General features: G+C 42.3%; 1 protein-coding gene across 1 annotated transcript; it reads right to left on the bottom strand.

Annotated features, from left to right (window-relative positions):
• Positions 1-55,069: 55,069 nt before the first annotated feature.
• Positions 55,070-132,564, bottom strand: LOC119653998. Its single transcript, XM_038059159.1, has 2 exons — positions 132,072-132,564; positions 55,070-55,442 (listed from the first exon to the last, which is right to left on the bottom strand). Exons 1-2 carry the CDS (start codon positions 132,509-132,511, stop codon positions 55,070-55,072), a joined length of 813 nt encoding a protein of 270 aa, XP_037915087.1. The 5' UTR covers positions 132,512-132,564.
• Between the last annotated feature and the right edge of the window lie 11,615 nt (positions 132,565-144,179).

Below are 144,179 nucleotides of genomic sequence, written 5' to 3'. Positions count from 1 at the left end.
TCCCTTGCGCAAAATTTAAAAAATGAAAAAAAAATAAAATTGACGTGAAAAGTTTGTGCACCGTTTTTGCGCTATTTTAAACGATACTTGCTCTAAAATTTCCATCCCAAGGAAGAAAATGTGGGAAATATTTTTCTAAACTAAACAAACATCATTTGATAAAAAGTTTGAAGATGATTGGAAGTTCATTTGTCAAAAAGTATCGTCACAAGTTAGACAGATTTCAAACAAAAAAGAGATGACTAGAAGGGTCTTGTGTATTATAAACCAACCAACATTCAAGACGTGGTTGCGGACGGCCACTATTAGATTTCCAAACAAATAGCGAGCAGATGAAACATAAGAAAACAGCAGCTTTGCGTGCTGGAAATCGGATGTTTTAGCTTATGCTACGCAAATGCAATTGAGAGCGAGCTGTAGAAAACTTGAAGCAGACATGGTGAAAAAGTAACCGGAATACCAAAATTTACTCAAAAACATATAGAAGATAAATATGTTCAAAAGTCAACAGATTCGGCAGTAACTGATGTCCTGTGTATGATAAAGAAAGCTGAATTATCCAAGAAACAATATAATGTAATGTTATGCGTAGCAAATATTCCCGTCTTGCAAACTTGTCCAAAAAGAAAAAATTAAAATATTACCTATTACAATCAATTTTAGACCATATTGCCCGTCGGCTACTATCATCTCAAATAAATGTCATTAGAAGTTTAGATCCATCGGATTCTATAATCCTAATTTCGAAGTGAAGAAACTAAAACTATTATTGGGAACAACAAAAAGGTTCTTCAAGAAAAATTTAGAAAAAAAAATGTCGCTAATAATCGATTAACGAAAACATGGAAGTTTTTTCAAAATTTTGAAGAATCCACAACTATTTCTGGAGTTGATAAAGAACTTATTAGACGATTCTACAAACAATTTCGAGTGGTTTCGATACAAACAAAGAAAAATCAAAAATTTGTTGTATAGAGATGGCCAAATTATGCATACGATTATATCCATCGAACTACATGAGCCGGACTGTGCATACAATTTTAATTCACGGCCCAGAAATTATTTCTCACGCATTATTACCAATCAGCCAGCTTAGCGAGGAAGCACAAAAAGCCCGAATGAAATTTGGTGGACATATGGGAACTGTGAAATCCCACGCATACAGTGAATGACATAAATTTACGTGCCGTTTATATATATATATAATCATGTGGGATATCAAATGAAAGGCTTCAATTAGTACTTTCCGAATCTGATATTAGTTTCGACGTGAATTGAAAAGTGCGTGAGTAAGGAATTAAAATGTACACACTTAAAGGGAGACAGGACTCATTTTCGGAAACTGCCCAACCCAAAAATCCGAAAAAAATAAGGAAGGTACGCTCAAAATATATTCCATCAAATAGAAATTTACTGAAAAACCCTCTCTTAAATTCATCTTAGAACTACTAAAGCATCAGCATAGAGGACCACATTTCGCATACACATGCCAAATTTCATGGAAATCTGGCCATTAACCCCAAAGTTATAGCAGTTCAAATTTAGCAATTTTGCCCGAATTTACTGCTTCTAAAGCCGTGGAAATAAGATGCTGACGTCATAATTAATGAGAACAATTGACATACGCGAGAAATATTACAGTCGTCGCATTTATGAAGAATCTACTTCTTAAGTTCATCCTAGGAGTACTAAATACACCGGTATAGAGGACAGTCTCGTACATAGATATGCCAAATTTTATGTAAATCTGACTATTAGTGTCAAAGTTATAGCAATTCAAACTTATCCATTTCGTGCGAATTTACCGCATCCTTAGCCATGCAAATAAGATGCTGACGTCATGATTAACGGGAATAATGCACATTCGAATAAAATATTAAAAATTCCATTCATGAAGAATCTACTTCTCCCCACCCCGTTTTTATATCGGATGTAGATTGATTTCTTCGCATTTGCTAATAATATTAAACTCAGAGTTTGAAGCGTATGAGGTTGACTATTATCAATACAGGGCTTTTCATCAAATGATTTATTTAAATCGTTTTCTAAAAATAGAGGACAATTGATTTTTTAGCTATGTGTCACGAGGCTGTCATGCACTCGTCGCTCCTCACATCTTCTTCAGCCTTTGTCCTGGTCATAAGCGGAGTTGGCTCGTTGTGATCGGTTTCGCATTTTATTTTATCAAATGCCTGATGTGGATGTCATCGTGAGGCTTTTAAATCCCCATCCAGCGTATCAAGCCACTGGTGTTTCGGCGGCCTTTTGACCTGTTTTGAGAATGATGGGGTCCTAAGTCCGCATCAACTTAATGCTGGACCGGACCAAATGTGGAACAACTTACTCCCTCTTTCCTGGCCCACGGACCCCTCGCTTAGGGCTTGCACCCAAACTTTTCAAAAAAGCAAGCGATGGCGGCTTTACGGTTTTTTACCAGGGCAGACGCTGCCTCACCTCTGCCCTGGGAGCAGCGTGACGAAAACGAATATTTCAGCTCTGGCCAAGCTCTGGTCAATAAGGCGGATTTGCGCTCAATATAATTCGTAGGCATGTCGTGTTCTACGAATTATATAAAGGAGCACTCAACATCTGCGAACCACTACGGTCACGCTGCTCCCAGGACAGAGGTGAGGCAGCGTCTGACGATTTGCCTCTGCCCTGGTAAGAAACCGTAAAGCCGCCATCGCTTGCTTTTTTGGCCTTTTGACCGCTTACCATTGACTTCGATGTTCAGACCAATATTGGCAAGCGAATTTTCGTTAGCGCGAATTACGTGACCACACCATCGAAAACGCCTCACTCGCAGTTTTTCCACGATCGGTTCAACCCCATATCCATCCCGGATATCCTTATTTCGGATGTGATTAAAACGTGTCACGCCACCAGTCCAACATCGTTGTCTCTATTACCACAAGACCCCGTTCATTGGCTTTTATAGTCGGCCAACACTTAGAACTATACAGAGCGATAGGCGGACGACATTGCGGTAAATTTTAGATTTGAGACGTTCGCTGATACGTCGATCAGAAAGAATACCAGTCGTGAAATGTCACTTCATCCATGTGGCGTTAATGATTGAAGCAATTTCATTACGTAGTTCTCGATTGGCTGATAGCATTGCCTATTGCCATTGACAGAACTGGGCGATTTAAATATCTCGAGTCAATGCTATCAGCTAATGGGGAAGTGCGTTATTCTCCTCACATAAAGAAACACAAAACCTTTTAAACCTGAAGCATCAAACTTCCGGTTTCCCGACTTGTTTTGGGCAGGTCTCGATTAGTATTTTTCAGTACTATAGTTGTAAAAAGCGTGGAGGGAGTGGGAGGGTTAGAATGGGGTGCACGTGGTATCTAGGCCTCTAAATATTTTCAACCACGACGGCTCCTCAAATGAAATTAACAATATATTAATATATGATGCATTGCCTCTGCGCTAGGAAGCAGCGCGACCAAAAGTCGCTTTCGGTTGTCTTAACGACCGTCAGCAATTTTAGCCGCTAAAGTTTTTTAGACTGCGTTTCTTTCAATTTTAATGTCCATAATTTGTGAATTAAAATGTTGTTTGAGTCAAACATGTTCTTTGAGTAACGTAATACATAAATAACAAATCTAGAACAAAATCCACGATATTGATAAATTTTACGCTTTTATACCCAGAACAAAGGTGAAACTAGTCATTACATTTACGATGAATACTGTCTAATCTCTCCGAGAATAGTTCAACATTAATTTATTCCTGGCTCAACCTCGGAACTAAATTTCACAATTGAATATTTGTCCAGCGTCACTACAATAGTTGAGTTGCAACCAATTTACTTGTCAATGTCAGCAGTAGTAGTCGGTCCTACCTACGTGGAAGAAATAAGTGTAACTCTCAAACGTTCTCGAATGAAGTTCTTTTCACTGAACCCCGCGGCCGATTCCACGACCTCTGCCATCATCCTTGGAAAACTTTCTTTACCACTCCAAAACTTTATTCAGCAATTTTCGTACTTCCATGTGCGTGCTTCGGGATGATGTTCTTATGACTAGAACTTGGAAAAAGCTGGTGCGGACTAGCTACCATTCAAATATATAAAGGACCCAACCGGAGCAACTGAGGCAACTGCTTTGCTATTTCGTTCTTTTCGAAACTTCTGCTGCTCGAATAATCGGATAGAATGGTAAAAGGAAAAACTTTAAACTCGACAAACAGTCTGGCATGCCACCGGTAATGTGCAAGCTGGAATACATCGTCACCGCAAAAAGTATGAAGACGACAGAATGTCTCAAGATAATTTTCGAGGAGAACACCAGTGAATCATGTCGCAGATTTCTGTAGGAGTCGGATTTGAAAGTTGGGATGGAGCAGTGCATTCAGGTAATAAAAGAATTTGCATTCAAAAGCAGGATCTATGGGGAGAAGAAAGTGTCACATTTTTATAGAAGTACGATATTGACATTTGTGTGATATATGTTGATCATGTTGATTGCATAAAAGTGTTGAAATTCGAAGTTCTATGGACGTGCTTAGACATACTTAGCAGAAGAATTCAGTATTGGTGGCGTTTTAAGGACCATATTTCATGCTGTTCTCGGGTAAATTATTTTGGATCCACGCCATGATATCTGTATGTACAGTTATACATATTTTAAATTGGTCATGCATTATTTTACACACCAATAAAACTTTCGAATCAATTTTAAACGGAGTATCGAGATACTGTCTGTGTCGGATGTGTCTATCTTTCTGTATGTCTGTCATATACATTTCATCATGAGTTCACCTCTACCAATCAGCCTTACAGTTGCGGAAAAGAGGCTTTTTAAGGCACTTTTTACAAATTTCCTCTATACTTTTAGCTTTCTAGATTCTGTTGTGATCCCATAACGTTAAATATAAATCACGCGAAGTTTTGTCATAACGTCAGAGGGACTAAAGTGTATAAAAGAAGCCCTGATTAGCATAGAGGCGTTCAGGCGCTGAGGCACTTCGATACAACTGCGGTTAGTTGCTTAGGTTTCTAAGATAGCTTTGTGCTCTTGATTGACCATAGTCAACTTGGGTCGAGATTCATTTTTAGCGCCCAACGTGGGGCCAAACATTTGTTAAGCTTCACGACAGTAAACTCGAGGTAAACAGTTTATTACAACTTCCGTTTGATTCGCCGAATAGAAATGAAGTCAATCTATTAGCTTTGTTCATTTTATAAATGTTTTGGCTCACACCTCTTGCCCTGAAGTAAGTGTTGCTACGCTTCATTCGCACCCTATGTTGTAAATTAGAGTTTTGCCTCCCTTTCTTTCGGTAGCATAGCACAATTCACTTCATCTCGTAAGCAGTTGCCTTCCAGAAGTCTCTGAATTACCGTGGCTTTATTTATTTCACCTCAGTGTGAGAGCGAATCTAAACTCTTTGTGGAAAGCCACAAGATTTCACTATTCCTTCTGTAATTCCCTATGAGAAAAATTTAATTCGCGCGAATCCGCATTTGGTTGATGGTTAGTATTTTTTGATAGCGCCTGCCCGTGTATACTTGGCAAAACGCAAAAAATCGAGAAGACTACACACAAGAAGAGCAAATCAAGTCTCTTGGGGCAAGGAATGGTAGGTACCTTGTCCCTTGGCCCTTGCCGTTCATGTATTGACTGATTTTCTTGTGCGTGTTTCCGTATCTCATTTGCTATAAACAACTGTGCTTGCGGCCATGTACCCGTATCAACCTGGCTGCACCCTAATGTACCGCAAGGCATACACAGCACTAACACCACAGTAAAACCCCAATATTTTTGATGTGCAAGTGATCGAAGAAAGTTGAACATGTGCAATGCCTTTCTTCCGACATAATAATTTAAGCAATGCAGCAGGAGACGAGTCTGTGTGTGTAGTTTTCTTGGTCTCACCAATCATAGTCATTATTTGGCATGACGACTGGTTGAAAGATATATAGGTTCATTCATTACTGAGTCATCTAGGATTGTGAGCAGACAAACATACATCTGATCTCACTGATGACAGTGAAATTTGTATCGTGAATTGACGTTTGACGATTGAGTCAAATTAGGGTAATAATCTCGAGCGAGCGCAATGCTGACCACATTCCCTATTATAGGGTACTGTAATCCTGTAGTGTACTGTTGCGGTCTTGAATGAAATGGTCTAACACACTTCAAGGCCCTGATCCAATATGGATTGTTGAGCCAAAGATTATTATTATTATTGTATGAACAGTGAAGAAATTGATCTGCCGAATTGACATCCAGTGGCGAGCTACAACAACATGGAAGCAACCAAAATATTTTCGTCTATATAAGGTTGCCAGCAAAGGTGCTTATAGAGAGTTCTTGCTATAAAAGTTTTGAAAGTACTTCATTTAAGTGTTAAAAATCGTGTAAGTGACGTTCATCGTCTCTGTCGGGAAACTGGTGAGGACGCTGTCAAAAGCGGCAGTCGACAGCGCTCATATTCAAACCCGTCTCTATATATGTCACGTGCCAACGAGACTTGTGTTCCTAATTGATACTTGAGCTGATATTTCGGTGTCCACTGTCGTGGGACAATCGTGATATTATCGTATTTTGAAGCGGTCCCCATCGTTAACCAACTGTCCGACATCATATCGTAACGACTGGGCGACCGGTTGCCCACCGTGCTAGACGATTTACATCAGATACACTCGCCGCTGCGAAAGCGGAATTCATTTGGTTTCGAAGAAGAATGGTTCAAGGTGATTTTCCACGCCTTAGCGACGTTACTCGTCCAGTTCATTAGCCCATCAGGCATATCAAGGATATACTTTGTCGACTTGCCGCTAAACGAGTTTTCATCAAAATCGACTTGCTGCGAACATTTCATCGAATTCTAATAGCGGAGGCTGATATTCCCAAGATGTCCTATTGATAACTTGCTCCATCAGCAGCCAAGTAAGGATAACGACGAAATCAACTGGAATTGTTCAACCACACGTGCATTCGAAAATTGCCGCGAAAGTATTGCAAATGCTACTTTGTTAATTCATTATGAGCAGAGCAAAACATTAGCTTTAGCGATACTTGCCTACTTCCAACATAAACTCTCGAAGGCCAAGAGGAATTGTAGCCCGTATGATCGGGAGCTACTGACTATGAATAGTAGCTTACTACGGTGACAGCACATCGTAGAAGGGGACTCGGTTCATCATAAAAGCGGACCACAAGCCACTCTTTTACACTCTTTCTCGGAAGTCTGATAAAGCCTATCCGACAGTTGAGCTATATTTCTCAGTTTTGCACCGAGATTGAGCACGTAGCAGGTAGGACGAACACATTAGTTGACGCTTTTTCATTCAAAGGTTAATTGCGGACAATAACACGTCTCTTCAGCTGAAGTTCACGTTCGTTGGAAACAATACCACTATCCTGTATGATCGTGGTGGAAGTCCCCGAGCAGTATGCGAGGAAAATCTTTAGCAACAGTAGAATCAAAATCGGATGGGTAGTATTCAGGGTACGAATGCGGATAGTCCCCACCAAGTGCTACAGGTGTCTCGACTATGGACACACATCAGTAGCTTGCAAGGGTCCGGACAGGAGGACAGCATGCCGGAGATGCGGCCAAATGGGTCATCAAGCGAAGACTTGCAAGGAAAGCGAGAGTTGTGTTCTCTGCAGGGATCGTGGCGCGTCTGGTGAAAGCGTCGCACACACTGCGGGCTCGGGACGGTGTCCGATCTTCAGGGCGGAATTGGAGAGGGCTAGGGTGCGAACGCCATGATCCGCATTTTGCAAATTAACATGCATCGGAGTGCAACCCCTCACCAGTTGCCAGCACAGTTCGCTGCGGAAGTAAATGCTGATTTAGTGCTGATTAGCGAGCAATACCGAAACAAGGACCCGTCCTCATGGTATCTCGACTTATCGGGCACCGCTGCCATCTGGGTTCGGGACAATGTTCGACTTCGTGTTCTTGCCGAAGGCCGGGGGGACGGGTTTGTCTGGATCCGGTGTTAAGGGATAAGGTTTTTTAGCGTTTACCTGACGCCGAATGAGACGATGCCGGACTATCGGTGCCGGCTTGATGCTCTGGAGAACGCAGTTTCGAGCACGGAGGAACGAATCCTGGATGGCGGTGATTTTAATGCCAGGGCTCTTGAATGGGGCATGCCTCAATCAGACTCCAGAGGGAAACGGATTCGGGAAATGGCGGCAAGAACCGGGCTCGTAGTTTTAAACACCGGATCCACGCCAACGTTTCGACGCCCAGGTTGTGAAGGAAGCATTCCTGACATCAGTTTTGCGTTGGAATCGCTGGCATCATCGGAGGACGGGTGGCGAGTCCTAGAAGACTTCTCGGCAAGTGATCATCAGTACATTGCGTTCGAAGCGTTTGACGCTACTTGCCGGCGAGCACCAACACGACGTTCCCCCTGCGTGTGAAATGTCGCGAGGGTGAACATCGGGAAGTTCGTCGAAGCTCTTGCAGCAGGTAGGGCCGCGCTGGGGGGCACTCCGGGGGGTGGTAGTGTCGCAGCTGACACCGTCGTAAATTCAGTGATGAATTTGATAACGACGGCGTGTGAGGCTTCCATGCCCCGAAGAGGCCCCAGGTGCGACAAGCCTTCTATGTACTGGTGGACGGCAGAAATTGCCGACCTACGGAAGGAGTGTCATAAGCTCCGCCGTTTGGCACAACGTTTGTACGACAACGAGGAGGCATGTGCCATAAAGGCACAATGTGGATAGATCAGCAAAAAAGAGACTCCGCAGCGCTATAAATAAAAGCAAAGCTCGCGGCTGGCAGAATCTTGTTAATGAGGTGAATGAGGACCCGTGGGGACTTGGCTATAAACTTGTCACTCGGCAAATCGGGGCTCTGCGGAAGCCCTGCATACTGAGCACCGACCAGATGGACCGCATTATGCGGGCATTGTTCCCCAGACACCCTGTACGGGTTGATGTAAATAGCGCGGAAAGCGTCGTGGATTGCCCCCTTTTCACAATGAGAGAGCTCGAAGAAGCGGTTCTCACAATGAAAAACAGGAAGGCGCCAGGTCCTGATGGCATCCCGGCGGAAGTTTACAAACTGGTGTTCCGCCAACGGCCAGAATTGCTGCTCGAAGCGTTTAACGCGTGCTTAAAGGAGGGCATTTTTCCTTGTCGCTGGAAAGTGGCCAGACTCGCTTTGATCAGTAAGGGTAAAGGAGACACGGAGCTCCCATCTGTATACCGACCGCTATGTATGCTTGACACGGCCGGAAAAGTGCTCGAGAAGCTCATCAGGGGTAAACTCGCTGAAGCGATCCGTGCTGCCGGGGACTTATCCGCAAGGCAGTTCGGGTTTAGAACAGGGAAATCTATCGTAAATGCGTTTAATCGAGCCGGGGCACACAGCCGCCGATCTCGACGGATAGTGCTCCTCATAACGCTTGATGTCAGAAATGCCTTCAATTCCGTAGGATGGACAGATATGCTAGGCACATTAGAGAACTCCTTTCACGTGTCAAGCTATCTCTTGCGGATATTGAGGGATTATCTGAAAGACCGCTCCCTGCTCTATGAGACGCTAGAGGGCCAGAGGAGGATGGAAATCACGTCGGGAATAGCACAGGGATCCATCCTGGGGCCGGAATTCTGGAACGCTTCCTACGGTAGTCTGCTGAGACTCGATATGCCCGAAGAGTCGCGCCTGGTCGGTTATGCAGACGACGTTGCGGCACTTGTTGCCGGACGCACTGTTGAACAGGCGCAAAGCAGACTTGGCACATTGATGCGACGGCTAAGCTCGCTGGCGCTGGAAAGAACCGAAGTAGTCATCCTGACCAGAAGGAGAATCCCGACCTTGCGTCCCATATCGATCGGCGAGTTGACTATAGAGTCAAAACGGAACTTAAATACCTTGGTTTAATGCTCGACTCGAAGATGAGCTTCTTCGAGCAAATCAAAGCAACAGCGGACAGGGCTGCGGCCTTGAGTTGGCTAATGGTGAATGTTGGGGGCCCTATATCAACTGGGAGCAACGCAGTAAGTTTTTCTCTATGGTGCGGAGGTATGGGCTGATGCCCTTGACAAGGAGGTGCATCGTAAACGCCTCACTCAAGTGTAGAGGCGGGGAGCTTTGTGAGTGGCGTCTGCTTATCGCACCGTCTCGGAACCGGCTGTGATAGTGATTGCGGGAGTGATCCCCGTTGCCCTCCTTGCCAAGGAGCGCAAAGCTATCTATCGCCGTAAGGACGAAAACTTAAGAGAAGTGGTTGCCCGTGAAGAACGTCAACGCACCCTTAGCGAGTGGCAACTTTCTTGGCAAAATGAGCCAAGGAGCAAGTGGACTGCGCGGCTCATCGACAAATTAGGCCCATTGTTGAACAGAGAGTACGGTGAGATTGATTACTTCCTTACCCAACTTCTAAGTGGGCATGGAGGTTTTCAGTCTTACCTGCACAGGATTGGGAAGGCGCGATCTCCTGATTGTGTGTTCTGCAATAGAGTGGCGGATGACGCTGAACACACCTTTTTCTCTTGCGAGTGGTGGGACGGCCTCCGCCAGCAGCTTTATGCAGACACAGGGGAGCTTTCTCCAGACAACTTGTCAGAGAGATGCTGAAGAGCCCTGGAAGCTGGAATCGTATTGCGCATTATGTTCGGGCTCTTCTTACTACGAAGAAGATTGAACTCGACCGGCAGAGGGATCGGACGGTAAGGGGTTCCCTGAACTAACAACAACTCCCTTCCTCCCCTCCCCTCCCGTTGGTGAAAGGAATCCCCTGACTTGAAGGCTCCTAAAGCCGGGAGAGCGGGAGGGCTAGCCCGAAGTAATGTGTCAAAGGGTTCCAGGCTAGTTCTCTGATGACAGGGAGGTGTTTAGTTGGTGGTCCGCCAGCGTGCTGGTGCGGGGGTCCAACACTCTGTGCGTAAACGCATTCACTTACCCTACTCCCAAAAACAAAAAAAAAACTATCCTGTATGATATGTCAATACCGGTGTCAAGATCTGTGGTTCACAAATCTCTTCGCAGACGGGTTTCTGGATATATCACCGCTGTTCACACAGTGGAGCTTGTGTCGCTCTGCGGTCCACCAGTTAAAGGTTCGTATGGCGTAATATGTGCAGCGCCATTCGAAAATGGTAGCGAGAATGAGACGAATTTCAACCATTCCTCGTCCCTGACCAACGCTTTCATCAAGTTCACCTACATATTGTGGGTCCGATCGCATCATCACAAGGTTCTCCCTATTGACTTACGATGCTTAATCGTTTTTAGATGACCGAAGCCCCCCCCCCCCCCCCACATTAGACCAGCCTGCCGCTATCGTAGTAATCATCACGATGGATCAAGCTATATAGTTTGAGTCATCGTTGTTCAATTTACCACCCGCCAGCAGAGTTATACAACGTTCCCATCGCACGTTAAATGTTTCAATACTATGCCATCAGTGCGACCGCAGTTGGGTCGATGCAATTCCAATTGTATTATTGGGATTACGCGACAGCATCAAAGAAGATATCAGTATTGCGGCGGTGGAGATGGTTTTTGGAAGAACACTGCCAGGAAAATGGTTCCTCGATTTCGGAAACGGCTAGGATCCTGTCGAATTTTTTGGACAAATACGTGAAAAGATGAGACAATTCCGTTCATTGTAATCCAAGACAAATTTCGTTTTCACAGAGTCACTGCGGCAACCATACGCCGGTCCAGATCGTATAGTGAAGCGGATCTCATCGCGTTTACTCACTTTAGATATGAACGGAAGATATGCAAATATTTCAATGGAATGTGTTAATCCCGCTTTTCTAACAGCTAACCAGGAAAAGAAAAACGTCGTCAATTTTGCCATAAAGACCAGTGATTCTTTGCCGACGTCATAGTCCATCACTTTTCGCCAGCAGTTTCATCAAGTCGATCCAGGCCAGCTAATTCCTCGGCTCCTATCTCAGGGTTATGTTTCACTGCCACGGAACCGAGTGGCATTCGATACTGCAAGCGACGAGTACTCTTCTCGAAGTTCCATCTCGCAGCTGCAACACTACCAAGATAACCTACTCAAAGGATTTCGATACCAATTATTGCACCACAATTGGATTTTCGATTCTATCCTTTGACCCGGCGTGATCTTAATGGACATTGTAATTCATAAAAGGTTAGCAGGGCTTTTGGAGTTGTGGTGGATTTCACAAGGGGTTTGTCGCCTTCTCTTGGCCTTCGTACTTATTTGTGACTTATTTGTAGTCGTCTGTTGCAATTAGTAATAAAAGTAACATTTAAATTTATTTCTAGCGTTTCATTTACTTATTAACTACCAGGGCTCGAAATTTCATCTCTACAAGGAGAACATTTTAGAAATCGCTCACAGCGCTATCTATTGTAGAGATGGGTAGGTGATGTGTCTTAAAGTCTAATATCACATTACCATCACCGAGCGCGATTTACGTATTCTATATACCTATACAACATCCGATCCCATTGTATTATTAGCAGTTACATATTCTAGATATATACATAACATCCATTCCCATTATACGTATAATTGTCAAATCAACATTTTATTATAACCACAAATTTTCTATTAAATTGTTAAATGCGGAACTTATTAAATTTCTTTACATGAGGCAACGTCGTAATTGAATACCATCGCCTCAACACATTTCAAGTTACTTCTTTAATTTTTGCTAAATCCAAAGTTAGTCTTTAGTCGATCGTTCTAAAATAAAGTTGATTATTTGGATTAAAACCAAAAGTCTTTTATTTTTTTTTCAAAATCCCAGATAAAAGAAATATAATTCGTGCGATCCAAACATTACATTATTTTCTGCATCAATTAATCAATTAGAAAATTAATGTCTTTATTCTTTTGTTGATGTTTCCTTTCAGTGCTGATAACTTTGATGATTATATTTATGATTCTTTGCATTTAGCGACCAGGATAGAAGGCCCCATAGGCAGTTAAAGTATCACTAGGAAATAGGCTAAAGATAGCTGTTATTGATTTTCCGCCGCTAATCGCGGCTCCTACTCCATACACGTGCTCGAACCTTTATTTTCTTCTGTTCGTAATTTTATTCTAAGCTTTTCAAAACCTTTTTCTAATTGGAGTCGGATACCAGTCGTCTCAGTTCTGAATGAGTACCTGAGTCAAATCAGGGTAATAATCTCTGGCGAGCGCAATCCTGACAACATTGCCTCCTACAGTGTACTGTAGTGTACGTTACGGTCTTGAATCAAGTGGACTAACACATTTCAAGGCCCTGATCTAATATGGATTGTTGCACCAACGATTACGGCGTAGTGGTAGTACCAATAAATTTGAAAGGTTTGTAGATTTCTACAACTGGAGGTTATTCCGTCGACACGCCCTTCCATGCCTTGGTACTAGTCAGGCTAGCTAATGTGGGGTTCTGTAGACTTAGATTTAGACACACAGTCTCCCAAGTATTATTAACCACATTTCAAGTGTCATTTAACCGATGGGTGGGACTGCATTAGAATCTGCAATATAAAAGAATCTATAGAAAAAAATTAAATATAGCGGGAACCTAACGAAAAATGAAAAAGAAAACTAGTCGGGATACCGGAAGCTGGGCGCTTTGGATATAAAGGTTTTGTGTTCATCCTACATGAAGAAACTTTCTTTCTCAATTCATACTAATATTCTTTCATGTATTGTCAAACTCCAAGATATACTTATGCACATATTATGGACATAAACATTGCGCTCATGCTATACAAGCAATCATTGCTTTTCAACATATACTGATGTATGCATATAACGAATCGATCGAACGCATCTAAATACTTAGTATGCTATTATGAACTTTATTTCGGTGGGTATTGAAATGGGATGTATTTATCGGCTTAGATTTCGCTCCCTGCATTTCACTGAACATCAGAAAATCATTTTCGAAAATTATTAAACCCGCTCATTTGATACCCCCCTTTGCCCTTAAACCCAATTTAAAATGACGCTACTCGTTGTCTGTTGTCTGTTGTCAGACTATATATTCAAACCAAATTTCGTCGCAATAACTCCAGCCGTTTCTGAGTAAATTTTGTGTGGCAGACAGACAGACGAACATTGGAGATCTGCGACAGCAAAGCCTAGGGTCTGGACGGCATACCCAATAAAGGCCTCAAGTTTGCCTTGGAATATTCGCTGAATTGTTCGAAGCGTGCATGTCGGATCCAGTATCATGGAAGGAGTAGAAGCTGTTACTGCTGACTAAGGCTGGTCAACCTCCAGGAGAACCTCCCTCCTACAGACCCATATGTCTTCTAGACACTATGGTTTAAAATTTTCAAGAGAGTAATTTATAATAAATTACTTCCGGTCCTCGAGCGCTAACGAGGGTTTTATCTATTCAAATAAGGCTCTGTTTCACAGAAAACTTTAAAAATGGTTAATAACTATTTAAAAATATTCGAGAATTTCTGTATTATAATTTAAAGTATTGAAATTATTTTTAGGATTTCAGGAAATCTAATCTATTCCCGGATAGCTCAGTGGTTAGAGCACTGGGTTGTCATACGGAAGGCCGCGGTTCAAATCTCGCTGGTGGCAGTAGGATTTGCATCGTGACTTGGCGTCGGATACCAGTCGACTCAGCTGTGAATGAGTACCTGAGTCAAATCAGGGTAATAATCTCGGGCGAGCGTAATGCTGACCACATTGCCTCCTACAGTGTTCTGTAGTGTACCGTTACGGTCTTGAATGAAGTGCTCTAACACACTTCAAGGCCCTGATCCAATATGGATTGTTGCGCCAACGATTATTATTATTATTAATCTATTCCCTGTGAAAGTGTGTCGTAAAAGGTGACTAAAATGGATAGAATTTGTGGGCTAGCAACTTGCAAATTTCAAAACTTTACTGCCACTGAAACGTCAACAATGGCTTAAATATTGACTGACTTTCCGGCTACGACCTTCAGCTATAGAAACCCGCCTACAGTTTCTTTCTGGAATATTCACACGCTTCTCGACAACGTTATCAAGAGTCCCCGGAATGGTCGTTTTGTTCAACTCGAGCGAAAATTCGAACGATATAAGGGGGACATTCAGACGAAAGCGAAATAAGATGGTAGGGCTCTACAAAGTGTTGTTCTCGCCATTCCTACGAATGTGCTTTTGTACTCTGGACAGCTGAATGGTAGCAGACGCAAATTCTGTGTCGGGTTGCTTCTGACAGCTACCTCAAGTCGGTCCCCCTTGACCTGGGAATCGGTGTTTGAGAGACTTCTGATTACAAGATTCTTGTCCAGGTTCTGGGAACACCTTGGTTGGACCTGGGATGGGGAAACAGGATCTTAGATACCGTAGCGATAATGGTAGGAGTTTTGTGGATTTCCGCAGCTTCCGACGCTTCACAATCACTTGTCAAAATGTGCTAGCAACTCCTACTGCCATGTTTATGAAGAAAACTCTTGAGATTTTTGTTAATGAGCAATTCTGCTTGGCGTGGGCTTTGAGATCCTCAACCCGCTACTAATTTCTTTTGTTATGCATAAAATCTTCGTATGTTTAGTGTTAACATTACAAGAAACAAGGAAGGAGAAAAGACATTCATACCAGGGGCGCCATCGATTAAAGCCTCTACCATTTTTTGGTAATCGGCACCCAGTTGGAAATAAACGCACAACTCCGTCTAGCTCCAAGTGTTCTTCTCTACGCGTCATGTTGTCAACTGCATCAATCATAGCCAGCAAGTAACCCTCACAAGGATAACGCAGCTAAGGGTACTTTTAACAAATCCATTTTCACACAATTCCTGATTATAAATTCACAAGTCCAACCGTTTTCTGCTCTCCTGAAAAATAGACATTTTCGGGTGTCAAACATGATGATGTAACAATTTATTTTTTTTTTAAATTTTGCACAAATGTTATGCAACATATACAGCAATTTATCTGAAGTATTTTCGAAAGAATAAACGAGCTATAGAATGCGGAATAAACGTATGATTCCTTCTTCTGCTCTCAATGAAAATATCTGGAATTGACTTGAAAATAATGGATACGATGAAAGGCAGCACGAGAGATCCCTTTGATATGAGTTACGATAAAATTCCACCCACGCACATTCGTACGTCATATTCGCATCTGCACTATGTACACCTCCCTAGCCTTGTCCTTGATGGGGGCCAGATTCTTGTTTATTTATTCGAAATCAAGTAACAAGGCGTCAGAATTTCTGCATCTAATGCTTAACATTCCAAAAGCAAATTTCCATTCCTCTTCATCCAGGCGGTCCAATTAGAATATATTTTCCATGCGGAAAATTCAAACAAAAGCGTTTGCCACACGAGTGCATGCGTTTCTTGTCCAAAATATTCCAGATGAGATATTTCTATGCACTTCAGTCGGGAAATTATTTAGATCACAGCCACCTCCGACCTCAATACATTGCACTTTGAAGTTGAGTGAATGCAGTAAGTGCAAGATTCAAGTGCATGTCAGTGAATTATTGAAAGATACGGGATACCATAATTTTGTTTAGATTTGTTGGTGGGATGATTTAAATTGCAATCGACCTTCATGCAATGCATTTCCGCGGCACAATATTTGTGTTCAGAATCATGGACGCGTGCACATCGGTTGGGGCTGCCAATCCTAAAAAAAACCGCGCTAACAGAGGGTCTGAGTTTTTGGAATTCATGAGGTCAAGAGTCGAATCGCTAAAATGAGAAGGCTTTCTATACCAAGAAAAAGAATCTCAAATTGGCTTAATTCTACCAAATTGAGAAGGCATTTTGTCAACATGAGTACAGAATTCTGCATAAAAAACTCCGCTGCGTTTGTTTTTCGCAAAATGCAAAAGCATTCATTGATATGCACTTGAATTGCTCCTGCAGGATTATCGTCACCCCAGGAGGCACTTCAAAGCAAGTCTACACAACGTATAAATGTATGTAATGGTGTTGTTGAACATTATTAAGTTCACAATGTAAATCCAGATATGAGTGCTGAATATTCTGCTACATGAACTTGGAAAATGAGGAGGAGACGAACGAGGTAAAAATGGCGTTTACAAGAATGCAACCATCCTATCGTAGATAAGGATATCAGATGCGTGCATTCCACTTTGATTATGTGCAATATATCTATATGACGTGGGTCAATGATACCATGGCACATTAAGGAAATTTTCTACCATATTCTTGCCTTTCTTGCTACTACTAATAATGCCAACTGTACTAAATGAACTTTAAGTATATTTACTAACCAAGTTCTCTCTCAGTTTTGAGGATATTAAATATAGTTCATACCTCCTTCTCTACAGTCAGTTTAATTCCGAAACAAAAAAAATAAACCAGCTTTATTGCAGTTAACAATTTTATTTACTTCTTTTATGAATAGGAGCATTTTCAAGTCATAAGTTTTCAAATTTCTAATTCAAGTCGCAAAGACAATAGCTGAAATAATCCTGCAACGTATCAAAATGAACCTCAAACATTGGGTTGGCTTCCGCTCTGGATTTTTCGAAATCGACCCCACCAGCACCAACAGCGTGATCAGGGAATCGATCTGGCGTGCTTTACGCAGGTGGGGCTTTTCGGAGAATCTACTAACTGTTATCAGACTGACATATGCTAGCGCAAATGTCATGCGCTGCATCGAATTAAAATTTTAGAGGGATCCGACATCCAAAGCGCAATGCGGCAGCGTTGCATCTTGTCACCGATATTAGTTTTTTTTGTTATCGGGTCCCTCAATCATGCGAACCGTAGCCTTTGGACTGTTTACAATCGGGCATAACTGACTGTATTCTAACTGAGCCTCACTGATACCTGGTCGCCTCAGTGAGTAAGTTTGACCTTACCATGCCACGGGCGGCTATACTCATGGGGAATTAGCTGATTAAACAAACTAAAAACGCAAAGAAAACAAATAGCAACAAACAGCGGGACCACGTGCCTCACACAAACTGGCCTACTAAGCGGAGGCACTTCTACGAAACACTCAGAGCCAGGAGAAAGCCCAATAAGAAAGAGATTGGGTCGTCAAGCAGTGGAGCTAATAGGTTAGATATTGTCTTCCATTTGTAGTTAAGTCTAAAATTAATAGACCAGTAGCTTACTCCAAACTACAATTTTATTTTATTCTGTATATATATTTCGGGAGCAACTTACTCCCTTCATCAGTACAAAGCTACTTATTTGTACTGTTTTGTACTGATGTAGGGAGTAAGTTGCTCCCGAAATATATATACACAATAAAATAAAATCGTAATTTGGAGTAAGCTAGTGGAGCTAATGCCTACTGCAAGGACTACAACCAACAAACACCACTGCTCAAAAAGCAAGGACAACAAAAATCTGGTCTCAGTGGCGTAGGTTTTACATGGTACCTGCGTTATATTTTATTGCCGTCATTATGAGAGCGAAGAAAGCGGGGAGCAGTCGAGGTGACCCCATGTAAGAGGTATGCTCCTAAACCCGAGCCGGGGTAGGTCAGGGATGAAGTTTATTAGCTTATTAGCTATGCTAGTGCGGCCAAGGACGTTCGACTGGCCATATGGCCAAAAACTATTCCCGAGCAAATACTCGTGAGGAGCAGGAAACCATCGAGCACCTTGTATACAGGCAGATGTATAAGGGCTGTTGGCGAAGCTCGCATTTACCGGGACATGCTTTCGACCAAGTCATACACTGGTGGACCGTAGGACAGAAGGGACTGTTGAATGACTTATTAGACACGATCAAGCAAGGAAATAGACCTGCTGGCCTGTGAAGAAGGAAAGCTGGATGACCTAGACCTGGATCCTCTAGGGCTTAGCGGGGAGAACGACTTGCAGTAAAGTGTCGGCGAACAGGGTGATACTCCGAAAGTGGAAAAGAGTTCCCAACACCAACAGAGCCAGTGAACAGAACTAAGATAACCCAGGTAAACCTCCACCAGGCAAGAGCTGCATCTTCAGTAATTGCAAGGGCAAGTTCCGGGGATAATATTGGAATAGTGCTGTATGAAGAACGCTGGGTGTAGCGAGGGCGGGTTCTATTCTTGGTTTGCAAGGAGAAATCACTCAGGCAATTTGGGACTCCCCTTGCGAAAACCGAGGACTTGCATTATTCTTAAAGGTAATTTAAAATAAATATGTCTTTAAGAGTGCGTGACCAGAGACTTTATGGGTATCCAAGTCTCACGGGAAACCAGAGGGAACTCGAGAGGTAGTAGTGGCTTCAGGCTATTCCCAGCAAACGACATCCAGATCCCACCAGAGTTAATCGCTAGTGTGGTGAATTTCCTTGGGAGGGTGGTGCTACCACTTCTCCCCGGTTGTGATGCCCATCACGAAGAATTATGCTTAGCAATAAGTTAGAAATAAATAACATAGAGAACATTTTAGCATTCGTAACCAGCATTAGAATAGAGGTAATAAACGTAACCCTAGGTAATACTCTGACGAACCAGCTGGTCGAAAATTGCTGGACGTTGAATGGGCCCTCCATGTCAGATCATAGAATAATCAAATTCATCATTCACTCCGAAATAAAAAGAATAATAAGGAATCCCAGGAGAATGGATTGCAACTCCTAAGGAACGCACCCTGAACGACACCATGGCTCCTCTACAAAGAATGGTGATATCAGCAGCGGACTGAAACTGAAAACCTTAGTGAAAAGCTTCCACAAAATTGTCATTGCCGCATTTAAGCTTTCCGAATAAGACAGTCAAATCATCAAGGAATGTACCCTGGTGGAACAGAAATCTAGTCAGAATGAGAAAAGAGGTGCAAAAACTTTTCAACCGGGCAAAGCAAAACAGAGACTAGAAGAGTTACAAAAATGCATATAACAACGAGATCAGGGAACAAAACGGAACAGCTTGAGAGAATTCTGTGAAAAGATCGAACAAACAACCAGGCTATATGTTGCAAGGCTATAGCCAAAGACAGGGCAGTATCTTCTGTCTGTCTGCAGAAAGAAGATCGAGCATTTACCGAGAATGAGAACACCATAATACAACTGCTTCTCAAAACTCATTTCCCTCACGCCAGAAGGTGACAATATTCCGCCTAATACCCCAACAACGAACAGAAAGAAACAAGTCGAAGCACCGGAAGCTCGTTTTGTGTTCATCTTAAGTGAGAGACTTTTTCGCAAATTTTTCCATCTGGATATAGCTACAAACCCAACATATTCCTTCATATTTTTCCTAACAGACATGGATATTATCCTCACCCTAAATAACCAAGTAGCGAATACTGTACATGTATACAAGCATGTGAATAAATTGATCGTAGTTGTACGTAGTTCGCGTAAAAAGCATATACAATATGCAAAATTCGTATTCGTACACCCTATATTTTGCGGGTTTTTGGGTTATTTCTGAGAAATGATAGAAAATTCGTTCAATCTTATATAACAATTTTTTACATAAATATGTATGTAGTTGTTATAGAACATTAATCTTAAATTTTATTTACATCCATTTGTTCAAGAGAACAATTTCCAAATTCAACCGAAGCAACATTCGTATTCGTACACCCCGACTAGCGGCTTGAACTCAATCCCTGTACGATATTAATCATTTTGCACTGTAAAATTCTAACGGTAAATTCTTGAAAAAGTGTGGTTGACAGTTCGAGCTAAAGTGTTTTGGGAATTACAAATAAAGAGTTAATTCTTTAACAAATTTTCCAAATGAGTCGAAAAGGTAGTGAATTTTCGAACAGTGATCGTAAGATAGTGATACAGCTATACAAGGATGGTAAATCCTTGAGACAAATTGCAAAAATTATGCATAGGAGTCACTCGACAATTCAATCTGTAGTAAAGATTTACAATTCGTCTGATAGAATCGAGAAGAAAAAAAGAAATGGAGATTAATTTTGTCAAGGAGACACCAATCCTTTGTTCGGCGTGTTATTCGACAGGATAACACGATAAGTGCAGTGAAATTAGCAGGACTTTTGCAAAACCAGTTCCAAATTAAAATTACACCCCAAAGTGTTCGGAATTATTTGCGTAGATTCGGTATACAGAGCCGGACTCCCGCTTCTAAGCCATTTATCAATAATGTCAATAGAAGAAAACCGTTAAACTTTGCAAAAAGATATCTAAACAAGGATTTTCGTTAATGGAAACGAGTAATTTTTTCAGACGAGTGCAAAATTAATCTAAAGTTGTCGGACGGACGGGTTCGTATATGGCGAGAAAAAAATACGAGGCTATATCCAAAAAACATGCTTCCTACATTTAAGCATGGAGGTGGTTCGTTGATGATTTGGGGATGTTTTGCAGCTTCTGGTGTTGGAAACTTGCATTTTATTGATGGAATAATGAACGCGAAGCAATATGTGCAAATTCTTAAAACTAATTTACATCAGAGTGCACAAAATTTAGGAATTCGTAGGAAGTATATATTTCAACAGGACAATGATCCGAAGCATACGGGATTTCACACGCGGCTTTGGCTACTCTACAATTGTCGAAAGTGTTTAAACACGCCTCCACAGAGTCCTGACGTTAACCCAATAGAAAATTTATGGTCTATTTTCAACAAGAATCTAAAAAATTACAGTATTAGGAATAAAGAAGACCTGAAAGCTGCCTTGCAGACCGAATGGCAAAATATTTCACCGAACTTAACCCAAAAATTAGTTCAATCAATGCCAAATAGGCTTAGAGCAATAATAAAACAAAAAGGATTTCCCACGAAGTACTAACACTATATTTCTAGCACATTTTTTGAAGACTGTAGGTGTACGAATACGAATTTTGTTTTGAGTTTTATATCAATTACTGTTTTTATTATTAAGTTTAAAATATATTTTATACTTGTTATTATGTATAATACATGAATTAACCTCTTCATTTGCTATAATAATATACAATTTATTTATCTCTTAATGTTATATTTGACTTAAAAATAACAAATAATAGGTAAAAAAATGGGTGTACGAATACGAATTTTCCATACTGTATATGTACACACATGTATAGTACGTATATTGAATACCGCTGGTTCAATGTAGAAATATATCAATCTGAATTATGATTATGACTACCCCAAAGCTTCATTAGCACATACATATAAATACATTCATATGTCTGTCGCGGTTAATTGGTATTGTTATACAAACAACTGAAAAACTAAAACAAAATATTTCTTTGCGACCCCCATTCACATAAGCTCACTTCGTTGTAGTATTGATGAATTGATACACAAAAAATGGCAAAGTTTCACACTCTATAACTCTGTTGATTATGTCTGGATTTTCTTCAAACTTGACCAAATTATGCCTGCCCCCCGCACCAACGCCAAATTGTGTACAATTTAGATGAACTTAAGGGGAGTTGCCTGGTTAATTTCTGAAATATGGACATCTACTATTATTAACTTTATTTGTGCAGATATTGGAACTGAATGTAATTGGAGACCTAGATTTCGTAGAAGTGCACCACTGTGATTTTTTTTCAGATTTTTTGATTGGATAGGTTCTAAAAGCGAGCTTCACTTTTAACGGGGTACACATTTTGAGCCCTCACTCTTCTGTGTGTCACCTGATATCAAAAGCATGATCATTTTCGAAAATTACTAATCGAGCCCTTTCATTTGACACCCCACATGGCCGTATTCTATGAAAAAAAATGTATACCCCCCTTTAACATGTCTGGGCAAACCAGGGAGAATGGTAAATCGAAATTGATATATTACGGGATGCAATAGAAACAAAAAAACACTGTGTGTGGTTTTAGGCATGGAAGGACAAGGACAATGCATCACGAACAGAGATACTAAATGCCCTGATTCGCAAGGGAATAGGAAACAGCCTGGCTTTCTAGATAGCCAGAATGCTAGAGAGTGGACAAATAGAACCAACTATAGGCATAAAATCTATTGTTATCGTTATGAACCGGGTAGGTGCTATCACCGCCTATGTGGAATATGGTGGTAGACGATTTTCTAGGAGAGCTAACAAATACAGCAAACGTATACAAATCCCGATTTACGCCTACGACATTGTTTTAATCTGTAGGAGCAGATATGAAGATACCCTATGCGATTGAATCAAAACTGGACTAAGGATTACGAGTACCTAGTACAGGGAGGCGGGGCTGTGAATCAATCCCCCCAAAGGCACCATAGTACCATCCACTGGGAAACGTGAGCTTGATCACCTGAGAGCCAAAAGGTTACACGGCACGCTGGTGAAACCGAACAGAAACTAAGGTAAAATATTTGCAAATTACGCCAGACCAACCATTACTCTGGAAGACGCTTGTCGGAAAGCCACGAGGGTTCTGATGGCTTGGAGATCTATAGAAGGACAAAATGAGGTCGAACCCCGAAGAAACAATCTTGTATATACGCTGCATTAGTATTTCCTACGATTACCTATAGAGCGGTAATCTGGACAGAAAGAACTAAACTCAGCAAAGCAGCCAGAGAGTTATTAACACTTCAAAGACGGGCTTGTGTGTGTATCAGTTTGGCAAGGAAGACATGCACAGCGGCATCACTGGAGGTCTTGTTGGGATTAACTCCCCTCCATCTCCTCTCCACAGACTTGGAGGGTGATCTTGGAAAATTCATATTTTTTCTAAGCAGTACCCCGAATTACTGATACCAAGGGATAACATGACAATGAGGTTTCATTTTGATAAGAATTTGGAAACACGTTGAAGTAACAGGCAAAACTGGGAGGGCGTGGTTGTGACATATGACTGGAACTAACAACTGATCACGTGTAAGGTAATGTGGGAGCGGCCAAGAAGGGAGCGGGAAGACCCCTGCGTGGACCAGAACCCTTCTGTCGAATTAAAAACAGGTTTGTGGCTATAAGAAAAGAAGAGAAACGACTGAGGCAACAATACTGAGGGACCAACCCGGAATGGAGTAGTCAAAAATGGGGGATGTAAGCACAAACGCAGAAAGGAATGTTCAAACCTTACCAAGAAGAACCTCTGAATTATAGTGGGAATACTCAATGGTCACTGCCAACTATACAATTAGCTAGAGAAGCTAGAGATATCTACCCACACTTCCTGCAGGTTTTGTGAGGAGCGTGTTGAAACCTCCATACACGAACTGTGACAGTGTCCGGCAGTCGTGCAAAGTAGGTCCAAGCACCTGGGAGAATAACATACTTAATATGCGATGCCAAGTTAATAATACTTAAAAGTAGGAAATATATTATCATAAGATTCCGGATGGTTATAGGCTGGCCTGGGATACTGTAGTTGACACAGGCCTGCAACCAAAAAACTGTTTAAATAATTTCAACTGATTCTTATGCAATCTGATGTGCTTAAAGCGAAAATGATATCAGAAAATGTCTAGGACAGGATGCATTTTCACACTTGGCCCATCTTCCTTCGTCTTGACAAATATTGTATTATTTTCATATGACGAAACGCATTTTTTAACGAAGTCCAACCGTAAATAAATAAGAAAAGGGATATACTAGCCAGCTAATTTTCTAAGTTAATATTATGCTAAAGATTCAAGGAATCGAATGCATCATCATGTGAAGACGTGAGTTTTCATGTATACATAAACATGCTTACTTCATTTAAGCCGCCTACTACTTTTTGTCCTAAACCTCTCCTCAGCTATTCGTCCTCTTCCTCTTGGTGCAGAAACGACGGCTCCAAAGGCCTCTGCTACATTAAGAGAGATAACAGACTCGGATGAAGGTGAAACCTCAAGCCGATCAGGATTCAAACTCTGACTTTGAAAATAACACTAAACGAAAATGGTACTCCTATGAAAAGACAAATGATTTGGTGACAGATCGGGATCTTTCCAACTCAGTTGCTGAGTTTCGTGAATAACAATTCAAAAGTACTACTTGGAGTGTCTGTGTTGGTTCAGATATCGTGAAAAGAATTTTGCGCCTCCACCCAAAAAAAAAAATTCGTTTATTATAGTGACACGAAAATCGAGCTCATTTATGCTTCCATTCCTGTTGGACATTCTATGTGCTTGAAAGAGACCCCTGAGAAAGTGATTCCTCAAATGTATATGAGGCTTGGGTAAAAAGCTGGTTGCAGCAAATTTTCCTATTTTTTATGTCTACGGGACAGTTGAGACAAAAAATTATTGGTCGATGAAGAGCTGGGAGCCAAGGACACTTATGGTTGAACAAAACAATATTTTGCGAGTAAACTTGATACTTTCAGAAAAAAATATCTTTTCTTTCCTTCATATTAGGCAGTAAGAAACAGTTCGTCAAACCTGTCCCAAAAGACGGAGGATGTTTCAAGTGCTTGTCTAAAAAGTTTCCAAGTCTCTCGGCGGCGAAATTGAAGGAAGGTATATTTGTTGGGTCAGATATCAGTTGACTTCTAGCAGATCAAGATATTGTCAACATCATGGGGGATCTCCAGAATCAAGGATTCGCATTTAAGGATGCTATGGAGAAATAATAAAGATCCTGACTACAATATATATAGTCAATACAATGCTAAAGTCATTTTAAGCCTTGAGTTGTTTCATGAGCCTAAAGGTACATTTTCTCGAATCTTATCTGGACTATTTCTCTGAAAATATAAAGGGTGTGAGTGAAAAACAAGGAGAACATCTCCATGAAGATATCAAGTAGATGTAAAAAAAATCTAGGAAATCGGAGGAAAATAATGATGGCAGACTTTCGCTGGATGCTATAGCGACATCCTCATAAGATGTATCAAGAGGAGCCTTCCAGTGAAGAAACAACGATTTGAAGTAGATTCACAAGGTCCTTTAAAATTATGAATATGAATTCAGATATTTTTAGATGCACTACTTTTATCTCCTTCGAGGTGATATTACCATCGTGAAGAATAGATATTCAATTTGTAAAAAATGTGGTGTGCTACGGCAAAACGGAACTCATTTTCAAATTCAGCGTATCAAAGAACAAACCTATTTAATAGGTGTATATAACCAGTAAAAGTGCACAATACTTCTTTAAGGATGCAGTGCATCTTCCATTAACAGAATAATAACAATATCGGTAATTTTCTTCATCGGCCCTGTCCGAAGCACGTGGAGGACTTTAGTGGACCATGGTATCTTTCCTCAAACGCCATGACAACTCTGATGACATCTGCTTGCTCTTTCACCAAATCAGATCTTGGTCTTCGAAAGAGGGGAAATTAGAGTTGGATTGAAGGTAAGCAAAATAAAACCAAAGTTCGCAGTCTGACGTTCGCTCATTATCTCCGTGCTTAACCGGAACATCGAAGGCGTCGATCAGTTTGTATATCTAGGAAGCGTGTTTTTTTTCCGACAGTGGCACCGAATCGGATGTTGCTCGACTCATTAACAGCGCTAGATCCGCCTTGTCTAAAATCTGGAAATACAGGTATCAAACAAAACACCAAGATCGAGCTGAGGATGTTATGAGTTAATGTGGTACATGAAAAGCGACCACCACTGCTGACGATATGGACATTATGGGAAGAACAACCCAAGATGTAGAAGCTGTCTTCATCCAGGTCGAGCAGGCGGCGATCGTCGTGCTCCATTTTAATGAAGGCAAGACGAAATATATGGTGGAAACGTCAACAAACCAAAGAAATAACGTCAAACAACACTAGCCAATTGAAAACAATAAAGCTAGTTACACATAAATTTGAAATGGTTGCTTATTCCTCCGATCTAGGGTCGAAAGTCACAATCGAGCATAGGCAGCTAGCATAGATTATCTCAGGTTAACTGTTCCACTCGAAAAGAAACAATTCTTACGGGTTGCAAATGCAATCCTGCATTTCTCAGGAGATGTAAACAAGTCCCATTTAAGATACTTGCGAAAAAGGAAAGGAAAGTAAGACATTCGCACCTTTGTCAACATAAGGTATAGATATGGCCGTGGTAATAAAGTCGTTAATGTTAGGTCTCAATTTATATTTATGAAATTATAAAGTAAGGAATACGAAGAAAGCTTTTTTATTAAAAATTGTGATGATTTTTATATGCCACACTGTTTTGCAGAGTTTTGCATTAATTGTAAAAGGAAATTAACAATATTTAAAGAACTGATCCTCTTTGGAACTAGACCGGTGACGGATATACACCACTTGAAAGCAGTAGACAACAGTCCTCTCTAGCTTCTTGGAAGTGTTGCGTTCCAGTAAGCAGCTGATTCCGAGTTCCACTCACAGCGCATGAGAGTATTCTTTTTCCTAACAATAAACTGGAACTGCAAGAAAGGAAGAGCAGCCTAGAGTAATTAACATTCAGTCTACCCAGGATGAATTCCTGGAAAGACTAATAGCTTGAAAGAGCTTAACACCAAGGCAAACAAGAAGCAAACTGAAAATAACCAGCAACATTCAGTCCAAATCGATACCAACTGATAAAGAAACTAAAACGACCACTAAAGCTAAACCCCCTCCGATTTATCTTCGTGATAAAAGCAGCAAAAGTTTGGTGGACAAATTGCAAGCAACACTTAGCAGAAATAATTTCCAAATTATTCCCATCAAACAGGGAGAGATCAACGGAACGAAAACACAAATCTATTCTGATGATAGATTTACTCACATACCAACTTAAGAGCGACAAAGGTCTAGGATTTGTGATCAAGTGCTTTGAACCCGAAGGTGATCCCAAAGAAATAAAAGAGAAACTTACTGAAATAGGATAAGCATTGAAATCAGTCAGTATGATAATGAATAGAAACAGGATACCGCAACCCTTATTCAAAGTTGAGTTGAATCCAAAAGCTCGCAAATTGGAAGAAGGAGAAGCTCACCCGATATACAATCTTCGCTACCTCTTGCACAGGACAATTGCAGTGGAAGAACCGCGTAAACATGAAGTGCATGAACTGCTAGGAATTTGGCCATACCAGATCATACTGTACACTTTCTAGTATGTGTGTAATCTGCGCATACTGCAATAGTAAGGCCAATGATTACCTATGGAGTGGTAATCTGGGCAGAAACAACCGAAGTCAACACACAAGCCAAGTAATTACACAAACTCTAAAGACTGGCTTGCTTGTGTACCAATGGGGCAATGAAGATATGTCCAACGGCATCCGTGGAGGTCCTTCTAGGATTAATCGCTCTCATCTGCACATGGAGGATGGCCGGGAGTATCAGTGAGGCGGGGAGCTACCTCAACCGAATGAAGATCGATATTTTTTCTAGGCAGTATCCAGAATTACTGATACCAAGGGATAACATGACAACGAGGTTTCACTTCGTTAAGAAGTTTGAAACACGTTAGAGTAAGGCAAACTAGGAGGGCGTGGCTGTGACATACGGCTTAAACCAGTAACTGATTACTTGGTACACTGACGGATCCCTCACAGCAGAGGAAGCGGGTGCCGGTGTCATTGGTCCAAGGAAAATTTACTTCGAACCAATGGGCAGGTACACTAGCATATTCCAGGCGGAAATATACCCCATCGGCAGATGCGCCTCTTTTAATCTCCAAAGGAACTACAGGGGGCTGAACATGGCTCACCGATAGCCAAGCTGCGATAAAGGCACTTAGTTCCAACCAGGTGAACTCTAAACTGGTATGGGAATGCCTTGAGAAGAGGCACTAAATACACTCGACTCGTCCAACAAGAGCGTATCCAGTCTGGGTTCCAAACCATGCTGGGTTGACAGGCAACGATACAGCGGACGAACTAGCCAAGAAGGGAGCAGGAACGCCTTCAGGAACGGTTTCATGGCTATGACACTAAGAAGTAAAGAGGATCGGTTGAGGGAACTATACTGGGCGGGCCTACCAGGGGTGGAGCAGTCCAGGGTGCTTATTGGGGGATACGAACCCATGCGCACAAAGAATTGTTTAAACCTCATCAAAAAGAACCTCCGAATCATAGTGGGAATTCCCACTGGTCACTGTCGGCTAAACTATCACCTAGGGAAGCTAGGCATATCTACGGACACTGCCTGCAGGTTTTGTGCGGAGAATGATGAAACCTTTATACACGTCCTGATTAATAGGTACACTATAACCAGTAGAAGGGGCACAATAGTCCTTTAAGGACGTGGTGCAACTTTCCCTTAACGAAATAATAGTAATTCCGGGGAATTCCATAAAACAGTTCTATGCACAAAAAATATATAAAAATATAACATAAAATGACAGACGCTACAGCCAGGAGTGCAGTAATTGTGGACAGAACCATACCGCCAATTATATAGGGTGCGAAGTGTATAAAACCCTGAAGCAAAACACGCTGTCTATTCAATGAGGAACACCAAATGCACTCTGTAGCTAAAACACAAGCTCTGGCTGGGTTCGTTAACTTACCAGCCCCATCTATTCGTCCTGGAGTGCGACTTGCCGATGTAGTGAAAAACCAAGGCCAAGACGAACCTATCACTGACAGTTCACATCAAGTACTATCTTCGATTATTGCTGCACTGCCGAATAATCTGAATTAGATTAAGAAAGAAACTTTTTTTCCCCTTATTCTGTAATTTTTTTATGTGCTTTAGTATACAAATGTTTCGAGGACTACGTCTGTCCGTCAAGCGGATTTTTCTCAGAGACGGTTATCGGAATTGACACCAAATTTGGTGGAAAGGTGGGTACTGTGAACGCTTACGCATACAGTGAGGTACATCCTTTTACGTCTCCATACATGCGGTAGTCCGGATGGCTGGGTGGTTAGAGCACAAGGATATCGTACATAAGGTCGCGGTTCAAATCTCACTGGTGGCAGTGGGGTTTGTATCGTGACTTGACGTCGGATACCAGTCGACTCAGCTGTGAATGAGCACCTAATTCAAATCAGGGTAATAATCTCGGGCGAGCGTAATGCTGACCACATTGCCTCCCACAGTATACTGTAGTGTACCGTTACGGTCTTGAATGAAGTGCTCTAACACACTTCAAGGCCTTGATCCAATATTGGTTGTTGTTATATACAAGCAAAAAGGGGGTGTAAACTTTTTTCACCAAATATAATCAAGTGGGGTATCGAATGAAAGATCTCGGTTACTACTTTCCGAAGCAGTTTTGATTGGAAAGGTGGGGAGGGCGCGGGATAGAAATGATCATTTCTTTAACGGGCCTCTTCTCAGAAACTACCTAACCGAAAGATCTAAAAAAAATCAAGTGGCTGCCACTATATAGTCCCTAGGCTCCGACATACCCTGTATACCGATATCCGTTCAAATAAAGTTACTAATAGTATATCACTATAACTTTTAGTAATTGGCTGCAAAATCCTCCTTAAGTTCATCCTAGCACCCCGGAATATTGCAGTAATATAGACCATAAAATAGAGCATGATCCTACCGCACAATTACTAAAAGTTATAATAAGTTAAATTTGTCGCTTCTTTGAAAATTCAAGACTATGAATGTCAATATCACCCGAAGGTGGATACTCTCACATAAAATATGCATCTATTACGTGTTACGTACTAATGGGACAAATGCACGCCCAAATGTCTTTATATAAAAACTACGCAAAACCTTTCATACCTGAGGTGTCCAGCTTCCGGTTCCCCGGCTTGTTTCCTCCATTTTTGATTACCAGCTGCATACTTTGTTTACCAAGCTCGTTGCGTAGTTTCCTTCATCGTGATTTAAGGTTACCTGCCTCCCTCCTTTGATGATGCATGTGCTTTCCGCTGCACCCAAAAGGTATATTTTCCACACCCGCTTTATAATGTCCACATTGTTCATCGTTACGGTATGTCCCTCTTCCACCATGTGCCTAGCTACTATCGATTTAATGTTTCGAAAGTCGCCGCTTTTTGTTTTTGTTTATGCGTTCCTCGAATCTTGTGGTCACTAATCTTTCAGTCTGGCCAATATACACTTTTCAAATTCTAAGCAGCTGACCTTGTAAATTCCGCACATCTCTGCTTTTTAAGGTTTCGCGTGAAATAAAATCTTATTAGAATCGATATCTGTTCGTTTGTCTATTTGTCTGCCTGGCTGTTACACCCGATTTATTCGGAAACTGCTGTACCGATTGCCACGAAAATTGATGAGAGCGTGCAAAATTTTTTTCACAAAATGTGACTACTTGGGTATCAAATGAAAGGGCCCAGTTGGTACTTTTTGAAACTGATGATATTTTTGATAGTAGGTGAAACGTAGGGGAGTGAAGGCTCAAAATATGACCGTCCAACAGTGTAACAGGTCTCGTCCTGAGAACCTATCCAACCGAAAATCTTGAAAAGATCACAGTGGTGTACCTAAACGAAACCTTGGTCCCAAAATACATCCCGTTCTAATATCTGCACAAGTAAAGTTGATAATTGTGTATTTCCATATTTTAGAAATTTAGCCAGAAGTTCCCGGATAACATAAGGCATAACTCTGGGAAGTTTGAAGGAAATCCAACTATTAATAACAAAGTTATAGAAGGTGAAACTTTTACATTTTGTGTGAATTTCGTGCATTCTAAAACGGACATGACGTCATTATAACACATCAATTCGTCAACACCACAACAAAGCGAGCTCACATAAATGGGAGGTCGCAGGGAAACATTTCGTTTTAGTTTGTTAATCACTTATAATTCAATATCAATTATTTGAGATGGACATATGAATGCATTTATATGTATATGTAAACGAAGCTTTGGGATAGTGCCTAATTCAGATAGATATATTTGTAATTTGAACAAACGGTATTCAATATACGCACTTTATATATACATATGTATACTTTTTAAGTAAATCGAAAATTGGTGTACAATCAATTTATATACATGCATATAGAATACAGTATTTGGTAATAGGCAATATTCGCTTATATACGAATGGAAAAATGTACGTAGAAAGTTTTTCACATAAGATGAACACAAAACCTTTATACCCGATGCGTCAGCTTCCGGTAATCCGTTGTTTGAATTAAGCTTAGCCCTCAGTTGTCTGTTTGCGCTTGTACTTACTACTTCGATGTTGTGTTTTGAAAATGTACTTCTTATTTTGCTTGTTAACGATGAGAATGTAATGCTCGCTATGATATCCCTTTTTATTAAAATCGGTTCAGTGTCTGTCTGCCCGTCTGAAATTTCGTCGTCGATTTACTCAAAAACGACTGAACAGATTATTACGAAATTTGGTGAGAATATGTGGTCTGTGTGTCGTTTTACATGCAGGGAGTGACACCATTTTGTGTTGAATTTTAAGGGGGCTCCCTATACATGCGAAAGGAGGTGTACATTTTTTTTTCACAGAACATGGTCATGTGAGGTATCAAATGAAAGGGCCCAATTTTTTTTTTTGATATTGGGTGAAACCTAGGGGAGGTAGGGGATGAAACGAGTGTGCCAAAAAGTGAACACAACCAAAAAATCTAAAAAAAAAAACACAGTGATGCAACTATATGAAATCTAGGCCTCAAAATACATCCCATTCCGATATCTGCACAAATAAAATTAATAATAGTATAATACCATGTTTTGGAAATTTACTGGAAAGCCCCCAGGAGTGTAAAACATCCGTATAGACGATAATATAGGACATAATCCTGAGAAGTTTGAAGGCAACCCGATTATTATTAACAAAGTTATAGGAGGTCAAAGTTTCGCATTTCATGTAAACTTATGGCACCCAAGACATGTATAACGTTATCACTATATAAAAAGAACTTATGTGAACGGTGGGGTCGTGGGAACGTTTTAATTTTACTTTTTTTACACTTTTTACTTATTTGCATTTCAGTGTCAATTACTCCAGGTAGACATGTGTGTTCTGGTTACCAGCGGTTTTTAATTTATGTACCTAACATGTACACATGTATGTATACATGTATGTATATGTACGGTTTTCTGCACAGAGTAGAATGGAAATGCGAGAAGATGCGTTACATCAATTTAGATGCGCATATATACATATATGCGTACATCGCCATGCGGTGACAGAGAATGTTTGTTTATTTAGGGTGAACACAGTATTTATGGCGCTGGTTTATATGTACATATGTGAATCTTCGGGTTTGGCAAAATATGACGGAATACTTTGTATTCTTAGCTATGTAGGAATGGAAAATATTCCATTGCGACTTTCTCACATAAGATGAACACAAAACCTTTTTACCCGAAGCACCCGCTTCCGGTATCCCGACTTGTTTGCTGTTTGTAGAGTTTCGTGAGTTGGTCCTTATCTATTATATTTTGCTTTTTACTTAGTATTCTGTATATTTCCTCCCTACAATATCCAGTTTTCACCGCTGTTTCTTTTATGTAGTTTATTTCCTTTTTGCAGCGCGCCTCCGTCAATGGTGTCACTAGCAATCTGTGTACCATACTGTAGTAAGCCGCCATTTTCTGTCCATATGTGTGTTTTGAGGTCCTCGGTATGGTACGCCGTGTGTGAGTTTTCTTTCTGATTATATCGAACTCGACTTTATTGTTGTTTCTTATTATTGATAGATCCAGAAACGGTATTCGTTGGTCATCTTCCTCTTCCATTGTGAAAGTTATGTTGCCATGTATGCTGTTCATTGCTTCCATCATTTTCTCGATATCTTCGTTTGGGTATTACCAACACGTCTTCTACGTAACGCGCCCAAAATTTTGGCATGATACCCCGTTTTTTAACTTCCTCTTCTATACTTGTCATGAAAATTTCGCTTATTAATGAGGATAACCGATTCCTCATTGCAGCTCCAGAAGTGGTTTTGTAAAATTGGTCTCTACAGATGAAGTAATTCTCATTCATGCGGAGAGCTGCTAATTCGGAAAAAGGATTGTATCTCAACTTGAAAATATTCCCATTTTTCAATTTTTCTTCCAGGGCACTGCTGTTATCATTATTATCCATTATTACAACCGCGTTTCCTTTGTTAGGTTTCGTGTAGAAAACATACTTTACTCGTAATTTCTTAACTACCAGGGTCATATCTGCACTTTTTTTCGCTTGTTCTTCTTTTGTCTAGAATATCTTTACGAACGATTTCTTATGATCTGGAGTCTAGATGCTGAATGGCTCCTTCTACGTCTTCAATTCGTGGCTTCGTATTGACTGCGGAACAACCAGTATCCGGTTAAGGTAAGGAACTCCAGGTCACCAATTCTATATCCCCCAAAGTTGACTGGCGACCTGGCAAGATCATTATTTTGTTCAGTAAGAACTCTGACCCTATGTTGAGACGTTTTGAGCGAAACAGTTTTTGTAAGCTGAAATAGGCTCTGTTGGCTGCCATCGTCATAGCTGATATCGGTTGTAATTTTCGACCCTAAATAGGATAAATTATCAACGGTCTCAAAGTTGTAGTCTCCAATCTCTATTGTTTTCCTTTGACCAGTGCGATTCGACGTTGTTCGTTCTTTGTTCTTTGGTACTGACGTTGCCACCATATATTTTGTCCTGCCTTCATTGATGTGCAGTCCAAGATCTCGCCGCCTACTCAGCGGTTTTGATTAAACGCCAGCTTAAACACTATCCACTAGAATATAGGGATTTCATTCAAGCAATTTCGTTAAGTTCGGAGATGTGGTCAGGAGAACTTGTCATATCATCGGTTTATTGCCCGCCGCGACACAAACGACTAACAAATTTATAGCCGCTGGAGACTTCAACGCAAAGCATACCCACAGGGGTTCAGAGTTAATCTCGTTAGTAAAGAACTGTATGAGGCAGTCTTAGGCAGCAAACTTGATTACCTATCAGCAGGTTAGCCTACTTACTGGCCGACTGATATCAACAAAGCTGCAGTGCTAATCGACTTTGGGGTATCAGAAAGAATTCCACACCAATGTACAACGGCGCAAACAATTGACGAGCTATCGTCAGACACTCTCCCGTAATTATCACGGTGCGAAATAAGCCAAAATACAATAACTCTCAACCTGGATTGACGAACAAATCCACAACATTTAAAAAGGAAATCAACAATAGTATTTTGCTGGACGTTCGACTAACAAACAAATGTGACATCGATGAAGTGCTTGAGCGTTCCAACAAAATTTTACAGGAAAGAGTCGCTACTAAAGACTTTCGCAGGAAATCGGACTAAAAGAAATGAGGACAAAGACAAAGCATGTAATCCATTTACAAATGCCATTTGAGCCTCCAAGTTGTCCAGTTAACACCACGCTAAGCCACCTGCAACCTTCCCTAAAAAATGTTGAAACCATTATAAAAGAAAAAGTCAACCCTAGAAAGGCTACAGGGTATGATTTAGTTACGTCTTTCATGTTGAAACAGATGTCAGTTAAGGTCCTCAAATTACTGTTTTACATATTCAATGCAATCCTGCATTGTACAAATTCAAATCGTACAGACCGATAAGCCTTCTTCCCACAACATCGGAAATATTCGAAAAACTGCTACTCCAGACGCTATTGCCCGTTATAGCTGACAACAACGTATCTTATATTCACGGCCGATTTTCCTGTTAGCGGGTTAACCACCACAGCTACCTTTGCTGATGACACCGCAATCTTAAGTTTACATGCAGATCCAACCTGGAATGGCATCCAAGGCAAGTTGGAAACCGGCTTTAAATGTGGAGGATGAAAATTACCGACTGGAAGTGTGTGCAAGTGACTTTCGCTTTGCGAAAAGGAAATTGTCCTCAAGTGAAGATCAATAACATCGTTATATCCCGTTCGGATGACCTTGATAGAAGACTTACCTGGAAACGACACAATGAGGCGAAAAATCAACAACTTAAACTTAAGTTCAAACATTGTTTATGGATGCTTCACAAAAAATCACTACTTTCTCTGAACTGTATGTTGTTGATCTACAAACCCATGCTTAAGCCTGTGTGGACTTATTGGGTTCAATTATGGGGCTCTGCCGAACCATCCAACATTAATCTACTTCAATGGTCTTATCTAAAATTCGATTCTCCTTGGTATTTCTGCAACATCCATAAAGACTTAGAAACCAGGACAGTAGTGGATGAAAATGAGTATTCCGCTAGTAAACACTTAGCCAGAGTGACGAGTCACCCCAATACAATCGCTAAGAGAATTTTGTCTCATTGGAAATCGAAGCGGCTGAGAAGATTTGTTCCCCCTGGACCACGGACTAGCATCAGTTTCAATATTTTGCACATTTTTTGAAAATTAATTACTCTTGATCACCACTTCAAAAAATTGGGCTTTAACTTAACATAAAATTTCCAGCATTGGCAGGTAATTAGGCAAATAATTCACTAGTTTTAAAAATTGAAATGTATTTGAAGCTTCAAGTTTATGATTTTGTTCCCAATCGTTGTGTTGTGTTCCCAATATTTATTAAAAAAAAAATATTTAAGTGGGCATTGTCCCATTTGCATCGAGCTGGTAATGCTTATGCATTTGGTGTGTCAAACCATTCACTTTAGTATGAGATTGATATTCAAGGCCTTAGAATGCAAGAAAGTTGTACAAAAAAGAGAACTTTCACCTATTCTAACTGCGTTAGTAATAGTGCGATTTGCACCACACTTGGCAGTATCGAGCTCCATAGTGCAGCGTATATTACTGAAAAAGATGATGATTGCATTATAAACTCAAGGGGGGTTCCCAGTCAATTTTTAGAAAATGCACTTATAGTAAACTTATGGTGAACTACTATTATTAACTTTACATACACACGTAACGGTATGAGGAGTATTTTGTGCACGGATCACCATATTTGCTTTCAGATATTTGGGTTGGGTAGTTTCTAAAAATGGGTCTTGGAAATAAATGACCCTCTCCAGATCCCCCACTTCTCCCCTTTTTAGCCGATGCCAAAATTAATATTGGTGTCGAAAAGTACTTATTGAGTCCTTGCATTTGATATTCAGTGAAAAATCGAGGTCACAAAATGGCGCCGATTGCTATGTGTAAAGGAATTCACAGACCCCATTTTCTCCTAAAATTTCGTAACAGTAGGTTCAGCCGTTTTCGAATAAATCGGGTGAGAAACAGACCGACATTGAATCGATTTTAATAAGGGTTTGTTTCACACAATTGAGAATATTGGAAGAATTGGATATAAAACATAAAAGAATAATTTGTAAAGAAAAAATGAAACTCTATGCGCGGAAATTAATAATAAGTAAACAAATTACTTGCTTTTATTTCAAATTTTTTTTTAATTTCTGCGGGTTGTAATTTTTGAGCGGCTACAGTATAAGAAAATCCAGTAAAAATTTGCATTTTTCATTATGGTCACCAAAAAGGTTGTGCTTAGCATACTAAGCAAAATGAATGTACATATAACAATTTATCTGTAAATAGTCAGTCGGGAAACCCAAGCCTTTCTTTTGAGTCGTCTTATGAGGCTGCAAGATGTTCCAGTTCACGTCATCGGTTTTTCGACAGACATTTTTTAACGGCTATTGTCTGTCGAAAGACCGTACAAATGAAAAATTAAGTTGTACCGAGCAACTTTCCCCCATTTATACTAATCTCCAAATACAATGTGACAGCCAACTGAGTCGACCAGTGCTAATGATGCTGACGTGTTCAGGAAATTGAGCCATCATCTCAACGTATCAAACAGGATATTGATACGAAAAAGAAGTCAACTTCCATCATGTCAGGTCAAAAGTTAACAAGCGTGAAGGAAACCCCACGTTGAAAGAAATGTAATAAGCATACTCCTACGCTTTTGTAACCATGATTAAGTTTTTAAGAGTATTGATGCGGTGAAAGGGAAAGTACGAGCATATATAGAATCCACTCGACAGAGTGGAAACGTTCCGTCCGTTAGGTAACGTTATGAAAGAAATTAAAACTTTAATTTACCCCCAAAAGCAAAGATCCAAGGGCATTATACAATGATATAGGCACGTACGTACATAGATATGGGAAGATACTCTTTATCTTTTAGGAGACATTGTTTACTCGCTTTTTATTACGAAGTAAAAGGAGTGTTTACGCAAGGAAGATGGGCGCTACTACTTTGCTCTCAACTGCAAACAGGCTACACTTTACACCACCCAAAAATTGGTTACATTATAATCTTTTCTGCATACGTAGTAAAGTCTTATAAATGGCCATACTTAATGTGCAAGTTCAATACAACTTTATAAGCAGTATCTCGGTAGTCATCCCCACGATGAAGATTCTCCATCTTGAAAAAGTAAGGGCGAGAAAATGAAAAACCATTAACATAAAAATTACATGGCGATGATATTCCCTTTATTACCATAAGAGCGATTTTTCCACATTCAATTTCGTTTCGTCCCTTTACGTCGCCTATTCAAATATTAAACGGAGCCAGAACATTTTTAATGCCAGAGAGGTCGTAAAAAGCATAAATGCGAACAAGCCCGACCAGCTTTAGTGGGAAATTATAGGCGAAGGCTTTGATGTAGGGATTAAAATTGAAACATGGGGGTGGAGGCAAGTTCAAATTAGGTCAACTTTCAGTTTCTGGGAAGTCAAGTTTTCCAGTATTGCGCCCTTATTGTCAGCATAAATAAATTTGTGGATCGGTTGACATTTACATGATTATGAACACTCCAAACTGCGGTTTTGTCGTGTAGTACTATCTTTTTTTTTATGAGAACATTTAGAGATAATCAAATTTTTCCAGGTAAAGGAAAATCATCTCTTTCTGGTGATATTATGCAGCCATGCCTGCGAATTCTTCCATAAATGTACAATGGGTGATATTACTATGGGAACAACAGTTACTGAATGCATAAAAGCTGCGTTAGTTGATGCTATGAAATTAGTTTTAATGTTTAATGTAACATTTCACAAATCAGTTTAGTCTCTGCCCCTTTATCTTTGATTATATTCTGTGAAGTAAACCTTTGACTAATGTACACCACTTAATGAAACATTAATCTGCTGCAAGATCGCCAGCCTTTCGTTCCTTCTTTTTCTGAAGTCACTGCCATTCTCTCTCTGTGAGCTTTCCTCATGTCTTTCAGATGAAGCGTTGTTATCATTTGGAGATTGGAAGTAGATCATCCTCTCCTTGATCGTCTTTAAGGTGATGTTCAGAACGGGCTCTAAGTTCTTCACCTTGAAAGAAGTTAGGCTGATTGACGAAAATATAACTTCGGCAAACGTCTATAAATCATCGTAAAACCCACTTTTTCTGTTTCTGGAGCATGACTGGCATGATACCGTCTATACCCGGAGGTTTTACACGGAGAAACTGTTCATATCCCACCTGAATTTATCCTCGGTAATTATCGATTCAATAATCTGACACGACTTGGAAAATATACCCTTCAGGCGTAGTTCTTATTCACAGTCCTACTCGCCGTCAAGACCGTGTGCGTGAGCTAACAGTTCCGATTTGTTAACGAAGGATGCGGTTTCTTGGACAGAATCTTACTAAGTCTGACAAGCCGGTGCTTTGTTGGTGGCTAATAGGGTGACTTCGCGGACTTCTCTTCAACCAGCTTAATCCTCTGAGCTAGGGAAACGGAAGGTTGGTGTTCGGCCCCCGCTATGTTTAGCGTTTGCGTTGACAATAGATTCAAAGAGAAACCCACCTCTTTCGATAGTTCCCGAGCTGCCCGAAGCGTATTCCTCACGGTGGCATCGCAATCTGTCTACAGATTGGTCTTCCTCGTTGCTCGTGATCGTCAAGTATTGCAGTTCTTTCGACGGAGCTGATCGGTCGTGAGCCGAGCGAACCGAGAAACTACAAAGGTTCTCCGCTTCGCCTGCTCCAGTTTATAATGTGCAGATTCTAGTTGGGGAAAATACATGGTCTAAGTCTATGCAGATCAGTGTCTCCTATACTGAGCAATAAGTGTAATATTTACTTTAGGACTCTTCAAAGGCATCTTGTGACCCAGGGCTCCTAGGATAGTGCGATGACAATGTCTTCCTTTCGAAGTAAGACCAGTAGATTAGCTGCGGTACACTTGCAATGCCACAAATTTATCAGCGCTATACTCATACCTTTATGTTTGTGGATAGTTCTAATTTTTAGATGGGTACTTTTTTCCAGTGACTCCATTTGTGCGAAGTATAATTATGATTCTCCTAGTTTTTTGACATCAAATAAGGGTCTGCTTCTCTGTCAACAAAATGTGGCTTACAGTGCATGTCTATAAAGCGATAATAAATAAATCGAAATCGACATCTAAACCCAGAATTTTCTTACTCACACTTCGCTACAATTCTCCACCTTCGATTATTGAGAAAATATTAAAACTATGTGTAATATTGACATCACTTTATCAGACTTACTTCTGGCACCGGGTCTCTGAAGTGAGCTTATGTCATTTCCCTCAGTAGTACCCACTAACTAGTAATGTTCGCGTCCCAGGCAGCGGCTTTAAATGCGGACCATATAGGACTAATGTGTGTCCGTGTCCGGACAGCTGAGTGGTTAGAGCACAAGGCTGTCATACGGAAGGTCGCGGTTCAAATTTCGCTGGTGGCAGTGGGATTTGTATCGTGATTTGACATCGGATACCAGTCGACTCAGCTGTGAATGAGTACCTGAGTCAAATCAGGGTAAATAATCTCGAGCGAGCGCAGTGCTGACCACATTGCCTCCTACAGTATACTGTAGTGTACCGTTTCGGTCTTGAATGAAGTGCTCTAACACACTTCAAGACCCTGATCCAATATGGATTGTTGCGCCAACGATTATTATTATTAATGGCAAAGCAGCCCCATCTCGAATAAGGTCGATTTTCGAGATATATTTTATGCAAGGATATTTGGGTGTTCGATGGTTCGTAATGTATATGTTTTAATTAAGCCAGACTGTTGTGAAATTTAAGGGGGTCATCTCGAGTGAAGGCTTTTTTTTTTGGCTTTTTTAAAAAAAAATTTGTGAAGAACTGGAAAAAGATGCAAAAACGAATTTTTCACCATAGATTTATTAATATCTTGAGCGCCCATAGTAATTTTTTCAGCCCGATCACATAGTTTATTACTGAAATCCAGAGTAATTTATACACCCATCTCCAAAAAAGGTGTTTTTCTGCTGCCACACTAGAGGACGCTGTGATCATCTTAGAGAAAAAAACTAAACGGCATTTCAACGTACAGACTTAACTACAGTCCGCAAACTAGAATTATGAAAAGATATTAAAAGCTAAGTTTTTGGTGCCTTATTAAGGTTTTTTTTAAATTTTGGTGTTTTTTTTACGGCTTCTTCAAAGTGTAAAAAAAAACTACTGAATGAATCGGCTATGGTGGCAGCCGATTTTCAACATGCAATTTCAAGAAAAACGCATTTAAAAAGTAGAATGCGATTTTTGGCCATAAAACCTTAACTGACCATTAATCTGCTATACCTAGTCCATAAACCTTAGGTTTCTTGAAGCAACACATGTACGACCTTGGCTCCAATTCTTGCCCTTTTAGCGAAGTCATTCGAACATCATTCGGACCGATAAATACGAGCTTTATTACGGCGACCGACATAAATCTAGCATGTGACTTATCACGGGTTTAACACTATAATTTCCGAACGACTCCGAATATCAAAAAATCACTTTGCCCATATATTCTATACTATCTCTAGATACAATTGATGGGAGAAAAAAAGTTCGATTCCGCGAATCCGACACACGGAATGACCCCCTTAAGCTACTCAGACCATTTGAACGTATTACAACTGTGGCTGCATAGCATAAAGGCACATCGTCATAGCATTTTTGGATTTTGTGCGTGGGTACTTTCTGAAAATGTTCCCTTATTTAAACGATCTTTTTCCGAAAGAAGGAGCAACTGAAAATCTTAAGCTTTGCTGCTTCACAAGGAAAGGTTCCATCAAATAGCTTGAAACTTTAGGAAAGAAAAGTTTTGTGAATTTCCTATATGGGGATGTTTGAGTCTACATTTGTTCCATTTGTACCATGCTAATTATGCTTATGTATTTAGCATGTTTAAGGATTCACTGTCCGGATGGCTGAGTCGTTAGAGCACAAGGCTGCGGTACGCAAGATCGTGGTGCAAATCTCACTGGTGGCGGTGTGATCAGTACCGTGATTTAACGTCGGATACCAGTTGATTCAGCTGTGATGAATACCTGAGTCAAATCAGGGTAATAATGTCGGCGACCGCAATGCAGACAACATTGGCTTCTACGGGGTACTGTAATCCTGTAATGTACGTCTTGAATGAAGTGCTCTAAGACATTTCAAGGCCCTGATCCAATATGGATTGTTGCGCCAATGATTATTATTATTATTATAAGGACTCACTTGAGTGTGATATTCTAATAAATTTGCACAAGAGACACAGTTTTGATCTATTATAACTTTGTTAGTTATAAGGCGATTTCCACCAAACTTGATAGTACCATCTTCCCAATTTTTCTAAATTTTTGAGTTAAGTAGTTTCTGGAAACGGTTCCGAGAAAGAAATTACCACTGTGCAGTGCTTGTATTCCCTCCTTTCTATATTAAATGTCGAAAATAGCAACTTTGGAAAGTACTAACCGAGACCTTTTATTCGATACAACATATTATTGCAACATATAATGGATCAGCGTAGAAAATAAGCAAGCATCTTTGTGAAGTAGCGAATGCCGATTCATGCGAAAATACGAAATATGTAGTGTCGACAATAAAAAAACAAGGTGACTTCTTATCACGTACCCTTGATTGCTGTGGGAGACACAAGTAGTTAAGACATTGTTTTTCCAACATCAAAGAATAACTTTTTCAATGCTTTCGTTACTATCGAAGAAGAAAATTTACAACACCCAATAAAAAAGGGTGGCCAAAGGGTAGTATAGGTCCCAAGGCGAAACGTGGATTTGTACCCACGATGGAGCATAAAACGTCGGAAACGCCTACTGAATCAACACCAACAGCTCTACTACCAAACCCTATCTCCATTTTCATGTGGTGACGGCTGGGAGCTTCTTATTAACGAAAAGCTGCAGACGGAGAAGGATGAAGACGAGTCTCACGCGCCTACAAACGCGACAAATTGTATCAACTGGTCCTCCAGGTTGGGGGTTGGGTCGACCTGACAACCCTACACGGAAAACCCAAGTTATGGATCCACAACAGGAGCTTCGGACTGGACGAATAATACAACGACGAACCCAGCAACGACAATGAAATAACGATTTGCGCATCATGAATACGGCCACAAAAAGAGTCGGAACGGGTGGTTTGACGATGAATGTAAACTAGCAACGGAACGGAAGAATGCCGCATACGGAGTAATGCTGCAGTCTCAAAGGACGCGTGCACGTGCGGAGGCTAATCACGAACTCCTTCGAGCGGAGAAGCGATTTCACAGACGAAAAAAGTAAGTACAGGGAGCAACCGCACCATAAGTTTTTGCCAACAAGTCAGCAGGATGAAGCCTTATACACTTCGATGTTCATTCTGCCAAGACAAAGAGGAAAATCTGATTTACGACAGAATGGGCATATTCGAGCGATGGGTTGAGTATTTTGATGAACTACTAAACAACCAGAACATCGGCGAGTTGGAGGTCCCGCCAACTGAAGACGACGGACAAATACTGCCACCACCAAGCATAGAAGACACTGCCCGTGCAATTCATCGGCTTAAAAATCATAAGTCGCCAGGAGCCGATGGAATTACAGCCGAATTGGTTAAATATTGGGGAGACCAATTACACCAAGTGGTTCATCAACTTGTGCTCAGAGTATGGGACAACGAATCAATGCCTGACGACAGGCAGTGAGGCATTTTCTGAATCATACATAAAAAGGGAGATATCACATTGTTGAGTACCATCTATAAGATATTCTCCGCTAGCTTGCTAGGCTGGATAGTCCCATACGCCCAGAACATCACTGGCCCATACCAAAGAGGCAAATCAGCAGCAGATCATACTTTCTCTGTGTGGTAAGCGATGGAAAAACTGTTGGAATATGGACATCAGTTGCACCATCTTTTCATCAACTTTAAAGCCGCCTATGATAGCATAGCGAGGGTAAAACTGTACACGGCCATGAGAGAATTCGGTGTCTCGAGCAGAATCGCTCTCAAGAGCATTCGACATTAACAACGGTCTACGACAAGGGGATGCTCTATCATGCGTCCTCTTTAACCTGGCCCTCGAGGTACGATCCTCTTTAAGTCCACTCAAATACTGGCCTACGCTGATGATATCGACATCATATTAAAAACGAACCGAGACATACAAACTGCCTTCATCCAGATCGAGGCGGCGCAAAACTTGGTGTGCACATCAAAGAAGGCAAGACAAAGTATATGATGGCAACGTCAACACCGAAAACCAAGCAACCAATAACATCAAACCGCACTGGTCAAACGGGGAGAATAAAAATAGGATAATACAACTTTGAGACCGTTGATAATTTCTCCTATCTAGGGTCGAAAATCACAACTGATAACAGCTACGATGATGAAATCCGCGCACGGTTGTTGTCAGCCAACAAAACCTATTTCAGCTTACAAAAACTGTTTCGCTCGAAACGTCTAACTATAGGGTCAAAGCTCTTACTGTACAAGACTATGATCTTGCCAGTCCTCATGAATTCCTCGGAAACGGTTCTTAGCAAGAAAAATTGCGAACTCTTGCCGCGTTCTAGAGAAGAATCCTCCGAAGAATTTCTGGCCCCCTACATGAGGATGGACGATTCCGTAGCCTACATAACGATGAAATCTATGAGCGATACCATGACCGCCAGGTTGTGGATGAAATCCGGCTCAATTGGTTACGGTGGGCGGGTCACTTAATCCGTATGGATGAGGATGATCCAGCCCGAAAAGTCTATAAGGGCAATATCTACGGTCGAAAAGGAAGACGAGACGAAGCCTGCCTGAGATGGAGCGATGGCGTAGGCCAGGACGCCAGACAGCCTTTAGGGATGTCGAATTGGTGGACCTCGGCGCAAAACCGAGATGTCTAGAGTTCCTTATTAAGCCTAGACCGGATACCGGTTGTTGCTCCGTTGCCGATGATGTGTCAAAAAAAGGTCCTGGAAAAATTTAAAACGGCTCAAAACGCGGGTGTTCACAGTCTGCCTTCGGCAGGATACAAATTGCAAAACCTTGTTCTTGAAGCAGAGTTAGCCAAAAAGTGAGTTTACACCTATCTGCCTATCTGATATCATCTTCTGAATACAATTGGCGAGGTTCTCGGGGGGATGCTCCTATAATTGGTAGTGGTGGTTATACATCAAACTGGCATTAACGCTTCCGAAAGTTAGTTGGTTAGGTATGTAAGAAGGCTTACAATCTGACTATGAAAGCTTTTGTGAAGGGAAATACTACCTATTGATGATTCTTGAAGTTACCGAATATAAACCTGAGATGATACTTATAATAAAACGGCGCAAATCGAAATTATTTTAAAATTTGCTCCAGCGAACATATCATCCGCTCTAAGTCACCACTGAAATACTTCGAAATAATGTCCGACTCGAAGCTGTGCTTACAGCTTGTTAGAGATAGTAGCATCAGCTGGCATAAGATGCTGCGTATATGCTACCTATATGCTACATACGTAACCAGAAACACAGCCAACGAGTTTTTCTACCGCGAGTCGTCACCCCACCAAACGGCATTTCAAACTGTCAATTCATTCTTTGTTTACAAGCCATTTAGTATCGACGTGTCAAAGTATTTTTTAGAATGGAAAAAATCAAGTATCGTGTAGTGATTGAATTTTATTTTCGGAAGGTTTAAAAGCAAAGGAAATTTATGAACGAATGTTGAAAGTGTATAATGACTCTTCGTCTTCAATTATTACAGTAGAAAGATGGGTTGCTAAATTTAAATGTGGTCGTACAAGACTTCAGGACGATTCACGTCAAGGACGTCAAAAAACATCAGCAACACCAGAAATCGTAGAAAAAATACAGGATATGGTATTGGAAAATCGTCGAGTGATTGAATACGATTTAGTATCATAGAAGCCACACTGCCCAATGCCTAGGCAGTGTAAGTAATATTTCGACTGAAGTATTGGGTTTCAAAAAGCTGTTTGCACAATGGGTACCACATTTGCTAACAATAGAACAAAAATACACTTTTTTAGCAACTTTTAGAGCGTCTTCGAGAGGATAAAGTGGATTTTGGCGAGCGATTCATCAGTATAGTCTATCACCACCCCAAGAAGGTTGTGCAAATTGAACCTTGGCGTAGACGAGGGGCGATAGACTATCATGATATTTTGTCGAGAGTTCACGTCATTCTAATTTGACCGCACTTTTCGTTTTCAGTAATTAAATTTCCAATTCCTCGAACTGGATTGGTTTGGAAGCTGAGGTACACATGTTTTAATTGATTGCAACAAAGCACATCATTGAATAACGTTTTATTGTAAAGCGTTTTTCAACCTCAAACATAGAAATCAACCACCCGCTTTGGCAAAAACCATGGTCTAATACGGAAGAAGCTGAATTGTTCATCTAAGGCCAAAACTCAGTAAGGTATTAGAATTTCTCAAAAGGTTCGGAAAAGGTCTATAAGAGAGGAGTCAACCATGAGGGAGGAGCTGTACGAAAAAACCTGAAAAGGGGCGATAATTGACCGTTCTGCTTCGTCGTACTAAGTGCGCTATTCTTAAATATAGGTATAATGCCGGCGACACGAGTTGGTATGCCTGTTTGTCAACCAGGATTGTGAATTTGGGTGTAGTCTGCATATGGCTAAAAATGTCGTGAGTCTATAAAAGGTAGTTTGAGCATGACCTAACTAAATACTCTACGTCAGTGTTAAGAAGTTGTCTTTTTCGTAAAACAAATTTGATTAAAAAAAACTATCCATTGTCAAAAAGTTAATTGTTGTTAACTGATGGATGGGAATTTCTACCTTTGAAAATTTTATGGAATGCATATTGATGAATTATTATAGTGAATATATTTTTCAAGGTTTCTTTTGTCCCCAGGACCAAGTCCCAGATTGTGTGAAGATCCTTTTCAACGAGTATATTACAAACCGTTTATTTTGATTAACCAATTTAAAGATCAGTACAAAGAATGATCTTCTCGTAGTATCATTCAGCTGGTCCCGCTTTTCATACTTCCACTTACGTGGGTTTTCACTACTTAGAGGGAAGCTATGCTATAATCTATTACTTTTCTTATAAAACAGTACTTATATAAGGAAATTTTTGATCAAATTTTTTTTTAGCCACAGGTAGTCCTAATCGACTACTCTCAATTACACACTTTTTTTAACAACTGTAAAGTTACCCTTCATCAACAGTTCATTAACAATTCCTGATGAAAGTCCATCACCATCCATCAAACCTTTAGGGTTTATTTTAAATTTTGTTATCGGTTATTAGCAGCTAAATAAACAGTTGGTTCGTGCTGGTTACCTCAAAATGTAGTGAAAAACAATTTAGTGAGCATAAGAATACTCACCTACGAGACAGCTAAACTCAAGGTTAAGGTAATTCAAAAGCATATATGTATATTATTATTAAAACTAGTCTAGTGTGTCAGATACTTTCAAACCTGCTTCCTTTGGCTAATCATGAGCATCAACGGCGCAACAATCGGCATCCACTCTAGGAACGCCTTAATGATAATAACTTGAATCTTGGCTTTACGCCGAGATTCCCCAACTCGATATCTGTAATAACTGACAGGTGTCCTAGCCTACACCGTAGCTACATCTGCGACAGACCCTGCCTGTAGCCGAAGAATACATTAGAAAGTTATATTCGTGTCAGGGATAGTTCTCCCGTTATGGGTGAACTTATTGAAAGTGTGTTGAGAAAGGGGTGCTTGTAGGCTGAAAGATATAGACTCTGTATAAATCCAACCACAACGGAATGGACGCGACTTATCACTAAGATAAAGACACCTGAATTCACCATCTCGCAGCTAAATGGACAAAGGTTGGCACTTTCCTAAAACGTGAATCTCTGGGTGTTATTCTGGATCTTCCGGACAAATATCTTTCTTCGGATGTCCGGAGCTGTCCTTCATTCCATTTTAATGATGGGTTCTGTTGGGTGGTAGCTGGCGCTAAGTAAAAGCCATCATAAAGCCAATCTTAATAGGATACAAAGAACCACATATGCAAGTGTTAATGAGACTCGGCAACCTTGCTCAGTGAATGTCTTCAATGTATTCTTACTCATCCTTGCCCTGAACCTCTCTAAAACTTGCAATGCTGTCAGACTCCTTGAGTGTGGAGTAGTCCAGCCAGCCATTGTAACATTCAAGACTACGCCACATACATACCGAACTTCAAGGGGAGCTTTGTTAATGGCTTGCCTACCAGGGCAGAGTGGAAGATTGGCATCATGCTGCGAGGTTACGACACAGTATATTTTACCGATGGATCAGAGATGGTCTGTTCACTCGATGCCAGAGTATTTTCGGATACGAACAGTGTACACAAGTCTTGTAAAACAATACAGCACCAGCAAATCGTACGTTACAACAGTGTATTCCAAGCGTGGTTACTGGCGATCATGAAAGCTTGTTGATGACTGGGACATAATCCGAGCTCCAACCGTATACCGGCCTATACCCAAGCGACTATTAAGATATTTTATTCACTCGCGACATTTCCAGACTGGTGGGGTAGCGCAGGGAAGCGCTCAATAGCCTCGTTGGTATGCTCAAAGTCAACCTCTCCTAACATAACAGTTATATGAAAATGGAAGGGAATGAATAGGGCGACGGACTGGCCAGGCAAAACTCAATCATCCCACAAACAAAAAAAATTATTTGGGACCTTAAAGCGATCTCTAGCTGTTATCGTTTGGAAATATGAATATTTGAAACTGCTGGATTCTGCTCCCACACACTCCTACATGAGGACCGCCAAGAGGAGAAATTTTAAACGGTTTCAAAGTTATGGTCTCCTCTATTCGTTGCTTCCAATTTGCAAGTGCTACCATGTATTTTGCTTTCATTAATGAGCAGCGCAAGATCTTGCGCTAATTGTCGCCTGCTCGACGTGGTGGAAAGCACTTTATACAACAGGGGGGTGTTGCTCCTATTATGTCAAGATCGTACACATACAGTTGGTTGGACTTGAAAAGTGAAGTACCTCTACCGCCCACCTCAGCGTCACCGTTCGCCTTTTTTAAGGCATTCATAACGCTACTGATAACAATCGTTGGCAGAACAATCCATATTGGATCAGGGCCTTGAAGTGTGTTAGAGCACTTCATTCAAGACCGTAACGGTACACTACATTATTAGAGTTCGCCATAGGAGGCAATGAGGCCGGCCCGTGATTATTACCATGATTTGACTCAGGTGAAATTTGAATCTCGATTTTCGATACGATAGCCTAGCGCTCTAACAACTGGACATTGAGAATGATCCTTATCAAATTAGCTAACAAAGTCAGTCCTATTAATTTTACAGGTAGATAGGTAGGTAGGTATCAGTGGGCGCTCCGAGGAGCCCAATTAGCGCTTTGGTGTGCCGTTTTGATGCCACAAACTCCTAACACCGTGACTGTTGTTATGGGAGCAGGGAAGCAGAGTTCAGCTGGCTCGGTTCTTCAAAGGCAGCCTATAGCATTCACGGAAGAAAGCAGCTCTCCCACCCTGCAGCTAGAAATCTCTCTGAGGTCCTCAAAGAATGGTTTACCCAGTGTCCGTAGCCTGACTCTAGCCAGAGCCGGGCAATCGCAGAGAAAGTACATAAGGGTTTCCCTTCTTTCTTCGCAGCTTCGGCAACGCGAATTGTAGGGTATGCCGAGCTTAGCGGCATGGTCCGCTATGGGCCAATGCTCCATGCAGACCGCCGTAATCTTGAAAGGATTTGCACGTGTCTGGCACAGGAACTCTCGTGATCGGGCTATCTTATAAGCGGACCAAATTCTTCTTGACTTCACACAGCTCGTAAGCCTTCGCCATCTTCGGCCCACGGCTGCTAGGTAGTGCAAGTAGAGTCGGCCCCCGGCAGCCGCCATCGGAACACCGACTGTATTCGCTGAAGGGCTGCCAAGAACAGAGCCTTGCCTCGTCAATAGGTTAGACCGCTCATTCCCCTCTATGTTCCTATGCCCGGGAACCAAGAGGAGAGTGACCTGTGACCTTGAGCGTGCCGCTCAAACGGTTCAGCGCGTCTCTGCACTGCCCCATCACCCTGGAAGATGTCGTCGCTGAGTACAAGGCGCTTGGCGCTCGAATCCCGCTCCAGCCAGACTTCCAATATCGCCAGTACTTCCACCTGGAATACACTGGCGAAACCTGGGAGACCGTACGAGTTGGATACACTGTGTGTATTCGAGAAAACTATTCTAATTATGGCTAAATTAGTTTTTAAAGACTTATATCTAAATCCTAAAAAGAAGAAATATTTAATTACATTTTAAAGACTTATTTGTCTATCCTGAAAGAAGTTTGTTAAATAATATTCACTATTATTGGCAATAGCCTGAATTGAATTCAGTCTAGTGTCTGCCGGCTGTTTGCTAATGAATAAGCTTTCATAGGTGTCCAGCTGGTTAATCTTCCTTGCCTGTTTTAACACTTTCAAATCGTCGGCGCATATTTTATGGCCGCATTCCACCATATATTTAGCCACCATCGATTTTGAAGGTTTTCCAGAGTACTTCATAGCCAACTCTGCCTCCTTCGTATGCTCCCTAAATCTAGAAGTTACCAGCCGTTTTGTTTGTCCGATATATACCTTCGGACAATCTGCGCAGGCGATTTTGTTTATACCGCTCATCTCCTCTACCATTTTTCGGTCCTTTTCTCTAGCCAGCTGGAATTTTTCTGGCAGATACGACTTGACCCTACTAATTGTATATCGAACCTTTTTCAATGTCCGTTTTATATGGTTGGACAGATTTGAAAAGGTGACACTTGATTTTTTTAATGCGGTAGAAGTCGTTGTTGGGTGTACAGTGTAGTGAGATTACTACGTTCTATCCCTCGTGGTGTACCCGTTCATGCAGTGTCCATAAGGTAGAGTTTTTTAGTCTGGTAGTCTACCTCTCTGGGTTGGATTGTTAGAAGGCGGTGGATCATCGTGCCATACCCCGCCATTTTGTGCTGGCCGGGATCGTCCGCTGGGTTAGTGGGTTTCCTGTAAATAGAAATTATATTCTGATGGAATATTTGGTGAAACAAAATTATAAATTATATTATTATAATAATCGTTGGCGCAACAGTCCATAAGAGATCAGGGCCTTGAAGTGTGTTAGAGCACTTCATTCAAGACCGTAACAGTACGCTACAGTATATTGTAGGAGACAATGTGGCCAGCATTGCGCTCGCCCGAGATTATTACCCTGATTTGACTCAGGCACTCATTCACAGCTGAGTCGACTGGTATCCGACATCAAATCACCATAGAAATCCCACTGTCTCCACTGAGATTTGAACCGCGACCTTCCATACGACAGCCTTGTGCTCTAACCACTCAGCTATCCGGACAATCCGGATGAATAGGGGAAGCTGGGATGAAAAGATGTAGCGGAAACTATTGTGGTTGCTGGAATCAAAGGATTTAGAGAAATCGGTGTAAATGTCGTGCACCTCCTGCCGTGAATTAAGCTGAAAAGGTAGAGAAAGCTTGAAGCAATAAACCGATGTTTCACAAAGTCATGCTGCTTTTTCGCTATAGGTTAACGGAAATGCGCGGTCAACCAGTCGTTAGTGTATCTCTAGAGGATTTGAAAACAAGAGGAGGAGAGTGAGAATAGAAAATATGTATATTTAGCGTCTTTTCCGAAAAATGAGGAAAGTAGCATTCGTTGAAAATTATACACAGAGGGTGGGAGATGGATTGTTTACATTGTGTACATGATCGACTTCTCTGATCAGTTCATTGACTGTTGTGCACTACAACATAATCATCATCGAACCAATCGTTCCTACTTTTTTGCCACCAAATATACCTACGTACCAATGATGATGCTCTTCTGGTAGTTCTCATGGTCATTTGTCGATTCTTCTCCATCAGGATAATGGATAAGTTGTATTGTGTTTATATCGCGAGATATATAAGTATGCAAACAATTTTTCAGAATACAACCATTTCCACTATTGCATATAATACTGCTCTCTATTTGGCAGAAATAATTGAAAATCCTTATTACAAGCAAGTTCCAAATTACCGTATACGACCATGTATGATTTCCATTGAACTCCAATGACCCACATATTGAATCATGTTACCCTCATTTACAGCTTTCAAATGCATCCTCGTATATGGTATAAGGCGGTAAACTGTATTTCAATATTTCCACTCTCTTGGAACGAACATTAAGTTTTTATGTTCTTCTCTATTACCAAGAAAGTAATTACCAGATACACCTACATCAGTTTCACCCAGTTTGTGCGTCGGTGTATCACCCTTTGCTCAGTACAGATACTAAGCGTTCATAACAGCACCTACTCTCTATTAGTGTAAGTAAAATATCTGCTAAGATAATTTCAACCCCCTTAACATTGTATTCATGTACAAGGTCTCAACAACTCCATTTTACCTCCCTGCAACAAACTTATGAAATGTAGTGTAATCCAGAAATCTAGTTACTTCAAGATTTCCAATTTCACCCGAGTGCCGAAATAACAATCAGAAATTGTGATTACAATCATACACCCCGACTACAGGCTGTAGTAAGGAAGGCAAATGGGAGTGTATGCTCCTTGCCATTAATAATTTGCGAATGGCGAACGAAATCCTTGGTCTGTGCCTTCAGCATAGCAAAGAATAGAAATAAAAAGCTGACTTCGAAGTGGGAATTACTTCATCTTGTTCCACTTGGCCATTAGGTCGGCTGTAAATATGGCATCTGCGAAAAAGATCCTTTTAATATTTAACTTTCTGCAGAATTAAATTCACGCTCAATTTGTACTGAAATGAAATTGATGCTCGGAATGTTTTCTGGAGGGATTGGAGGCTTGGTCTCCATTAATATTACAAATGGATCTTTGTCATTGGAAAATATTTAGAAAAGTGGCAACTTAGATAATATTATATATATAGAATGCAATATTAACCATAGTTTCTGCTGCTTTTTCGCGTTTTTCCAAAGACTTGAATGCATTCACTGGGAGGACTTTTCGCATGCCACTTTAAGGCTTTAAGCAAAGCAGACCCTTATTAAATCGGTTCCCTGTATGTCTGCTTATCTGTTTGTCTACCTATCCATATACCATATATATATTTTTGTAGAGCTGGAATAACTACCCTTTAAGCGACCATGTTATCTGCTCTTCTAGTCTCCCGATAGTATTGGTTAATCGTGGATCTTTGTGTGTGGCTTTGTACTGTGTCATTGCTGTAGGTTTATCACCTACACAGCTTTAGGTGTTATTATAATGAAGGGCACAATAGTTCTTCAAGGACGCGGTGCGACTTTCCCTTAACAGAATAATAATATTATAATGAAACTCATCTATCTCATCATCGATCTATTTCACTCTTATCTGATATGCTGTATCTTTTGAAGGTGGATGCATCCTTCATCCCATATATAGAAAGCGCACCTTACTTATCATGTAAACCACCCCACACCCAGCAGTTTAGAAAAGCTTGAATAGCGTCTTCTATATCCCGAGAAGCAAGCAAGCTCTTTTTGTGGACTTTCTTCCTAAAGCCGCTGTCACCGATTCCACCATTGGGGCTGTCTTCATCATTCATTCAGATTCCTGAAGGCAGAATATTTGAAGTTGTCTTTTGATTTTATGTACCCCTAGTTCAGACTTGTTCACTAATGTCCTGATATTCACTCGATTCGCGACGTAATTTTCCAGCTCTCCGGGTTCCATTCTTATTCAAGCCCGCACAATCGCAACATTCAGGCACTTCACCTAATTGCAAAGTGGAAGCTACCATATCCATCACCTCTACCAATAGTAACGCCCCGCTCTAACTTTGCAATGTCAGCTTTGTCTTCAACGGTTTCACCCGGGTTCTAGCACAGAGCGGCGATGCTACTACTACACCATCTAGCCTGGTAACCTTGCTGTAGATAACTGCGGCGAATGCAAACTCCGACGTATCGAAGAGCACGTGTGGTTCACATCATAACTTTACGGTAACTGGGACTCGATTCTTCTGTACACGTAGTTTCTTCTGCGTAGCTATAGTCACTATAGAGGGTCGAAAATTCTAGCGATTCCAGCGAATCTGAGCCAAATCGTGTTGCAGTTCGGGTCCAGGATATAGATCGACATTGAATTTACACTGGCCGTTGTTTTGTTGTCGCCTGGAAGACGTTTGTTTTAGAATGCATGATAATTACTGCAACATCCGGCGTAGCTCTAAATTCTAAATTCGAACTAACTTATAGAAGCTCTGCTGGATCAGTATTTAATTGATTTTCGTAGCGATGATTCGCTTCGTCTCCTTCTTCCTTCCAAACTCCTCCTGGCGTAATATTACGTGGATATTCTCTATTGCTTGTTCCAAAGCTTCACACACCTCAATCGAACTTAAATATTAGACGCGATGTTTTCCGTGGATATTAGCAACCGCTTCAATTTTCATTCTGTATGATGCGAATTTTAGGTAGTGAAAGAGTACATGCTCCTCATCCTCCGTTACGTATTCATAAATCGGTCATTTCGAAGAGTCACCATGGGCAAATCGGGGAAAATATAGTGGATAACCGCCATGTCCGCCCAGAAACTGCCAAGTCACCCCACGTTAACATGCCCCTGGTTATCCTTTCGATTTTCGGTATCAGCTTATGAGTCCAGCGTCCTTTCTTGCTCTCATCCTATCGTTTCTACCATTCTGCCAGTGATAGCTCTCTTGTCAACTGTCGGCGAGCGGCTTCAATCGCTAAGATATCGATAGGCATCATCCCTGCTATAAGAAGTGCTGCGTCGTTGAATGTTATTCGGTAAGCACAGTATGTTCGGGGGAAACTAAGTCGATAAGCTGGTGCAGTTTTTCTTCTATTTCTGATATTACCTGGAACGGTTGCCTGCACATGTGTTGCGTACAATACAACCGAAGTAACCACTCTTGAAATCAATTATCGACGCCTTTGTCTTGGGCCAACTATAGTCAGTATTACTCTAGCGATCAAAGAGTTGGTGTTGGACACCTTTATGGCTGCATATTGCAGATGTATCATAGCTTGAAGTTCAACTTCGGATTGAAACTCAGCCCGAGATATTTAAGAGCAAACTGGACATGTATTATTTCGTCTTCTGCGTTTAGTAATCAGTACTAATTCTGCATTGCGCTCTGCGAGTGATAGTTCAGCATTTTCCAACCACGACTTTATCTGCTATATTGATTCATTGGCGTATATACAATAAAAGAGGTTGTTCGGTATTCTTCAGGCCCGTCATTTGAGTGACAACAAAACCGCCTTTCTATCGAAAATTCGAGAACGATACGTTCCTTCTCATCAAGTTGATAGCATTTTTTATGTCGAGGGCTATCGTCGCATTTGCTTCCTTCAATAGCCAAATTCGCCAGATTTCTCACCAAATTAACCGCATCGATCATTGATTTCGTTCTCCGGAATCGATCCCTGATAGACCGTCTTCTGTTTCCGCGATTGAGAGCAATCTATTATAGATGACTCGCTTGCCAAAGTTGTTGGTACTATCACGACTGCCAATTTGATAGCTATGTTCGGTATGCCATATAAACCAGGTGTCTTATTCTCTTCGTCGCTAATTTCTGGTACTTCATCGGGATTGACTTGAACGCCCGGAAGGTCGTTATCAATATTCTGAGGGAATACGACGAGAATTACGTCGTTCAGTGACTTGGGACATGTAATCGGTGGGCAACGATTATCCTTGATCGATATCATAACTGTCTTGTATGCGCCACCCGAAGAGACAGAGAAAGCTTCTCTGCAAAGATGCGTAAAATGTAAGGTATTTTCTCTTTGCGATAGCGGTTTGGAGTTTTTTTCTGACAACCCTGTATAGTTGGTGTAGCTCCTCTTATTCTAGTTTGTTTCTGCAACGCTGCCATCGCCTTCTCGCATTTAAGCATACTTTGTGTTGAAGCGTCACCACCCAACTGCATTCGCTGACCAATTTATACCTTGGAGCAATACCTTATTGAGCTTTATGGAAGTGGATCCTACGTATAGAGTTCTGCGTTGCTTTGTCCTAATAGTGTGCCCCACTTGAAGGACAATCGCTTGATGTCGTTGTGCGTGTAATGCTTGCTAACATGCCATTGGAAATCATTAGCTAGGGTATCGTTATTATATCTTTTATGGAGCCCATTTCTCCTCTTCGGAGTCTGTTTGATCCCCTAGTGTTTGCCAACTGATATTCAAGCACGAGAAGGCTTCAAAAAGTTTGTGCTCTGCCGTGTTTGTTTCCCGCTTGCCCCATTCTTCATCCCAGGCAATAAAATTACCCGCTATGATTTTCGGATGACGGGATTCCGTATCTCGGACGAATGCTCGACTAACGATTTATACTCATCTCGTGTGAGGCTTGACGCAGCGTAGTAACCGTAGATATATATTCCCGCAATATTAGCTCGAAAAAATCCATTTTCCGCATACCCATTTCTTCCCTACATGGACCGATTTCCTGAGCTCAAATTGCAGATTTTTCACTCTTGTCGCTTGCCCATACACCGAATTGCAGGTCCTTATATTGTTCAAAAAAAAAAAAAACCGGAGCGCCGCTACGAGGAGCCCAATTAGCCCTGTGGTGCGCCGTTTTGATGCGACAAACTCTTACTCCATGGCTGCTGTTATGGGAAGAGGGAGGTAGAGTCCTGCCGGCTCAGATCTTCTGAGACAGCCCGTGGCATTCACGAAGGAGAGTAGCTCTCTCACCCTGCAGCAAGAAATCTCTCCGGGGTCCCCAAAGAATGGTTTACCCAGTGTCCCTAGCCTGACTCTAGCTACAGCTGGGCAATCTCAGAGGTAGTGCCTAAGGGTTTCCCCCTTCTCCGCAGCTTCACAATGCGAATTGTAGGGTATGTCGAGCCTGGCGACAGCAGTGCCCCGTGCAGATCTACAGGGGAGCCTGATCTTCGCAATCTTTGTCAAAATGTCCTACCACTCCAAATTTTCGACATAGGACAGATCTCCCATGTAGGCTAGTGCGGTTTTTCGCTACGTGTCCGAACTTTAGAGATTTGAAACATTTTCTTAGCGATATTTACTCGCGAGTTCGATAGACAACCAAACCGACTCGTATTTCACCTACAGTCGGAATTTGAGTATCTCCATAAGTTTTTCTCATCCTTTTAATGTTTGCTTCGCTGACAGATTGTAAACCCAGTTGTAACGGTAGAGCCTCACATAACGTAGCGATGATCGTTATCTCGACCAGATCCTTAATTCGATCGTAACAAAGTTTCTACTTACTTTTACATATGCCTTTTCGCTCAATGTTAGCTCAATTATTATCCGTCCTATTTTCATTGTGTTTAGGTACCAGCAATATTTGTTGAGGCAGAGAGTTACTTTTGTCGTTTGGGTTGCGGATTCTATGGTATCCCGCTTATGCTTCCCTGTTTCCAGCTGTTTTCTCGCTTTGATGTAAGTAGCCATTATTGGCCGTAATTGCTGCTTTGCGTTAGTTCTCAGATATTCATTCCTAGCTCTGTTAATCCATCCGCCTTGGTATTCGTAACCACTCTATCTGTAAAGGCGTCGTTCACATCAACGCTTTGTAAAGGCGATTGCCCTTAACCATTCTGCTAGTGGGCAACGCATTCGAAGCTGCGCTTCTTCCTGCGCCTATAATCACTTGAACAAATCTGTAAACCGACAAACAGTGAATTAAATAAATAATCTTTGTTGAAAAAACCGCTCTCCGAAAAAAACAAAATTAAAAACTTGTTTACGAAAAACAAAGTTCCCGCTGATGCCTGGGACCGCACTCCCGTCTTAGAGACTCCTAAGACCGGCTGCTAGCTCCCACGCTACCTTCGCTGTTGTAACTTCTTTCTCTACGTTGACTAGACTTTGACAATACGTACTAAAAAAAACTAGTTTCGAACGCATAGCGAACCTCTTATATTCACGCTGTGCATTTTTCTTACTGCTTTTTAAGGTTTTGTGTAAACACAACGATTGACAACAAATTTGGTAGAAAGGTGGGAACTATGAACGCTCACGCATACAGTGAATTACTTCCTTTTACTTTGAATTTAAGGGGAGTGTAAAATTTTTTTTCATCAAATATAGTCATGTGGGGTATCAAATTAAAGGTCTTGATTAGTACTTTTCGAAGCCGATCTTAGTTTTGACATTCGTTGGAAGGGTGGGGAGCGCGGGGGGTTGAAATTGATCATTTCTTTAAGGGGGCCATTCTCAGAAACTACCAAACCGAAAAATCTGAAAAAAATCAGGAGGCTGCCACTATGGTGCCTGGGCTCCGAAATGCCTTCCATGCCGATATCTGTTTAAATAAAGTTAATAATAGTATATTATTACAATTTTTTGTGATTGGTTAGAAACCCCCTTAAGTTCATCCTAGTACCATGAAATTTTGCAGTGATATAGGCTATAATATAGAGCATGATCCTACTAAGTTCGGTGGAAATCGCACTATTACTAACAAAGTTATAATACCTCAAATTTGTTGCTTCTTTGAAAATTGAAGACTATGAATGTCAATATCACCCGAAAGTGGATACTTTCACATAATATATGGATATATTACGTGCTACGTACTAAGAAATACACAAAATCTTTCGTACCTGAAGCGTCCAGCTTCCGGTTTCCCGACTTGTTTAAGCACTATGTAGGCGTCGCCTGGTCCAGCATTTTGGCAGTTCTCGTCTCCACCAGGGAACCGTTCCTTTACCTCGGGTAAAAGAACAAACCTCTTGAAAGCCCTCCCAAAATGATAATTCAGAGTTCCCGATTGATCTTCTATCGCTAAAGGACTTAATCGTCTAAGGAGCTGAACTTTTTTAACCAATCCGTTTTCCTAGGATTCCATCTTAATATTACATTCTGGTCGTCTGCATTAGTCATATTGAATTCTTACGATGGTCTGACAATGAGACTTCGTCTAACATCCGTACGTTTTAATCAACTCTCACATCCTTAAAGTGCAGATTGTTAGGTCAATCCCTTCTTTTTGGAACTGAAATAGCCTCTTTTTTCTAGCATTCCATTTGCTACTCCCCCAACAAATATGGCGAACGTTCCTATCATAACCAATCAATACGTCGAGATCACTCGATTCTTCGTTCTTGAGGATCTCCCATGCGAGAAGATCCTAGCCCCCTAACTGATCTTATGCCACAGATTTTGTTTAATTGAACCCATGGCTCTTGCATCAGCGAAATACAAGGGCTTTGTCGGTTTACTGCGGTTTATTTTCCAAAACTTTATGTTTTTCAACATAAGTGTACCCTTATATTTAATAGAAAACTGATAGATACGTATGCTACGGAAGTATGTAATCAGGTTTTTCTCACATCGTATCATTAAGGATTCAATCCCCTCGTGATCGATTTCTCTAAGAATTGATGCGTTTAGCAGTGCAGCCGTGCCAATGTCCTTATCTAGAAGATGCCCTGTCTCTTCGCAGAGCATTCTTCTTGGTTCCATTTTATCCTTTTGCTGGTACACAGTAGCCGGTTTGCGGAGATCTGATTTTACAAACTGGCATTAAGTCTGTTCTGTTCACTTTTCTAGCTTCCCTTTAATTCGCTTCTTCCGTAAAGAGTGTAGGAGAAGTTGCTAACGGGTAGAATTTATTCTGTAGTCACTTCGCCGATGCGAGCTACCATATGGACCTTCCACCACTGTAACCGCTATACTCCACGCGATACTGCAAGAAACCGATTAATCAGAGGCACTTTTCAGTCTCCCCCGCCATTGAGAAGCTCTTCTACGTTGAGTTTAGTCGGTTGCTCGCTTTGAGAGTCATCGAGGTTTTCGCCGGTCGCCCTTGTGGTGAAGCCTGGATAAAGTGCGTCTTGGCCTTGACGTAGGTATGGTGAACAGTGTCACCATGAAGAAAGCTTATCTTTAACCTATCATTGAGGAATTTTTAGTCGTTTCCCGGAAACTAGATTTGTTACAAATCCAGATCTGAGGAATGCGCTCTGGTAAATTCCACTGGATGAGGCGACTGCCTACACAGTTCTTCTATCAATTTGTAGCCATGCCATTCTAGGCTCTGCAACGCACGTTAGACCATGCAGCGGTCCAGTCTCCACCTGTCTAATGTACTGCGAAGCAAAGGAGATTAAATATATATCTAAGAATCCCACTCAGGCGCAGAGAAACTACACTGCCCCTCAACAGGAATTTTAGCAACGGTGGAGATAGTGCGCAAATGTAGAGTGTTTATAGAAGGTACAGCCTTCGAAGTGGTAACTGACTACACTTCGCTCAAATCGCTGATGAACCAGTCAGGACTTCACGGTAATCTGGCCAAATGGGCATTGAAGTTTCTGAGAATCTTTTTCATCATTATACACATTGTCAAAGGACCTCCAAGGAGCATTGCTAGCAAAGAGGCAAGCAAGCGCATGTCGACGGAACACTTCAGTGAAGCTTCAGTATTTATGGTCCGACTTTCATGGCCGATTTTGCCACCTTTTGAGGCTTTTAGAATAACTTCCCCTCTAAAACGACTCCGGTCACTTGGTATGGTTATTGGACCACCGGCTGTCAACTTCAATCATTGCAATCTATTTGCTCGCAGCTTGCCGTGCATTGGAAAATTGATCCTCTGTTGCCTATTTTCATTTCTGAAATACCATCTGAGAACGCTAAGGTTATCTGCGGACAATGTCAGCAGATTCTGTGAGGAGAATGGTAAAACCTCAATACCAGAACTTGAGTAGGGTAGGTCAAGACACCTGGGAGAATGCTTGAAACCAGATAATAGGTTGAAAACCTAAAAATAGAGAATATATTAAAATTTCCTTCGGTTATAGATCGGAATAGTTCTTCTAGGACGACGTGCACTATAACGATTATTTTATTATCGCCAGCTTCATAGTTGTTGCTGGGTAATTGTAAATGAGACATCGACTCTTTCGGTGCGTTTCAGGCAAATAAGTATTGTCTTTTATTATTAAAATCGATTTAATATCTATCTGTTCGTCTGTATGTCTGCCACACCTGATTCCTGGGAAACGTCTGAACATTTTGTCACGAAATTTGGCGATGAGGTGTGATCTGTGAATCCCTTTACATATAGCGTATGGCGCCTTAGTTTTCCTTGCTTAGTTTTTTTAATTATTTGTATGTCAGTATGAATTACTGGAGACAGACATGTGTATGTTGGCGATAATGAAGTTTGCGTGTAGGAGCCAATAAAATGGACACATGTAAACACAGTACGGAGTAAAGTGGAAATACGCGAAGATGCGGTAGATCAATTCAAATGCGTAGATATATGTGTAGGTACATACCTACATATATATGTCCGCATCAGTACACGGTAATAGGCAATATTTGTTTGTTTAGGATGAGCAAAATATTTATGGCTTTAACATGTATGTACATATGTAAAGCTTGGAGTTTGGCAATACATGAAGGAATATTTTCCATGTTTAGCTACATACGAATGGAAAAACGTGCATAGGGACTTGCGTGCTTAAAATGAAACCAAAACATTTATACCGGAAGTGCCGAGCTTTTGACATTCCAACATGTTTGAATATCCCCAAGTTTCTGGTTCTAGTGAATATTTTCAAAAATTGGCTCCATTTCTAGTTCAATCAGCGGAAAAATAGTGGAGGAGTTGGTATTTGGCACCCCGTTGTAGTATATGTACTTTAGAAAACTACTAATTGTCCCGCGGCCGTCCGTAATTTCAGAGGGACTTTGACATGGTTGGGTACAGAATTCACGTGACCTCATTCTTAGTATCGGTTGTCCTTTGGAAACATTGAGCCGCTGTTACTTGCCCAGTGAGTAGATACAGTTATATGTCGGTCATCACCACGGATTGTACCATAAATTTGGAAATGTAACTTCCCTTCAACGAAGTTCATCGTTAATCGGCATATGCTCAAGTTTCTACTTTCTACTTCTGCCACGAATTTGTCTGAAACTTAATTGGCTCATTTGAATTTAACGGTGGTAGACACTGAATCTCAACTAAAGTTGCCCCAACGTTATCGGTCGTCAAAATGTTCCGACAAAGTTTGGCCGTATTGTGGGGCCCGCTTTCTTGTAATTTTGGCAGATCGAATTCAGGACCTTTGTACACTACTTTGGTTCTGATTGCTGTTAAATCTGCTCTACTTTCTTGAGATAGCATACTAGGGGTCTGCAACAAATGCCTTGCATACAGATAATTGCATAATTGATGCATTCAAACTGTTTAAGCGATTTCGCCGGATTTTCTCCAGCAGCCGCATCTTTGGAGCTAGCCCCATGAAACCCCGTCTGCCTGTGCATTTAACCTCTTCCGTCGTTACATCACATGCTATGCAAATGGACTGCTTGGACATCACGAGATTCTTTTCCGCCATTGCATCAGCATGTTACTTACCAAATGGTATATTTGGCCTCGACATGACTTTCTTCCATGTCATCAATTGGCAGCGCAACAGCAGGTGTCGATTTGCCGCCAGCAAGAAAATTTATAATAATAAACAAGTGTTATTGTGTTGTGTACAAGAACACTTTCAAACCAATGTGTAAACACGGAAGGGTCAAACATAGGTGACTTAAAGAATTTTAATTTTTAGTAGTCAAAAAGCCTCTGAACAGAGCTAAAGTGTTCTAACCGAGAACACCTTATTTCGCGCGTTAATTTCTTTAACTCACTTATAGAATTAATTAGTGAAATTGTTAAAAAGAAAAAAGTAGAATATTGTGTTTAGTAATAAAAGGTTTGTTGAAGTGGAAACGCGAGTAAGTTAAGTATAATTCCTAACCTTTTAGCCTTTTCTGTTCCAGTAGTTTTTGATTACCCCATCGTTCCGAAGTTAAGTTTCGGCAGCCCGGAACGAGAGCAACCACGGTCCTCTAATTAAAAATCCAGGAGCTAGTGCGCGAGCTTGGCCAACGCCCAAGCAGGGTAGCTCATTGGAAGAGGCCGTCTAGGATGTCGCCGAAACAGCTGGTCAGCCGGATTACGATCCAAAGTAAGTTTTTACACAAAATTAATATTATAAAAATAATTTCTCTTGTGTAAAAGAAATATAAAGTGCGGGAAATTATAGTGGTTGTGTTTCGTCTACACAATATAAAACAGTACTTGAACGTCATCGTTGGTGTGCATTGTTTTTTGTGTTGTTGATCGGTGGGCGCGCTCAACTCGAGGCAAAGTCCTTATAGTGTTGCGCCTCCCACGTTTCTCAAACGACACTCTAACATCGTTGGTGTGCATTTTTATTATTGTTGTTGTTACGTGGGCGCGTTCAGACCAAAGGAAAGGTCCTTATAGTGTTGCCTCTCCCACGTATTCTGTGTGTCGTTCATAATATGTTGTCCGTGCGAAACGGAAATTTTTTAAGAAATTATTGTTGTTGTTACGTGGGCGCGTTCAGACCAAAGGAAAGGTCCTTATAGTGTTGCGCCTCCCACGTATTCTGTGTGTCGTTCATAATATATTGTCCGTGCGAAACGGAAATTTTTAAAAAAATATTGTTGTTGTTACGTGGGCGCGTTCAGACCAAAGGAAAGGTCCTTATAGTGTTGCGCCTCCCACGCATTCTGTGTGTCGTTCATAATATATTGTCCGTGCGAAACGGAAATTTTTAAAAATTATTGTTGTTGTTACGTGGGCGCGTCCAGACCAAAGGAAAGGTCCTTATAGTGTTGCGCCTCCCACGTTATCTGTGTGTCGTTCATACACACTGTCCATGCCAAACGGAAATATTTAAATCAATTAATTGACCACCAGTTGAAATAGAACCAAAAAATGGAGATCCAGGAGATCATTGAAGCTCAGCAAAAGCGGGTTTTGAAAATTGAAGAGGTTCGGGAGACGCTGTGCAAACTGCGGCAGGAGAAGCGAACTAAGGAACGCTTTGAAACCGCGTGGAGTGAGGTCCGGCAGATGTATTTAGAGTTCATTGCAGAACATAAACGGCTTCTATTATTGAAACCCTCGGCAGAATTAATATATTTTCGAGAGAATAAGCTGGGACTCATGCAATCAGTTTATTTGAAACCAAAGGAGTTCGTTGAGAGAGTTCATCCCTCTCTTACTCCTGAGGAGAGACAAACAGAGGTCGACCCGTTAACTTTGGGGCCAGTTAGGGAACAAGTCCCTAAACTCCCGCCAGTGACTCATAATTATATAGATCCCGGTGAAGGAAGTTCGAATAGGGGGGCCGTCCCAAGACAAGTTGAAACAGAGTTATTAGAACGAGACTTGGGCCTAGACGTCAACGACAGACTCCAAGGTGAAGCGACAGCTAGGGATCTGCCCAGGAGTTCAAGCAGGTGTGAAGTTGCGTTCGGAGGGGCATGGGGGGCCTGTGATAAGGGTAGACAAAATTATCCAACGTGGAGAGCCGAATCGCGTACATCTAATCTTGGGCCCTTCCCCACCCAACTACGACCGGACTATTTATTAGACCCTAGTCAGCCCCGCCCAGAATATTTGCGGACTCCTGGACCAAACCGCTCAGAATCCTTCTTGGATCCCAGCCAGACCCGGCCAAACCATTTTGGTCCTTCGAGCCATTTTTCCCCTTGGAACTCAGGATATCGTTTTAGACCCGCCCCACCAATCCCAGATATTCCAATATTCAGTAGGGATATCAGTCAATACGAATCATTCAAAAGCTTCTTTAACTCTGTATACGGTGGTTCTGAAATCGGTTTTGCGGAGCGCCTAATGGTGCTTCAGAGCAAGTTAAGAGGCGATGCAAAACGTGTAATCGACCATTTATGGATATACGGAGAGAATTACCAACAAGCATGGGTTCTTCTTGACCGAAGATACAGTAATCGTCGGGCCTTAATAGAAAAGGAAATTCAGGCGTTAGTTGACTTACCTCAGATAAACTAAAGGGAGGCTAGATCGCTGGGAAGAGCATTGGATACCATACGTTCCGCAGTTCAGAACCTACGGAAACCAGGATTCAATGCAGATGAAGGTATTCCATTCATTCCGTTCGTCCTGACGAGGAAAATGGATATGACAACTCGGAGGGAGTTCGACTTAACGTTACAAGATCCAAAAATACCCGTTACGATAAACGACATCGACCAATTCCTAGAAAATAGATATGTGGTCATGTCCCCCGGTTGGGATGGTCTAAGTGGGATATCCAAGGCGGAGTATCTTGGGAATAAGAGAAAAATCCAGAAGGAGATAGCCTTGCTCTCCAAGTCGGATGGTGAAAAGAGAAACTGGATTAAATGCTTCTTATGTATGGGGAAGCACTTCACAGCCCAGTGTCCTCAATTCATTGAAAGTGCTGACAAGAAGAAACTGCTCCGCCGTTATCATGTTTGCATTTACTGTCTCTCCCACAAATATATCAGGGGGGAAGCGTGCAATAAACGCAAGAATCTCCAATGCGAAATATACAAAGGGCAACATCTTACTGTCATGCATCCGTGCAAAGGGGATAATCCGTCTTCTGCTGTTCATCATGCCAAAAATTCGACAGCATTGTCATGGTCCGGAACCGTTCTTCCAACAGCTGTCGTTAAGCTAGAGGCAAGAGAAGGACATGCCGTTCCAGTTCGGTGTTTGATCGATCAAGGCAGTCAGAGCAGCTATATAACCGAAGATCTAGTACAGAAACTTCGGTTAAAAAAGAAAAAGATCAACATCGAAATTTCAGGGGTAGGTGGTGTGTCAGCAGCGAAAGTGTCAGCGGTTGTGTGTCTCACCCTTAAATTGGACGATGGTTCCGAGGTCAGCACTAAAGCGCTAGTAGTCAGACGGGTAACTAAAGGTTCCCTTCCACAGGTACCGCCGCAAGTAAAGGCGTTGTTTCAAGGGTAGAAGTTGGCGGACCCTGTAACGGAACATGCATCTCATGTTCCAGTTTTATTGGGGTCTAGTATCCTTCCACAACTTTTCGGAGAATGGAGTAGAAACCGTAGATAGTTTCCTGCTCCAGAACACGAAATTAGGATGGATTGTGTCTGGTCCGGCCGAATCTTCGGTATCGAAGTTCACCTCAACACATGTCACTATCAAGGAATAGGAACAGGACTTAAGGGCTTTTTGGGATATGCCCCTAAGTAGAGATGAATCTAGTCGCATAGATGACGAAATTTGTGAGGACCTATTCGTAAAGGGTCATTACCGAAAGAATGATGGCCGATACGTGGTACCGACCCCTTGACGACAAGATAATATTAAACTAGGAAACTCTTACCACAAGGCTGTGCAGCACTATCTCGGTCAGGAGAAAAGGTGGTTGAAAAACAAAGACCACAAGCTCAAATCGGATGAGTTTATGAAAGAATATTTTAATTTGGGCCACATGGCTGAAGTTCCAAAGGGTCATCAGTCTGACACTAGCGGCGAGGTATATTATATCCCGTATTTAAGCGTGGTTCGCCAAGAGGCCACTTCGACGAAATTGCGGAATGTCTTCAATGCTTCCAGTCCAACATCAAATGGTGTGAGCCTTAACGAGATGACCCATCCCGGTCCATAGTTGCAAAACCATATTTTCGACATTCTCACTAGAATACGCAGGTTTGCGTATGTATACTCTAGTGACATTACTAAGATGTATCGGCAGATACTTTTGAGACCGGAGGATCAGATCAGGCTTAGGATTCTCTGGCGGGCAAAGCCTGAAGAACCGATAAGAGAGTTTTACTTGAAAACGGTGACCTACGGGTTAGACTGTGCACCCTGGCAAGCAATTCGAACGCTTCACCAGGTGGCGGACGACAATGCTCCTGATGAGGAGGTCAACTGGATCATCAAGAACGCGTTCTATATGGATGATCTGTTGTACGGGGCGTCCAGTATAAAAGAAGCTCAAGAGGTCATCCGCAAAATCACAGAAACTTTAGGAAAAGGCAAACTTCCGCTAACGAAGTGGGCGACGGGAAAGTTGACCAGTGAATGCGAGGAGAGGTTGGCTCAGCGTCAGATCGTATAGCACCACAACCCCCCAAGAGCCAGCCACCACGGAGAGCTGTTTGAGGCAGCAGTGGGGAGTCTAAAACGCTACATAAAGCGAATGCCTTCAATTTCCAACCTGACATATGAAAATTTTCAAACTGCCGTCTGCACATGGGAAGCAATATTAAACAGCCGACCATTGCATCCGCTGGCTGATAATAGTCATGACCTACAGGTACTAACTCCTGCACATTTCATCATTCAAAGAAGCCTATTGTCGCATCCGGCTCGACGGACCAGCTGTTTCGGCGATAAGGAAGAAGTGTCTAGGAAGACGGCCTCTTCTAATGGGCTACCCTGCTTGGGCGTTGGCCAAGCTCGCGCACTAGCTCCTGGATTTTTAATTAGAGGACCGTGGTTGCTCTCGTTCCGGGCTGCCGAAACTTAACTTCGGAACGATGGGGTAATCAAAAACTACTGGAACAGAAAAGGCTAAAAGGTTAGGAATTATACTTAAGTTGATTGGCTTGGATTTAGTTAAAGAAAACACTCGCGTTTCCACTTCAACAAACCTTTTATTACTAAACACAATATTCTACTTTTTTCTTTTTAACAATTTCACTAATTAATTCTATAAGTGAGTTAAAGAAATTACCGCGCGAAATAAGGTGTTCTCGGTTAGAACACTTTAGCTCTGTTCAGAGGCTTTTTGACTACTACAAATTAAAAGTAATGCTATTCTTTAAGTCACCTATGTTTGACCCTTCCGTGTTTACACATTGGTTTGAAAGTGTTCTTGTACACAACACAATAACACTTGTTTATTATTATAAATTTTCTTGCTGGCGGCAAATCGACACCTGATGTTGCGCTGCCAATTGATGACACGGAAGAAAGTCATGTCGAGGCCAAATATACCATTTGGTAAGTAACATGCTGATGCAATGGCGGAAAAGAATCTCGTGATGTCCAAGCAGTCCATTTGCATAGCATGTGATGTAACGACGGAAGAGGTTAAATGCACAGGCAGACGGGGTTTCATGGGGCTAGCTCCAAAGATGCGGCTGCTGGAGAAAATCCGGCGAAATCGCTTAAACACAAGCTTTGATATCGTTGAGCTTTGAGAATGATTGTACAAATGCGTTTGTATGACGAGTCCAAAACTGAATTTTTATGAAAGTCTTAAGAGTTCTCCAAAATGACTTTCTCAAAGTCAAATTCGTCACCGCGAAGATTGGTTGAGTCGATGATTACCTTTACTTGTCAGTTTGTTGGTGATCAGATCGAAAAGTCATGACGACGGCGAAATAGTTGCTTTGCCGGTCCAAACTTCTTCTTTAAAAACAGGATGAATCCATCGCATCGATTCGACAACTCACTCCGAAATAAAAAAGTTGAAACGTCGCAGTAGCGTGTAGATATATCCATCATCTAGATATTATTAGGGCGGTAGCGAAGTTTGAAAATAACCAGTTCCCTCCAAATAAACCCAGAATTTTGAATTTACTTGGCAACAATTGATGATTTGCAATAGATTTGGAGGAATACAACCAGAGAAGAGTGCATTCTTTGCGTACCCCTAAAACCTATATCAGTGTCGTCCTATAAGCTTACTTTATTGGTACGGGTCCATAAGTACAGTCATCCGAATGGGGACTTACAGAGTTAGCGAAACCGAGAAGAGTCATTAGATTCTATTACGAATGTATCACTCTATATCATACTTTACTGTTTTCTAAACGCCAATGATTATATAGTAACAATCGATGATGGAACAATCCAAATTAGACCTAAGCCTTAAATGGGGTTAGAGCACTTCATTTCAATACCGTAGTCGCAATGACTAGTATTCAACATCCAGCCACGATACAAATACCTTTTCGACTAGCGACATTTTAGCCACGACCTTCTATTGCATCAGTTTAGTTTTCTAACCACCAATCCTTCCGGACACTCTAATATAGGCGCAAATATTTCTGCTCCAAATGTCAACGAATATATTCCTAGTAATATGTAATAAGTGACTCCGATTTCAACATCAACATTCGCGTCGACAGTTTGGCGTTAACATGGAATGTTCATAAACATGAAGTGACTCGGAAGTCATTCTTGAAAAAATTACATTTTCGAAACTTCTGAACTGAATTTCATAACAAATAGACTAGCACTATGTATCATATGTACTATGATCGAAAGTGACACATCTTCATCCTTACGAAATCGGAAGGAATGGTCCACAGAATTTACATGAAATATTAAACTCAGATTCCAGTCGTATTTGAATCCTTATATTGCTTGAATGGAATATTAAGAAGGGCATGTACAGTTTGGCTATCTTCAAAAATATAATTTTGACGATATAAGATTTTCGAGTCACATTTGAAAGGGAATTGTGTCAGGAAAGTGTGCTACCATATTGTTGAAAATGAGAACTATATTGATCTACAGAATTGAAAAGTGCCATGTTCTCTTTACAAAAAGTGACATAATATTAATAATGAAATGCAAAGGAGCAACTGAGCATTCATATATATAACGTATATATGATAACTGAAACTGAAAACTTCAAAATACGTATATTATAACGCGCTACCGGCTGAATGGTTTCTGACTGAAAATATTATAGTGAAAGAAGAAAAAATTCAATGAACTCTGGTGCTAAAGTATCGTGATGGAACATGCAACTAATGTAATGGATAATTCTATGAGAGATATAGTTGTAGGTATTTATAAGTGTAATGTATAATCTGATTTGGCGTTGGTCAAAAGACCATGCTAAGTGGGCAAAAACGAGCAAGAGGGATAGTATAAATGAGCCAAAAGGAGGGGGGAAGAAAAAACTCCAATGGTACACGTATGAAGACAAAAACAACAGGTCTCTCAATGGCTAGGGGACTCCACCCAACGTATCAAAGAGACGACATTGTGGAAGACCGAAAAAAAGGTTTTTAAGATTCAAGATCCTAAAAGAAAAAAATGTTAATACGAAGGGAGAAACAATCATCAATAAGCAAGTGACCATTCATGCTTACTTTCGACAATAGTGAAGATCCAAACAAAGTTCACAACTTAAGAGCTATCCAAAATATCAATATAGAAGCACTGAAAAAAGTCAGCGACCTAATACCCCAGGATAAAAGATGCCCAGATTTCAATCACACACAAAAGTATTGTAATCGAAATCCAAGTCGTATGAAATGTGCTGGTGATCATGATTCTTCAAAATGTCCAAACAACAGAGCTTCCCTGGCAAAATGTGTAAATTGCAACGCTCAGCCAATTCCAGAGGCTGAGAAGTAGCGAAAGAATTAGAAGCTAAGATGTACAGACCGCTGCCGCCAAAGTTGGATGCTCCACAAGAACGACAACCTGAGCCACGTAAAACAACACACCGCCTGTTATTGGATTCTAGAATACTCGCCGGTGGTAAGGCCAGGTGCACTAATCTAAAAAATTACGATGGTAACCAAATAGTAAAAACTATTTTAGACCGGCTTGATATTCTAACTAGAAGACTTGACGAACAAAAAACAGTAAATATACAAATATTTGGCAAACTTAAACGTTTATAAGAAACCAACGGCAACCCACAGAACAATACACAACTGCCACAAAACACAGCACAGAAAATGGTGACGTATAATTCAATGATACACAGAGGAATGGGTACAGGAAAACCACGTCGAAAAACTAATTAGGCGGGAACAAGAACGGATATGGAAGAGCCAACATACAAAATTGTCCGTCCAACCGAGGCCAACTGATGAAACAAAATCGATAAGTGTACCAATACCCAATAGTTTCCATAAAGTGAAGATTCTTATGGAAAAATTCAACATAAAAGTGGTTGATGCCAGCAGAGACATCGGACGGAAGCTGGGGCTTCAGGTATGAAAGGTTGTGTTTGCTTCTTCTTTGAGTATATTTGAGTGTAGAACTATCCCATTTGTATCTTCCGTTAAGGATATGCATTTAGCATGTCAGATTTAGTACTTCGGGTTGTAAATTTACACAGTAAAGACAACTTTGAGACACTGTAACTTTGTTACTAATAGTATCACTTTCATCAAACTTGGAGATAATATGCTTCATATTATATTTTATCCTACTGACAACTTTTATAGCTCTGGGATACACGTAAGGGGGGTTTTACTCAATTTCCCCAAAAATATGGTAATATACTATTATGTTAGTAACTTAATTTGAGCAGATATCGATATGGAGAGTATTTTCACGCCTGGGCACCATATAGAGGCAGCTTCATGATTTTTTTCAGATTTTTCGGTTGGGTAGTTTCTGAGAATGGGTCCGTTAAAGAAATCATCACTTTCCACCCCTCCCACTCCCCGCCTTTTCAACAAATCTCAAAACTAAGACCGGCTTCGAAAAGTACTAATTAAGACTTTTCATTTGATACTCCACATGACTATATTTGGTGAAAAAAAATTTTACACCCTTCTTTTACATCTCTTAAATCTCAACGTAGAAGGATATCAATCACTGCATGTCTGCGTGTCGACAGTTCCCACCTTCTCAAGAAATTTCGTATCAATCGGTGTAGCCGTTTCTGAGAAAAGTGCCTGTGACAGACAGACACAGAGACAGAATCACTTGAAGAGAATGTCGCGGTTCGTTTCTAAAAACATGAGATTTATATCCAGTGCAAGGATCTGGATGAAGTAAAATCAAGAGAAGAGATCTGCACTGCCTTGAAGGAACAATTCAAGTTGGAGGAATTCAGGAAAGAATCTATCGTGAGCCTAAGAAAAGCTTATGGCGGTACTCAAACGGCCACAATGCGACTGCCAGTGGAATCAGCGCAGAAGTTGTTGGCCGTGGGGAAGGTTCGGATTGGATAGGTTGTTTGACGACTAAGGGAATAGATCTCTTTAAAAAGGTGCTTCAAATGCCTAATGGTTGGACACTTCGCGAAGGCACTAGCGGCATCGATCGGTCCGATCGATGTCGAGGGTGTGGGGAAGAAGGACATATTTCCAAGGAGTGCAATAGAGACCCCAAATGCATTAAGTGCGAAGAAAAAGAGGGGAGGCCTATTGCCGGAAGTGGTAAATGCCCAGAATTTAGGAAGGCGTTAACTGCAGTGAAAAAATGAGGTTAATATAAATAAACCTTAATCATTGCAGGGTCGCACAAGATTTGTTTGCGCAGACCACTTACGAATCCACGATGGAGATCATTAGTGAACCGGACAGAAATCTTGACAGTGGTGTATGGGTCATAAATTCGACTGGTGGAGCGGCAATATGGGCGTGCGGTCGTCAAGCCATACAATATAGCATGCGTCAGGCGGTTAGTGGCTTTGTGTGGGCGAAAATAAGCGGTATATTCGTATATACCTGCTACGCTCCACCGAGCCTCCCACTGCCTGAGTTTGAAGAACTATTAGATGATCTTGTTCACGACGCAAGGTGGGGACAAGGTCCAAAGGTGATAGCCGGTAACTTTAATGCGTGAGCTATCGAGTGGGGCAGCAAAGAGACTAATGCAAGGGGGCGGTGCTTATTAGAAGGTTTTGTCCAGTTAGATGTAGTTCTGGCCAACGAAGGCAATGTAAACACTTATCGGAAAGGAGGAACTGGTTCAAGTGTAGATCTGAATTTTGTCAGTCCTGCGCTGGCACGTGGCATGTCCTGGCAAGTTAGCGAGGACTTCACGTACAGCCACCACCAAGCAATCACCTTTGAACTAAGGACGGAACCACAAGGCAGGACACCCGCACCCAGGAAGCCGAAATCCAGAAGAACACCAGGATGGTCTGAGAAAGCGATGGATGAGCAGACATTCATGGAGATGTGGCTAGACTTGCAGGCACCTCCACGGATAGAGGTCTCCATGCCACACAGAGCATCTCTAACGCATGTCATGCGCCGATGTCTAGGAGATGCCCATTCCCCACTAGAAGACCCAATTATTGATGGAATATTGAACTTGCCAGTCTTCGATCGATTTGCCACAGAGCCAGATGAACGGCTCAGAGAGCAATAGGTAGGATCGATAAAGGGCAAAAGGATCATGCCTATAGGGAAGCCCGCAAGAAAAAGAAGCTCGCCATCCAGCGGAGTAAAAGGGAATGTTTCAAGGAGCTCTATTTGGAAGCGGACATAAATCCGTGGGGTAGCGCCTATTATCGTGACAGGGCGATTCAGAGGCCGATTATCTGCGCAGATCACGTGCTCTATGCTCTTGCTAAAAATAATCCAGGGGTTATTTCCCCAGCGTCCCCTGAATGTGACGCCGATTCCACCAGTCACCAGGGACGAGCTGCTGGAAATCTGCAGTCGAATAGGCGACAGGAAAGCCCCGGGTCTGGACGGCATACCGAATAAGGCCCTCAAACATGCTGTCAAATGTAGCCCGGATATGTTTGCGGAGCTATTCGAAGCGTGCATGTCCGAGGGTATCTTTCCTGCACCGTGGAAGCGGCAGAAGCTGATGCTGTTGCCTAAGGCTGGCAAACCGCCAAGGGAATTTTTATTTATAATAGACCACTCCCAGTCGTCGAGAGCCTAGGGGGCCTTTCAGATAATCAGTATGGGTTCCGTAAAGCCAAATCAACCATTGATGCCATCAAAATGGTTGCTGGCTTGACCGAAAACGCAACTCACGGAAGGGGTTGTACCAGCAAATATTGTGTGGCGGTCACTTTGGATGGGAGGAATGCATTTAATTCGGACAATTGGAACCTTATACGAAAGTCTTTGGCGACGATTGGTGTTCCCACCTACCTCGCCGCTATTATAGATACCTATTTACATGAGCGAACATTGTGGTATAATACCGATGATGAACCCAAGGGGTACGTTGTCTCCGCGGGTGTCCCACAGGGCTCTGTACTGGGCCCACTACTATGGAATATCATGTACAATGATGTACTTAACCTTCCGGTTCCGGAGGAGGCCACGGTGGTGGGTTACGCCGATGACATAGCACTGGTTGTGGTCGCAAAGCATCTCGAGGATGCTGAGTTGTACTCAAGCGAAGCAATCAGTGTTGTTAAGGCTTGGCTAGAGAGTGCTGAACTGGCGCTCGATGAGGAAAACATGAAAGCGGTCCTCATCACTAAACGCCGCAAAAGAAATTACGCCTGCATCAGAATCGGGCATCGTATCATCACTTCCAAGCCTGCCATTAAATACTTGGTGGCGATGATAGACGGAAAACTCAATTTTAGGCAGCACATAGAGCATACTTGTAAAAAAACATCCACCACGAGTATGGCTCTGACAAGGATGATGCCGAACGTAGGAGGACCGCGGCATACTTGCAGACTGCTCCTAGCCAGGGTGGTGAGCTCTATTAAGCTGTATGCAGTCCCAGTTTGGGGAAACGCGCTGCAGGTTTCAGGCAATGCATATAAACTGAGTACGGTTTACAGAAGAACAGCCTTAAGGGTGTGTTCTGCCTTCAGGACCGTTTCAGACGATGCAGGGTTCGTCATCTCGGGAATGATGCCAATTGATATCCTGACAACCGAAATGATGAACATTTATAACACCAGGTCCATCTCTCCCTTATCACAGGTGAAAAAAGCCGAAAAGAAGAGATCCATAAGCAGATGGCAACAGCGATGGGACCAGTCAAAAAATGGTCGTTGGACTTACAGGTTGATTCCTTCCATCAGGGAGTGGCTGGAGAGAAAGCATGGGGAAATCAATTATAATCTCACCCAGTTTTTCACCGGCCATGGAGGATACCGTCAATACCTGTCAGGTTTAAATTGGACACCGGACCTAACTGTCCAAACTGCGACGGGGTCCCAGAGGACCCAACGCACGTATTCTTCCAATGTCCAAGGTTCGTGGAAGAGAGAAGCAACCTAGAGGAAACTCTAGGTGAAGTGTTATCACCGGAAAACTTTGTCCGAAGAATGGTAGCTTGCCAGAAAGACTGGGATGCGATCAATCCCATGATCGCAGTAATCCAGGAGAAACTGCGAAAAGCAGAAGAAGTGAGGAAGGCGCGGTTACGAACCACGCGGGAAGACGAAAGGAAACCTAGCTAAAGTAATCTAACTCCGCCCCGTGATGTAATACCTAAAGGTGATTCCACGGGGTAGGGGGGAGTCGGGAGCAGTTTTAGTGGGTAAAAATACCACACTCTGGCGTGGCCAGGCCAGAGTCTTTTGAAGATTTCCACCTCCTTAAAAAAAAAAAAAAAACAGACAGACAGACAAATATTGAACCGATTTTAATAAGGTTTTGTTTTGCAAACAGAGGACCCAGTTTTGCAAACAAAACCTTAAAAAAGGAAAAAGCGGCATATATACAGTAAATTGTACCGACTGCTACAAAGTCTACATAGGACAGACCAAACGACTCATCACAAGATTTTAAGAATACGTCAAAGAAGCGGGATGTGGTGAAAGAGGTGGAGCCAGCACGGTTAGATCAGCAGTGGTCGTGCACATTATCGAGAAGGCGTATTCAGTAACAGCAGACAGCCTAAAACCAGTGCGACATTTAAATCAGGCTCATACATATATAGGACGCATCTAAAGAGAGAGAACCTAGAAATAATGAGGAACGACCCGAAAAAGCGACTTAACACCGACGAAGGGAACTGCTCAGCAAGGCTCGTCAGACTGATCTTCTAACAATCGTATTACTCATTACGCCATCCTTAATGAGTGGCACTGATAGGATAATAATTAATTGATAAATAATAAATTGATGTATCTAATCATTACAAAATTTTCTATAAAAAGAACTTAGATTTAGCAGTTAAGCACTGAAGAAGGAAGTGAGTAGCCCCCGCATTAAGTACTTATTTGCGAAAATAAAAAATTACTTGTGAAAAGGAGAAGCTATGCGTTTAAATTTTACAAATATACTTTTCATCCTTAATCGGATTCTAATCGGAATTCCAGGGATATGCAACACATTTCATTGTTCTTAGTAGAGCGAAGGACTTCACAATTATTCGGTCCTGCTCCTTTTTGCAGCTAAGCCCTGTCAGCTAACATTTGCAATCAGGAGAGTAGCTTCGTGAAAATTTCCGGCCCACCTACCTGCCTCTCCGAACGAAAATTATTCTGATAACTTTACACTGTTTTATCAACATATAAGGGGTCTAAGGACCAAGCTGTCCGATTTCAAGCTGTCTGCCTTAGCCTCCCAACATCATGTTATCTGCGTTTCTGAAACCTGGTTGGATGACAGGATTTTAGTTTCCGAGCTCCTCAAAGGCTATTCTGTCTTCCGTTGTAACAGAGACTACGCTGCGCTTGGCAAGACAACGGGCGGAGGGATCCTAATAGCCGTTAAGTCCCCTCTCCGTGCCAATTCTGTCACCATGCGAGTCATTCCACCAAATGTATGCCCCTACTCTATACGAGGATTTCTTCGACAGACTATCAGAGGTCCTAATCGCTTCCTTTCATCCTTTGTGGCCACTTTAATCTTTCCATGCTCTCCTGTTGTGTCTTCCTTACAAGTTGGATAGGGTTTGGCAGGGTTGTCAGCCGTACCCAACCCCCAACCTGGAGGACCATTTAGTACAATTTGTCCCGTTTTTAGGCGCGGGAGGCTGGCCTCCATCCTTCTCTGTCTGCAGCTTTTCGTTAAGAAAGAGCTCCCAGCGGTCACCACGTAGAGGTGGAGATAGGGTTTGGTAGTTGGTGGTGTTGGTTCAGCAGGCGTTTCCCAGGTTTTATACTCCATGGTGGGTGCCAATCCACGTTTCGTCCTGAGCCCTATACTACCTTTTGACCACCATATCTTCATCAACGGCACAACAACCGGCAATCGGTCTAGGCCTTCCTTAATAAGGAACTACAGACATCCCGGTTTTGCGCCGAGGTCCACCAATTCGAACTGTCTGGCGTGCTGACCTACGCCATCGCTCCATCTCAAGCAGCGTCCGCCTGGTCTTTTTTTTCTACCATAGATATTGCTCTTATAGACTTTCCGGGCTGGATCATTCTCATCCATATGGATTAAGCGACCTGCCCACCGTAAATTAGGGACCAGGTTTCCTTAACGAAAAGCCTGGCCTTCCCTTATTCCCTCATAACTCCACCCACCCTTCCCTTCCTCTATCCACTTTCATGAACACCTGTGCCGCCTTCCAGTTTAAACCCTCAACCCTCACGCCCCGTCTTACGTTGCCCCGACGTCCATCATCCTGCTCTCGAGTTCGATGTTCAAATATCCCGACTCCACTCTCCTGTCGTTCGCAAGCCTACCACGTTCAACTTTCGTAAGGCGAACTTCGGAGGTGTGAACTCAACCCTGGCGGTAGCTTCGCCTCCTCTCCCCATTAATGTATGACCAAGCACTCAACACCTTCTATACCATTTTATCTGATCTTCTTCCTAGTTACGCCTCCTCCTCTCCTAAGTGCTTACGCTAGTACAGTGCCTAGTTCACCAGCGAAGTCCACAAAAAACTTCGTCAAAACACACTGCGAGGCAGAAGTTCCTGTCTTCTAGAACCTATGCTGACTTAGTTTTTTCCAAATCTCTGCGTTCCTCGGTCAAATCCTTAATACGTAAGTCCAGAAACGAATATTTGACCAGTATTGAAGACTCACTAAAGCGCGGAAACCCCAAATCTTTTTGCTCCCATATTCACAACTCCCGCTGTCCTGCCCAGCCCCCCCCCCCCCCCCCGTTCATTAAATTCTCTGGCTCCTCAGCTAACTTCCCCCAAATATCTTGTGATTTACTCTGCTGCTACTTTTCCTCAGTCATTGGCAATATTGATGCCAATTTTGGTCTTCCAAACCCCTCTTTGCTCAAAACTGGTAAGTCCATCTCCCTTCCTATTTCTTATTTTCAACAAAAGCCCCGAAGAGAATCATTTTCGCGGCTTATGGAAAGTGGCTCTCATCATCCCCATTCACAAAAGTTTCGATAGTACCCTTGCCGAGAATTACTGTTCCGTTTCCCTCCTCTCCTCCTGTTTCAAAATCTTGGAAAAATATATCAACGACTGGTTGTCCGCCCACTTTGGCCACAGTTAAAGAACAACAGGGCTTTGTTAAGCGTAGGTCCACTGCCTCCAAGCTACTTGACTTTAGTAACTTTGTCGCCAAATGTCTAAATTCACGGCAAGAAGTGCATACCATTTATACTGATTTCTTTCGTCTCTAAGCGTTCCCATACAACTTGTTTCATGGCTTGCCTCTTACCTTTCCAATTAATTCTCCTTCTCCCCTAATCTGGCGTCCCACAGGGACCCTCTGTTATTTTTATTTTTTATCAACGACCTCCGCCCCCCCCCCCCCCCTCTCTCTCCTTACTTCTCCCTGTTAGCTCCACGTCGACGAGCTATTTTTCGCTATATTTTCGCCTATGGACTGTATTTCCCTTCAATCTAACGTAGACACTCTGGTTCGTTGGTGCTCGACTAATGGTTTAGCGCTAAACGTCAGAAAGTGTCACTCTATGTGCTACTCCCTAAAATCCCACTTCTTTCTCCTACTTTCTTTACCGACATTCCTTATCCTGCTTAAATTCCACTCAAGACCTCGGAGTCACTTCCGACAATAAGCTCCGCTTTGACACCCATTGCCTCGAAGTCGCAAATCGAGCAGCAAAATTGTCAGGTTTTATACGCGACCTCCTCTGATATTGACTCCATTCAATCCTCCTTAGCTCTCTTCAATTCCCTCGTAAGGAATACCCTCGAGTACTGCTCCGTGATCTGGTCACCTTCCCGTAACTGTGATTGTCTTGCCCTTGAAAATGTGCAACGTAAATTCACCCGTTCCCTCTTCTTTAAGAAAAGCTTCCCTCGTTGGAACTACCCCTCCCGTCTCCGCTTTCTGAACCTTCCCTCCAACAGTCTGGATTTATGCGCATTTTTTAAACTTTCCTTGGGCCTGATGGACTGCTCTGCCGCTAACGACATCACCTGCCGTCCTGCGTCTTTTAACAGACATTTTCAACGTGCCCTTCACAGAGCTCGAAGTCTACTTCCACTCCCCGATTCATACGCTTTGCCGAAATTACAACGCAAAACGGCTTGGTCCTTTTAACTTCTCTACTTTAAGTAGTTTTAAGCATAGGATAAGATTATTGATTTCTCCTCCTCCTGAGGACAATAAGTAATTGGAGTTTACTCTATTTATTGTCCGTTAAATAAATCACTAAGTAATTAAGTGAATTGATCGCGATTACCTGCATCCAAACATCAGTACATATGTATACATATGCAGGTATATAGTCTTCAATCATAACTCCGAATATTCTACGTCGATGTAGGCCTAACACGATTTTCAGAAATGTTTAGAAACTAACGTTGCTTGTCAAATCGCAATAACGTTTATATCAATCCTTGCCTGACTATTTCGAAACATTTGTCTGGTGTGCTCTTGCTGTTAGACCCTCCAGCACATGTTTCGAAGCTGCATGGAAATGTAGGATGAATCTCTTCGTTTGACATTCCCATACGTGTGTGTATGTCTAGATATATAGTACCATATACACGATTTTTTTATTTTTATTCACTGGCAGGATATAGCCCGTCAGTTACTATGGTATGCGGTTAAAATTTATTGGATTTCCCTGTACGGGATTCACCCCCCAAAGGGAAAGGCTCAATATGAACGAAGCTGTGTCGTCCAATGATGCCTTTTTCCACGGTTGTTGACATGGTGCAGCATGAAATGTAGCAGGACCCAAGCAGCACATATATGGCACCCATCTCTGCATGGCAGGAGGATTATTTGCAATTTATCACAATTGTAAGGATTTCGAATGATGTGTCATGTAACGAATGGCTGAAAGTGTGAATTATGTCGTGTGCTTGATTGATGCTTTAACATCGTCTTGTTATAAGATTTCCTCCACCACTTAGGTACACTCCGAACTAAAAATCGCGATAGATCACAACTTAACCTTGACCCACACATCCTAAAATAATCTGGGCTTGGAAACCTTCTCCAAAGCCCCAAAACATATTAGCATCATCTGCAAAATCTATAATTGGTATCTTTACAAAGGCATAATCGACAAGTATTTCCAGCAACGATACTAATATAGCAGCCATTTAGTGGAAGGACTAAAGCTGCCATTTGTTACAACGTTGGTTTCTAGCAAGGGAGCGATTACAAGGAGAAAAGGGTCCATCTCTGATGATGGAAGGACTCTTTTGAAAAGCGAATGATCACACATGGCAACTGAGCAGCGTAGAACCCGAAAATACGAAAACAACTGCCTATCAATGATTTACGTATCGACAAACCGTTTGTGTGTATAGTTAGACAGATATCACTGTTTTCCTAGTTCTCGCCTTTTTTCATGGTCCATTTTATGAATCCCAACAGACTACAAATCCTTGATTTACAGAAATACAAACTTTTTCGACCTTCTATTTTCGTGTTGCTGTCGCTCAGCTTTGGCGAACTTACTGAAGTTTTGGGATCCCCATTCATGCTGTATGAATATTTAAACGGAACGTTTTGTGAATGGCATACAGCCCTGAATACACATGAATATATGTACATAATTTGTGCTGTCATCAAAAAGAAATATTAAGGACGAACGAGACAAAAAGATTAACTTTGTTTGCATTTCGATTGTTGAATAAATATGTATAAGTCATGCACTGGGAATAAAGCCTTTCAGGGATTTTACTGAATAAACAAAAAGTTTAATATTTTAAGGGAAATCAGGAACAGAAACTTTATGCCTACATTTCTAAGAAATCACGTATTTTTAAGTACAAAGTTTTGTCGAGAAGAGTGAAAGGTACTTTAACCCCGGTAACAAGCAAGAACAAACCAATTTCAAATGGTGTACAATATACCGTGTCATTCTTGTCATCAACGTCCAACTCAAAACTTTTTGCTGTCGTCCTCCATTGGCCTTTGTAATTCCGTATCAATTTATATGTTTCGACCCAATCTCTCCCACACTCAGAGAGAAAATTCATATTGATACTCGTGCAGCAGCTGCGAAAATGCTTTAGGGACTTACTTTAAATCTGATTTGCAAGGGTAATCGTGAATGGAGATGAAAGTCATTCCTTAGGATCTATAAATTGTAATCTCCGCTTTTCTCAATGGTGTAATATAGCGCGTCAGCCGCACCTATTCGTTACGCATTCGCGGTACGTTTAAATGCCATTCAACTTCCCCCATGACTTCGCGAGACGACCGCACTCCTTCTCTATTGTTCTGCGCCAAGCAGTCTTAAGGTGACCCATTCGTCGGCCATCTGCAATTGTCGTCCCTCCTTAAGGGGGTCATCCCGTGTGTCGGGTTGGAGAAATCGATTTTTTTTTGCATGAATTGTGTCTATATAGTGGAGAATATGTGGGCAAAAGGATTTTCCGATATTCCGAGTCGTTCAGAAATTACAGTATTAAACAGGTGAGGAGTTTGCAACCGCGGCTAGAGTACTCGATGAGAAAGAGCATCGAATATTTTTTTACCTGTTAGTTTTTTACCTGAGCCTTATAAATTCGAACCCAAGTATAAATATAAAAAGATGGAGAACCAATCAATTGTCTAAACTTATTTGCTGTTTGGAATAAAAAGGATAATCCAGTCTAGAGTGAGCACTGAAAGGCTTTCAAGCTATACTCAGTTATATTTTGTTGTAAGTATTGTGCTGTTTGTGTGTTCAGTGATTTTTTTAAATGGATCGTACGAAGGGAGATCGCTTTAACGTTCAACGTCATGCTCGCACTAAAAAACGAGTATTTCATGGGAATCGATAGTTATCAGAGAAGAAAAAGGACTTCGCATCAACATCAGCAAAGAAACTTTTAGCAAGCATGAACATGGATGTTCCAATTGCGACAAGTTTTGTATATTGTATATTGGATTTTGCTGAAGTTTTCTCCGGTAATTCTGCAAATTTCTTCAAATAATAAAATATACGTAGTAGTAAATAAGGAATGCGTAGGACATGTTGAGAAAAGAATGGGAACGCGGCTTAGAAATGCAAAGAAGAATCACAAAGGCATTGGTAGAAAAGGGGCTGGAAAACTTACTGATAAGGTTATTAACGACCTCACTACATTTTTGGGCTAGCTATTCGTCGACATGCAAATTCGATAGAAGGAATGAAGCAACAAATTTGGGCAACTTTCTTCCATAAATGTTCTACAGACGAAAATCCTCAGCATCAAAATTGATCAGCAGGCGAGGACGGTTGGTGCAAATGGCGAAAAGCGGAAACTAAAGGAGAACTGGATAGTTTCCACCACAAGAAGGCACCTTTGACTGAAGAAGTTCAAACAGTCATCAAACCAATTTACGTAGATTTGTCACGAGATGATCTTTTGAACAGATGTTTAGGATCAGAGACCCAGAATAACAATGAGTCGTTAAATGCATTGATCTGGACTTTCGCTCCTAAACACCTTCATTCTGGGGCCAAGGTCGTAGAAATAGCCACTTTTCTGGCTGTAATTATTTTCAATGAAGGATTCAATAGCATTCTCAAAATCCTAGTGGCAATGGGATGTCAAGTTGGTCACATATGTCAGGTTTATGCCGGCCGCCGTAATGAAGCGCGAATTTGGCGATCCGAACGACGATCGACTTCCCTCGCTAAAAGAGCCAGAATTGAAACCAGAGAGCAACAATCGGTCTTACAAAACTCTTTTGAAGAAACGGAGGGTGCTCTCTATGGACCAGGTATAGCAGATTAATGGTGAGTTAAAATTTTACTGTTGATAATCACATTTAAATTTTCAAATGCGTTTTTCTCGAAACTGCATCTTGAAAATCGGTTGCCACCATAGCTCAAAATCTATCCAACCAAATTCTTTGAAATTTTCACGACTTCTTTTATACATATTTCTACGGGCCGCAAACTGCAATCGGACGGGTCGTGTTTTCTGTATTCATAAAAAAAGTCGTAAAAAAACACTAAAATCCAAAAGCCCACAAAAAATTTACCTTTTAATATTTTCTAATTATCCTAGTTTGCGAACCGTGGAATATTTTCCACATTAAAATGCCGTTTAGTTTTTTTTCCTCAGATGAATACAGCGCCCTCCAGCGCTGCAGCAGAAAAACACTTTTTTGCAGATGGGTGCATAAATTGACACGTATTCCAAAAACTAGCTGTGATATCAACCTGAAAGATTTATTACATATACTAGAGATATCAATAAATATATGGTGAAAAAATCACGTTTCTATCTTTACCCAGTCCTCCAAAATAATTTTTCAAAAAAGGCAAAAAAAAACGGCCTTCACACGGAATGACCCCCTTAATATGTGACTATCCACTGCCACTTCCGCCTTCCGACCACAGTTTATATGAGCATCAGGACTGCGCGCCGACTGAGTTTTTGATGACGATGACATGTGATAACGAAGACTACAGCTATCATGTAAAAGTGGAGTTCATTTTCCATGTGCACCGAAAGAACACTATCACAGAACAGTTTCAACTTGATCTTGGTGTTGAGGTAACCGCAACTTCCAAATTTAGACAGGCCAACGAAAGCGGATCTAGCGCCCTTAATGCACCAGGCCATATCCAGCCTGGTGCAATTGTCGGCAGAAACCACCCTTCCTAGATATACAAATTGATCGACGCTTTCGATGCACTGCCTATAGATGTAGATAGAGAGAGTGCGATAACCCGTGAGATCGAGAACCTTGATTTCGTTGTTGGTTATCTTTACTTCAACTCTAGTCTACTCTCTACTCTCTTTATAAATCGAAAGCCATTTGATCAAGGTCCATGACAGATGTCATCAGTATAGTCGAGGTGTTTGGGGCAACATGCTATCGTCCATTAAATTCCTCCACAAGCTCTGGACAAGGAAGCATGAAGAACGTCACCGACAACGACAAGAAATAATATCGGTGGCAGGATGCAACCCTGGCGGATTCCGCTTTGCACCTCAAAATCCTCCGATATTTTTCCTCGGTGGCATTTGCGTCACCACATGTCGCTCTTGTTATAGTTTCGCCCGAATGCCCCTCCTACGTCGAGCATTTAAGATAAAATTCTTGCTTACAGTATCGAAAGCTTTTGTCGAAATCGATGAAGAGCAGGTGCAGCGAAGATCTAAATTCCGCACACTATTCCAAAATGATCCATAGGGTGTTGATATTGTCAATGCAGGAGGATCAGGAGCAAAAACCAACCAAGTTGTTTTTTTATGCGTTCCATGATTATTTTAGCTATTGTTTTGGGGTGGCAGGGAGTACGCAGATATTCCTCCAATTGTCACACTCCAAATGGGTGCCCCTCTTTGGAATCTTAGCGAAGAAGGAGATTACAGTGACTAGCCATTTCATCCAGAAGAGGAGGAAATTCACCAGATATGATACAGTTAAGAAACGCGGTGAAGTATTTCTTCCATCTCATCAATTGCTCGTCATTGAAGATGAGTGGACGTCCTTCACAGGACCATCGAAAGATTTGCGACCACATGCAAGCCCTTTCGTGATACGGTATAAGTTTCTGAAATCATTGCGTTCTGGAGCCACTTCCGCTTCCCTGATAAGCATAATAAAAAAGTCTCCCTTGTCACAGCGCGTACACTACGCTTAACTACGCGGGATTTCGCTCGATACCGGAGTTCAAGCGCGTCATGCCCACCATCACACGCAGCGGTCAACAGAGCCTTCAACCCCTTCCGTTCATCGATTCGTTTTTACAAATCCACAATCAACCAAATCGTATGACACCTCTTTGAGACGTGGCCGACGACCAGTGTTGCACCCGAGAAAAGAGAATTTTTTATAACAGCCCAATGCTCATTGATGTTCTCAGCTGGGTTACTTAGTATACCCGCCATCCGATCAGTAAGCCCACACATTTCTCTCCCTTTTAGTCGCCCCTGACGACAAGCAGGACGTATTATTAAGCCCCAACTCGCAGGGTGACATGCTACTTAATAAATACTGCGAAAGAAAATACTCTTTTCATTTTATTATAGTATTGTTGAACTTGTAGAACTTATTCATTTGCTTAGATTAAAACTTAAACATTTCTCTTTCTTACTGTTGTGGACGTGTTGTAGCTACATATACCATAAACGAAAATGTGTAAAATAACGGTTGTGAGTATATATAAGACACTACGTCTTCTCCTGCGGATTTGCCGAATCTCCTATCAGAGGTAGATAAAAATTAACTATAGGCAACACACCTAAAAATAAAATTCAACATGGAGAAGAAGATGAGGGATAAAGGGATCTAAAAACCCAGTGCATCCGGTCTTCGGGAGCAGGCAAGTGAAATCTCGGCCGTCAATGTCCAACGACTACAGTTCCTCCATAAAGGGCGACTTAGGTAATGTTACCAGTGGAAGAATGGCTACCTTGTAAATCAAGGTGAATTATCCTGATTCTTAGTATGGATACTATCCATGGCGTAAAACACCCCTTCAAATCTATTCAGGTAGAGCTCACTTACTGGTGTTGGTACAAAGCTAAATTCTCCTTTCATATACATGGCTAGGATATATTGATCGAAGTTTAGTCATCGCTCAACCTTCTCAATTACCTCGTGACGAGCGATTTCTGTGGATGTCTCTTTGAGGTAATCACGTTGGGATTTGGGGAACGGTGTTTTCTTCTTCATCTTCCCTAAGTGAATAGCCCGAGGCCCTTTAGAATCTTTAGCATGGAAAAGGTAAAGCTCATTGACCAAAAGTCCATCTCGGACGCAGTATTGAAAACCACGCTCGTTCCTCGCCAGGAGTGCGATACCCATGCGAAAGAAATGCAGCTCCGGCAAATATCTACAAGCAAACACAATACCTTTCCTTGCTGTTTCTATAGCATGACTGGCATTAAGCCATCTGGACGGGGAATATACATGGACGAAATTGTTTATAGCCCAGCTAATCTTATCCTTGTTAGTTACTGATTTGATAATCACAAAAGGCTGAAGCTTCATTCAAGACACTGGCTGACGGACAAATGCTTATGGATCAGAAGCTTCTGGGTCTCATTAGATGATTCCATCCAGGATCCTTCAAACTTCTTAAGAAAGTATAGGTCCCTATGTTCATTAGCTAGACTCACTGCTGCTTTCAATGTTCTGACAATAGTCGAGCCACGACTGTTTCTTAGCAATATCAATGGCTGATTTGTACTTCTTCAGGCAAGCCCTGTATAACTACCAGTATGTCCCTGAGCAGATATTGTAGGTCTCCATAATCAGTATGCTGAGGTTAGACAGATCTTCATTCCACCATGGTGTCAATGTTACAGACCGGAGAGTTTCTTCTTCATAACTTCACCAAACCAGCCGATAGTTCCGATTCGGTGTCTCTGACATGGGTGGAGACCTCTTCAGCGAGATTTAGACTGAAGAGTATCGAATTGTAATCTGAGAAGGGCTCTAGTCAGAAACTCTCCAGCTCTCTGACTTGAAAATCCCATTGGTCTGGTCGAGAATTACCTCTCAGGAGGGAATCTCTAGCAGAGAACTGATGAAGGCCACAATGTTATGTGTTATCTTCACAACGGAGGCACCACAGGGTTCGGTACTGCGTCTCCAGCTGTGGAATGCCACACATACTGTAGTGCTTATTCTCCCGCTTCACAGGGGATACTGCAATTACGGGTGATTTAGAGAGGCAATAAGAATTGTAAAGACCTGGCTAACCTTGGCAAAGGAGAAACCGGAATTGGTATTAATAACGATACGCAGAAAGAAAAACGCCAAACTGAGCGTTAGGAACCACCTACACCTACACACCAATTATCTTTTGACTCGTATACTAGTCAAAAGATAATTGGTGCCATCACGGCATTTGGAAAATATTATCGAATGATAGCGGCTGTAGAACGTTGCTTTTAGCCGGAGTGATGCAATCCAGTCTGCAACAGCTAAAGCGTTGTCTGTATTGGCGAAATTACTTGAAAACTCTCGAGAAAGATAACTCATTTCCAACAATAGGGTGTGGATCGAAGAGGAACATGGGGAGGTAAACTACCACATTAAACAGTTCCTCATGGGACACGGTGGTCGCTTCAAGCAGTATCTGCACTTGATGCTTTGTGTTGGATGATTCGCCGAATGGTCCTGTATGCGGTGGCATACGAAAAACTCCACCAAATGGAACTGCCTAAGGTTCGCGATGGAGAGAAGGAACCTTACCCAATCCCTGGGAACGAGCCGGAGGATATTGGTGTGTAGATGCTGCGGTTGAAGGAAAATTGGATTACGGTTTCGTCCACAGTCCTAAAAATATCATATAAAACGAGCTGCAAAAGCACGAGTGCTTAAAAGTATAACCCACCGTTCCTTTGATAAGAGAATGCGTAAATGAACTCCGTGTGCTCATCAAGGAAGGAATATTCACGAAAATATAACACCTCTTTAACATTAAGTAGGTAAGGAAGCAAGGAAACGAAGTATGGATGCTATTGTTGAACCATTTGGAGATAAATCGAAAAGATACAAAAGCATCGTGAAAAGGGTCACCTGATCAAAGGTTGTGTCGGAGATCCACGATGCACGTTATGCAAAGAGGAAGAGGGAGTGAATGAACCGCACGTTGCAAGTGTCCGGCATATAGGAGAGAGCAGAGCAGAGAGGTGGGCATTTCGTTTCCACCGACCTACATTCGCATATATCCCCATCTTCGGATGCGTTCTTACACGTGTTCCTAACACGCCCGTACTGCCCACTATAGTAAGCTGAAATGTGCTCATGCAAAACCAATTCATCGGTTTCAATAGCCGGTCCTCGAAGGCTGTACATTCGTTAAAAATTGGATTCGGCAGAGAGCGTTGCTGCTTCGCGTTTCTCCGTGGTGAGAAGATGGATTGCTCGAACCTAATTTGAGCAAAGTGTATTACTGAGCTCGGACACCATGACGGCGATTGGTTTCAAATTGTACGTGAGGGCAAGTATCATTTAGATATAAGTTCAGGGTTACAAGGATATCTTAATCGTTGAAATAATTAACGCTAAGTAACTTCCAGGCATATATATTACCCATGTTTAATCTATTTCCCTCCGGTTCAATTGAGGTTGCCAGGCTCTCTTGTGCGTCTAACTTCCTGCTGTTGCTGCATTCCCTTAAAATGCAGAAGTGTCCCATGTGATCTTATGTTCTTCTTCTATGATATGTAGTACCACCATCGATTTAAGAGATGTGCTATTCCTTCTATTTTTCCTTATCTTTCCACTTCCATCGTGTCTTCTCCTTAGCGCACCATAACCAGTCTTTTTGTTTGTCCAATGTCACTCTTCTCGCAGCCATTTTATATACGCCCCTGGACTCATGTTACGGTTTTTGGTCTTCGAATGACTCTATTTTTATTTTGGCATAGTGTATCCTACTTGGCTATGTCGATTTTCAAGCCTTTGATCATTTTTCTGAATTTTAACCTGCGGGTGGTTCGATTTTTTTCGGAATCCTTCGTCGTATGTTTCAAAATGTCACCTTTTATAAATTGTAAATCCAAAAATGCGAGTTCTCCGTGGTTTTTAAATTCCATTGTAAATCCTAAATGTTTACACACCTTGTTTAACATAGAACCTTGCGCGTGGCCTTTACTTTATCTTTATGGGTGGTGATAAAGATATTATCTACATATCTTGTCCAGACTTTAACGAGTGGAACTTTGGACTGCAGGTCACTGGTGACGCTGATCACAAACAGGTCATTCAAGCACGGGATCTGAAGTTTCCCCATTACCACACTTCTGATTATTTCGTGAAATTTTCCTCTGGATGTCATGTGGATTTACGATGGAAATTGAAAACCGTGGACCGCTTTCGGATTTGTATAAAACAAAACCTTATTAAAAACGGTTTACTGGCTGTATGTCTGTCTGTCATATACATTTTTTTCGGAGACGGCTATAGAGATAAAGCAGCGTGAGGAACGCGCTGGCCCATCGCTCATTAAATAATAGAGATTTCGTGAGACAAAAGAAGAAATAATCTCACTTATGCTATTACCAATTACTAATATCGAAAAATCCTGGAACCAAGTTACGAACACCATCCATATAGCGACCTATACAACCCTCATGGTCACAAACAAAGGTAAACGGTTCACCAACCGGTTTAGAATAACGCTGCCCAAATGAAGGTCGATGAAAAAAAGCCTCTGCCATAAGTTCCTCGATGATAACGCTGGCCAGTTGGCAATTTTACTAGAATACCAGTCGGGGAGCGAAGAAAGCAAATGCTGTTACCCGAGCGATCCACTATAAAGATCTTTACGACAAACTGGACAATAGGAATGCTTCTGCCCATATCGACTCGTCAAAAGCCAACAACAATGCACTCAGGATGTCGAACACTTCTATATATTACATAAACAGTATTTTACCTACCGATCGACGTGCCATGATGGATAGATTGCGGGAATATTTCGAGCAGATTTCTACGAAAAAATCTTCATCCTCCACTTCCAAAAGCACCGTGGACATTCCACTTGCTAGCCCCATTGAAGTCGAGGGAGCAACAAAACGAATGAAATCGGGGAAAGCTATACAGAACCTGATTACATTACATTTGACCTCTGGAAAACAAGGAACTGGGACCCAACACAATCGTGTTATTGAAGAAGGTAAAACATAATCTGACTGTACGACTGAAGTACCACATGGAAAAACAGCGTGAGAAACATTTCCCTCTTTACATTAAATTTATGAATCTAGAGAAGGCGTTTGACCGTGTGCAACACGAACTGACTTGGAACTCTCTGTGGCACCTAGTATCAGAAGAACTTGTGCTTTGGGTTAAATTGATCTATTATGATCCGGCTTTATGCAGATGATATTTATCCAGCCTCTCATATCAAAGCCGATTTTGAAGAGCTTGTTCGAAAATAGAATGATTGCCTTATGTAACACAACCTCAGATTGAATCTGAATAAAACAGAATTTTTGGCGACGAATCCTAACGAAACATACACTATCCCTGTCGAAGGTAGCGACCTCCCCAGAAATAAGCCAGTTTATTATCTCGGATTAACAGTGTTTCTTGTTCACTCACAGCAGCGAGACAAACACAAAACGAACACATACATCCCGGACCGATGGATTTCGAGCCCAGAGCAGCGAGAATGGGAGGCTGACACTCTACCTCCTCAACCATTGCGCCGTAAAGCCAGTGGAGAACTGCGTTATTAAATTGCTTCACATATTAGCGCAACCTGGATGAATCGACGTCTTTTGTAATCGACATATGAACGAACGCCCTGTGGGGCATTCTGAGTATTGGCTAACTATAAGAAACAATGAACGGCGTATAATGGTAATGGAGATAAACATATTGCGTTGGACTGGTGGCGTAACATCCCATGATCATATTCGAAATGAGGATATCTGCAATCCATATGGAGTTGCACTAATCGTGGGAACATTGCGAGAGAAGCGTCTTCGTTGGTATAGTCACCTAATCCGTGTGAACGGGAATTTACTTGCTAAGATTGGTCTGAACATCTAGGTCTATGGGAGAAGACCAAAAGAACGAACGGACAAAGGCTCAAGAAAAGGAAGAATAAAAACCCTAGCTTTATTAAAAAGGAACGAAAATGTTTTTATTCCTTAAAGCTCCTAATTCCCAGAGTTCACCGTCCATGGCCATACCTTGACCGCTACCCTTACCTCGTCATGGAAGTCGCACCTTACCTTAGGAAGTCGTTGCCGCAAGCGGACAGGTTTTTAAAATCAATCAAATGAAAATCACAAATCTATTCCCCAACAAAGCAGCATTAAAGGCAAAGATGAAAATCAGAAAACCAAACCACAACCACATCTATTCTCCTCTACATTCTTCTTGACAAATTCTGTTTCTAAATATGATTGCATTGATTTTAAATCAAATGGGAATTGGGTCTCATTTTCCAAATAACACCGGCTTTTAAGGCTTCGATAATTTGTTACCCAGTATAATCAAGTGGTTCACCGAATTCAATCAAATCACCCAGCAATCAGTTCAAGCCTCCCAAATTGATGACCGGAAAATCTCGGTTTAGTTACAAATTGCAATGCTTTACGTGTGCGATTAACTCGATTATGATTAGATGTAGGGCAATATCGGGATGTCGACGGCAGGTAACAGCTACACCTTTCACTCATACTCCTTGGTTGGTAAATGGACCGGGGGTGTACTACGTAAAATGAAAAGACCCAACGATCCGTTGTGGAAATAACTAATGACAAACATTAATTTCAAACATTTCGCCCAATGGGGCCGTGCATGGCAAGGTCAAATAAATGCTAACAAAAGAGAGACATTTTTCCAAATTTCGAACAGTGACCACAATAATTTTTCCCACTGCTCTAACTTTTAAATGAACGAAAACAGAACTGCAATTAAAGCACTTTCTCCGGCTTTCTTTATAACGTATGCACCTCAAAAAATAATCCCGACATTCTCGTTCTACTAATTATAATATTCATTAAAATTGCTCTCAACCATTTGGGCATATGGAAAGTGTGAAAGAAAATGGAAAATGTTCATACGCGACACGTTTCCACCTACCATGACCACCATTACGTATTTATACTCATATGTGGGCGCCCTTTTAGCTCTGCAAATGAGAGAAATACGCTGGAAATCGCAACGGCAAGCAGCATCCAATTTGCAAAATGACTTTTTAACTTTTTCTGCGCTTTTGGGTTCATCAGGGAAAATTACAAAGCGGTGGTAATTATTTGTTTTCTAAGAGCTATATGAAGTGCTCATATTAATTTAGTAAATCAAGCAATTTTAATTTGATAACTTTTTTCGACTAGGGTGATGAATTGTATCGAGACTTGAAGGGTTGCATGTCTGTTACGGTCTAGCTCCCTTATCATAGAATTTGGAGTTTGAAAATACACTCAAAGTATTCCCTGCCTAACGTAAAAAATAACTAAAAGAGGAAGATCTCACGGCTACAACCTTCGGTTATTGAAATGTATCCACGCTCGGCGGCAACTGTATCGAAAGCACAATGACCGCTTTCTCCAACTTGAGCGAAAATTGCGATGATACAGGCCGGACAGATTCTCCCCGTAGGGGCACTGTGATTTTGCAATCTAAAAAGCCCTTGTGACAGCAAACGCCAATCCGATGTCGGATTATTGCTAACGATCACCCCTAGGAGCGCTCGTAAGACCTGGGATGCGATTTCTAATAGCCTCAGGATGCGAGTTGCCACACTGATGTAACATACATAGATGGCATTAAGTTATGCAATGGTCTGTTGCAAATAGTAGACACCCAAGCTCCATCTAAACAGATTTCTACAAATACCTAGGAATTCTGCAAGAATCTGACGGACGCTCTGCTGTCCGAATTCCTGCGACGTGTGAAGCTGATGCTGAAATCTCATCTACCGGGAAAAAATTAAATAAGTGCGCTGAACGTATATGCTATACCTCCACTGGCATATGCATTCCGAGTCCTGCCGTGGATAAAAACGTCCAGCGGTGGATACGAATTACTATCTTCAAATTCCATAATCCAAACTCTGCCGTGGTGCGGATGAAAACGCTTCGGAACATCAGAGGAAGAGATCGTGGTTGACATTGCGACACAACATCAATGCCAAGTCGAGTCACTATGCGTTTACTTTTACAGCAAAGAACAGGCAAATCCCTTGCAAGCGGCTATTTGTAGGGCAGACTGTGGGTTGACTTCACCTAAATTGAATGATCGATTCTTCAATCCTCTGAGGAGGCCGAAGTCAGACTAAGAGCACATCGATGAATGGAACTCGAACGAAATGCACGGTAAAGACGTGAATTTTCTCTGGGAACCAATTATCGATTTGAATCTGTTCAACAGGTGGCTGTGTGCTGGAGGACTCTTTGTTGAGGCGGAGGGATTTAATGTGCCATTCCAGGTGGTGTCATCGCCCCCCGAGCTTATCAAAAGCTCATAATGAAGCAGTGGGTGGACAATGATCAGCGCAGAATGTATTGTTTGGTGTTAGAGACGTTACACCATCTCGTTCCTGGCTGCATAGTTGTGGCACCTTAGCAGTACACGAATAGCCATAACGCAGAATGTAAAGTGGTCCATCAAAACCCTGAATAAAAGCAAGGGCTGATCACCGGAACATGTTTGGTTTACCGGTACGAGGCAAAGACAGTACTTGAGTTCTAACTGATCGCCATACACTACACAACAAGCCTTACATGCTGTTAGTTAATAAAGCGGGTCATATTATTGATGTTCCATAATAGCAATATTGAACGGAAATCCGTGGAGAAGGAGGTGAACTACGAGCCACTAGCTCGGGGAAGCTGGTTGTAATTCATATAATATTGTCAACTATAGGTGCTGTATCAAAATCCATCATGGCTTGCCTCGATGTCCTAGAACTCCCACACAATTTGGCTCAAACCAAGCAGAAATACACCATTCTGCATACGTGCTCGATATTGTCTCTTAAGTAGGTAGGATCTTCCGAGCTTAAATACTTGGCACTCAGTGATAGTATTAGGTAAAAAACGGCATCTCATTGGATCAGGGGCTTGAGGTGTGTTAGAGCAATTCATTCAAGACCGTAACGGTATACTGCAGCACTATTGGAGGCAATCTGGTCAGCATTGCGCTCGCCCGTGATTGTAACCCTGATTTGACTCTGGTATTCGTTCACATCTAAATCGACTGGCATCCGACATTCAGTCACGATTATAAATTCTTCTGCCAACAATGAGATTTGAACCAAGACCATCCACTGTGACAACCTAGTGCTCTAACCATTGAGCTATCTGGACAGGTTAAGGAGAATCATAATTATGCAATGCAGATTTTCGATATGAAGGAAAAAGAGCAACACACGCAGTTCGGGAGAAGTTTCTTGAAGGTAACATGATGATTCTGATAGGTAATTTCAATGCCAAGGTGGACCCTGACAACATGTGCACATTGAGAATTGACATGTGATGGTGAGGAATAGTCTTGGTGGCAGAAATAACAACGACACACTGGTCGGGTACAGAAGCTGCCCCAATGCCACAAGGTCAGTTGGGTTGCGCTAATCTGCAACAAACATCTAATTAGATAAGTCATAATAAGGTAAGTAGTAGTCTGTTGAATGGGCGTAGTGAAAGTACACTGACATCAGCCTCAAAGGGACCATAATCTATCTAAAGAAGTAGAAGAAATACCTGACCACCATACTGAATCGTATAACATCCGGTGAAATTCCACCTCTTGTGGATGATATAGCAATAATAAATATTCTCTTTGCCTCCATACATTTCCCTATGAAACCTTGCTTTGTGGCCCTGCTACTTCTGCAGAGTTGCTATTTCCAACGATTCATAAATCCCGGGAAGCTGATCTCTTTCCCAGTTAGTGGATGAAATGGATCGTCGTTAAGATCTCGGAACCCCGTCTATCCTGAATGCAACAATTGGAGGAGTATTTGGGTGGTCCCTGCTGTCATGAAGATACCAACTAATATTATCCTGGGACGCATTAAGGAATCCTCTCGATCGATTTGTCGTTAAAGTAAACGCCAAATTTCTGCTCAAGATCATCCTATACTGACTGCCGTAACACACTTCACATCAATAGGAGTGATGCCTTTCATTGATTTCAAGAAAGCGTTTGACAGCGCCTGGAGGGAGTATGTCAAATGTGATCTGATTGACGGGATATTCCGGAAAAATTATCAGACCGACATATGACTGTGCAAAATTTCGTGCGCTACATCGGGGTAAAATATTAGACGAATTTGAAATCCAAACCAGAGTCCGTCAGGATTGCATTTTGTTACTGATAATTTTTACCCTCGTTTTCAATGGGGCCCTTCATGCTACCTTGACTGGAAGACGTAGTGGAGTTCAATGAAGCACACCATCTTTCCTCAAACACCTCGACTACACTTACGATATCCGTTTGCGCTCACCAGTTAATGGCTTTGGCCAAATGGCTCTGGATTTGAAAAAGGAAGCAATCAGAATCAAATTACAGATAACCACCAATGACTTCAGTATTTTCAGTCTGATGGGTCATCACACTATTCCTATCGGCATCAATCAGTAGAATATGGAAGGCGTTGACTGTAAATATTAGAAATGTTATTTCTACCAGCGAAGTCAGCGAATTTTATGCTACTGGATTATATTTTACTCCAGAATTTTCACAATTTCGCAGCTGCTGAATTTTACCTAAGACTAACACAAATTTTCCCAGTCTTCAACATATTACGGATTTAGAAACGTGAGAACTCCTCACTTTTCTACTGTATGCAAATACTATGATCGTCAAGCTAAAATCTTTCCAGGAGAATATTATAGTAGAAATGGACTCTTAATCACAATGAGTCCGTGTAGTTCATTGCTTCCTACAACAGCTTAGCCTTGTTCACAAAAATTAATACCAAACATATTTTCAACCACAAAGTGGAAGAAAATAACTCGACATCAAGATCATGGGTGTGAGGGTCCCTTTCTTATCAACTTCAAGATGAATCGGATGATCTGTAGATAGCAATTTACCATAATGTGTAAAAAAAAGTTTTATAGACTCGTTCCCTGTTTTCAATGTCCATTAACTCTTTCCTTTTTTTGTTGTTGGTCGTATTTTATGAAATTAATTGGCTTCTGGTATCTTAAAGAGCTCTTGTCTTGTCCTAGTAATTCCGAAATGAGCTTCGCAAGGTTACACTGCTTTAGCGTCCTCGTGGGTCCACTTTTTTCCCGCAATTAGATGGGCCCCTACATATTACAGGAAGTCCAACCAACCACCATCCGGTCATCCTGTTGTGGTACTCAGTTAAGAGAAATCCCATAAAATTTACAGCTGAAATGATAACAGGACGATAAATATTTGATGACTTAGCCAGCTCAGAAAAAGAGTAAGGATTCAGGTCCGGTGGAGTCTCATTAGAACGATTCTTACGTAAAACGAATTACCATTCCGAGCTTATGAATATGAATAGGCTCATTTGAGTGATGAGCGGATAAGATAAAATCGGATATAATGTGTTAAGTGATTTAACAGCTAACGGAAATTTCGAATAGAGATGGTGTCATAGCACCTTCCATTACGTGTAATAATTACAGACTTCTCGTCTACTCGCTACCCTGGCGTTATAATCCCTTACACTGTTCCTAGAATCGATCGAAAACATGCAACTTACAACACTCGATATAGTCACGCAAGCACGGATACTTAGTTCGGCATCCATGGGGGAGGCATCATCCATTCAAGAGGGAAAGCACAACTATTTTCGTTACCGAAGACCATGTCATTTCCGATTGAACTTCGCTTTAAAATAGAATTATTCGAGAATATTCATGAGAGAGAATGCGAACAGCCAGCCTTCCATCATACGATATTCATTAGGAATTCAGCACGAGGCACTGAACTTCCCAACTTTATGAGACCATTGCTAACCGCATTGTGATCATGACTAGGGAACTTTCGGAAAACACAATTTAACTAATTATACTCATAATTAATTATTGGTATGTAATTAAAACTACGAAGCGATTTTCCTGAATTGTTTTCCCTGACACACTTCAAAACGGCAGTAGGAAGGGTGGCTAATTCGAGTCTCACTTGGGAGCAATTTCGAATGTCTACTATTCAACGCGGCTATAAGAAGGAGCTTTAGCCTTTTTGCAGACTCCCATAAATTTACGAGATTTACGTGCTAGCGTAGCATGGATGGAATGTTAGAAAGGATGGGAGTACCTCCCAAAAACGCCAGTAAATTAAAGGTTTATATATATTCCTAGATAAGTGTATAGCATCCATCATTGTATGTGGGGAAGTAGGAATGAATTTAAATAACCTAGCATTTTGGGAAAACCTGTTGACCCACCAGCTCAGAGTAGCAACGGACAGCTAAATAGATAGATAAAATATGGAATTACATGACAAAAGAACTATTATAAATTAGTGGAATTAGTTTGAGCAAACAAGTTGAATGGTAATAGAAAGTTGTCAACAAGGGCAAGTATTAGGTTGTTGCACATGAAATTGCCGATTGCGTACTAAAATTTGAAACGACTGTAAAGCTTACAAAAATTTATTTAATTAATAAAAATAGGTGCCAGTCGATTCAAAACACTTCTCCCAGTGAGATACAAGATCATTCGATATCGAAGAGTATATATGCCAGTTTGTAGTGACCGCGGTTGCACGACGGGAGCGAAATCTCATTCGGCTCTTTCTTAATTAATTTGCTTAAATAATGCATTTAATAATGTGCAATTACCCTAATGTTCGCCGCAGAGTGCACATTATTGAATGCATTCGGGCGAACTGATCTTGACAAGGGGCGAATGATTTGCCGCAGGCGCATGCGCGTGTTGCCGCAACATTGACTAGAGAGATTTGAAGGCAATGTAGCGGCAAATGAAGCGGTGCGGGAGAAAAGAGGAGGACCGTTGGTTTTTTTGTTTTTTGGTGAAAAGAAAAGAAGTGAGTTTTGGGGTGAAAGTCGGGATCGTTGGAAAAAAAGGTGCAAAGATTTTGGAAAAAAAGAAGGAAGTGAGTTTTTGGGTGAAAGTCGGAATCGTTGGAAAAAAAAGGTGCAAAGATTTTGGGGAAGAAAAGGAAGTGAGTTTTTGGTGGAGGCAAGTCTGAATCGTGTCAAAAAGCTGTGAAGATTTTCGCGAGGAAAAAAAAGGGATTCGACCAAGAAAACTAACACGACATTGTGCTAAACCATAAATCAAGTGTATTTTAAACGAAAGATTCCGAGAATAAGTTCAAATCGTTGACAAGAGTAACAAATGATAAATGCTCAGTGATTTAAAGAAAAAAACGGGAAGCCGAAGGCTGGGAAGTCTTTGTTTTGTGAATTGTTGGCGGGGACATGAACGACACGAACCCTTTGTCGTCTCTGTTCCGGACATAGGAAGCCTCCAAGACTGCTGCGAGAACTAATCGTGACGCGGTTTAAATTAATTTTAGCATCAAAAATTACGACATTCGTGGAAATAAAGTGTTACATCACCATCATTACCAGTGGATGTGAAATTTTCGGGAAGGCTTTGCTGATTTGGAAGGGCAAATGAAAGGGAAGGAGAATTGAAACAAGGAGAAGAGACACAATAAAAAAAAAAGAACGATTCAATTAAAATTGTTATTTTTAGGATGTTCAGTTTCTAACCTATCCTTCTTTAATGAATTTCATATTAATACAGCAGCATCCTTCAAGCTCGGAGTGACGGCCTATGAGTGTGAGTTTTTTTTTAAATTTTCTTTATTTTTCTTTTAGTTTTTTTTTCTTTTTATTGCATTTCTTTAAATTTAAGTCAATTTTTTTCTATTTTTGTCTTTAGTACATATTTATAATTTGTTTTTCCTTTAATATATGATGAATCGTGAATAATTTTACCGTAATTTGAGGACTTCCTCCTTCTCTTTTCCTCCGTGCTCCCGCAAAACCTCTATCGTAAGGGACATCCTCAAAAATGACAAACTGGCCTGAGGATGTCAAGGAAGGGTGGGAGCCTCAAGGGCCGCGCCTCATACAAGATCTGAGGCGGAAGAGGCAATAATTGGGATTGTGATGCGTCGTGCATGTTCCCATCCTTGATCGCGGCACTCGGGTCCGGAGACTTACGGACTCCACGCGCGCGGTCGAGCCGTTTTTTTTTATTTTCCAATTTTAGTTCGCGTTCTGGTTCCTATTCGATAGGCAGTCGCGAATTCCCTAGTCTTGTCTATTTTGGAATCCGGTGCGGACCCACGCATCGGAATAGACACGTTGATTTTTGGTAGTAATGAAGCGTGAGGGATCAAAGCGCTCAAAGGAACCCCCCACATCCCCGAGCCTGGCTAGCACAGAGGCGTGCAAGAACGTGTCGACCGAGCACTTTGATGGAGCTTCAATCTTTGCGGGTGGACCTTCACGGTCAACTTAGCCAATTTGTTTAAGTTTCTGGGATAGCTCTGCCCTCTAGGTCGTTATCGGCCACTTTCCAACTTTTAAACCATTGTTCTGGATTCATGAAGTCGTGCATTGTCGTGAAGGAGTATCACATCATCTCTGTTGGCTAATCTCGGTCGTTGAAAACTCAATTTTTGGTGTATTTCCTCGAGTTTGGCACAGTATTTCTGTGCATTTATCGTTTCTCCGGGTGCCAAAAAAGAATAGTGGATAACTCCAGCTGTAGACTACCAAACAGTCACCATTACCTTTTTCGGATGGAGCCTCGGTTTCGGCATATGCTTCGGTGCCTCATCAGCATCTAGCCATTCTGCTGATCGGCGAAGATTATCGTATAGTATCCACTTTTCATCAAATGTCACTATTCTGCTGTGGGAGAGTTAAGAATTTCAAATTACCATTCGAAACGCCATGTTTTGCTCCGTTAGGGCCTGCGCAACCCATTTGTCGAGCTTTTTCACCTTTCCAAGTTGTTGCAAGTGCCGGGAAACTGTCGAATAGTGTACGCTCAGTTTCTTTGCAATGTTACAGACTGACGTGTGTCGGATTCAACTAGCAAACGCAGCTCTTCGTTATCAATCGATGGTCCTGGATGTCCACTTTGAAGGTTTACGTCGCCTGACCGGAATTTTTCGAACCACCGTCGTGTGGTTCGTTCGCTTACCGTCTCAGCTCCAAATGCACTGTTAATACTCCTGGTCGCCCTTTTCCATCCTTCTTTCCTTTTTATTCACTGTTATCAAAACTGAAATGACTCCTTGATTAAATGAAGGAATATTTATACTTCATTATCCGACACCAACACGCCAACTGGTTGTGGTTTGATGCAGGAAAATCGCAACTAACTTCACTTGATTGCTAAATCGGCCATTTCATATGCAACAACCTAGTATTTTTCGTATTGGGAGAAGACGTCGTCACAATTGAGATATCTCTCAATTTTCAGACTTCATTATTTTAATGTGGGATTAATCGTTTGCTATGCTTACATGGAAAACTTCAGGGGCCAACTTTATTCTCAGGTCTCTATAATAATAATAATAATAATCGTTGGTGCAACAATGCATATTGGATCAGGCCCTTGAAGTGTGTTAGAGCACTTCATTCAAGACCGTAACGGTACACTACAGAACACTGTAGGAGGCAATGTGGTCAGCATTACGCTCGCCCGAGATTATTACCCTGATTTGACTCAGGTACTCATTCACAGCTGATTCGGCTGGTATCCGACGTCAAATCACGATACAAATCCCACTGCCGCCAGCGAGATTTGAACCGTGACCTTCCGTACGACAGCCTTGTGCTCTAACCACTTAGCTATCCGGATACCTCTATGCATATCCTAATTACGAATGAACCAGCGTCGTATGGGCCCTAAGATTTGCTTATAAATTAGTAACTTGTTGTCTACGGTGAGCTGGGAATCGCTCCCCAACAACCAGTTGTGTTTGTATCATTTAATTTGTCCTTCTTATTTAGGAGTTTTTCCAGTTGGGCTTAGTATCGAGTGTCATACCTAAATGTTTAGCCTCACTCGCCTGTGGAATATCTTGTCCGTTTATGATGACTGTAGTTGGATTCTCTTTTTTGTCTCTGAAGATAATGTACGATGATTTGCTTTCGTTTAATTTTATTTTCCATTTCTTGGTCTCTTCTACAGAGGTCAGATTTGTAATTTTATTCTTGTTTTCTTAGTAGTTCTACCCGCGGGATAGCAGTGTCATCGCAAATCGCTATTTGGGCTTTATCACAGCAAGGTCTATAATTGGTATACAGAAAACAAGTGTTGGGTCCAAGGCAATACCCTGCGGTACACCAGCTGCAATTTTTACTGATCAGAGGACGTTCCTGCGTATTTGACTCGGAATAAATGCTCGGATACGTATGATTTTCCGATCTCGTACAATTCTTCCGGGATGTCTCTATGCAATTTGCCACCTCTTAGACATCATCAAGAAGAATGGCTGCGAACATCGGGTTTCTACATTGCTTTTTGTATCGAATGCATGTCAATGCAAAAGGCACCATTCTCTTTAAGCGCGAGATCTTATCAGCACCAAAGAACAAAGAACCAATAACGTCGAATCGCACTGGTCAAACGAGCACAATAAAGATAGTAGACTACAACGTTGAGACAGTTGAAAATTTCTCTCCTCTAAAGTCGAATCAGAAATCACTACCGATAACAGCTACGACGATGAAATCCACGCACGTTTGTTGGTTGCCAACAGAACCTATATCAGCTTACAAAAACTGTTTTGCTCGAAACGTCTCGTCATAGGGTCAAAGCTCTTACTGTACAATACTATGATCTTGTCAATCCTTATGTATTTCTCGGGGACCTGGGTTCTTAGACGCGTACGAAAGAAGAATCATCCGAAGAATGTTTGGTCCACTACATGAGGGTGGGCGATTCCGTAGCCTCTAAAACGACGAAATCTATAAGCGATACCACGATCATGCAGTTGTGGATAAAATCCGGCTCAACAGGTTGTGGTGGGCGTAATCCTAATCCGTATGGATGAGTATGATCCAGGCCGGAAAGTCTACAAGGACAATATCTATATTAGAAAAAGAAGACGAGGCAGACCTTGCCTAATATGGAGCGATAACGTGGGTCAGGACACCAAAGAGCTTTTAAAATATCGAACTGGGGATGTCTGGAGTTCTTTACTAAGGCAGACCTAGGCCGATGATTCTCTATCGGATGATCCAGTGCATCCAGTTTTTCCACCACCAGTGATATGCAGATAATGTATAGGAATTGAATTAAATGAATATCATTTATCATGAATCAAGTGCTTTTTCTTAAGAAAACAATTTTTCAGAAATATCGTTTGAGTTTAAATGTACATTCCCTTTTATCTAAACTTGCAATGCCCTTTAATTTTCTTACTCCATACACATTCGCAACATGATCAGATCCCTAAGGGGCTGGCTAATATTCACTTCCTAGGTGAATACTGACATTTGATTACGAAAAAAATCGTATTCACACTGGAATATGAATACAACAGAATTCGCATTCACACTCATAAATATGAATACATTTGTATTCACGCTTGAAGGTACGAATGCAGTCGTATTCATATTCGCTTGTGTAAATACGAAAATATTCTCTTAATCGAATATGCATATATTCATATTCATAGAAGACGATTTTCGGAATTTATTTGTATTATCTATTATGGAATAACAAACAGGCTACCCATCGGTTAGGTTATCATAGAGCCAGACGAATGGCTCATAGAGCAGTAGGTAGAATTGATCAGGTGCAAAAAGAGCATATATGCAAGCAAACTTGGAAAACCCCAAGCTAACTATCCAGTAGCACAAGATTAATTAGTCGGAATCATCGAACGACGAACGAATATGGAGCCAATATACATATATAGTTCTCTTTCACCCCTTCGAGGGCTATAGCGCGTCAACCACACCTACGCCCTATGCAGACAACAACAACAGAAAGAACTCCTGCACAAAGCGACAACAGCCACAACTTGATCTTAGTAATGAGATAACTGCATTTTCAGATTTTAGATAAAGCAATGCGAACGGATCTAACTCTATTAATGCGTCGGACAACATCCAGCCTCCGTCGGCAGAAACTACGCTACATATAAAAATTGATCGACGTCTTCGACGCTCTGCCCATTAATGTATATATAAAGGGTGCGATGACCCATCAGATTTAGAACCTTGATTTTGTTTGTGGTCACCTTCACTTAAATTCTACTTTCCTCTCTCTATAAATCAAAAGCCACTTGGCCAAAGTCTATAACCCGGTGAGAGAGCAAACAAAAGTCATCATCATAGTTGAAGTGTTTGAATAAAGGTGCCCTGGTCCATTGAATTTCTCCACGTCCTCCGGACAAGGCAGCATCAGGAACGTCACCCGTAACAAGAGGAAATAATATCGGTGACAGGATGTAAACGTGGCGAACTCCGCTTTGGACCTCAAAATCCTTCAAGATTTTACTGCGGCCCAGCACGTGACATTTACTATACCATTATTAACTTTATACAGATATCGTAATGAAGAGTATTTTGAGGCCCATACACCATACCATGCTCAGACCACCATAATTTTTCAGTTGGGTTTTCGGAGAATGGGTGCTTGAAGTAATTGTCCCATTTCGGACCCCCGTACTCCTCCCCTTTGCGACTAATGTTGAAACTAATATCCGAAAAGTACTAATTGAGACCTTTCATTCGATACCTCACATATTCGGTGCAAACAAATTTTGCACCCCTCTCTTAATTGTATGGGGAACCCCCCTTTTCCACGTGTAGCACCAAATTTCGTGTTAATCGGTAAAGTGGTTTCTGAGAAAGAAAGTGAATCGATTTGTTTACAACAAACCTCAAAATGTCAGAACAAGAATGGAGAATACATAGAATAACCGATAATTTTATTGTCATTAGTTACAAACAGTTAGTGATCCTCCACAAGTGGTGACCTCGAGAACTGTTTCAAGTCGCACGTTTGCAGCTTTGGTGTCGCAAATAGTCCACGTCGGCATTGCGTCTTAAATTTCGGCGCTGCATATAAATTAAGGACCAAAAACAGGCAACCAGCAATTACTTACAGCTTATGGATCTAGTTCGCATTCAGAGCAAATAAGTACAGCTCGATATTTTGTCCGAGATGCTTCTTTTGCAGGTGTCGCGTAAGCACCAAGAGCCTGAAGCGTGGCTCTATCAGCTGGAGGAGCAATTTGCGCAGCCCGACATTACATTTTCAACTACGCGCTGGTCAGGCTGGACGAGGAATCCATCGGGCTCTTCTTCGACGTGCTGGAGCAAGTCTTGAACAAAATATTGAAGGAGCACCTAATACGGCGGTAAATGAGATAACAAAGCTGAATCACTTGCTGCCAGGACTCACGTTGGGCGACCGAACACTCAGTGAGCTGCCAGTCATGGACCGGCTCTGCTTTAATCTTTCTGGTTACAGCGGCTTCCAGAGGGCACACGAACTATTTTGGCGCGCGTTGACTTTGGTTTGCTGAATATTCTGGCGACAACCGCCGACAAAATCCATGAGATGCACTTGCGGCCCCAGGTTGACGTGATGTCGAGCAACGCACCGGATAAACTCGTACAACTACAACTGTCAATGGCCATATTGGCAAAAACCGTGGCAAAACTAGCCGACACCGTTGCTGCTCTCCATCCGAGACGAAACTCGTCAAACAGGTCGAGATCCACTCCTTGAAATAAACGCTCGGGTAATAGACCGCCGGGACGCTCGATAGACTATAGACGCCCAAACACCGGAAAGATATCCCATGCCATGTTTTGTCTACCTTGGACCTAGCCAAGGTCTACCACCAAATCCTTGTAGGTCTTGAAAACATTCGGAAAACAGCGATATGCATAACCTTCGGACTCTTCAAGTTCACCAGGGTAACCTTTGGACTGTGCAATGCGGCGCAAACATGTTCTGCCATCATCCCACCGGACCCGGACAATGTGGAAGCAATAGTGAGTTCCCGCTTCCCAAAAGTGCTAAGGATCTGAGAAGGTTGTTGGCCATGCTAAACTTCGACCACCATCAATCGATCCTTAATAACTATCTGACCGGCCGGAAACAAAAACACCCGTCTGGGTAAGTGGTCCACAGCGGCTATCCAGGCAGCTGTGTCTACCAAGTGGGGATGCCACGCTGTTGGCATTTCCTCTTCAGACTTCAAAAAAGGGATCAAGGCCATTAATTCTGGCCGTTTTCCGCAAGCGAGTATTTAACGGCGTTCACGATTTTGCGCACCCAGGCATCCAAACAACGAACCGATTAGTCACTGCGATATATTTCTGACCGTTTATGAACAAGGATATCATTTCTTGGACCAGATAGGATATCGCATGTAAGAAGTGTAAAACTTCAAAGCATTTGACAAAAGAAATAGGTGTATTCCCCAGGTCCAACAGGCGCTTCCAAATCATTGGCCCACATCATTGGCCCATCGCGAGACCCGCACGGTTGCAGGTAATGCCTCACCATCATCGATTGGTTCACGCGATGTCCTGGGGCGATTTCACCAAAAAGACATTAAGGCACTATCATATGCGAAGCCTTCTGTGAAAAGTGGATTCCATGCTGTCGTGTGCTAGCAATTATCATCACTGACCAGGAAATACAGTTTGAATCCTCTTTTTTCTCGGAGTTAAGCTAACTTCTAGGCTTCAAACGCCGCCGGACGGCAGTTGCCTTCTACCCACAGCCTTTGCCTTCTACCCTCATTCCAATCACATGCTCGAAATATGGCCGCCAACCATGCGAAAAACATCGCCAGCATACCCAGAGATCTTGAGCTATGCACATAAGTATTGATAAGGACTGACGCCGTTGCAGCCATCATACGAAGGACCTCATAAACACAGGCACGCCCAACGAGTTCTCGATAACTCGCCTGAAACCTTTCTTGCGAAATGCAAATACTCCCGCGGGAGCGGCGCGAATTAAATTCAATACTCTGGTAAAACAATCCCCTAAAAAGTTTTATTTTATAAAAATGTCAGAAAAGTTATATATATATATAATAATGATCATTGGCGCAACAATCCATATTGGATCAGGGCCTGCAAGTGTGTCAGAGCACTTCATTCAAGACCGTAACGGTACTCTACAGTACACTGTCGGAAGCAATGTAGTCAACATTACGCTCGCCCGAGATTATTACCCTGATTTCCGAGTCTCCGAGGAATACATGAGGAATGGCAAGATCATTGTCCTGTACAGTAAGAGCTTTGACCCTATCGTAAGACGTTTCGAGCGGAACACTTTTTGTAAGCTGAAATAGACTCTGTTGGCTGACAACCATGTTGATAGGAGCGATTACCAACGGCCTAAAAGTTGTAGTCTCCTATCTTTATTCTTCCCGTTTGACCAGTGCGGTTTGATGTTGTTGGTTGATTGGTTTTTGGTGCAGATGTTGCCACCATATATTTTGTCTTACCCTCATTGATGTGCAGCCCCAGATCTCGCGCCGCCTGCTCGATCTGGATGAAAGCAATTTGTTCGTCTCGGGTGGTTCTTCCCATGATGTCGATATAGTCAGCATAGGCCAGTAGCTCGGTGGACTTAAAGACGATCGTACCTCTTGCATTGACCTCGGCATCACGGATCACTATCTCGCGGCCCAGGTTAAAGAGAACGCATGATAGGGCATTCCCTTGTCGTAGACCGTTGTTGATATCGAATGGTCTTAAAAGTGATCCTGCTGCTTTTATCTGGTCAGGGTCAGCCTAGTCAGTCTTATCAATTTCGTCGGAATACCGAATTCTCTCATGGCCGTGTACAGTTTTACCCTGGCTAAGTTATCATAGGCGGCTTTGAAGTCGATGAAGAGATGGTGCAACGATATCCATATTACAACAGTTTTTCTATCGCTTGCGGCAGAGAGAAAATCTAATCTGTTGCTGATTTGCCTGGAGTGAAGCCTCTTTGGTATGGGCCAATGATGTTCTGCGCGTATGCGGCTATCCATCTTATAGATTGTACTCAGCAACGTGATACCTCTATAATTGCTGCACTGTGTGATATCTCCCTTTTTATGTATGGGATAACGCCTTTTTGCCAATCGTCGGGCATTGATTCGCAGTCCCACACCTTGAGCACAAGTTGATGAACCACTTGGTGTAATTGGTCGCCTCCATATTTAACGAATTCGATTGTAATTCCATCGGCTTCAGGCGACTTATGATTTTTAAGCCGATGAATTGCACGGACTATTTCTCCTATACTTCGAGGTGGCAGTATTTGTCCGTTGTCTTTAGTTGGCGGGATCTCCAACTCGCCGATGTTCTGGTTGTTAGTAGTTCATCAAAGTACTCAACCCATCGCTCCAACATGCCCATTCTGTCAGATTTCCCGCTTTGTCTCGGCAGGATGAACAAAAAAAACTTACGCGCCTGGTGCGGTTGCTCCCTGTACTTTTGGAGTTCACAGACGGGTTGGTTCTTCCAGGTTTCCTTTTTCCATCTCCGCGCGTGCTCGCGTCCTTTGAGAATGCAACATTACTCGGTATGCAGCATTCTTCCATTCCGTTGCTAGCTTACATTCATCGTCAAACCAGCCGTTCCGACTCTTTTTGCGGCTGAGACCAAGTATGTTTGTGACCGTACGTTCTTCAGGTGATTGTGAATATCATTTGTTGATGCTTCATCTTCAGGATCTCTGTTGACTGCGGTTATTGTGGCATCCATTTCCCTCTTATAGGTGTTGCAGAGGGCTGTGTTGTGGATGACTTCAATGTTAACTCTCACCTGATTGTCAGATGGGATTCTGGGTGGTGTTGTAATTCGAGCTCGGAGCACCACGCCAACGAGATAGTGGTCCGAGTCTATATTGGGCCCCCTATATGTTCTGACATTCATCAAGGCTGAGAGGTGGCGGCGTTCGATCAACACGTGGTCAATTTGGTTGAAAGTGGTCCCGTCTAGAGAGGCCCATGTATGTTTGAGGACCGCTTTCCGCGCAAACTAGGTTATTCCAACAACCATTTCGCATAACACTGCTAATTGAATAACCGGCAGTCCGTTATCATTTTTATTTTGATATAAGCTATGGGAGCCAACGTATCGGCTTCCCTACTTGGCTGTTAAAATCCCCAAGGATGATTTTGATATCATATCTGGGACAGGCTTTGAGGGTTCGTTCTACTGCCTCGTAGAAGGTATCCTTCTCCGACTCTGCAGTCTCCTCTCTAGGGGCGTGAACGTTAATGAGGCTTATATTTCTAAATTTGCCTCGCAAGCGCAGAGTGCATAGCCGTTCGCTTATTGTAGTTAATTGCAAACAACAAGTGATCCTCTACACAGGGTTGAGTAATTTGAAGATGTCATTCCCCAGCAAGACGATCCATACCACCCCTATCTCATTGGAAAAACTGCGGATGGTTTGGTTGAGAATTTTTTATGTATGCGCTGTAATACCCTGTATTCCGCTGGTAATACCCCGTATTCCGCTCTTTTTCAATTTTCTTACACGAACAAAATATCGAAAAGTAACGGTAAAAAGTTCTTTGCGAACAGAATCCACAAAAGTTCCATGACGATCGTATCATCTTCAATATTCTGATAAATTTAATTTATTTGAAGTGATTAAAAAAATAAAGTTAAATTCGCTTTACGGGCAAAACATTGAGGTAGAACATTAACTAGAGTTCACGTCCCTGATAGTCTTCCCATACACGATCAGCTTCCCGTCAGTCTCAATTCAATACCAGTCAACGCCACCATACCAGCCTGGCAGATTTTATTTATAGTTTAGATAATTTACATCAGTCTCAGTCAAAGCGTTTAAACCATCAGTCTGCCTGATGAAGGCGGTTCTAACGCTTTGATGTCCTTGGAGAGATATTATACCAACCTGGTTGTTTGCACTGACACTACTAGCACCTGCATTGGGCTCTTTAAGGAGCAAGGATCGACAAGTTAATTGTTGGAGTAAAAGAACCCATACTGTAATGCGAATACCGTCAATAGTCAAGTTACCGAAAACTATTTTGAAAATAGGACACAACCTCGAAGGATCAAATCAATTATCGAAACAGCGATTTATTACCTCAGCTAAAAATTTACATTTAGTCACCAACCTGAACAGCGAAATATCTATAATTTATATTGTTTTCAATTGCCCTGCAGATAGCTTCAAGGAGGAGCAACTAGACGCCAGATACATAATCGTTTGCGCATCTAAAAATACTTAGTTGAAAATTGTACAAAGTTCGGAGTAGAAAAATTTCAAACTCTACGATTTATTGGTTGCGGCCTTCATTACAAGTTTGAAAAACATCCATCAAAGCTAATCGCCCAATAAATTAACTTCAATGCCAGTCGAAGTTAACTTTATTATGTTCAGAATGAGATCTTTTTCTGACCGGACTCGCTCTTAAAATGAGAAAACTTTTCGGCTCCACTTGAAAAGGAATCTATCAAATTTCCGTCTTACATCTCAGAATGGTTACATTCCGCCTCAGGCTTCACCTCTTCTAATATTGTAATTTCAGCTGATTTTTGATTCTCAAATTTTCTCTTTTTCCACCGAAAGTAATATCTTCCTGCGTATTTATCCTTTCGGTACTTCCATCCTGCTTAAATGGCTTTAAAAGTTTTCCCTCCAATGCAGAAATTGGAAATGATTGATGTTGGGTGCGAATGGTGCGAGTTTACTCAAGGAGAAAAGCGTGTATATTAAAATGCCGGGAAAATGGCGAAATTAAAGGGGGAGTAGATAATATTAGCATTCCGGTAATTCGCAGACTTTGGAAAAAATATCAAGTGCTGTAAATTGCGTTCAGCCGAGATTTACCATTTAGGTTATGTAAATTAGTGAGGTCTGACAATCGGACTCTTTTTCTTATTGAGATTGATGTAATAGAGCTCTTTTTAAGGCAAATCTAATTGCGATAGATATCGGTTATTAGGAAGCGGAAGAAAACGACAAAAATGCAAGCCGTCCAGGGTAAAGTGTAACTGCTGAAACATTGAAATTTCTTCTCATTTTGTTTTAAGTTATCACCATCTGATGGCCACAGAATTTGCCCTTGAGTTTAATATCAGCACGAGAGTACCCAAAAATAATTACCATCAAAACCGAATCTTGATTACCGACAGGAAAGGTTTACTTACAGTTTCTTTTTTGGGGTTATGCCTTTCGGACTCTAATGTAATTAAAATCACCTTCACAGTTCCTATTACCTTCTATTAGGCGTGCTTATAATAATCGTTGGCGCAACAATCCATGTTGGATCAGGGCCTTGAAGTGTGTTAGAGCACTTCATTCAAGACCGTAACGGTACACTAGGAGGCAATGTGGTCAGCATTGCGCTCGCCCGAGATTATTACCCTGATTTGACTCAGGTACTCATTCACAGCTGAGTCGACTGGTATCCGACGTCAAATCACGATACAAATTCCACTGCCACCAGTGAGATTTGAACCGCGACCTTCAGTACGACAGCTTTGCGCTCTAACCACTCAGCTATCCGGAAAGGTTTTGTGAATTTCTTTTACAAGAACATTCGAGTGGACATTAGTACCTAGCACGTAATAAATACCTATATTAATTGAGAATATCCACTTTCGTATGATACTGACATTCATTAACTTTATTTGAACAGATATCGTTACGGAGAGTATTTCGGAGGCTAGGCATCATGTAGTGGCAGCCTCCTGGTTTTTTTTTCAGATTTTTCGGTTGAGTAGTTTCTGAGAATTGGTCCGTGAACGAATTTATCACTTTTGACCACCTCCCCACCTTTAGAACAAATTTCAAAACTAAGACCAGCTTCGGAAAGTACTAACTAAGACCTTTCATTTGATACTATATTTGATGACAAAAAAAATGCACACCTCCCTTTTGCATGTATGGCTACCCATAAAATTTGAGGTAGAATGATATGACTCACTGTATGCATGAGCGTACACAGTTACCACCTTTCCACCGCTTCCGTAAAAAATACGTGTGACAGACAGACAGTAAACCGATTTTAATAAAGTTTTGTTTTACACAAAACCTTAAAAATTTGAAGATCCTTGCAGTCCCTATTAGCATAGGGAATTGCCACGCCAGAAGCGGTGAAGATATGCATTTATGCTTAGATATTCTATTGGGTCAGCTAGCTTCTCCGAATTTCCACTTTAAAACATCTGAAATAATTCTGTTGGTCTAGCGTTCCTTAAGTGAATCGTCCCATCTCTTTTGCCACTCCGAAAAAGATTAAGTTCGCGCTTATTTCCGGCAATAAGTGTGAGAGTCGGAGATTGATATGTTGATTGATTGAGACCTAAACCTTTGCTCACCTAGACGTCGATGGGAACTATACCTATTATCACACTTGCTGCTTTGTTTGACGTTGTACGATAGGCTGCGATTTTCGCAATGTACTTAATCGTTATCAAACGGCATTTTTTTCTCCGTATCTCGCGCCGAGACCGCAGGGGCATAAAGCGAGATCGAGCTAACAACACTTTACTCTAACATGTAGTACCGATGAAAGGAACAAGTGGTTCTCGAAATATTGGCATATGCAAATGAAATGAATAACCCACCAACGAAATAGCAAAACAGTCTAATGATTTCAAATAAAATTTTGCTTCTTTATTCTTCACCCGTCCGTTGGCATTGTCAGTATTGATTTGAGTCAGCCTAAATATACGCCCTAACTGCACCACAATACACAAGTGATTGTAGTTGAAGTTGCTGGAGATGCATGAAGCCTGGGAATTCAATATATGCAAAGAATTCACTTCCGAAACTTGCTCTTTTAAACGAACAACCCGGACCGTAGAGGAGACTGTAGCTGGATGGTGACGAACAGTGCTTCGGCGAGTAATGTTCCCATAGTACGGTCTGACCTCCTTTATGGCGCTGCCTCCGCCCCTATTGCCTGTTGGTCATCAGTTTCCGCAATGATGTTACGTCGAAGACGTTTCCTGATGGCACCCGGGATTGCATCGTGGGAAGTTCTAAAGCGGTATTGCCCTGCAACATGCTGCAGAATCACGTACTTATCCGGAATTATACCGAGCCTTCAATTCCTCCTCATTTTAAAGATGTGCGTTTTATACTTTACTCCCAGGTGTGGCGATAGCTTCCTCAGAGATTAATCTGCAGGACTGATTTTTATCTAGACTCTCTGTTGATAACTGTTCGAAAGTTGCTATAACTCCTTCTATTTTAATGTTTATTTTCTGGCACCTTCCAGCAGCAACATGGTCACAACTCCTTGATATGTTATGACATCTCAGATTATAACATTGGACAGTATTTTGAATGCATCCATCAGAAAACCGGTCTCCACTCGATTATGCGGAAACCTCTGCTGGACGGTGGAGAAGAGTGCTTCGGCGAGTACTGAAACTATTGCCTGCAGTGCGGCGTGGTGTTGTTGATGCCGCCACCTCTGCCCCCATCGACTCTCGGTCACCAGTTTCCCCGATGACCTCAAGTCGAACACGCTCCCTGATGATGGCCGGGATTGTGTCGCTGCGAGTTACAAAGCGGTACTGGTCTGCGACTCGCTGCACAGTTACGTGCGCGAATCGCGGAAAACGCTCGACGAATCTCTGGGCGGTAAGAGGTTGTACCCGCCCGCCGTTATTTCGTAGTAGGAGCGGATGATGAACAGTTCATTTCTTAAGTCCACTTCATCCGTTGCCCACGCGAACCTGCTGAAGTGGTTGCCATAGATTGTGGCGAAACAACTGCAACAAGGGAAGTAATGCTCGTGGTCGTCGTGGCGCCTACACGCCGAACCGCCCTACAATTAGCAGTTCAGGTCAGACGACTCCCACCGGTTATCCCTACCGGATCTCAAATTTCTCCTTCTCCTCGTTTCTGGGTTTGCATTTTACACCTAACTGCCAGGTGTGGGGATGGCTTACTCAGTTAGTAATCTGCAAGACTGCAAAGTTTCTGTACTTTCCTCACATACCTCATGAGACGCTGCTCAGGAGTGGTGGTGCACAGCCATTCAGACTGAATCTATCCATCCCTCCTCCTTTCGGAACCGGGCTTGGGAACGGCTATTATTTTTTAAAAAAGAAAAGGAAAATTGTTCCCTTGTGTCAGTGATATATGTTTTGCAGCAGTTATTGCACTTCGTCTGGAATATCCCACACTTTTCTTTGTGTTGTTTTTAGTCCTTCTTTGTAGTTAACTGGCACTTGAGTGTATATTCCCTCCTGGAGCCAACTACCTCGATGTCATTTTTAGACAAATATATATTAATATATATATTAAATATATTAAAATTCCTGTTAGTTGTTAGCTTGCTTGGCATGTGTAATTCAAACTCGTCAAACGGAATCGTCAGGTAACGAAATATTCTCACATGTGAAACACACAAAGCCTTTCATACCTAAATCGCCAAGTTTCCAGTTTCCCACTTATTTAAACTAAACCGAGGCAGGTAAAAAATTCTTCAAATAGTCATAGCCTGGCTTTTGCCATATTCCCTTCTAGCTTATTCCAGATGTGTTGCAGAGTGCAAGCTAGTGCCAAGGATTACAGCATTTGGAGGAACTCATGGAAGGATTTTTTGGGATAAGGTATATTTCTATTTTCCCGCGATCGGTGTAACCCCATATCGATCGCGGATATCCTCATTCGGATCGGATAGAATCATGGCATGTTAGGTCCAACGCAACATTTTTATCTTCATTAGCGCGAAACACAGTTCATTATCTTTTATAGCCTGCCGAAACTTTGAATTACAGCACTGGCCTGTTGGAGCGGAAGGTCGCGGTTCAATAGTGGGACTAGTGGCAGAGGGTTTTGTTATTCTGATTGGATGTCTGATACCAATCGACTCAGTTATGAGTGAGCACCTGAGTCAAATCAGGGTAATAACCTCGGCCGAACACAATGTTGACCACATTGCCTCCTACAGTGAATTGTAGGGCACGGTTACGAATGAAGTTCTCTAACACACTTCAAGGCACTGAGCCAATTGGATTGTTGCGCCAACGACCCCTAAACTTCTCATTCATAAAGCACCTGATATGTAAAATATTCGAGTTCCTCCTTTGAACAGGTCGGTTATGTGATGACTCGACATCGCTGTTGCGTTGCCAATCTTTTTTCAACCTGTGCTGCATTTTGTCTTTACTCGTGAGATCTTTATGGGAAGGATTCATCGATGGAGTTTCTACTCTTGGTTTTCGAGGCTAAGTATCTAGTATCCAATGACTGATCCTATTATCTTCTAGATGGGAATTTTCGATAAAAGCACACCAAGGGATTTACCGCGGAAAATAATTTCTTTTTGTCTAGTTCAATCTGATTATTAGAAGTCTCTCTAGCCCTGCTCAGTGAAGTTGCTCTTCCACATTTTTATCAGAATATCTACGAACTATGGTAGTGTCAGCCTTTTGAGGTTCATTGTTTGCTTGGTAATTCACTTCGTCCAACTAGTATGTTGTTCTTATTTTGTTCATTTCCTGTGACCAATGGTAAACAAAAATTGTTACCGCAAATGTTTGCACGCTTCATTGTATAGATTTACATAATGTTGAGTGATTCCTCTTCCAGGATACTATGACATGAGTTTGCCACATTCAATCAAAGTGCTGTAAAGACATTCATTTAGGAGCTAAAGTTAATGACTTTCATGTGGTAGTGCCGTCGAATTTACAATAATATTTTATGTTGAACCTTCTCTATTAAATTGGTAAATAGTTATTGTTTCATCCAATAAAGCCTGATACTACATAAGATAAAATAAAGAGCAATATTTTCACGTTAATAAGTTAATAAATCTTATCAGGGGCCCTTGGTCCAGTTTGGCACCAACCATTAATGATTAGGGAATTTATGACTTAATGAGATACCTTTGCGTTTTTCAAATGTTTTATCCTATTTGGCATAAAATCATGTAGTTTGGCAACATATTCTGGCGATACCGATGGTCAGTCTCGCAGCTCGTTAATGTCCTTTATTAGGGTTCTCTCTCAATTCACCGTTTCCTCAACTGCCAATGAGTGGGTTTCCCTCGTGGGCCTTTCTCATTGCCATTCCTTACTATCTGATTGAAAACGATTTGCCTTGGTTTCATAAGCACGAATAATCTGTAAATGGTAACATAATTCCTTTACGAATTTTCAAATTATCGCCGGAAAGGGTAAAGGAAAAGAGGGAAGTTACCCCCTTAAAAAGTAATGGTTCCTTAAAGTATTGTTTTTAGATAATATCATGATTAATTTTGAATTTTTAATCCAAACCCCAGAGAATGAGAGGATGACAAGAGTGTGTGGGAAGAAGCGAAACCCCCCCCCCCACTCTAACTCCGTTAAAAGTCCGTCGAGACCATCCTTCTCAAAAAAGTATTATACCTAAAATTGGGACTATTTAAATATCTTTACCGCAGGAATTTCTCTCACTATCTCTTTAATATTCTTAAGAGAAAGAATGCACTTTTTCTTTCAATTACATGTTCAGACCGGTTTTTTCGTTGACTGTGTATCGGCTAAATCTGATTTCGAGGACACCAGATCATTCCTTGAGGCTTTCCACAACTCCGGTACTGAATAAACGAGCTGCTGGGCGACAGGTGACGGGCTTTTTCGGGGTTGATTTTGTTAGCTCTTCGAACTTTTTTTGTGAGCTTTAGTTTATTTGAGATACTTTCAGCGCTTTCAGTGCCCTTCAAACAAATGACTTGTTAGTTTTTCAAAGTTGCTACAATTTCGCAATATCATTCGCAATTTTTTTTACGCATTGCCATGATATACAGTTATTAGTAGTTGTTACCCACAAGGCGCTCAAATAGGCACTACCAAATTCCACAATAATACAATTTTCTGAAATTTAGGTATCGTTATCGCAACCAGAAAGTTTTGGTGCAAATCTGGCCCAATGTCCATGTATATATTTCGTGTCGATCTATTCTATATATATTATATGAAATATAAGGACGCAATAAATATCACAATCTTTGGGTATAAATACACATTTAAAGAGATATCAAGTACTTTTTTGTTTTGTCTTGCACCATACTGTAGATCAGAGTAGAGATTGTTAAGGAGTAATTCTGGTTTAAAATGGATAAAAGATATATGGTAACTATTGACACTCAAGCAGGGGATGGCAAAGGGGGTGTAAACACAAAACCTTATTATAACCGGTTTACTATCTGTCTTTTTTTCTTTTGGAGAAGGTGGACATTTTCAAAAGACACTGGCCTGGACACGCCAACCAACGCCAGCCCACTAAAACCACCCCCGAATCCCCCCAAGCCCCGTGGAACCACCGTACGGTATTACATCACGGGGCGGAGTCAGCTCATTTTAGCTTGGTCCCCTTTCATCTCTACGCGGCGTACGTAACCGCGCTTTTCTAGTCTCTTCTGCCTTTCGCAATTTGCTCCGGATATATACGACCATGGAGTTGATCGCATCCCAGTCTTCCTGACATGCTAGCATTCTTCGCACCAGATTCTCTGGTACGAGCACCTCTCCTAGAGTCTCCTCTAGATCTCTTCCTTTCCTCCACAAACCTTGGACAGTGGAAGAATACATACTCTGGGTTCTCTGGAACTCCATCGCAGTTTGGGCAATCGGGTGAGGTATCTAGTTTAAACTTGAACAGGTACTGGCGATATCCTCCATGCCCCGTGAGAAGCTGAGTAAGATTATAATTGATCTCGCCGTGCCATCTCTCCAACCACTCCTTGATGGCAGAGATGAGCCTGTGTGTCCACCGATCCTTTCCCGAGCATTCTCAACGCTCTTGCCATCCATTTAGCGATCGCTCCCTTTCGATGTTCTTCGTCTGCGATAAAGGAGAGATAGACTTCGCATTATATATATTCGTCATCTCATCTGCCAAGATGTCAATAGGCATCATTCCAGAAATGACGAATGCTGCATCATCTGAGACAGTCCTGAATGCCGAGCACACCCTTAGGGCTGTTCTTCTATAGACTGAACTCAGTGTGTTACCGTTAAATGTAACCTGCAATGCCTTTCCCCAAACTGGAGCTGCATAGAGCAGGATCGAACTCACTACCCTAGCTATAAGCAGCCTCGAACATGCTGTGACCCTCCCACGTTCGGCATCATCTTTGCCAGGGCCACACTCGCAGTGGATGCTTTGTCATAAACATACTGCACATGTTGCTTATAGCTAAGCTTCCCGTCTATCATCACTCCTAAGTATTTGATGGCAGGCTTAGAAGTGATGATATGATTCCCAATTTAAATAGGGGCAAAAGTTCTTTTACGACGCTTGGTGATGAGGACTGCTTCCGTTTTTTCTTCCGCAAGTGTCAGACCAGAACTCTCAAGCCAAGCCTTAACAGCACTGATCGCTTCGCATGAGTATAATTCAGCATCTTGGAGATATTTTTGCGACCATAACCAGCGCTATATCCACCGTGGCTTCCTCTTAAGAACATTGTTGTACATGATGTTCCACAGCAGTGGGCCCAGTACGGAGCCCTGTGGGACACCCGCGGAGACAAGCTACTCCTGGGGTCCGTCATCGGTGTCATACCAAAGCCTCCGTTCTTGTAAATAGCTTTTGACAGTAGCTGCAAGATAAGCGAGAATACCAATCTTCGCCAGGGATTCCCGTATTAGGTCTGTTCGTCTGCCTGTCTGTCTGTCTGTCTGTCCGTCTGTCTGTCTGTCCGTCTGTCTGTCTGTCCGTCATTCGCATTTTTCTCGGGGACGGTTGTAGCGATTGGTACAAAATTTGGTAGAAAGGTGGAAACTGTAAACGCATATAGTGAGTTACATCTTTTTACGACCAATTTAAGGAGGGGGGTCATCATACTTGCAAAAGGGGGGTGTAAATTTTTTTTTCATCAAATATAGTCATGTGGGGTATAAAATTAAAGGTCTCGGTTAGTACTTTCCGAAGTTGGTCTTAGTTTTGACATTTGTTGAAAAGGTGGGGAGTGCGGGGATTAAAAGTGATCATTTTTTTAACGAACCCATTCTCAGAAACTACTTAACCGAAAAATTTGAAAAAAATCAGGGGCTTCCCCTATATGCTGCCTGGGCACCGAAATACCCTCCATACTGATACCTGTTCAAATAAAGTTAATAATAGTACATTACTATAATTTTTAGTAATTGACAGAAAAACCCACCCTAACTTCACTCTAGAATCACAAAATTTTGCCGCAATGCAGTTATACTAGGTCAAAACTGTCACTCCTTCACAAACTCAAGACTATGAATGTCAATATCACTTGAAAGTGGATATTTTCACATTATATGTGCATATTTTATGTGCTTCATGCTAATGGGACAAATGCACACTCAAATCTCCTTATATCTTTTATAATATAAAAATACACAAAACCTTTCATACCAAGTGTCTAGCTTCCGGTTTCCCGACTTGTTTTGTAGTGATACGTGTTTCGCACCATTTCTGATTGTTGTTTTTATAAAATAGCACTACTTGATAATTACCGATGGTGTTTTAAAAAACATTCAACCCAGTCACGTTCTGCCATTTTTGGCAATTTATCAAATCGATTTTCGATCTCCTTCTATATTTTGCCGCCCTGGAACTACCTACATACCGCACACTTACTAATTGCACTAGATTAACTTGATTTATTCTATAGTTAATAACTTCTACAAGCAAAGAAGTGAAGTTTATTACTATGAAAAAATAATAAGTTTCATCTAACTATGTAATTCTACTTTTCGAAAAAGTACCTGATATTGTGAACTTCCTGTTCGTCCCACTTTCCGACTTTATCCTGGCTGAAGTTCACCTAGTTTGAAAATTTCAGAATGTGGCTTCCGTGGCTTCCTCCTTGACCGAAAAATCAAATCCCCTCTTAAGCATCCAATTACTAGTTACGTTATGCACACATACGTACGTGCATGTACATATTACCCCATGTGCAAATCAAACTAACTAAATTAAGTTTTCATGAGCACAATCATTCAATTATTCATCGCTTGAATAGGAAGTGAGGAACTGGCAGTGTGTGCAGCTTATAAGGATCCAGTAAACAGCCCTATATACTCCCATTTGAGTGGCAGTGCAATGTTAACCTTATGTACATTCTGCAAGGTATCGCCCATGAGGCGGATAGACGGAAATGAGTCCTGCTTGACGCACAGAATGTAAGGCACGGCATCTACCCGCAAAGTACCTGCACCTCTCAAATGGTGAATAGTAATAAAGTCAAGACCATTATAATAGAAAATGTTTCCTCATCCAAAAAAGTTTGTCTATTGCGAGCACCAAATAAATGCGGAATCGAATGAATTTCTTATGAATAGAAACGTGTTCCGGACTCCTACCTCGAACATAATAATTCAGAAAAATTGTGCTTGCCTCCAGCTTTTCAGCTTCCAATAGATTACAAGGATTGCGAAAGGATTTTGCTTCAAGGCTGCAGTTTTGAACGAAGTGAAAATTGCGAGAATGAAACTGGTGTCTAGGATTCAATCACAAGGATTTATGCAAGAAAGTAATAAGAAAAATTATTTGCATGATTGGTTTCGTTGGAATTTGGAAGATATCCAAAGGAGTTTTGGAAATTGAATAAGTTTCACTCCGAGATCTTGAAGACTTTCGGAGTTAAAATGAATGATAGAAAAAATGATTGCTTCGAATGATAGCCCATTTTTATTCTAGGGAGTTCATCATTGTATGACTGCATCTAAATCCTCCAATCATATAAAAAGCTCTGGCTTGATATCAGCATTTGAAAATTATTTGGAATCCATTATAACCTATGAAGTATCAAGCGGATGAGACAATAATTGTTTTGACAGATGAATACTCCCGCATTATTTGTCAAACACTTCCGAAATGCTTTGCGGGTGGTTACACAATAATTATTGTTGTCATCACTCTGCCGTCATGTGACTAAAATGGGTTTAGTTTTTAGCAAATATTTGTTCACCAAGAACGAACTATTCCAGTTTTCAAGAAAATGCATGGAATTATGAAGCTGTTCCGAGCTTTCTTAATGTAGAAATAATTCAGGCAATGCCAATGTCGAGAACTTATTTTCGGATGGGGGTAAAATATGCGTATCCACTTTTCCAAATATTAATTCTTGGAGCGAAATAATTTTTAATTAACATGATGTAACCTTCTTTTATTAATCCGAGTAGTTTCATTACTAATCATTCACTCAATTGATCGTATCAAATTAGAATTTAAATAAAATCCGGATAGTGGTAAGGAAGTAATAATTACCTTTTTCGATAAAAATTAATCAAATAATTAAATTTTGATGCTCTTTCCAAAGTGTTAGTAAAAAGACCAACAACATTCGTTTGAAACAATGGTGCACTCGAAGAAACCGTTACAATGACTTTTTTTATCAAATCTATACCGAGGTTGAAATCATCATCACCAACGGCGCAACAACCGGTATCCGGCCTATGCCTGCCTTAATAAGGAACTCCAGACATCCCGGTATTGAGCGGAGATCCACCAATTCGATATCCCTAAAAGCTGTCTGGTGTCCTGAACTACGCCATCGGTCCATCTTAGGCAGGGTCTGCTTCGTCTTCTTTTTCTACCATAGATATTGCCCTTATAGACTTTCTGGACTGGATCGTCCTCATAGACACGGATTAAGTGACCCGCCCATCGTAACCTATTGAGCCGCATTTTATCCACAACCAGTCATGGTATCGCTCATAGATTTCGTCATTGTGTAGGCTACGGAATCGTCCACCCTCATGTAGAGGCCCAAAAATTCTTCGGCGGATTCTTCGCTCGAACGCGGCTAAAAGTTCGCAATTTTTCTTGTTAAGAACCCAAGTTTCCGAGGAATACATGAGGACTGGCCAGATCAGAGTCTTGTACAGTAAGAGCTTTGACCCTATGGTGAGACGTTTCGAGCGGAACAGTTTTTGTAAGCTGAAATAGGCTCTGTTGGCTAATAACAACCGTGCGCGGATTTCATCATAGTAGCTGTTGGGTGGATTTAAAGAGGATCATACCTCTTGCATTTACATCAGCATCACGGATCACTTTCTCGAGGCCAGGTTAAAGAGGGCGCATGATAAGGTATCCCCTTGTCGTAAACCGTTGTTGATGTCAAATGATCTTCAGAGTGATCCCGCTGCTTTTATCTGGCCTCCCACACTAGCAAGATAGCGGAGAATATCTTATAAATGTTACTCAGCAACATGATACCTCCATAATTACTGCACTGAGTGATATCTCCCTTTCTATGTATAGGACAGATAATGCCTCGTTGCCAATCGTCAGGCATTAATTCGCTGTCCCATACCTTGAGCACAAGTTTATGTACCACTTGTTGTAATTGGTCGCCTCCATATTTAACCAATTCGATGAATTGCACGGATTGTTTCTCCTAAACTTGGTGGTGGCAGTATTTGTCCGTCGTCTTCAGTTGGCGGGGCCTCCAACTCGCCGATTTTCTGGTTGTTCAGTAGCTCATCAAAGTACTCAACCCACGCTCCAATATGCCCATTCTGTCGCAAATCAGATTTCCCTCTTTGTCTCGGCAGAATGAGCATCGTGGTGTGTAAGGCTTCATCCTGCTGACTTGTTGGTAAAACTTGCGTGCCTGGTGCGGTTGCTCCATGTACTTTTCGAGTTCACAGACTTGCTGGTTCCAGGGCTTCCTTTTTCCGTCTGTGAAGTCGTTTCTCCGCTCGACGGAGTTCGTGATAAGTCTCTGCGCATGCCCGCGTTCTTTGAGAATGCAACATTACTCGATATGCGGCATTCCTCCGTTCCGTTGCTAGCTTACATTCATCGTCAAACCAGCCGTTCCGACTCCTTTTGCGGTTGGGGCCAAGTATGTTTGTGGCCGTATCCATGATAACGCTGTTCAGGTGGTTGTGAAGATAATTTGTTGATGCTTCATCTCCAGGTCCTCTGTTGACTGCGGTTATTGCGGCATCCATTTCCCTCTTATAGGTGTCACGGAGAGCTGTGTTGTGGATGGCTTCAGTGTTAACTCTCACCTCATTGTCAGAGGGGATTGGTATTGTGGTATTGTTATTCAAGCTCGGAGCACAACGCCAACGAGATAGTGATCCGTGTCTATATTGGCCCCCTTATATGTTGTGACATTCATCATGACTGAGAGGTGGCGGCGTTCGATCAACACGTGGTCGATTTGGTTGAAAGTGGTCCCGTCTGGAGAGGCCCATGTATGTTTGTGGACCGCTTTCCGCGCAAACTAGGTACTTCCAACAACCATTTCGTGTGCCCCTGCTAATTGAATAATCCGCAGTCGGTTATCATTTGTATTTTGGTGTAAGCTATGGGAGCCAACGTATCGCCTGAATACAGGCTCCTTCCCTAGTTGGCTGTTAAAATCCCCAAGTATGATTTTGATATCATATCTGGGACAGGCTTCGAGGGTTCGTTCTACTGCCTCGTAGAAGGTATCCTTCTCCGACTCTGCAGTCTTCTCTGTAGGGGCGTGAACGTTAATGAGGCTGATATTTCGAAACTTACCTCGCAAGCGCAGAGTACATTGCCATCCGCTTATGTGTTCAAAGTCGATAACAGCAGGTTTCATTTGTTGGCTGACTAAGAAACCTACTCCGAGCACTTGGTTTACCGGATGGCCACTATAATATATGGTGTAGCGACTCTTCTCCAGGAAACCGGTCCCTGTCCAACACATCTCCTGTAACACTGCTACATCAGCCCTATATTGGGACAGGGCATCGGCTAGCTGCTTATCAGCTTCATCTCTGTACAAGGAGCGCACCTTCCATGAGAAAATGCGCTAATCGTTATTCCGTTGTCGTTGGTGGGTTCGTCGTTGTGTAATCCGTCCAGTCCGAGGCTCCTGTTGTGGCTTCGTAACAAGTTATTTTCCCTATAGGGTTGTCAGCCCTACCCAACCCCCAACCTGGAGGACCAGTTGGTACAATTTGTCCCGTTTTTAGGCGCGGGAGACCCACCTTCATCCTTCTCCGTCTGCAGCTTTTCGTTAAGAAAGAGCTCCCAGCGGTCACCTCGTGGAGGTGGAGATAGGGTTTGGTAGTAGAGCTGTTGATGTTGGTTCAGCAGGCGTTTCCCAGGTTTTATGCTCCATCGTGGGTACCAATCCACGTTTCGCCCTGGGACCTATACTACCCTTTGACCACCAACTGACTGAGGTTGAAATGGTTATACCATATTCGTGGAACCAGCTAAGAATAGACTTTCTTAAAATTAGGAAACGACCCCTACATTCCGTCACGACTACAACTCTTCTTTTTCTTTAGTCCTTTTCCCGTTTACTAGTGGGGTCGGCTCGTCGTAATCGGTTGCGCCATTTTGTCCCGTCCAAGGCTTAATCTGGAGGAGGCGCGAGGCTTTCAAGTCGCCATCCAGTATATCAAGCCACCATTGTTCAGACCAGTCTTGGCAAATGAATTCTCGTTAGTACCATAGAAGAAGCCTCTCTCGCAATTTTTCCCCGATCGGTGCACCCCATATCGATCGAATAAATTCTAATTTCGGATGTGATCAGTGCGTGTCACGCCACTGGTCCAATACAACATCATTCTCCCCATTATCGTGAGGTGCCCTTCATTTACTTTCATAGCCGATGAACAATTCGAGGGTGACAGGCCAGACGACTGTACAATTGTAACTGTAGATTTGAGACGTTTGTTTATACCGCGATCACCAGGCCACTTTATCCAAGTTGAGTTGAAGCATTTTCATAACGCAACGCCAATGACAGTGAAAGCTTCGGTTTTATCGAGATCGGTCGTCAAAAATGCGATTTCACTTAGATTCAGTTTCAGACCGTGTTATGATTAGGTGATCATTTCATTTTTGGACAAGTTGTTCGAGGTCAGCTCTGCTATGTGTTTTGGGCGCTTCACGTTGGATATCCTATGTGACAGTTTCCATAACAAGAACAAAGAGGAGTGACGAGAAGGGGCTTCAAAATTTGTTGGTTGCTGGAAACGTCAACAACGCTTCGAAATAGGGATGAACGTCACCCGGAAGACCTTCGGCTATCGAAAATGGACTATAATTGGTTTATGTGCACACGCCCCTCACCAATGATAGCGAAAGTCTCCAGAATGCTTGCTTTCTCCAATTGAAGCGGGGGTTCCAACGATATAAGATTGACATTGTAGGCCTAAGTGAATTGAGCTACCGAAACTCTGGAGAGTACTCTTCCCCTCTTGTCTCACTTATGGCAATGTGCTTTTGTACTCTGAAAAGGTAAGTGGTAGCAGACACGAATTCGGTGTGGTATTGTTTCTGGAAGCTACGCACTATCTTCACCTGGAACACGGTTTCTGACACTTCCAAATGCAAGATTCCAGTCCACATTGGGGAGCATCATAATTGTACAGTGCTATGCAGCAGCGGAAACTTCCGATAAAGTGGAAAAGGATGCTTTCTAGGAGTAATTACACGCAGTTCAGAAGAGGCTTCCTACAAATGACTTTGTGATCGTGATGGATAATCTGAATTCCAAAGTGGGCTCCGACGACAGGACGACGATGAAGAAGATTTGAATTTCTGCAAATTCTCCGAGCTCAGAGCCTACCACAAGGTCAGTGGGGTTTTAACTGACTGACACTGCATGAGCAATCAGTTTGACTACTTCGCATTTAGTAGTAGATTTAGAAACTATTCCTTAAATGTTGGTAACAAGGGAGGCGCTGACATCGCCTCGAAAGGGATCACCATTTGTTTCTTGATTACGTTCGCTTGCATTATGCATCCACCACTTCTCGCAGGATTGGGGAATTGCGCCCCCTCCCCCCTCCTCATCGGCCGGACCACGCAGGTCGTCAGGCACATCACAAACGGGGCATCATAAGATATGGCTGATTTTGGAATCGTGAAAGCATACTGAAGGCCCTACTAACCGCTGCGAGTGATGGCGCTCGTGACGCCCTCGAACTTCACTACCGCACGAAATCCGGAGAAGTTCAACGTAGTATACACCACGACAAGAGACAATTTGCTGTTACACTGGGCAAGGTAGCGAAAGTTGCCGCAAAACACAATAATTTCGGAAGTTTATACCGTGTCAATGATCCTGTAAAGGACTTTAACGGTCAACTTCTCATCCACGAGGACGAGCAACTGAAGAGGTTGAAAGAACACTTTACCACTTCGCAACCGCATCACATCCGATGAGGTGCCTCCTCTTGTGGATGAAATGACCACTCGCCGTAACATGTGCATATGGACTGTTCCTCCAAACAGAAGAAAAATCCTTTCGTCTAACAATGCCTTCAAATAGAGTAAAGCCACTGGGCTTAATGGTATCCCCGCAGAGTTGTTTACCGCTCCCCCGACAGTTACTGCATATATGCTCCTTCCCCTTGTACATAAATCTTGGGATTCCAAGACGTTTCTCAGAGCATGAAAGAAGAGGATGCTCGTTCAGCTACCAAAGGAACACGCTAGTTTTAAATATGAAAACTGAAGAAGTATCCGCGAGTTCCCTGGCGTGACAAAGATAGTAACTAAAATAGTCGTGGACCGCATCAAAGAACATCTTGAAAGCTTGATCGACATAGAGCAGATTAGCTTCTGCTCCTCATCCTTTTACACTAACCACATTAATAATTTCGAATCAATAGTGCACAGAGCTTCCATGTGTCAAGAACCATTGCTGATTGCTTGGCAGGGCCGGGTCCTGTCGTGCCACGTCAACTGAGGTGAATGCATTAGCATTTCTCCGAGGCTCTGGGTTCAAAGCAATCATTATTGTTTTCAACGACATCGCGGGGTCTGTCACGAAGAGAGATCAGGTAGGATTTAACATAATGAAGTAATTCCAAGTGTACTCTATTCACCTCCTTACCTGAAGGTAGGTTGTCTCAAACCTTCCTCCTTTATTTGGGTGTGGGACCAGTATGCTATGTAAACAGCATGGCCCATTTGATATTAGTCATTTGTTTTCGAACGGAATTTATAAAACAGTTCAGGAAGCCGGTAGATGAACACTTCATTTATCAAAGGTTTTGTGTTTTCCTTATATGAAGAATTCTGGCTTTTTGATTAAGTAATTGTTAAGATGGTATTATACAATATAAAGTAATGTGATGTTAAGTCATTCACGTGGCCGGTAGTGTTGATACTGTTTAATAGGATGAATAAGTTCGGGGGTAGATAATTATTAGTGGCCACACTAACGGGCACAATTAGTTGCGTTTTGATCCCATAAAATCCTCAAACAATAACTGCTGAATGAAGGGCAAGGAGAGCAAAATGAAAAGCAGATTGTAGCATTTATAAAGAAAAAAATTTATCCGATCGTGCAATCGGATATCTCTTTCAGGTTGCCAAAGAATTGATTACCTTGTGGCCCCAATCAACTACTAGTTTTAGTTACCCTAGAGCTGGACAATCGCAACGAAAGTATTTGAGGATTTCTTCCTCCTCGTCGCAACTTCAGCAATGCGAATTGTATGACATACCGGGTCTAGCGTCTGGACAGACCGTCGGCCAACTTATTCTTCTTGGTTTGTGTCTATATCTGTAGCGCTCCGCTCTTCATTATCCGGAGTTATGGAGACCAATAGTACTGCATGCTACAACGTGTCCAGGGGAGGAGATGTAGCAGCACATGGAGAGCATCACTTATGCAGGACTGCACACTCCTAATTGCACACACACGCCGTTATTCCAGTCCTATTAAGTTTCGTTCTATTGTCTTTTTGCTCAGCCTGGCTATCACTCAGTTGAAACATCCCCAGCTGTGTACCTCAAGAGAACCGTACTCGGCTGCAGAATCTGCATAGGCCTTCTCACCGCTAACATCCGCTCCGTGTTAGTTTGATTTACACTGCGTCCGTAAGTTGCAGCCCCAACGCGACCTCCATGATTTCACTCATTATGGAGAGAAGTATACCTGACTCCAATATCACGAAGCCGTCGGAATACGTCCCCATCTTCACTCCGTTCCAATCTCATATCCGTAGAATCATTATCAATCAGGGCACCGAAGAGATGTGCTCATAAACCTAGTCAAATGGCACCTCCTCGATCAAATTGAATTATCCTGATTGTAGCATGGATATTATCCAATACGTAAGGTACTTCTCCAGTCCTATTCTAATGTCAGCCTTTGAGATCGGCGTGCTGAGATTTCCCTAAGTGGATGGCTAGGAAGTGTTCTAGGGTTTTTAATACAAAAGAATAGACACATTTGCCCGCTTTCGGAATGAAAACCTCGCGTGCATCTCCATGAACCCGATACGTGTCCAAAAATAATACCGTTCTGATAAATCTATGCAAACCACCTATTTGGTAAACTGACATTTTTTAGAAATTGACTTGAAACCCATTTATTTTGCAGTAATATAGGCTATAATATAGAGAATGACACTGGCGAGTATGGTAGAAATTGTACTATCACTAAAAACGTTATAATTGGTCAACTTTTTTGGTTTTTGTGCAATTTCACTGCAATCTAAGACTTTGAATGTCAGTTTTATACTAAAGTGAGTAGCCCGACATTAAGCATACACGTTACAAGCATGGTTCAAATATTCCTATATAAAAACATTCATGTCTAAATCGTCCAGCTCCTGGTTGCTCTTCCAAGCCAAGCCTCAGCTCTAAACCTCCGGCGCCAGTTTACCGCTAGCGGAATTAACATCTGCCAGCGCTATTCGTATGTGTCTCCTTGATACGTCGCTGAAAGCTTTCGAAGCGGATGCTTCACTAGCACAAAACAGTCTCATCTTGACCTTGATGTTGAGATAAAGCAGCGAAAGCGGATCTAACACTATCAACGCGTCGAGCAACATCCAGTTCTGTGCCACCGTCAGCAGAAACCATATTTCCTAGATATATACATTGATCGACCCTTTCGATGGTTTGCCCATTAATGCAGGAAAATGCGATGATCCATGACACTACCAGTGCTTATCTTCAATCCAAATCTACTTACTTCTCATTCTAAATCGAAAACCATCTGGGTCAAGCCCATGATCCAGTGAAAAAGTAAACCGATATTGTCAGCGTAGTCGAGGTGTTTAAGAAAAGATATCACATTCCATTGAACTCCTTCATGTTCTCCGGACAAGACAACATGCAGAACGTCACCAACAACAAGAAGAAATAATATCGATGACAAGATGTAATCCTGACGGACTCTGCTTTGGACCTCAAATTCCTCTGAGATTTTAACTCGAGCACGTGTCAATTTGAACTTCATAAGTTGCGCTTGAAGGCACGATGATCGAGGGCGTAGAGCGTCAGCCTCTCAATTTCGCTACACTAGATTCGAATCCCAGTCGTCGTGGATGCCTTTGTTCGTCTTGATTATTACCCTGATTTGACTCAAGTACTCATTTTCAGCCGAATCGACTGCTATCCGACATCCAGTCACGATACCAAGTCCCTCTGCAACTAGTGAGATTTGAACCGCGACCTTCTGCTACGAGAGCCCAGCGCTCTAACAACTTGAGTCATCCGGACACGGACGTTATCACTTGCACAGCATCAAGTGGGATGATAATGAAGGTGAAGCACAGCCTGTGGATGCCATCTACTACCCTAAGAAGTAAACACACCAAATGCAATAATATAAATCAACAAAGAGCAGGTGAAGCGCACATCTAAATTCTCCCAATGTACTACCACTGAACCGTAGTGTGTTGATGTAGTCAACGCGAAAACCAGCCTGCTTTTTGCCGATAAATCCTTCGAGGTGTTCTTTAATGCATTCCACGATTATTTTATCTTTGCGACAGCGAAATTTAAACGGAACAATATTTCCGGACGATTGGAAATAGCAGATCTAAATAAATTTCAGGTGCAGTGATAAATATAATAACTCTCCGAGAAGACTCAAATCCAGCGACTTTAGTTCGTGTGAGTGTTAAGTATTTAACCAATTTTATTTTTGAATTTAACTTTATTAATTAAACACTTTGTTAATTGACATTGTAACGATATTTTTAGTTTTAAGTCACGAGTTCAGAGTTGGAAACCTCATTTCCATAACGTTAGAGGCAGAAGAGAAGTCTCGCTTCATCTGTTTCTTTTCTGCCCCTAACTCATGGCACACTTTTCTCGCCGGTCCTCCACTCCCGTGGCGTGCTACGCAAAGTGGATAGATCCGCGCCATCTATTCGCTCGCACTCGCAACATTCGAAATAAATTTCGAATGCTGCGAATCCTGCCGCGCCACATCACTCCGCCCCCAGATGAAACCTAGGGGTTTCGGCGACTGATCCCCGAACTTCGTTCGCCGTTAATCCACAAAGCGGACACGACGTTGCTTCGGGGCGCACGCGAGTTTCAGCCTGGACAAAGAGACCGCCTTTTTGTGACCACCGATCTCGAGCTGGAAGAAATGTTCTCCCCGCTCGAGAACGCGGTACGGGCCCTCATATGGAGGCTGCAGCGGCTTCCGGACGGCATCCGTCCTGATCAGCACATGCGTGCATGTGTCCAGTTCCTTGGGCGAACAAGCAGGTATGGACGAGTGTCGAGTGGGTGGTGGCGCTTTGATGCGTCGGAGATTGTCCCTCAGCAGACGCACCAACCCCGACTCCGTGAGACCCGATCTCTTGTCGAAGACCGGATCGCTTGGGAGTCTCGGGTTCTCCCCGTATACCAGCTCCGCGGGGCTGGCAGCAAATTCCTCTCGGCGGGTTGTTCGAAGGCCGAGTAGGACGAGAGGCAAGACTTGAGTCCAGGACGGGTCGTCGCGTGCCATAATGGCGGCTTTCAGCGTCCGGTGCCAACGTTCTAGCATCCCATTGGACTGCGGGTGGTATGCAGTAGTCCGCTGGCGTTTAAAACCAAGGAGTTTGCCTAACTCGGAGAAAAGGGTGGACTCAAATTGCATTCCCTGGTCAGTGATGACCACTGCAGGGACGCCAAAGCGAGGTATCCACTCTCGACAGAGGGCTTCAGCACATGATTGCGCCGTAATGTCTTTCAGAGGTATTGCCTCAGGCCACCGCGTGAACCTGTCGATGATTGTGAGGCAATACTTATAACCGTGCGAGTCTCGCAAAGGCCCTATTATGTCGAGGTGTATGGTGTGGAAACGCTTGGTAGTGCGGGGGAATGAGCCCACTTCTTTCCTTACATGCCTGGAGACTTTACACTTTTGGCATGCGATGCACTCTCTGGCCCAGGAATTGATATCCTTGTTCATGGAGGGCCAGAAGTATTTTCCGGTGACTAACCGGTTTGTTGTCCTGATGCCGGGGTGCGCCAAGTCGTGAACTGCGTGGAACACTTCCTTGCGAAATGTGGCCGGAATGTATGGCCGAGGTCCCTTTTCCGAGTCTTCGCAGCAGAGCGAGAGGTTTAAGCCGAAGATGGGCAACTCCCGAAATTTGTATTTGGGGTTGGACTTGAGGCTCTGAAGTGCTGCGTCATCCACTTGCGCCTTGGCAATAGCCGAGAAATCGAGTGAGGCGGGGATGTTAACTTCGGAGACACGAGACAAAGCGTCAGCAACAATGTTGTCCTTCCCGGACACGTGCTGGATGTCTGACGTGAACTGGCTTATGAAGCTCAGGTGTCGAAGCTGACGAGGGGACGCTTTGTCGGGCTTCTGTTTCAAAGCGAACGTGAGAGGCTTATGGTCCGTGAACACTGTGAACGGCCTGCCTTCTAGGGAGAAACGGAAGTATTTGATGGACAGGTATGCGACGAGCAGTTCGCGATCGTAGGTGCTGTAGTTCCGTTGAGCGGGATTCAACTGCTTCGAGAAGAAGCTCAACGGCTGCCAAACTTGGTCCACCTTTTGGTGAAGGGCAGCACCTACTGCGATGTCAGAGGCATCAACAAAAACGGCTAGGGGTGCATCTTGCAGAGGGAATGCCAAGAGTGTAGCGTCAGCCAGTTGTTGACGGGATTTGTCAAACGCGCAGATAGCCTCTTCAGACCACACGATCTCTCGTGTGTCCTTAGTTTTGGGGCCAGACAAGTACGCGTTCAAAATGGACTGGAGATGGGCGGCCTTGGGCAGGAAACGACGGTAGAAGTTCAGCATGCCCAAGAACCTCCTCAACTCCCTCACTGTCTTTGGACGCGGGAAGCTTGTTATCGCTTGCACCTTGTCTGGGTCGGGCTGTATTCCTTCAGGGGAAATGAAATGGCCGAGGAATCTCACCTGTTGTTGAAGGAATTTGCATTTCTCAACGTTTAGGACTAAACCGGCCTCAAGGAGACGTTGAAAAATACACTCGAGATGGGCTAAGTGCTCAGACTCAGTGGAAGAAGCGACCAAAACATCATCCAAATATACGAAACAGAACTCGAGGTTTCGCAGGACTGAGGGAATGAACCTTTGAAAGGTTTGCGCCGCATTGCACAATCCGAAAGTCATCCGGGTGAACTCGAAGAGTCCAAAGGGTGTGCATATTGCCGTCTTTGGAATGTCTTCAGGAGCTACTGGGATTTGGTGATAAGCCTTGGTTAAGTCCAAGGTCGAAAAGATGCGGCAATTCGCGAGGTGATGCGCAAAGTCGTGGATGAGTGGAATTGGATATCGGTCAGGAACAGTCTGTGCATTTAGCCTTCTGTAATCCCCACATGGGCGCCATTCGCCGTTTGGCTTAGGGACCATATGCAGTGGGGAAGACCAACAGCTGTTTGAGGGCCTGCAGATACCCTGTTGAACGAGTTGTTCAAACTCTTTCCGTGCAATTGCCAGTTTCTGAGATGGTAGAGGACGCACCTTCGAGAAGATCGGGGAACCAGTAATGATAATGTGGTGCTGCACATTGTGCTTCACTGGTTTGGAGAGACTACAGTTGGTAGTAATCTGGCTGAACTTTTGGAGAAGTGCCCGAACACGAGAGTCGGTAATGTCTTCTAAAAGAACGGAAAGATTATTGCCTGGGTGCCATATGTCCCGACGAATTAAGGTTGGTCGTGGAATCTATAAGAGACTTGTTTTGCAAGTCCACCAGCAATCCATAGTGACACAGGAAGTCTGCGCCTAGTATGGGGAAGCTGACATCCGCCAGGATGAAACGCCACGAAAACGTCCTACGCAAGCCAAGACTCACGTCCACTTGCCTATACCCGTACGTGTTTATGCGGGAAGAATTTGCTGCCGCAAGTTTGAGCGGTTGAGGGAAAAGTTGATGTTGCCGAGGTACGGGAAGAACCGAAACCTCCGCACCAGTATCGATGAGGTAGCTGCGTCCGCTGAGGGGGTCGAAAATAGTTAGGCGACGTGGCGCTGCGTTCTGGGTGGCCGCCGCCAAGACCACCCGCGGACCTAGTTTTTTGCGGTAGGAGAGAATCTACACGGTAGCGTACATCTTGTCGCTTTATCCCCGAATCTGCGGTGGTACCAGCAAATCCCTTGGTCCGTGGACTGTCTTGACGACCTGCTACCTGATCGCCCTTTTCGGGTGGCAGATAGCGAGCGTGCTCGCGATCTGGCGCCCGAACGCTGAGCGTCCAACGTCGCCCGCATCTCGGCCACACTGGCTGTTAAAGCGGCAATCTCGCGCCTCAAGTCACCCACCTCATCCGACGGTGGTTGAACGGCCGCCAAGGTTGGGCGTACGTACACCTCCTGCACCTGGTCGGCCGTCGCTGCCAGTTCCTCCAAGGAACCGGAGACGCAAGCGAGGATCGCCTGGGTGCCCTCCGGGAGCCGACGCAGCCAGAGCGACTTGATCAGGTCGTCGCCGATCTTGCTCCCACCCAATTGCCTCATTTCACGAAGCAATTGGCTGGGAGTTCGATCACCCAACGTTAAACCCGCCAGCAAGTGGTCTAATTTTGCCGACTCGCTTGCCGACAGGCGCCTGATCAACTCGCTCTTGAGCTGCACGTACGATGCCGACTTCACTACGTCGGACACCAGAAGTATGGACTCTTCGTCCAGGCCGACCACCGCGTAGTTGAAACGGGTCGCGTCCGATGTGATGCCGGACATTTGGAACTGTGCTTCCAAATGCACGAACCACAGCTCGGAGTTCCGCCGCCAAAACGGAGGAACGCGTACGGCGAGGGCGGTCACTTGCGGGTCCGATGGGCCTGCCGCGTCTTTATTGTCAAACGACATTTTTCTTACCGAGAAGTACGAGATTGAGATGCAAACGCGGTGAGTTTATACTGAAACGCGGTGAACTTTACACCGACACGGCAGGCCGCACCCACAAATGCACGCACGAAACGAGAAAAAACGACGACCGAAGCGGACGCTCTCCAGCGCAGACCAAAAACACCACCAATGAAATGGAGAACTCGCGATGCTAAACACCTCCACGCCGTCTCTTGCAGCGGTTTCAATTTTTTATTACTACTTTTTAACTTTTAATATATTGAACAATAATTTCACTTAAGTATAACTTTCAAGCCGAGCTGGGGTCCTCCTCGACGGCGGCGCTGGTCGAATTTGTCGGCTGTAGCTGCGGCGTTGGCGGTGCTGGGGACGTCCGTTTGCTGCTGTTGTTGATCGTTGTGGTGCTGGGCTGGGGGAATGTATTCAGGCTGTTCGACGTCTTCGATGTGCCGAATTGGCTTGAACTCGCTCACGTCGCGGAGCTCAGTGAAATCCAATGGAGGCTGCTTGTGCGGAGTCGCTGTCCAAAAGGATACCAGCCACCGGTTTCCTGTGTGGCGATCCTTCCAATAATGACGGTGCTTCGAGCAACAGGTGCAGATCGCGTTCAAAACCAGCAGGAAAACGCCCAACGCGGTGCAGACAGCGATGGTGGCGTAGAACGGCGAGAAGTTCCCGTAAATGTATGACTTGAAGTACGGACTGTCGAGATACGCTCGGCGCTCTTCAATTGTTGACATAGCTGTTGCCAATAAACAATCACTTATCTCATCGCTGTTCACCGAAAGGTACTGTGTAGAGAAAGTTTTCTCGCGTTTTTTCTTGCCTCTGCTCCGACTCGGGATGTGGAGATGCGACACGTTTTCGTGATGTTTACAACGGCACTCCACACTCAACTGTAGATGCGAACGCGTGAAAATCGCTTGCCGTACGGTCTACTGATGTTTTTGATGGATTTCTCAGTCTTTGGAAGTTCTATTTCTGCCGTGTTGCTCGGACGAATTTTGTCGTTAATAGAACTTCACCAATGGCGGCGATGGCGGACAATTTGTCACTTTTTTAATATCGGGGTCACCAATTAAGTATTTAACCAATTTTATTTTTGAATTTAACTTTATTAATTAAACACTTTGTTAATTGACATTGTAACGATATTTTTAGTTTTAAGTCACGAGTTCAGAGTTGGAAACCTCATTTCCATAACGTTAGAGGCAGAAGAGAAGTCTCGCTTCATCTGTTTCTTTTCTGCCCCTAACTCATGGCACACTTTTCTCGCCGGTCCTCCACTCCCGTGGCGTGCTACGCAAAGTGGATAGATCCGCGCCATCTATTCGCTCGCACTCGCAACATTCGAAATAAATTTCGAATGCTGCGAATCCTGCCGCGCCACAAGTGCATTAATGGCCGACATGATTCCTCTCTTGGTGGTGGTCAAAGGGTAGTACAGGTCCCAGGGCGAAACGTGGACTAGTACCCACAGGAGACGCGTTGGACAGGACCGGTTTCCTGGAGAAGAACCACTACACCATATATTATAGTGCCCATCCAGTAAACCATGTGCTCGGAGTAAGTTTCTTAGTCAGCCAAAAAATGAAACCTGCTGTTATCGGCTTTGAAAACATAAGCGACCGGCTATGCACTCTGCGCTTGCGAGGTAAGTCTAGAAATATCAGCCTCATTAACGTTCACGCCCCTACAGAGGAGAGTGCAGAGTCGGCGAAAGATATCTTCTACGAAGCAAAAGAACGAACCCTCGAAGCCTATCTCAGATATGATATCAAAATCATACTTGGGGATTTTAACAGCCAACTAGGGAAGGAGCCTGTATTCAGGCGATACGTTGGCTCCCATAGCTTACACCAAAATACAAATGATAACCGACTGCGGATTATTCAATTAGCAGGGTCACACGAAATGGTTGTTGGAAGTACCTGGTTTGCGCGGAAAGCGGTCCACAAACACACATGGGCCTCTCCAGACGGGACCACTTTCAACCAAATTGACCACGTCTTCATCGAACGCCGCCACCTCTCAGTCATAATGAATGTCAGAATATATAGGGGGGCCAATATAGACTCGGATCACTATCTCGTTGGCATTTTGTTCCGTGCTCGAATAACAACACCACCTAGAATCCCCTCCGACAATCAGGTGAGAGTGAACACTGAAGCTATCCATAACACAGCCCTCCGTGACACCTATAAGAGGGAAATGGATGCCGGAAATGCCGCAGTCAACAGAGGACCTGGAGATGAAGCATCAACAAATGATCTTCACAATCACCTCAAGAACTTTACCATGGATACGGCCACAAAGATGCTGGCCCCAACCGCAAAAGGAGTCGGAACAGCTGGTTTGATGATGAATATAAGCTAGCAACGGAACGGAAGAATGCCGCATACCGAGTAATGTTGCATTCCCAAAGAACGCGGGCACGCGCAGGGACTTATCACGAACTCCGTCGAGAGGAGAAGCGACTTCACACACGAAAAAGGAAGCCTGGCAGAACCAACAGGTCTGTGAACTAAAAAAGTACATGGAGCAACTGCACCAGGCACGCAAGTTTTACCAACAAGTCAGCAGGATGAAGCCTTATACAGCTCGATGTTCATCCTGCCGAGACAAAAAGTTAAATCTGATTCCCGACAGAGTGGGCATATTGGAGCGATGGGTTAAGTACTTTGACGAGCTACTGAACAACCAAAACATCGGCGAGTTGGAGGTCTCGCCAACTGAAGACTACGGACAAATACTGCCACCACCAAGTTTAGGAAAAACAGTCCGTACAATTCATCGGCTAAAAAATCATAAGTCGCCAGGAGCCGATGGAATTACAGCCGAATTGGTTAAATATGGAGGCGACCAATTACACCAAGTGGTTCATCAACTTGTGCTCAAGGTATGGGACAGCGAATCAATGCCTGACGATTGGCAACGAGGTATTATCTGTATCATACATAAAAAGGGAGATATCACACAGTGCAGCTGAGTACCATCTATAAGATATTCTCCACTATCTTGCTAGGCCGGATAGCCCCATACGCCCAGAATATCATTGGCCCATACCAAAGAGGCTTCACTCCAGGCAAATCAGCAACAGATCAGATTTTCTCTCTGCGGCAAGCGAAGGAAAAACTGTTGGAATATAGACAACAGTTGCACCATCTTTTCATCGACTTTAAAGCGCCTATGAAGGCATAGCCAGGGTGAAACTGTACACGGCCATGAAACGACGAAATTGGCAAGACTGATTAGGCTGACCCTGACCAATGTTCGAGGCCAGATAAAAGCAGCAGGATCACTCTCAAGACCATTCTACATCAACAACGGTTTACGACAAGGGGATACCCTATCATGCGCCCTCTAATCTGGCCCTCGCGAAAGTTATCCGTTTTGCTGAGGTAAATGCAAAAGGTACGATCCTCTTTAAGTCCACCCAACTACTGGCCTATGCTGACGATATCGACATCATGGGAAGAACCACCCGAGACATACAAACTGCCTTCATCCAGATCGAGCAAGGGGTGATTGGCGCGAGATCTTGGACTGCACATCAATGAAGGCAAGACAAAATATATGGTGGCAGCGTCAGCACCGAAGACGAACCAACCAACAACATCAAACCACACTGGTCAAACAGGAAGAATAAGGATAGGAGAATACAACTTTGAAACCGTTGATAATTTTTCCTATCTAGGGTCGAAATCACAACCGATAACAGCTACGATGATGAAATGAATGAAAAAAACGGTTGTTATCAGCCAACAGAGGCTATTTCAGCTTATAAAAACTGTTCCGCTCGAAACGTCTCACCATAGGGTCAAAGCTCTTACTGTACAAGACAATGATCTTGCCAGTCCTCATGTATTCCTCGGAAACTTGGGTTCTTAGCAAGAAAAATTGCGAACTCTTAGCCTCGCTCGAGAGAAGAATCCTCCGAAGAATTTTTAGTCCCCTACATGAGGATGGACGATTCCGTAGTCTACATAACGACGAAATCTATGGGTGATACCATAACCGTCAGGTTGTGGATAAAATGCGGCTCAATAGGTTACGGTGGGCGTGTCACTTAATCCGTATGGATGAGTATGATCCCACCCGGAAAGTCAATAAGGGCAATATCTATAGTAGAAAAAGAAGACGAGGCAGACCCTGCCTAAGATAGAGCGATGGCATAGGTCAGGACGGCAGACAGCTTTTAGGGATATCGAATTGGTGGACCTCGGCGCAAAACCGGGATGTCTGGAGTTCCTTATTAAGGTAGGAGTTGCCCGTCATGGTGGATGAGAATTCGACCTTTAACGCCCTTCTCAGGACAATCTTCCATTTTTCCATCATACTTTCTACACTTCAGAAATCATTGTGTTCGCGTCATCTTCTGCTTTCCTGACGAGTGCAGTAATAAATTCCCTGTTGTCACGGCGCACACTATCTTCAACTTTCCGGGATTCGGCACGATATGGGAATTTGAGCGCCACGCGCCCCCATCGCGAAGTGGCGGCCATGATACGTAAGCAAAGGTAAGCAACCAAGCGTGATTCCTTTCGAGGCCGATGTCAGCGCGTCTCCTGCCGCGCACATCCAGTAAATAACTCTTAAATCTACTGCTAATCGTAAAGTAGTCAACCTAATTGCTCGTATGGTGCCGGTCAGTTGAAACACAAGTGGTCTCAGATTACCCATCACTTTTATAATGCCACCTTTAGGAAGCCTCTTCTCAACTGTGTGTAATTACATCCTTCTCCACTATACCGAAAGTCTACATTGATTCAAAGCAGTGTACAATTGTGAGGCTCCATGACCTGGTCCTGAATCTTCCAGTCAAAACCCGGTCAGAGGACGGCTACCAAGTCAAGAGAACACAATTTTCACCGTCAGAGACAACCCATCACCAGATTCATATTGGCTACCGCAAGAGGGAGAGGAGTACTCCTCAGAGTTCCACCATCCTACTACGCTTAAATTTAGAATGTCCAGCTTATATCATTGGAATTTTCGCTCGAATTGGAGAAAACGAAAATTCTGGGAACCACCGAAATTGCTGCCGAGGAACATGCGCACAACCAATTGTAGTCCGATAGCTGAAGGTCTTTTGCGTGAGGGCACTCTCTATTCGGAAATCCATTCTTCGCGACAATACCTTAGAACTATGTTGCCAATGGTTGTGATCTGCTGCTAAAACATAATAGTGACATCATAAACGACTTTTAAATGATACGTAGATCGTATGCTCTAATTTGTTATCAAACAACGTAGAAACATTCTAATTTATACCATCCATAATCATCCTGTCAATTTTGGGATGCTGACATATCACCAAAATATGCTTAAACAAGTAAATAGTTTTAAATAAATACTTTTACCCATATGTACATAGGAGGATCACATTTGGTCAAGTATTTCAGTGTAAATGACGCAACCCATTCATCCCAGGACACCGCGGCATAGCGTACAATAAATTAAATTCGTCCCACATCATGTAACAAACAAAACGAGTGACGTTAAATGAAAGCAATGAAAAGCCTAGTTTTCCCTATTCAAATATTCATACATACGCATTCGGTGGTGGATTCTGAAAGCGTTTTGTAGCAATGATTAAGTATTTATATCCAACACTTTGACAACAATTGCAGGATAAAAAGGATTCGAATAAATACATGAATGGAAGAATGTTTTTTGCATGAAATCGCTGTCGCTAATGGAATTCCACTTAAGTGGGACACATCCTAGGTGCGGAGTCGGGTTTATTTTATCCAATTGTATCCGGATTTCATCCTATTTAGAATTATTTACTGGAATTTTCTAGGAGTTTTTGTGGGGAAATTCCTACAAATATTCTTAGAAAGAACTGTCAAAAGGTTGGAACTTTCAAAAGGTTGGGTCCTTGGTTCAATCAATATGGCATCCATTCAGTTAACTCAGCTATAATTTATTACATATTTATAACAAATTATAAACAAGTCGGAATAGCGGAAACTGGACGCTCCAGCTATAAACGCTTTGTGTTCATCTTGTGTAAGGAATTTCCTGTGTACATCTTTTCATTCGTACATAGCTAAAAATTCAAAATATTCCTTGATACAAAATATTCAACTCCGTCGTTTATATGAATTCGCTTTATATGATCACGACATCATACCCGTCTCAGATAGCGATGAAAACACGTCTCAAATAGAGGTAAATTCAAGTGAAACACAAAATTTTGATCTTCTTTGACTTTGCTAATAATAGTTGCATTTTTTCATACTTTCCAAAATTGTATATTACATTATTACTTATGATGGTACCAAATTCTGTACTAGGAAGAACTTAAGGGGAGTTTTCAGGTAAATTTCCAAAATATGACATTATGCTTTTATCAACTTTATTTCAACAGGTATCGGAGTGAGATGTATTTCTATGCCTAGAATTTGTATAGGTGCACCATCGTGTTTTCAGACTTTTTGGTTGGATAAGTTCTGAGAACGAAATCTGCTACACTTTTTGGGGCACATATTTTTTTGGCCCTCACTATGCATTATGCCTGCCCCAACATCAGAAGTAAGATCATTTTCGAAAAGTACTAATCGCGCCCTTTCATTTCCCCACATGACCATGTTCTGTAAAAAGAAATTTACTCCCCCCGTTCACATGTATGGGAAGCCGTCCTTAAACTCAACCCAAAATGACGTCACTTGCTGTATGTAAAGGAATTTACAGACCACATGTTCTAACCAAATTGTTGTGCCAATAGCCTGAGCCGTTTCCGAAAAAATCAGGTATGACACAAAATCTTGAAAACGAAAATATGGAAATTTCCTGAAAAAGTATTTTTTCTCCTTTTGCTGGTTGCCCGCTTTAGTGAATCTTTCTTAAAAAATGCAATATTTGGTTTTCATAATACCTAACTGATTATCCAGTCAAACGAATCGATATTGATCGGACTGATCGAAAAAACAATTCAGTTAAATAGTGAGATAGCGCGGTCATTCTGATGGGTATACCTTCACAACCATTCCTAAACAGTATACCGGTCAGTGTAAGTATAATATTAGTAAAAGTCGATGGCAGCAATTAAAAATAAAATTGATTAGCCCATTACCAAAACGATAATATCTTAGAAGGACCGCCGACGAAGAAAAAGCCAACATCGAGCTCCATCGTACCTAAAATAATCATTAAGCATTAGCTAAACAGCAACCATTATAAATGCCTGAGAGAAATAGGGTAAGTTCTAAAATGACGCCTATTCGTGCTTTTGAACCCGCATAGTACTACTACTAAAAATACCATTGCCAAATGCGCAACCACAAAATTAGCAAGTAAATCCTCCCCACAAATAAAGTAGACGAACTGCCATTAGAGATGGGTCGCTAACACAAAGGAGACGGCAGCCACAGATTAGATGGGTGCCCCAAAGCACAGGATAAAAATTGAACTATGAAACAAGTAACAACAAGTAAATAGCTCATAAACTGCCGCAAATCATCTTGCTTTGCGAAAATTATGGTGTCTAAAGGAAAGCCCCCCGATCCTGGACCATCCCAATCACGGCGAATGACTAAAACCCTTTCATCAACCTTCAATGTTGCTTGTCGTTCGTTAATATTGTTCATAGTTGCAATTGAAACCTCCCGCACAAAGTGTATCCAAGTAGGCCATTCTAAACTTCCGTCAGTTCGCTAAGCGTATTGAACACATTGATTAATCAGCTGGTATCCAACCACACAATAGAATTTTTGAGTTATACATCAATTCTTGAGAGACACAACTTCGAATGGTTTCTCAATGAATACCATTCACAAATAATGTTCATGCAAAAAACTTTTGGAGATGCCTCTTTTTAAGGTTTTGTGTGAAACAAAACCTTATAGAATCGAGTCGAAGTCTGTCTGTCTTTTTTTTTGTCATCGTTAGAAGGTGGAAAGGTTCAAAACCTACCACTGGCTCCTGCCATGCAGTTATGTGAGACTTCTACTCACTAAAAGCACCTCCTTCTTCTTCCACTCTCCCCACGGGACTGCTATAGGAATTGCATCGCGGGGCTGCATCAGTTCTTAACTGCGGCTCATTATTGTTCGCTCCCTTTCTTGCTTTCTGTTGCTTTAGCTGTTGATGAATCGTTTTCAGCTCAATTACCACTTGCTCCCAAGCCTGGTGTGCTGTAAACCTTGGGCACTCAAATACAACATGCTCCGCATTCTCAGCCACGTCTTGGGCAGCATGGTGACTCGTGAGGTCTACTACCGATTGTAATTCTCCCCTCCGACAGGTGTTGGCTCCCCCAGAGTTCGCAAGTACGACATTTAAACGCGAGAATGTGTCTAGCAGTATTTGCCCCCTTGCATTTGTTTTTCTGCTTCCCCATTCTTCTGCCCATGAGTTGAAGTCGGCGGCAATTATTAGTTTCTCAAGAAACAAAGTGAATTCCTCCAGAGTGAGGCTGGGGGCTGCGTAACAACTATAGATATATCCTGTCTTAGGACGTGTAAATCCGTTCTCTGGATGTTTTTTCACATCTTCTATAGCACGACTTCCGCAGCTCCATATCGCGACTTTGCTGTTTTTATCAGCTACCCATACTCCACTACGCAGATTTTCATAATGTTCGCATACAATAGCTATGTCGACATTATTTTCGAACACGCTCTGGGAGAGCTGGTCTTGGGCCGCTCGACAGTGATTCAGATTTAGTTGCATAAACTTCATATGTGCTTATTTATGAACGCCTTTCTGAACACTGGGCATTTACTGCTTCCCGCAATGTGGGCGCTGTCGCGATTTTTCGTTTCGACACAGAACACGCATTTGGACTTTCCGTCGCAATCCTTCGCAAAATGACCTTGTTCTCCACACTTGCGGCACAGACTAGATCTGTCTTGTGAGCTGGTACAGGCTTTCGCAATGTGGCCGAACTGCCGGCACTTAAAACATTTATGTCTGTCTGTCCGTCTGCCTGTCTGCTTGTCTGTCGCACCCGATTTATTCGGAAACGGGGGGGGGGGGGGGGGCTCCCCATGCATATGAAACGAGGGTACAACAGTTTTTTTCATAAAATGTGGCCATTTCAAATGAAAGGGCTCAATTAGTACTTTTCGAAACTGGTTCCACATCTGATATGGAGTGAAACATAGGAGAGTGGAGACTCAAAATATGACCCCCAAAAAGTATAACAAGTTTCGTTCTCAGAACCTATCCAACCGAAAAATCTGAAAAAAAATCCCAGTGGTGCATCTCTACAAAATCTAGGCCTCAAAATACATTCGGTACCTTCACAAATAAAGTTAATAGTTGTATATTTACACATTTTAAAAACTTACCCGGCAACCCCCCTTATGTTCATCCCAGAAGTACAAGGGGGACGGGAATAAGGGATAACATAATGCACAACAGTAGAAAATCCAACTATTACTAACAAAGTTATAGGGGGTGAAACTTTGCCGTTTTTCGTGAATTTTTTGTATTCTGCAACCTGCATGACGTCATCATCACACATCAAACCACACCGAACGGAGTTCGTATGAATAGGGTCGGAAAGAATTATTTTGTTTTAGTTTTTTAGTCATCTCTATATGAATATCAATTACTCTAAACAGTCGTGTGTTTATGTAGGTATATAGTATATGTGTGCTAATTCAGATAGATATATTTGTACATTAAACCAATCGTATTTAATATACGTGCTATATATGTACATATGTATGCTTTTTTGCGCGAAGTAAATCGAAAATATGCGTACGATCAATTTATATACGTGCATATGTATACATGTCCAGTATTCGGAAATAAGCAGTTTGTTTGTTTAGGGTGAGGATAATATCTATAGCTGTAATATGTGCCGCATGCCTTGTAATTTGGGACGATATGAAGAAATATGTTGGATTTGTAACTATATACGGATAGAAAAATGTGCGTTGCAGTTTCTTCCATAAGATGAACACAAAACCTTTATACCCGAAGCGCGACTTGTCTAATGTGGTTCTTGAAGGGTCAAAGAAAAGGATAGCAAGAGCAAAGCTCAAACCAGAAAAATATAACTGAAATTCATTTTAACTATAATTCAGATCAGAGAGAAGGCCCACAAAAATAAAAGAAAACTATTTCTAAAAAAAATATTACCAATGCACAAGCTTAAGATAAATGGAGGAAACTCCGCCAGTTGGGAAAGGCGGAGAGATAGATAGCCTTAGTCTGAATGATTGAAGGGTAGGTGGGGAAAGTGCAGAAATCTTGCAATCTTGCAGATTACTAATTGTGCAAGCTGTCGCCACATCTGGCAGTTAAATGGGGATATCCCTCGCTAAATTAAATGTGGATATCACACTGCTCCAATTGTTTCCCACTTGCTTTCCAGCAGAATATTTAAATATTTTAAATATTTTAATACTAGTGTTCAAGAAATCACATAAAACACCTTTCACTACAATTTAAAAGGAAAACTGTCTTTTTTTGTAACGATCTCCCGGTCTTAGTAAGTTCGTGGCTGGATAAAACGACTACTCCCTGTGACCGTTCTGGCGAGAAGGAAGAACCGTAAGACATCGGCCTCATGCCAGGCCGCCATTTGTACCGGTGGAGTTGTCCGACTTAGTGACTCGGTCAGACTCCAATGATGAACAGCACGACATCGAAACCGCTAATCATGAGGCAACTCCATGTCTAGGCGCAACGATGACAAGGAGCATGGTTCCGCCTCCTGTAGCTGTTCCGCCACAATTTGCAGCCACCACTTTAGCGATTTTGCGTAAGGTACGGATGAAGTGGACTGAGAATATGAACCTCTTTATCATTCACCCTTACTACAAAATAACAACGGCGAGGCCAGGTACAAGCCAGTACAACATTTTGCCGTCCCTTGTTGTGTAAGAGATTCGACGAGCGCTTCCTGCAATACACGCACGTAACTGAGTGCCAGAAAACGTGTTCAATTCGGGGTCATCGCGGAAACTGGTGACCAAAAGTCGATGGGGGCAGAAGTGGCAGCATCAACAACACCACGCCGCACTGCAGGCAACAGTTTCAGTACTCGACGAAGCACTCTTCCTCACCGTCCAGCTGAAGTGTCCGCTGAGGTTCGGAACGAATTCCAAAGAGACTGTATAGAATTTTCGGAAATGGATCCTTTGAATAGACCAAATATTCCCAGGCTTAATTCTATCTCAAATCAATGATGAATTTGGATCTCGACTGTGCGCTGATATTTGGCTCCTACAACTCCAATCATTTGTGTATTTAGGTGCAGTTGTGGCAATCAGATGCACGGTAAAATATTCGCTTTCGGGTTATTGATTTGAGTGACCGAAAAGATCCGTCATGGGAAATTCGCCTATAATGTCGGTGAGGCTCCCTAAAATTATTAGCACTGAAAATGCTAGGTTTATCGGAACTATGTCACCTCTAGTGAGACATCCTTGGTTGAAATCCTGGACACACTAAAGTGGAAACTGTCTGTCGTATGTCGTTGGTAGCGACGGTATAACGAAAGTCACTCCAGATGTGTTCAAAATGCAACGTAAGCAAGGAACCAGCGTTTCAACAAGTCACTTAACGAATGCCAACAGAGCGTTCAGACAATCAAGTTTTCGGTAACGGAAGCAAAAGGGTATTGGGGTAGAATCTGGTGATGATTGAGAGAATGGTTTTGCAATGAAATATGACTTCCATGTTGCCCATGCTCGAGTTGAAAGATGCTCCGCTGCCCGAATTTCTGCGACGTGTAAAGCTGATACTGAAATAGTAATCGTGAAATAGAATAAGTGCGTAGAGTCCATTCACTATCCCTTTGCTGGCTTATACATTCAGAATATTGTTGTGAACGAAAACTGAGCTGGCAGCGGCGGATACGGATTACTATGTTCAAATACCGAAAGCATAATCTAATCTCTGCCGTGGAGCTAATAAACCTGCCTCATGACATTTCGAAGCAGGTACATGGTTGTCGTAGCGGCTCAGCATCACCGCCAGGTCGACTCGCTACGCACTTATTTCTACAGTAAAGAGCAGCCAAGTCCCTTGCGTGTGGCTGTGGCAGACTGTGCACTAACTCCACTTAACTTGAAGGATCGATCTTTCAATCCTATGAGTGGGGTGAAGTCATACCAAGAGCGAAACGTCGATTCCACCAGTTATTAGCCCTGCTTTTTCCGCTAGTAATGATGACAAACTCAAGCACGACGTATGTGCAGGGCTTCTTGTTAGTGGCTGTTAACCGGAAATTTGCCTTCCTGCTATTTAGATAAACTCTGTATTCAATTTAGAAGGAATGCACTTCAACTTCCAAAGTCGGCAGTAGCAAACCACATAAATCACATCAAATTTTTCACATTCCGAAAAGAACAACAACGCTCCAGCTAGAAACAAACAATAACAGGTTGCACGAACATGAGGCAGCCTGGGCTGGCTTATGTGCAAGCAAAAAAGTGAGCGATG

The sequence above is a fragment of the Hermetia illucens genome, chromosome 4, assembly GCF_905115235.1.
Source record: "Hermetia illucens chromosome 4, iHerIll2.2.curated.20191125, whole genome shotgun sequence".
Lineage (NCBI taxonomy): Eukaryota > Metazoa > Arthropoda > Insecta > Diptera > Stratiomyidae > Hermetia > Hermetia illucens.
The sequence above is the reverse complement of the archived record's forward strand: the minus strand, read 5'-3'. Positions and strand labels throughout refer to the sequence as shown.

What these genes read in the sequence shown, in the direction of transcription:
- LOC119653998 (XM_038059159.1), bottom strand. Translation starts at nt 132,511, where the DNA reads ATGTCAACAATTGAAGAGCGCCGAGCGTATCTCGACAGTCCGTACTTC. An exon ending in CGCCGTCGAGGAGGACCCCA is followed by an intron (nt 55,443 to 132,071) that starts GCTCGGCTTGAA and finishes GCATCTTTGCAG; the next exon opens with AGAAGCTTTCTCTGTCTCTT.